At 39.8% G+C, this 127,500-nt stretch overlaps 5 protein-coding genes, 1 long non-coding RNA gene and 1 pseudogene across 10 annotated transcripts in view; 5 read left to right on the top strand and 2 right to left on the bottom strand.

The window, feature by feature from the left end:
* The window catches only part of LOC123761452 (uncharacterized), a 55,523-nt gene extending 45,489 nt beyond the window's left edge, over positions 1–10,034 (bottom strand). Inside the window, exon 1 of the mRNA XM_069313054.1 lies at positions 9,728–10,034. The gene's annotated coding sequence lies outside the window, so the exon portion shown is untranslated. The remainder of the gene's footprint in view (positions 1–9,727) is intronic.
* Positions 7,596–18,973, top strand: LOC138357718 (uncharacterized). Its single transcript, XM_069314713.1, has 3 exons — positions 7,596–7,636; positions 17,146–17,751; positions 18,490–18,973. Exons 1-3 carry the CDS (start codon positions 7,596–7,598, stop codon positions 18,971–18,973), a joined length of 1,131 nt encoding a protein of 376 aa, XP_069170814.1.
* Positions 18,974–35,538: 16,565 nt separating this feature from the next.
* On the top strand, positions 35,539–44,639 carry LOC123761296 (restin homolog). 3 transcript variants are annotated; one of them, XM_045747226.2, is made up of 7 exons: positions 35,539–35,625; positions 37,799–37,991; positions 39,759–39,922; positions 40,491–40,564; positions 41,549–41,749; positions 42,400–42,514; positions 43,422–44,639. In XM_045747226.2, exons 2-7 carry the CDS (start codon positions 37,844–37,846, stop codon positions 43,593–43,595), a joined length of 876 nt encoding a protein of 291 aa, XP_045603182.2. In that variant the 5' UTR covers positions 35,539–35,625; positions 37,799–37,843; the 3' UTR covers positions 43,596–44,639. The 3 variants fall into 3 exon arrangements, with proteins under 3 accessions (XP_045603182.2, XP_045603183.2, XP_069169142.1); XM_045747227.2 differs by having other exon boundaries at positions 35,540–35,621; XM_069313041.1 differs by lacking the exon at positions 35,539–35,625 and adding an exon at positions 35,921–35,941.
* Positions 44,640–47,327: 2,688 nt separating this feature from the next.
* nmdyn-D7 (nucleoside diphosphate kinase homolog 7) lies at positions 47,328–72,678 on the top strand. Of its 3 annotated transcripts, none has more exons than XM_045747223.2 (11): positions 47,360–47,476; positions 48,928–49,013; positions 51,646–51,750; positions 53,220–53,386; positions 55,501–55,662; positions 57,985–58,192; positions 58,361–58,475; positions 66,530–66,663; positions 67,036–67,146; positions 69,211–69,318; positions 72,285–72,678. In XM_045747223.2, exons 2-11 carry the CDS (start codon positions 48,936–48,938, stop codon positions 72,312–72,314), a joined length of 1,218 nt encoding a protein of 405 aa, XP_045603179.1. In that variant the 5' UTR covers positions 47,360–47,476; positions 48,928–48,935; the 3' UTR covers positions 72,315–72,678. The 3 variants fall into 3 exon arrangements, with proteins under 3 accessions (XP_045603181.2, XP_045603179.1, XP_069169113.1); XM_069313012.1 differs by lacking the exon at positions 47,360–47,476 and adding an exon at positions 47,552–47,574; XM_045747225.2 differs by lacking the exon at positions 48,928–49,013 and having other exon boundaries at positions 47,328–47,476.
* A 3,484-nt stretch (positions 72,679–76,162) lies between these two features.
* On the bottom strand, positions 76,163–102,572 carry LOC123761294 (structural maintenance of chromosomes protein 1A). The gene is made up of 16 exons (XM_045747222.2): positions 102,435–102,572; positions 97,789–98,009; positions 97,265–97,413; positions 96,204–96,372; positions 94,701–94,913; positions 93,374–93,596; positions 92,643–92,929; positions 91,249–91,460; positions 88,511–89,507; positions 86,237–86,436; positions 83,489–83,621; positions 81,832–81,984; positions 81,161–81,355; positions 80,530–80,708; positions 79,687–79,864; positions 76,163–77,702 (listed from the first exon to the last, which is right to left on the bottom strand). Exons 1-16 carry the CDS (start codon positions 102,544–102,546, stop codon positions 77,607–77,609), a joined length of 3,717 nt encoding a protein of 1,238 aa, XP_045603178.2. The 5' UTR covers positions 102,547–102,572; the 3' UTR covers positions 76,163–77,606.
* Positions 83,881–103,669, top strand: LOC138356739 (uncharacterized). Its single transcript, XR_011224613.1, has 2 exons — positions 83,881–84,366; positions 101,962–103,669. It is a non-coding gene; the product is annotated as an uncharacterized lncRNA (long non-coding RNA).
* Positions 103,670–107,177: 3,508 nt separating this feature from the next.
* LOC138356731 (leukocyte receptor cluster member 8 homolog) lies at positions 107,178–127,487 on the top strand (annotated as a pseudogene).
* Positions 127,488–127,500: the final 13 nt, after the last annotated feature.

The following is a 127,500-nucleotide window of genomic DNA, read 5'->3' as shown; positions in this document are numbered from 1 at the left end:
CACTGTGCGTAGCAATGCCACACGACGCCGCACTGTGCGTAGCTATGCCACACGACGCCGCACTGTGCGTAGCTATGGCACACGACGCCGCACTGTGCGTAGCTATGGCACACGACGCCACACTGTGCGTAGCTATGCCACACGACGCCAAACTGTGCGTAGCTATGACACACGACGCCACACTGTGCGTAGCTATGACACACGACGCCACACTGTGCGTAGCTATGACACACGACGCCACACTGTGCGTAGCTATGACACACGACGCCACACTGTGCGTAGCTATGACACACGACGCCACACTGTGCGTAGCTATGACACACGACGCCACACTGTGCGTAGCTATGACACACGACGCCACACTGTGCGTAGCTATGACACACGACGCCACACTGTGCGTAGCTATGCCTCACGACGCCACACTGTGCGTAGCTATACCTACGACATAGGACGCCACACCTTTCTCAGCGTTAATATCACACAATGTTCCAACAGGTAACGTGAACTGATGAAAAAATATACGAACAGAGAGACAAAATATATAAATCTCCCCCATTGGCAATTATGAAGAGAGAGCGCTACGTTAATGCGTGTGTGTGTGTGTGTGTGTGTGTGTGTGCGTGTGTGTGTGTGTGTGTGTGTGTGTGTGTGTGTGTGTGTGTTTGAAAAAAGTGACCATTAACACCATACTAGCAGTTAGTGACCATAGAACACCTCTTCCCCCTCTACCCATTACCTACAGTTTAAGATACATTTCGTTGGCCATTTAAATCATTCCAGAATAATGAACATAACTACCGCTGTTGGTTTTGTAAGGTTCAGGCAAAATACGCAGCCCACCTAAACACGTAAAACCCTTAATGATAAGTGTACCAGAACTAGGAGACAAGTGTACCAGAACTAGGAGACAAGTGTACCAGAACTAGGAGACAAGTGTACCAGAACTAGGAGACAAGTGTACCAGAACTAGGAGACAAGTGTACCAGAACTAGGAGACAAGTGTACCAGAACTAGGAGACAAGTGTACCAGAACTAGGAGACAAGTGTACCAGAACTAGGAGACAAGTGTACCAGAACTAGGAGACAAGTGTACCAGAACTAGGAGACAAGTGTACCAGAACTAGGAGACAAGTGTACCAGAACTAGGAGACAAGTGTACCAGAACGACGCGAGCCGGAAGCTGCTTCTGTGTGTGTGTGACTGCCTCCTGCTACCCACAGGGGAAATCAGGTACTTAATGGCTTCCTTACGGCAGTGAGCAGAGCTGGTCTCAGAGGGCAGCTTCAACCAGACCGTCTGTATGTGTCAGTGTGACACAACACTGCCCTGGACTGGTGATTAGTGGCACCTCACAGACGGCCCAACAAGAGCCAGGACTGTGGGCCACCAGTGGCCCCTCCCACGTCTCCACGGACGGTCCAGCAAGAGCCAGGACTGTGGGCCACCAGTGGCCCCTGACACGCGTCCACGGACGGTCCAACAAGAGCCAGGACTGTGGGCCACCAGTGGCCCCCTCACACGTCTCCACGGACGGTCCAGCAAGAACCAGGACTGTGGGCCACCAGTGCCACCTCCCTTGTCTCCACGGACGGTCCAACAAGAGCCAGGACTGTGGGCCACTAGTGGCCCCTCCCACGTCTCCACGCACGGTCCAACAAGAGCCAGGACTGTGGGCCACTAGTGGCCCCTCCCACGTCTCCACGCACGGTCCAACAAGAGCCAGGACTGTGGGCCACTAGTGGCCCCCTCACACGTCTCCACGGACGGTCTAACAAGAGCCAGGACTGTGGGCCACCAGTGGCCCCCTCACACGTCTCCACGGACGGTCCAGCAAGAACCAGGACTGTGGGCCACCAGTGGCCCCTGACACGCGTCCACGCACGGTCCAACAAGAGCCAGGACTGTGGGCCATGGGCCACCAGTGCCACCACCCACGTCTCCACGGACGGTCTCACTATACAATCCAAGATTGTTGAAGCGGTTTTCATGAGTCTCACGTTAACAAACAGTCCAATACACTGTTCACTCTCCTGGGCAGTGTGTCAGTCACTTGTGTTGAGTTAGCTTTGTTGCGGGTCTGTTGTCACGCGTGGACAGGTGTGTGTGTGTGAGAGAGAGTTGTGTCACGCGTGGACAGGTGTGTGTGTGTGTGAGAGTTGTGTCAGGCGTGGACAGGTGTGTGTGTGTGAGAGAGAGAGTTGTGTCAGGCGTGGACAGGTGTGTGTGTGTGAGAGAGAGTTGTGTCAGGCGTGGACAGGTGTGTGTGTGTGAGAGAGAGTTGTGTCAGGCGTGGACAGGTGTGTGTGTGTGAGAGAGAGTTGTGTCAGGCGTGGACAGGTATGTGTGTGTGTGAGAGAGAGTTGTGTCAGGCGTGGACAGGTGTGTGTGTGTGAGAGAGAGTTGTGTCACGCGTGGACAGGTGTGTGTGTGTGAGAGAGAGTTGTGTCAGGCGTGGACAGGTGTGTGTGTGTGAGAGAGAGTTGTGTCAGGCGTGGACAGGTGTGTGTGTGTGAGAGAGAGTTGTGTCAGGCGTGGACAGGTATGTGTGTGTGTGTGAGCTCTGTCACACGCTATCACAGCTACAAAGGGGACAGGTGTGAGAGGTGTGGGGGAGGCACTCACCTCCCTCAAACTTTAAGCACAGAGGCCATCAAGTTTTACAACCATGGTCCTCCACCCCTTTCCAGATGGTATTATTTTTTGTTTACAGAGTCCAAGTTGTAAACTTGGTTTACAACTTGGCTTTAGTTGGTGGGGAAAAGGGCGTTCAAATCTGCTCTTTTAGAAACAATATTACATCCTCTCAAGAATCTGGTTGAACATCCTACCTGTTCATATTTGTGCGACAGCAAAGTTATCTGTAGTTCATTTGTGCAAGCTCGGGTCGGACCCCAGGATTGTCTTGTGGTAACTTGATCAGACTGGCTGTTGCTTGGAGCGGCCGGCCCGCAGGCTCACACATCCACTACAACCCGGTTGATCCGGTACTTCTTGCAGGAACTTATTCAATTGTCTCTTGAAAACATCAACATCTGTTCAGTCATTGTTTATTTGTATTGCTGGTGGGAGGAGGTTGAAGATCCACGGACCCTTGATGTTCACACGGTGTTCTACCCTTGTACACTTCTACCCTTGTACACTTCTACCCTTGTACACGTCTACACTTCTGCACTTCTACCTTTCTACCCTTCTACCCTTTTACACTTCTACCTTTCTACATTTCTGCCCTTCTACCCTTCTGCCCTTCTACACTTCTACCCTTCTACACTTCTACCCTACTGCCCTTCTACACTTCTACCCTTCTACACTTCTACCCTTCTACACTTCTACCCTTCTACACATCTACCCTTCACTGGGTCTATTCTGCATTTCCTGCCGTATCTTGTGTCTCAGGAGTGTTATTTTGGTCGTGTATATTTTCTAAACCCGCCTTCTACATATAATCCCCAGAGATAAATGATAAAATGCCTTCGATCGGCATTAGAATGTCTTCGAATTGGTCAGTGAAAAATTAAATCTAATATTACTGAACAAAATGTACATAGCCTTGAGTATAGATCAACTGATTGTGTTAGAACCACTCATTCTGAGTAGCGATTATCTGTATTTAAGTCAGAATTGTTGTAATAAGACTTATGCAACAGATATTTATTTTAGTGTGTACTGTTGGTACACAGTTTAATGTTGAACTTCCGAGTGAAATATAATGGTAATGTTGGAGAGGAAAGTTGCCCGTTACCAGAAATTACGAGGAGTGAGACTGGTGTGTTGACTAATCCACACACTAGAAAATGAAGGGACGACGACGTTTCGGTCCGTCCTGGACCATTCTCAAGTCGATTGTGATTGACCATTCACAATCGACTTGAGAATGGTCCAGGACGGACCGAAACGTCGTCGTCCCTTCATTTTTTAGTGTGTGGTCTGGTCAACATACTTCAGCCACGTTACACATCACACACAGAGATCACACTAACGTGATGCATCAAATGAACAAGGCAGTGTCTGGGATGCTCCCGGACGCAGGTTCGAATCCTCGTCACGGCCCTAGTGGATTTGTTCAGCCACGTTATTGTGACTCATGGCCTGCAGTGAGAGTGGTATGTTACTTAACTGTATTGTAGAGTATTGAGAGTGACCAGTTGACTGTTCAGTGACCAGTTGACTGTTAAGTGTGACAACCGTTGCGATAAAGTTAAAAACCTTTCACCCGCTAGGCAGTGAAAATCCAGATTTTCCATAACGTAATAATAATTGGTTACAACGTAATCACAATTGGCTAGTTAAGTCGGCGCTGGTTAATAACGTTTCAGAGGACCAACGTGGGAGATAGAACGCGCATGCGCACACCCGCGGTAGGTTCGGTGTGAAATGATAAATATATTGTTGATAATGGGGGGTTGGCGCCCCCCCTTTTAACCACATTAAGGCTGGCCCCGTGTGGGCGTTCACGGGTGGTGTAGTGAGGGAGCTGGACCGTAGTTAATGTGTCGCTGTCAGGTTAAGCTTAATTGTCTTCGTTACGAGAGTGGCGGGTTCACTACTGTCTTGTTGTGGGGGAGTGTGTGTGTGTGTGTGTGTGTGTGTGTGTGTGTGTGTGTGTGTGTGTGTGTGTGTGTGTGTGTGCGTGTGCGTGTGTGTGTGTGTGAGGGCGTTTGATGCTGTGTGTAGGCTGGCTTGTTCATTTATGTGTGTGTGTGTGTGTGTGTGTGTGTGTGTGTGTGTGTGTGTGTGCGTGTGTGTGTGTGTGTGTGTGTGTGTGTGTGTGTGTGTGCGTGTGCGTGTGTGTGTGTGTGTGTGTGTGTGTGTGTGTGTGTGTGTGTGTGTGTGTGTGTGCGTGTGTGTGTGTGTGTGTGTGAGGGCGTTTGATGCTGTGTGTAGGCTGGCTTGTTCATTTATGTGTGTGTGTGTGTGTGTGTGTGTGTGAGGGCGTTTGATGCTGTGTGTAGGCTGGCTTGTTCATTTATGTGTGTGTGTGTGTGTACTCACCTAATTGTACTCACCTAATTGTGCTTGCGGGGGGTTGAGCTTTGGTTCTTTGGTCCCGCCTCTCAACCGTCAATCAACAGGTGTACAGGTTACTGAGCCTACTGGGCTCTATCATATCTACATTTGAAACTGTGTATGGAGTCAGCCTCCACCACATCACTTCCTAGTGCATTCCATTTACTAACTACTCTGACACTGAAAAAGTTCTTTCTAACGTTCCTGTGGCTCATTTGGGTACTCAGCTTCCACCTGTGTCCCCTTGTTCGTGTACCACCAGTGTTAAATAATCCATCCTTGTCTACCCTGTCAATTCCCCCTGTGAATCTTGTATGTGGTGATCATGTCTCCTCGAGCTCTCCTGTCTTCCAGCGACATGAGGTGCAGCTCCCTCAACCTTTCCTCGTAACTCATGCCTCTTAGTTCTGGAACTAGCCTTGTGGCATACCTCTGAACTGTATCCAATTTCGTCTTGTGCTTTACAAGGTACGGGCTCCATGCTGGGGCCGCATACTCTAGGATTGGTCTTACATACGTGGTATACAAGGTTCTGAAAGATTCCTTACGCAGGTTCCTGAAGGCTGTCCTGATGTTAACCAGCCTCGCATACGCCGCCGATGTTATTCTTTTGAAGTGGGCTTCAGTAGCCAATTTTGATGTGATATCAACTCCTAGATCTTTCTCTCTATCCGTTTCGTAAAGGACTTCATCTCCCATTCTGTATCCAGTGTCTGGCCTCCTATTTCCTCCCCTTAGTTTCATTACCTTACATTTACTTGAGATGAACTTTAGTAGCCATTTGTTGGACCATTCATTCAGTTTGTTTAGGTCATCTTGTAGCCTCATACTATCATCATACTATCATACTATGGGTGTGTATTACTATGGGTAATACACACCTATACGTGTTTGTGTGTGTGTGTGTGTGGGTGTGTGTGTGTGTGTGGGTGTGTGGGTGGGCGGGTGTGTGTGTGTGTGTGTGTGTGTGTGTGTGTGTGTGTGTGTGTGTGTGTGTGTGTGTGTGTGTGTGTGTGTGTGTGTGTGTGTGTGTGTGTGTGTGTGTGTGTGTGTGTGTGTGTGTGTGGGCGGGTGGGTGTATGTGTTTAATATCACACCCAATATTCGCTCATTTAATTTGTCTGTGTAAACACATTTACATGTGTTGGAGCATTTCAATATAACTCTCTCTCTCTCTCTCTCTCTCTCTCTCCTCTCTCTCTCTCTCTCTCTCTCTCTCTCTCTCTCTCTCTCTCTCTCTCTCTCTCTCTCTCTCTCTCTCTCTCTCTCTCTCTCTCTCTCCTCTCTCTCTCTCTCTCTCTCTCTCTCTCTCTCTCTCTCTCTCTCTCTCTCTCTCTCTCTCTCTCTCTCTCTCTCTCTCTCTCTCTCTCTCTCTCTCTCTCACACACACACACACACACACACACACACATGTGGCCCAGTAGGCTCAGGAATCTGTACACCAGTTGATTGACAGTTGAGAGGCGGGACCAAAGAGCCAAAGCTCAACCCCCGCAAGCACAAACAGGTGAGTACAAATAGGTGAGTACACACACCACTATCGCTCTTAGTCAACCAAAGACTAACTGTCCATTCCTGTTATCATCCCGAGATATCTATCCCATCCCCCACCCCGTATCCCTCCCACTTGCCTGGTTCAGGAGAGTAATATCTATCCCATCACCCATCCCACCCATCCAGGTCCTGTTGAATGTCAGGTCTTGTTGAATGCCAGGTTCTGTTGAATGCCAGGTCCTGTTGAATGTCAGGTCCTGTGGAATGTAAGGTCCTGTTGAATGCCAGGTCGTGTTGAATGCCAGATTATGTTGAATGCTAGGTCCTGTTGAATGCCAGGTCCTGTTGAATGCCAGGTCCTGTTGAATGCCAGATCCAGCAGTGTAGTGGCACAGTGCCACCTTCCCTCTTGTGTACCGTGCACTGTGGCCAACGTCACAGTACTGTGTCACGCTCAGCCCGTCACACATAACGTAACACAACGAGATGACAGTAACTCCATCTGTCACATGTAATGTTGCACCGAATATGGCACACGAGGCGGGACCAAAGAGCCAAAGCTCAACCCCTGCAAGCACAAATAGGTGAGTACGTGTCCTAATTATATCGTTCACATAGGCCTATTGCATACCTTGCATATGGCGTCAGTTGAATTTCTCATATATCAGACCCCGGGACATATTTGCATCCATATATATTAATAATACGTAAGCTATCAATGATATATATATGTGCACTGTTTACAAGTTATACAATTAACTGCGTTCTAAGGAACTTTTAGCTCACGGAAGTAAACAAAATAGAAATGAAAACAAAAAACATTCTCTTTGGTACAAACAATTATGCGCAAACGAAGGGGGTAAAAAAATACGAAATGTATATTTTCTGATCCACGGATTGTTGGGTCTATGACACCCCGCTCACCTCTGGGGAAATCAGGGTCACCAAGGCCATCATCCCCCATTCCCCCCTTCAGTGGGGAGTGGGCACCTGTGCCCTCTGAGGACAGGAGGTCGAGGGATAGGGATAGGCACGTCCACAAACGGTGGACGGCTCTCTGGCCCCCTCTATCTCCCTTTTCTGTCTCTTGCTGGAACATGGCTGTCCTCTATCACAGAGATACGGATCTCCAGGACAGGTAAGGGTTTCCAGGGACATGTAAGGGGTTTCTAAGGATAGGTAAGGGGTGTCCAGGACAGGTAAGGGTTTCCAGGGACATGTAAGGGGTTTCTAAGGATAGGTAAGGGGTGTCCAGGACAGGTAAGGGTTTCCAGGGACATGTAAGGGGTTTCTAGGGATAGGTAAGGGGATGTCCAGGACAGGTAAGGGTTTCCAGGGATATGTAAGGGGTTTCTAAGGATAGGTAAGGGGATGTCCAGGACAGGTAAGGGTTTCCAGGGATATGTAAGGGGTTTCTAGGGATAGGTAAGGGGTGTCCAGGACAGGTAAGGGTTTCCAGGGACATGTAAGGGGTTTCTAGGGATAGGTAAGGGGATGTCCAGGACAGGTAAGGGTTTCCAGGGACATGTAAGGGGTTTCTAGGGATAGGTAAGGGGTGTCCAGGACAGGTAAGGGTTTCCAGGGACATGCAAGGGGTTTCTAAGGATAGGTAAGGGGTGTCCAGGACAGGTAAGGGTTTCCAGGGACATGTAAGGGGTTTCTAAGGATAGGTAAGGGGTGTCCAGGACAGGTAAGGGTTTCCAGGGACATGTAAGGGGTTTCTAGGGATAGGTAAGGGGTGTCCAGGATAGGTAATGGCTTTTCCATGAAATTATAAAAAATTTTGTTTTGTTTTTTTGGCCTCTGAACCTCACACCATATATATACCAAGTTAATATGTAGGTTGTCACTGTAGTCACCATATATGTATCTCCTCACAACACCAGTGCACTGTAGGCTGGTTCCATCTTTCACTGTATCGACCATTATGTGTCCTTCACCGTGACAAGTGTCTTCCGCCATTAGCAGTGTTCTTCACCGTAGCCAGTGTCTTCCTGTGTACTTCACCGTAGCCAGTGTCTTCCTGTGTACTTCACCGTAGCCAGTGTCTTCCTGTGTCCCCTCACCGTAGCCAGTGTCTTCCTGTGTACTTCACCGTAGCCAGTGTCTTCCTGTGTACTTCACCGTAGCCAGTGTCTTCCTGTGTTCTTCACCGTAGCCAGTGTCTTACTGTGTCCCCTCACCGTAGCCAGTGTCTTCCTGTGTCCCTTGATCATACTTCCCCTCGTTCTGTATGTATACCACTCACACCCACTGATAACACCACTTACACCCACTGATACTAACACCACTCACACCCACTGATAACACCACTCACACCCACTGATAACACCACTCACACCCACTGATAACACCACTCACACCCACTGATAACACCACTCACACCCACTGATAACACCACTCACACCCACTGATAACACCACTCACACCCACTGATAACACCACTCACACCCACTGATAACACCACTCACACCCACTGATAACACTACTTACACCCACTGATACTAACACCACTCACACCCACTGATAACACCACTCACACCCACTGATAACACCACTCACACCCACTGATAACACCACTCACACCCACTGATAACACCACTCACACCCACTGATAACACCACTCACACCCACTGATAACACCACTTACACCCACTGATACTAACACCACTCACACCCACTGATAACACCACTCACACCCACTGATAACACCACTCACACCCACTGATAACACCACTCACACCCACTGATAACACCACTTACACCCACTGATAACACCACTCACACCCACTGATAACACCACTTACACCCACTGATAACACCACTTACACCCACTGATAACACCACTTATACCCTCTGATAACACTACTCACACCCACTGATAACACCACTTATACCCTCTGATAACACTTACACCCACTGATAACACTTACACCCACTGATAACACCACTCACACCCACTGATAACACCACTCACACCCACTGATAACACACCATAACACACTCATCTTTTCTAGATATAACTCTTCACAGTTCATAATCCTTCATTTAAAATAATCACATTTTTACATCAGTAAACATTAAATTAAAGAAATTGAAGGAATTAAGGTATCAGCCTCTTGACCAACATTGCCTGTAGGCCTACTCACAGTTTTGCAATGATAACTGCATGGTAATAACACTCGTTATCATGCTTGGAGCATCCCTCACACCAGCTAATTATACCAACCTTAGCAGAAGAATGATAACCTTTTTTCAAGTTAATTATTTCAATGTCACAGAGTCAACTTTCTCTCTCTTCCAGTCAAGAGAGCATCGCCTCGATTTTTTCTGCCTTCTAATCACTTATTGCTTTGTAAAAATGGTTTTAAATACATATTTACTTGTGTAATGCATACGAGATCTGGCACTTAAAGCACTCGATGACGTCCAGCACTAAAGTCTACATAGTGGTGAATATAGGATCAAAACTTGCGACTTGAGCGGAAAGTCTGGGTGGAAGAGGACGAGGGGCACGCGACCTTCCTCTACCAGGACTGAGCGACGACTGACACCCGAGTGGGCCGCTCACACCCTCCCGGCACCCAACCCACAATCCCTTTCTCTCTCTCTCTCTCTCTCTCTCTCTCTCTCTCTCTCTCTCTCTCTCTCTCTCTCTCTCTCTCTCTCTCTCTCTCTCTCTCTTATCGTGTATATGATTCTTTCCTGCGCTTGCAACACACACCTCTAGGGGGTATAGACCTGTGGTCTCAGTAATGCATTGCTGCTATTGCATCGTCTCAGGACTATGGTGCACTGGTCATACACTCACCTAACCTGTAGACTGTCTCAGCTAGACTGTCCTGACCTGTAGACTGTCCTGACCTGTAGACTGTCCTGACCTGTAGACTGTCTCAGCTAGACTGTCCTGACCTGTAGACTGTCTCAGCTAGACTGTCTAAACCTGTAGACTGTCTCAGCTAGACTGTCTAAACCTGTAGACTGTCTCAGCTAGACTGTCCAAACCATCTCAACCCCGAAAAATCCGGAGAAAAAACGACAAATTTCCTCCTGTCCAAATATAAGACAAGGATAGGCATGAGATTAAGCCTTAAACACATGTTTAGCACATGTTTAACACGGGACATAGAGACGAACACCTCCCATGCACAGGAGCGTGGAAGGCCTACGAAGAGGAGAGAGAGAGAGAGAGAGAGAGAGAGAGAGAGAGAGAGAGAGAGAGAGAGAGAAGAGAAGCGTATGAAGTAAGAGAATACATAGAGCCTAAGTTGTATACAACTGTATAAGGTCTTTGAATAATTAGTTGATATTAGTCGTTTAAATTGTATTCTCATCGTCCAGACATTCATTTGATGTCGTTTTTAAGACTTTCTCTTGGGTTAAGTTACTCACTGTAAACTTTTGTAAACTAACGCAATTATAAATGTACTAAAGATACATTTTTAAATAAAAGTTTTGTTTTTGTATTCGTATTTGTATATCAGGATGAAAATAGCAGCAATGGAAGAGTTGTTGATTATCATGACAGAAGAGACATATTCACAAAGAATGACAAGGAGGTGTGTGTAAGAAACTCGACGGCAGAATCGTCTGAATTGAGAGGATGGGTTTCGAACCAAGGGGCACTGCAGAACTTCGACGTATACGGAAAGGAATATGGAAGAATATTCAGGAAATAGACATGACACAGATTGGGGGACCAGACCAGGCCATGTCGTGGATAATACAAAAGACCGTATCATAATAAATTAAACTGCAGAAGACCTGTATGCTACGAACATACCTGTCTATACCTGTCAGGTCATGTATGTATGCATATATACATGACCTGACACTACGAGGCAGCTCGTATTTACTCCTAGTCAAAGTTACATATATACTTGTCTAACCTCTTGAAGCACTCATTGGCCTGGACCAAACACACACCCACAAGACCATACACCACCTGGACCAAACACACACCCACAAGACCATACACCACCTGGACCAAACACACACCCACAAGACCATATACCACCTGGACCAAACACACACCCACAAGACCATACACCACCTGGTCCAAACACACACCCACAAGACCATACACCACCTGGACCAAACACACACCCACAAGACCATACACCACCTGGACCAAACACACACCCACAAGACCATACACAACCTGGACCAAACACACACACCCACAAGACCATACACCACCTGGACCAAACACACACCCACAAGACCATACACCACCTGGACCAAACACACACCCACAAGACCATACACAACCTGGACCAAACACACACACCCACAAGACCATACACCACCTGGACCAAACACACACCCACAAGACCATACACCATTCCCCGGTGTTTACATATGACTGGCCATCTCACAATTGCACACGCTCGGCTCATTTGCATACTGGGATTGGCGGGCACGCTTTCCAGAGCAGGAGCATTGCCGGCCTCCGGTGATATGAGCACTGGGCTAACCTTCTCCCCCCTCCCCCTTGCCAGTGGTAGCATCCCCTTGCTAGTGGTAGCGCCCCCTTGCCAGTGGTAGCGCCCCCGTGGCCAGTGGTAGCGCCCCCGTGGCCAGTGGTAGCGCCCCCTTGCCAGTGGTAGCATCCCCTTGCCAGTGGTAGCGCCCCCGTGGCCAGTGGTAGCGCCCCCGTGGCCAGTGGTAGCGCCCCCTTGCCAGTGGTAGCATCCCCTTGCCAGTGGTATGTTGAGGTAATGACCGAATCACCTTCCTGTATTTGTTACTGGGAATTCAATTCGTTTTTATTTTATTTTTGCTAAACGGAGGTATGTTCTCGTGACGGAGGGCCTATATGGAGGGTCGTGTGTGTATGGTGAGAGTATGGCACTATACAGCACCATATATTGTATTTTTCCTGGGTGTATGGCACTATACAGCACCATATATTGTATTCTTCATTGGTGAATTGTGGAAAAATGTCACCACTCTCCTGCACCACATATATATATATATATACTCCTTAGGTGTATGGTGACATCCGTATAAGAACGTGAGGTCGTCATTCAATTACCTTTGTCTCTAGTGTATTTGGCGAGTGTACTTGAAAAATATTATGATATATATATATATATATATATATATATATATATATATATATATATATATATATATATATATATATATATATATATATATATATATATATATATATATATATTGGTGTATGCTAGCAGCAGATTTTCCTTCAGACATGGTTTCATTGAACCTGACTACATATTCCGTGTTGATTATTTTCTTGTTTGGGGCTTCTCTCCCTCTGACTAGTTCTCTTGCACAGTGGTTTAATGGGAAGAAGATTTTCCCAAATGGCATATTTGTTCAAGGTTGACTAAAAGAATAAAAATTAACTGTCGAATATATTATACGTACTATAATTTACACAACGTTTCGAACCTAAAAGGTTCGTTCTCAAGTGAGGAGGCAGGATGATTGATTGATTAATTGATGAAGGTTAAGGCGCCCAAGAGGTGACACGGGCATGAATAAGTGGTAGATTGTTGGAGGAATGTATACTGTGTGATGAGGTCGCATTTAAGTCGTTAGGCTGTTATCGCGGAGGAGGACACTGATTGACAGAGCCGGTCGGCCGAGCGGACAGCACGCTGGACTTGTGATCCTGTGGTCCTGGGTTCGATCCCAGGCACCGGCGAGAAACAATGGGCAGAGTTTCTTTCACCCTATGCCCCTGTTACCTAGCAGTAAAATAGGTACCTGGGTGTTAGTCAGCTGTCACGGACTGCTTCCTGGGGGTGGAGGCCTGGTCGAGGACCGGGCTGCGGGGACACTAAAGCCCCGAAATCATCTCAAGATAAAAGACAGTATTGATGAAGGTGTCCAGCTTTTATGAGGGAGCTGGACACCTGTTTTGACCAGAAGAGTGGCTGTGTTGATGGCTTCAGGGTGGTTACTGCAAGACTCAGGGACTCTTAAAGCTCTTCTAAGGTCGTTGGTTGCTTCACATTCCAGGAGATAGTGAAGTAGTGGCTTTTATGTGATTGCTTGGAAGAAAAAGATGAGACAGGAGGTAGGAGGTTGTTTTGATTTCGCTACTCAGAACGAAATGTCCGTGTAGCACGGGCTATGGTGAGCCCGTAGTTGAGTTCAGTTATTTGCGATAATCTTGTTACTGTGATATTTGGGTCAAAGTTTTAAATGGAGGTGGGGTTTCCTCCTTTTTTCCCCGTTTATTTTTTGCTTCTGTTTTAGCACACTGGTTTTAGTCTTGTTTTAATAACATTATCTTGGTGGCGGATATAGATGCACAGTGTTCACTAGTGTGTCCCATTCTTCAACTGTTTTTCTAATCATTGTAGTCGCTCTGGATTTTGCATCTAATGCAAAACCAACAATCGTTGGATTAATGTTGAGTTAGATGCGCAGGGCTTCAGTAGCTTCACATTCCAGTAAGTAGTGCAATAGTGGCGCCTCTGCTTCTGTTCCACAGATATGACACTCTTTAACTACTGGGTTCGTTACCTCCCAGCAGCACTTGTAACCAAGTCTGAGCCTTTGTATTCACCTAGTTGTATTCACCTAGTTGTGCTTGCGGGGGTAGAGCTCTGCTCTTTCGGCCCGCCTCTCAACTGTCAATCAACTGTTACTAACTACTAATTTTTTTCTCACACACATACAGCCAGGAAGCAGCCCGTAACAGCTGTCTAACTACCAGGTACCTATTTACTGCTAGGTAACAAGAGCATCAGGGTGAAATTAATTCTGCCCATTGTTTCTCGCCTGCGCCGGGAATCGAACCCCGGACCACAGGATTATGTGTCCAGCGTGCTGTTCACTCAGCCACCGGCCCCACCACTGTGAGTGTATGGCTACTGCAATGTCTCTGGACAGAGGAGGTTGATGTTGTTAAAGATTTAGCTACTCAGGACGAAGTGTCCATGTAGCACGGGCTATGGTGAGCCCGTGGAGGACAGAGGAGGGAACATAATCGGATTTATACCATTGGGAGGGCAGGTACATACAATTAGGTGAGGGGAAAGGCGAAAGTAAGGAATAAAGGTAAGATGCATGGGTCAGTAAACTACACATACACAAAAATACTCGAGTGATTACAACTCAGGTGATTAGAACTTAGGTGATTAGAACTCAGGTGATTAGAACTTAGGTGATTAGAACTTAGGTGATTAGAACTCAGGTGATTAGAACTCAGGTGATTAGAACTTAGGTGATTAGAACTCAGGTGATTAGAACTCAGGTGATTAGAACTTAGGTGATTAGAACTCAGGTGATTAGAACTTAGGTGATTAGAACTTAGGTGATTAGAACTCAGGTGATTAGAACTCAGGTGATTAGAACTTAGGTGATTAGAACTCAGGTGATTAGAACTCAGGTGATTAGAACTCAAGTGATTAGAACTCAGGTGATTAGAACTTAGGTGATTAGAACTCAGGTGATTAGAACTTAGGTGATTAGAACTTAGGTGATTAGAACTCAGGTGATTAGAACTTAGGTGATTAGAACTTAGGTGATTAGAACTCAGGTGATTAGAACTCAGGTGATTAGAACTCAGGTGATTAGAACTCAGGTGATTAGAACTCAGGTGATTAGAACTCAGGTGATTAGAACTTAGGTGATTAGAACTCAGGTGATTAGAACTCAGGTGATTAGAACTCAGATGATTAGAACTCAGGTGATTAGAACTCAGGTGATTAGAACTCAAGTGATTAGAACTCAGATGATTAGAACTCAGGTGATTAGAACTCAGGTGATTAGAACTCAGGTGATTAGAACTCAGGTGATTAGAACTCAGGTGATTAGAACTCAGGTGATTAGAACTCAGGTGATTGGAACTCAGGTGATTAGAACTCAAGTGATTAGAACTCAGATGATTAGAACTCAGGTGATTGGAACTCAGGTGATTAGAACTCAAGTGATTAGAACTCAGATGATTAGAACTCAGGTGATTAGAACTCAGGTGATTAGAACTCAGGTGATTAGAACTCAGGTGATTAGAACTCAGGTGATTAGAACTCAGGTGATTAGAACTCAGGTGATTAGAACTCAGGTGATTAGAACTCAGGTGATTAGAACTTAGGTGATTAGAACTCAAGTGATTAGAACTCAGGTGATTAGAACTCAGGTGATTAAAACTTAGGTGATTAGAACTCAGGTGATTAGAACTCAGGTGATTAGAACTCAGGTGACTGTAGTAGGCAAGGCATTTTTAGGCATGGCATCATCGTTGGCATTTTCGTGTTCCGGTCTTGTTCTCATTCGCATGGTTGGTAGAGTGAATAGTTCCGTTATTTGAGCATTTACGGCGGGTCATCCGACTTTTATGTGAAGGGCTTCAAGACTTTGTAATCTTTTTACATCTTGGGTTTTGTCTAGTATGCAAGTGTTCGGTTTCAGAATTTTTCTTGTTAGGGTGATGTCATGGGCTTCTCTCGTGTGATTTTTAGGGGGGCATCTGAGTGAAGATGTCAAGTCAAACGCCTCGTGAGCTTGGTCGACGTCGTATTTATGTACTTAGATTGAAGGTTACATCCTTGGTGGGGGCAGGTGTACGTGTATATAGCACGTTCAACTGCAGTAAAGGGTTTTCAGTTGGCTACCTGGCTGTTTTAGTGAAGTTAGTGGTCCTCTTTGTTTTATATTATATGAATTATATGTTTTGGTTTGAATAAAAGAAACCAAAGGGAATTTAAGAAAGAATACAGTGAATATAAAGAAAGGAAAGAATAATGGAAGATATAATCCATAAAGAAGTATAAAAAAAGCACAACAGCTGACCAAAACATAGACAATCATGCGCAGGCGATGAGTCACAATAACGTGGCTGAAGTATGTTGACCAGACCACACACTAGAAGGTGAAGGGACGACGACGTTTCAGTCGGTCCTCTTTCGTCAACATAGACAATAATGTTTGGGTTAGGAAAATCACAAGCAAATCACAGTGTGACATATCTACAGAGCGCATCTGGTGTTAACCAGGACACCGGATCGAGCCCCGTCCTGCTCCAGTTATTCCCTCCTTCTTTTGTTTATATAATATACATTCTGAATGATATGTTTATTATTTGTGTCTCTCGTCGTTGCCACTATCGCCTCGAGAAGACTAGTAATGAAATCATTTAAGTTTTCATATTTTTGGTCCCGATATTTGGCCTGCATATTCCCAGCTCGATTTTTCATGTTGATTTTGTCTCATTGTCAGAACAATCCCAGATCACTATCATCTTCCAGTTGAAACTCGTGCATTAGCTAAGTATGCCAACCCGACCCTAGATAGATGCACCCTATCCCGTACACACACACCTGTCATATCTGCAACAGAAGTTACTCCCGTTGTCAATAAAACAGTATTTGTCTTTCAACATAAATTCAGCCCACAGTTAATACTCTTTGCCAAGTATACCCATTAATTATCAAGTCCCTTTGGGTCCCTTTGGCAGAATGCCACTTATGACTGGACTTCCCCCTCTTCCCCCTCCCCATCCCTCCCTCCCCATTCCCCTTCCCCATTCCCCTTCCCCATCCCCCCTCCCCCCCCCTACCCTTGGTCCTAATTCTGTCCGGTTGCTAAACTACACTCAGTGCACTCCTGATAAGTCGATCGCCACGATTACAAATGCTTTGATATGTAACATTATTGCAAGCACAGCACTGTAACTACAGCACTACAACTACAGCACTACAACTACAGCACTGTAACTACAGCACTGCAACTACAGCACTACAACTACAGCACTACAACTACAGCACTACAACTACAGCACTACAACTACAGCACTACAACTACAGCACTGCAACTACAGCACTACAACTACAGCACTGTAACTACAGCACTGCAACTACAGCACTGTAACTACAGCACTGCAACTACAGTACTGCAACTACAGCACTGTAACTACAGCACTGTAACTACAGCACTACAACTACAGCACTACAACTACAGCACTGCAACTACAGCACTACAACTACAGCACTACAACTACAGCACTGTAACTACAGCACTACAACTACAGCACTACAACTACAGCACTACAACTACAGCACTGCAACTACAGCACTACAACTACAGCACTGTAACTACAGCACTGCAACTACAGTACTACAACTACAGCACTGTAACTACAGCACTACAACTACAGCACTGTAACTACAGCACTGCAACTACAGTACTGCAACTACAGCACTGTAACTACAGCACTGTAACTACAGCACTACAACTACAGCACTACAACTACAGCACTACAACTACAGCACTGTAACTACAGCACTACAACTACAGCACTGTAACTACAGCACTGTAACTACAGCACTACAACTACAGCACTACAACTACAGCACTGTAACTACAGCACTACAACTACAGCACTGTAACTACAGCACTGCAACTACAGCACTGTAACTACAGCACTGTAACTACAGCACTACAACTACAGCACTGTAACTACAGCACTGTAACTACAGCACTACAACTACAGCACTACAACTACAGCACTACAACTACAGCACTACAACTACAGCACTACAACTACAGCACTACAACTACAGCACTGTAACTACAGCACTACAACTACAGCACTGTAACTACAGCACTGTAACTACAGCACTGTAACTACAGCACTGTAACTACAGCACTACAACTACAGCACTACAACTACAGCACTACAACTACAGCACTGTAACTACAGCACTGCAACTACAGCACTGCAACTACAGCACTGTAACTACAGCACTACAACTACAGCACTACAACTACAGCACTGTAACTACAGCACTGCAACTACAGCACTACAACTACAGCACTGTAACTACAGCACTACAACTACAGCACTACAACTACAGCACTGTAACTACAGCACTGCAACTACAGCACTACAACTACAGCACTGTAACTACAGCACTACAACTACAGCACTACAACTACAGCACTGTAACTACAGCACTACAACTACAGCACTGTAACTACAGCACTGTAACTACAGCACTGTAACTACAGCACTACAACTACAGCACTACAACTACAGCACTACAACTACAGCACTGTATCTACAGCACTGCAACTACAGCACTACAACTACAGCACTGTAACTACAGCACTACAACTACAGCACTACAACTACAGCACTGTAACTACAGCACTGCAACTACAGCACTACAACTACAGCACTGTAACTACAGCACTACAACTACAGCACTGCAACTACAGCACTACAACTACAGCACTGCAACTACAGCACTGCAACTACAGCACTGCAACTACAGCACTACAACTACAGCACTGTAACTACAGCACTACAACTACAGCACTACAACTACAGCACTGCAACTACAGCACTGCAACTACAGCACTGCAACTACAGCACTACAACTACAGCACTGTAACTACAGCACTACAACTACAGCACTGTAACTACAGCACTACAACTACAGCACTGCAACTACAGCACTACAACTACAGCACTGTAACTACAGCACTGTAACTACAGCACTGTAACTACAGCACTACAACTACAGCACTGTAACTACAGCACTGTAACTACAGCACTACAACTACAGCACTACAACTACAGCACTACAACTACAGCACTGCAACTACAGCACTACAACTACAGCACTGTAACTACAGCACTACAACTACAGCACTGTAACTACAGCACTACAACTACAGCACTGTAACTACAGCACTGTAACTACAGCACTACAACTACAGCACTACAACTACAGCACTGTAACTACAGCACTACAACTACAGCACTACAACTACAGCACTACAACTACAGCACTGCAACTACAGCACTGCAACTACAGCACTGTAACTACAGCACTACAACTACAGCACTACAACTACAGCACTACAACTACAGCACTGCAACTACAGCACTGCAACTACAGCACTGCAACTACAGCACTACAACTACAGCACTGTAACTACAGCACTACAACTACAGCACTGCAACTACAGCACTACAACTACAGCACTGTAACTACAGCACTGTAACTACAGCACTGTAACTACAGCACTACAACTACAGCACTGTAACTACAGCACTACAACTACAGCACTGTAACTACAGCACTACAACTACAGCACTGTAACTACAGCACTGTAACTACAGCACTACAACTACAGCACTACAACTACAGCACTACAACTACAGCACTGCAACTACAGCACTACAACTACAGCACTGTAACTACAGCACTGTAACTACAGCACTGTAACTACAGCACTACAACTACAGCACTGTAACTACAGCACTGCAACTACAGCACTGCAACTACAGTACTACAACTACAGCACTGTAACTACAGCACTACAACTACAGCACTACAACTACAGTACTACAACTACAGCACTGTAACTACAGCACTGTAACTACAGCACTACAACTACAGCACTGTAACTACAGCACTACAACTACAGCACTACAACTACAGCACTACAACTACAGCACTACAACTACAGTACTACAACTACAGCACTGTAACTACAGCACTGTAACTACAGCACTACAACTACAGCACTGTAACTACAGCACTACAACTACAGCACTACAACTACAGCACTACAACTACAGCACTACAACTACAGCACTGTAACTACAGCACTGTAACTACAGCACTACAACTACAGCACTGTAACTACAGCACTACAACTACAGCACTACAACTACAGCACTGTAACTACAGCACTACAACTACAGCACTGTAACTACAGCACTACAACTACAGCACTGTAACTACAGCACTACAACTACAGCACTGCAACTACAGCACTGTAACTACAGCACTGTAACTACAGCACTACAACTACAGCACTGTAACTACAGCACTACAACTACAGCACTACAACTACAACACTACAACTACAGTACTACAACTACAGCACTGTAACTACAGCACTGTAACTACAGCACTACAACTACAGCACTACAACTACAGCACTACAACTACAGCACTACAACTACAGTACTACAACTACAGCACTGTAACTACAGCACTGTAACTACAGCACTACAACTACAGCACTGTAACTACAGCACTGTAACTACAGCACTACAACTACAGCACTACAACTACAGCACTACAACTACAGCACTACAACTACAGCACTGTAACTACAGCACTGCAACTACAGCACTACAACTACAGCACTGCAACTACAGCACTACAACTACAACACTACAACTACAGCACTGCAACTACAGCACTACAACTACAGCACTGCAACTACAGCACTGTAACTACAGTACTACAACTACAACACTACAACTACAGCACTGTAACTACAGCACTGTAACTACAGTACTACAACTACAGCACTGTAACTACAGCACTACAACTACAGCACTGCAACTACAGCACTGTAACTACAGCACTGTAACTACAGTACTACAACTACAGCACTGTAACTACAGTACTACAACTACAGCACTGTAACTACAGCACTACAACTACAGCACTACAACTACAGCACTGCAACTACAGCACTACAACTACAGTACTACAACTACAGCACTGCAACTACAGCACTGTAACTACAGCACTGCAACTACAGCACTACAACTACAGCACTGCAACTACAGCACTACAACTACAGCATTACAACTACAGCACTGCAACTACAGCACTACAACTACAGCACTGTAACTACAGCACTGTAACTACAGCACTGTAACTACAGCACTACAACTACAGCACTACAACTACAGCACTACAACTACAGCACTACAACTACAGCACTACAAAACAGCACTACAACTACAGCACTGCAACTACAGCACTACAACTACAGCACTGCAACTACAGCACTGTAACTACAGCACTACAACTACAGCACTACAACTACAGCACTACAACTACAACACTGTAACTACAGCACTACAACTACAACACTGCAACTACAGCACTACAACTACAGCACTACAACTACAGCACTGTAACTACAGTACAGCAAACAGGTCATGGCAACGTGTTTTTGCAACAAAACAAAATACTGAATAAGCTTTATTAAATTACCGTTACCCCATATTAAAAGTAACACGTGGGAGATTTAACTTAATATTGAGCAATCCAAATGTATATAAATTATGTACCCCTTTTTTTAAATAAAGCAATTTCAAGTACGCTGCTTTTTAATTGTGTTGGCCTGCATTCAAGTAGAAAAATATTGTAATGCAGATCAAACAATGAGTTTTTAACCACATTGTGACAGTGTAATTCACATGACTGAGGCTGAAACACTCATTTATGTATATATGGGTGAACAAAATTTGCAAATCCTCTAATTAAACGACTACTAATTGTGCATTTTGCCTCATGGAAAATAATGATTTTGCAACATACTTATTACACGCGGTACACTGAACTACTTTGCGATCCAGTAGTCAATAGTTTTTGAAGAACAATTCGAATATAGTCGGCTTGTTCTTATAGAAATCTAAAGAAATATGATTGGCATAAATTTAAATCATTAGATTTTTAAGGGAATTTCAACACACACATCATAAATATTTTACTGGGATCTTGCATAATTGCATCACACAAGCTTATGCTTAAATGGGATCTTAGAGTTTTGTGGGCGTCTAAAAAGTTTACTAAGCTGAAGAGCAAGACGGTATGAGGCTTCGGATGATTGTCTGCAAGGAATTCCCTGCACCCTACAATTGAGAGGCGGGACCCAGGAGTTGTGGTTCATTAGCTATATAGTCGTAATGGCTTGGCTCTTTCCCCTGATAGTTCCCTCCCTCCTCACAAATACAGTGGGTGAATACAGTAGGAAGTTGGGCTTAGGTAGAAATGTGTTGTTTTAGTTAAGCTAAGTTGGGTTAAATTTAGCTTAAGTTAGGTTAGGATGGGTTGGGTTAGGTTAGGTTAGCTGAGGTTAGATTAGGTTAAATTTAGCTAAAATTGGCCAGCAATTTGAGTTCCGTTAGGAAGGAGTAGGTTATGTAAGAATAAGTTACATTAGGATTGTTTGGGTTAAATTGGCTTGATGATGACGGATGACACAAAATTAATGAGACGATTTGTGGCAGATGAGGACTGTAAGATCCTCCAAGAGGACCTCAACAAATTGCAGATATGGTCGGAGAAATGTCTACTGGAGTTCAACAGGGGTAAGTGTAAAGTCATGGAAATGGGACTAGGTGACAGGAGACCAAAGGGACAGTACACAGTGAAAGAAAACGTTCTACCTGTGACGTTTAGTTTATTTATTATGCACCCCATACCCATCTTGTGGGCGGTAGTGGAAAGGGTTACAGAGGCACATAATGGGCTCAGGGACTGAACCCCACAATTCATTTAGCTAAGCAAGTTACAATCTTGATGAGCTAGTTACAAAATTCAGTATAAGTCGTCACATCATCAATGGGTTCGAGATTGACCACAAGTACAGTTTCTAAATTAAGCAACTGACATATGTGGAGAGCTGAAAGAGACCTGGGAGTGGACGTAACACCAAATCTAACTCCGGAGGCACATATAAATAGAATAACGACAGAAGCATAAGCTACGTTAGCAAAAGTTAGAACATCATTCAGAAACCTAAGTAAGGAGACTTTTAGGGCGCTTTACACTGCCTATGTGAGACCAGTCTTAGAGTATGCAGCGCCATCATGGAGCCCCCACCTGAAAAAAAACTCATAACAAGACTACAAAAGGTTCAGACGTTTGCGATGATGCTCGTCCCAGAAATGCGAGGGGTGAGGTATGAAGAGCGCCTGAAGGAAATAATCGTGACGACGGTAGAAGAGGAGGAAGCGGGGAGATATGATAGAGACGTATAAAATACTCAGGGGGGGGGGGGATTGACACAGTAGAAATAGACGAAATGTTCACACAGAATACCAACAGAACAAGAGGACATGGTTGGAAGCTGGAAACTCAGATGAGTTATAGAAATGTTAGAAAGTTTTCATTTGGCGTAAGAGTAGTGAGAAAATGGAATGAATTAAAGGAGCAGGTTGTGAAAGCAAATTTTATTAATCATTTTAAAAGTAGATGTGATAGGGAAATAGGACCGGAGTCATTGCTTTAAACAATCGGTGGCTACAACGGCAGGATCCAAGAGCCAGTGCTTGATCCTGAAGGTACAAATAGGTGAGTACACACACACACATAGGGTCAGGGTCCTCGAGGCAGAGCGAATAGCGTTCGGGACTCGCAGTCCAGGGACCCGGTTTCATTTTCCGGCCGAGACAGAAACAAATGGGTTAGAGTTTCTTTCACCTGATGCCTCTGCATACTGAGAATGTGTGTGTATTCACCTAGTTGTGATTGCAGAGGTTGAGCTCTGCTCTTTCGGCCCGCCTCTCAACTGTCAATCAACGACCATTTTTTTTTTCACACACACACCCCTAGGAAGCAGCTCGTAGCTGCTGGTTAACTCCCAGGTACCTATTTACTGTTAAAAGAGGCATCAGGGTGAAAGAAACTCAGCCCATTTCCTTCCGCCTCGGCCGGGATTCGAACCCCGGTCCCTAGGATTACGAGTCCTGAGTGCTGTCCATTCAACCACCAGGCGCGCGCGTGCGTGTGTGTGTGTGTGTGTGTGTGTGTGTGTGTGTGTGTGTGTGTGTGTGTGTGTGTGTGTGTGTGTGTGTGTGTGTGTGTGTAAAAGAGAAATACATATGTAGTAAATATGATAGAGGGAAAATAAGTCGAGATTCACAACATTAGACAACCAACAATTAGAAAGGGGGGGTCCAAGAGCTAGCATCTCGACCCTGCTGCAGGCACAAATAGTAAATACACACACACACTCACCCTTCCTTTTCCCTTGTTCTTTCCTCTTTCCACCTGGATTATATGATTTGCCACGACGCAGAGAGTAATTAGTACCGTTAATTAACTTAACATTAGTTTTCCTGAAATTCAAAAAGATTACAGAAATTTAGGAGCATCATACCTCAGCCAACATGTCCAATTTTTTTTCTTTTTTTTCACAAGGACTGCAGTCTATAAATATTTTTATAGAATTAGACTAAAAAAACTCAGAGAGCACTTAGTTATAAATCAACACTCTTGGCCTGAATTTAATAACAGTTTGTAGATCTGTTTCACTTTTGACTTCACATAGGTATTCTAAAACAAAATCTCTGGAATGCATATATATATATATATATATATATATATATATATATATATATATATATATATATATATATATATATATATATATATATATATATATATATATATATATGGCAAAATTTGTATTGTTATTTCATCTTATATTACTTCATTTCATTTTATATTTCTGCTGATTTATATTTTACATTGTCTACACTTGCTGTAAACATTTCTGTCCGACTTCCACCTGTTGTAAATCGCTGAGTTGTTGTTTGTGATCCGCCGCTAAATATTCCGTTTCTACAAGCTCGAGCATCTAAATCCGGATTCAAATAGCAAGGTGAATCCTTATCCGAAAGGAGAATTCCTCTGGATACCATATGCAGCTTCAGATACATAGGCGCCGAACGTCGAGTCCTTCGTCGAAAACCGGAAATCCAAAAGAGGATTGGAATGTAAATCACGGTATTAAAGCCAGTAGAGCAGGGAAGGGGAGCTGGAAGGAGGGGGATCCAACACTAAGCACAACCCGAGCCCCGCCGTCTTTACTTCCTCGTGATAATGTTTCCTGGAGCTTATACACATCCGGGATGTAGCATCCTTTTAAGTTAAAATACTCTCATATAATAAAAACAGAAATAAGCAGAGTAAATACACTTTGTATTTGTCCTATATAGGATGAATTAATATTTTAAGGACGTCTCTTTTAATTATATAAGAGTGAAAGGCTTTTATTTGTCCACTAGAAATAATAAATGTTGAAGATTTATGATTTTAGAAACTAACCAGAACAGTAAATTCGTTAATATGAAATATTACGTATAGATGTCCACATAATCTTTGAAGATATATATACCTCAGTGAGCATTAAAATAGAGGAATGACTTAGGGAATAATAATAATAATTACGTGCATTCTACTTAGTACACAAGGTCCTCCTTGTAGTTGACCAGACCACACACTAGAAGGTGAAGGGACGACGACGTTTCGGTCCGTCCTGGACCATTCTCAAGTCGATTGTGATGAGGAAGTAGATGCAGGCAATAAATAGGCTCCTCCTTGTAGTATATTCAAGAAGAATGTACTACCAACATGAGGTACTGTATGTGATAACCAGTTAGATATTACACAATAATAATAATAATAATAATAATAATAATAATAATAATAATAAATATATATATAATATAATATAAATATAATTATATATAATATATATATATTTGTTGAGCTTAATTAGATATTTATAGGTTACAAGATGTTCATTGGTTGATACAATGGGTGCTTAAATGTTATGGATCTCTTGAAGCTCCTCCGCTTCCGGACAGGAACCGAGGATGCAGCAGGCGTTTCCCCTCTGGATCGCCACACTGAGGCGCTGAAACAAGAAACTGGCAGCTCTTGGGTCTCTGGTGATGTCAATGAGCCTGGAACCCAATTCTCTGAAAATTGTATATTGTATTAATTTGAATAGAATCTAAATTTTAATTATTCAAGATTGGCTTTTGTTTGTGTGTGTGTGTGTGTGGAAACCAATCAACAGAATTCGCCAAATTTAGTATGGGAGTAGAGAGTCAGGAGGAAGAGGCTGTAGGCTACATATAGTCTCGTCCCAGGCATTAGAGAGTGTGGGAAGCCCTCGAAACTCAGACCCCGGGTTATGGAAGTTCTTTTTTGCGGGTTCGAGTCCTCCAGGGGGGCCCTCAAAACTTGGATCCCGGGCTATAGGAGGGCCCCGTAGACTGCCTTCTAAAGGGACCCTCAAAACCTGGGAATTACGGTATCTCTGAGTTTTCTGGAGAAGACTCAGGAGTATCGTGAGTATAATGAAGATCTTCATTTGGTCGTCTATAGTACTCGTATTATGGGTGAGTATTGTGAGTAGTGACGCTCACATGTGTGGAGTACAATGGGGAGCCTGACTCAGGCGCAGAGTAATGGGTGGTTAGGTATTGCAAATAAGTTGATGTCAAGCTTGTATTATATATATATTCAATTGCAGGTTTCATCATTTTCAATTATGATTTCGTTTTCGTTGAAGCCAGAGACAGTGAGTAACCTGATAGTTGAACGCACTGTACTGTTAAGCATTAATAAAATTAAGTACAAAAATAAATAAATTAATCAATAAAATTATTTTGTTTAATACATTAGGCACATCAACATTTGTGCAGCTGCCGTAGACTATGTGAAAGGGAGTACAGTGTGTGTCAAAAAAGTTAGCTACGTGATCCTAAAAAGTCCCCATCACACAGGATTGTTAGTCATACAGGGGCATGTGATCAGTAGTCTGCACTGGCAGACTCCGCGTGCATTATGAGGATATCACGAACCCAAGAGTAAATAAGGTAACAGTAATTCTATATGTCCCCATCTCGCAGGAAATAAAATGAATTCAAATAGAATCCACGCGCAAGTCTACGGGATTATCGTTCCGTGTTTCACTATCTATTGGTCAGCATGCTAGGGTCAATAATACTGAAGAGCTCGGGGCGAGTAGTTATCTAAACTCTCATAAATTGTAAAAGGTCTTAAATTGTTTTTACTAATGTATTAAATTAGTTATGATAAAATAATAATAATAATAAGCATAACATCCTAATTATTATTATTATTACAAAGGCTTGCATCCCAAATATTAAAACATCAGAATGTTCATATCTCTAAAATTGGATTACTTATGTAAACAAAGTGATCAACTCTGGCTTGGTTTAGCAGTGTGTGCAGCTACAGCCTATGACAAGTCAAGAGCCTTACAACCTTTGACAAGTCAAGAGCCTTACAACCTTTGACAAGTCAAGAGCCTTACAGCCTATGACAAATCAAGAGCCTTACAGCCTATGATAAGTCAAGAGCCTTACAGCCTATGATAAGTCAAGAGCCTTACAGCTTATGACAAGTCAAGAGCCTTACAGCCTATGACAAGTCAAGAGCCTTACAGCCAATGACAAGTCAAGAGCCTTACAGCCAATGACAAGTCAAGAGCCTTACAGCCTATGACAAGTCAAGAGCCTTACAGCCTATGACAAGTAAAGAGCCTTACAGCCAATGACAAGTCAAGAGCCTTACAGCCAATGACAAGTCAAGAGCCTTACAGCCAATGACAAGTCAAAGCCTTACAACCTATGAAGGCAAGGAGTCACAATAACGTGGCTAAAGTATGTTGACCAGACCACACACTAGAATGTGAAAGGACGACGACGTTTCGGTCCGTCCTGGACCATTCTCAAGTCGATTGTGATGAGGAAGTAGAGACAGGCAAAACTTACAACCTGTCTCTACTTACAACCTATGAAAGTCAAAAGCCATAAATCGCTATAAAGGAATACCAGCCCATCGAAACACGATCCTCTAAAATATCGAGAAAACATATAAGATAAGTTACCTCCTCTGTAGCACATAATAGACCTTCCCAGAGATGCCTTAGAACACGTCCTTCACCAAAGTGAGTCCATGTTTTACAAGCCGGCTTACAATAGCACCATAATGTGACCTCGACCAAAGAGGATTAATTTTTCGCGGCTGAGGCCCTCAAAGAGACCTTTAGAATGCCAGGCGGTTCTAATGAATTCTAAATTTGGTCATGCACACGTAATTAAATCATAATAATTTATTATTATTATAATTATTATTATTTATAAGATTTTTTAACTGGTGAAGTGGCAATATGTTTCGGGCTCCAGCCTATTGCCAAATTGCTATCAACAATTGTTGGTGATAAGAGCGCCGAAAATGGCCTCTTCGTGTAAAATAATTCTTGTAACATGACTAAAGCTGTTGCGTAGTAATGAAAATTACGCTAAATCATTGAAGTTATTAAACACGTAGGACTCGCTCTCAGTTCTGTTACTACAGGAGGGCGGAAAGTACTGGCATCTTAAATCAGCCCAACAGCAACATAATAGTTAGTCAGAATTAATAACTTGGCATCCACCTTACAACGGTTAGTTATTATTTTCAGCGCTCAAAATTATCAAAAACACTACCATAGATACAAAATTCAAACTGTTGTAGATATCCTCACACAGTAAATCATGAAATATTGTAATATAAACATAGGCTATCAAACAGAAGCCTAAAATGTGACATCAAAAGAGAATTCTCAAATGAATTTGAAGAGATTAGAAGAGTGTAAACTGGAACTACTAGGTCCAAAGAATTCGCAATGAAATGTGTCAAACAAAATCCTTGTTCAAATGACTGGGTTAGACTTGTAGATGTTATCACATCAAATACGACTAGGCTACAGGTATATCTGGCAGTTCAGCTTGTGTAGGGGAACCAGATCACGCGGAATCTAAAGAGTGTGGAAGAAGACAGAGCATCTTGGACTGTTGAAAATTTATCTATAGTATTTAGAGATAAAGCTAAACTAACGTTGCATGAAAAGGAGCATCACTTGTTAAAGATAACTTGCCTGAAATTCTTGCACTGTATCCACATTTTGCGACCAATAATTACAGCAGAAATATACAAAGAAATTATTAGCTGTATGTAGCCTAAATTCAACAGCTAACTTTTAAATTCTACAAGTAAACAGCAACACATATGTTATCTTGTCATATCCAACATTTAAAATTATGGGAAGTATTACCACAATGCCTTAACTATAATGTCTAATATTGCATTGTTAAACATAGCAGTGGCAGTGCAAGCAGTAGATCTGTTGTCAGCAATTATTAGAATTAAATATGAGGTATATATATATATATATATATATATATATATATATATATATATATATATATATATATATATATATATATATACATATATTATTAAATATGACCGAAAAAGTAAGATTAATAATTCTAACACGAATTTTCTCAATCTTTCGTACATTACGCTTCACTGTTGGAGGTAAATCAAAAATCAATTCTCCAAAATTCATTTTTATTTCTAGTCTGACGCGACACGGGCGCGTTTCGTAAAACTTATTACATTTTCAAAGACTTTAGTTCACAAATACACAACTGAATAGAACTTACGTATCTCCGATTTTATATCTACATTTGAGTGAGGTGGAAGGGGTGATGTGGCATTAACACAAGACAGAACAAAATGTGGTATTAATAGGGTATTAATTTCATCAACACAAGACAGAACAAGAGTATTAATAGGGTATTAATTTCATCAACACAAGACAGAACACGAAACAATGGATATTGAATAGAAGTGTTTGTAGAAAGCCTATTGGTCCATATTTCTTGATGCTTCTATATTGGAGCGGAGTCTTGAGGTGGGTAGAATATAGTTGTGCAATAATTGGCTTTTGATTGCTGGTGTTGACTTCTTGATGTGTAGTGCCTCGCAAACGTCAAGCCGCCTGCTATCGCTGTATCTATCGATGATTTCTGTGTTGTTTACTAGGATTTCTCTGGCGATGGTTTGGTTGTGGGAAGAGATTATATGTTCCTTAATGGAGCCCTGTTGCTTATGCATCGTTAAACGCCTAGAAAGAGATGTTGTTGTCTTGCCTATATACTGGGTTTTTTGGAGCTTACAGTCCCCAAGTGGGCATTTGAAGGCATAGACGACGTTAGTCTCTTTTAAAGCGTTCTGTTTTGTGTCTGGAGAGTTTCTCATGAGAAAACCAAACCATCGCCAGAGAAATCCTAGTAAACAACACAGAAATCATCGATAGATACAGCGATAGCAGGCGGCTTGACGTTTGCGAGGCACTACACATCAAGAAGTCAACACCAGCAATCAACAGCCAATTATTGCACAACTATATTCTACCCACCTCAAGACTCCGCTCCAATATAGAAGCATCAAGAAATATGGACCAATAGGCTTTCTACAAACACTTCTATTCAATATCCATTGTTTCGTGTTCTGTCTTGTGTTGATGAAATTAATACCCTATTAATACTCTTGTTCTGTCTTGTGTTGATGAAATTAATACCCTATTAATACCACATTTTGTTCTGTCTTGTGTTAATGCCACATCACCCCTTCCACCTCACTCAAATGTAGATATAAAATCGGAGATACGTAAGTTCTATTCAGTTGTGTATTTGTGAACTAAAGTCTTTGAAAATGTAATAAGTTTTACGAAACGCGCCCGTGTCGCGTCAGACTAGAAATAAAAATGAATTTTGGAGAATTGATTTTTGATTTACCTCCAACAGTGAAGCGTAATGTACGAAAGATTGAGAAAATTCGTGTTAGAATTATTAATCTTACTTTTTCGGTCATATTTAATAATATATGTCTACAGGAAAGACTGCTACCAAAATATACTAATATATATATATACATATATATATATATATATATATATATATATAGAGAGAGAGAGAGAGAGAGAGAGAGAGAGAGAGAGAGAGAGAGAGAGAGAGAGAGAGAGAGAGAGAGTTTTGGCCCTCGAATAATAGAAACGGCAGATAGTAAGGATTTTTTGTTCGCGATGAACTTCCATTTGACGCCGTCAGTACTAAGAGTGTGGATCATCACCTATAACCATGGTCTGTAGGTCGAAATTTTCAAAACAATTCACTAGGCCGTGAATAGTTGTAGAACACTGCAACCTAGTCGCCCGGAATGCTCTCTCTCTCTCTCTCTCTCTCTCTCTCTCTCTCTCTCTCTCTCTCTCTCTCTCTCTCTCTCTCTCTCTCTCTCTCTCTCGGGCTTTCACAAGCTTTTGTTTATACGTGCATCTGTTCCAAATAGTTTTCCCAGCTTGGTGCCTTGTTTTGGTAAATGCTTACACCATGTAGACCAGCTGCTGCGTTAGGAGGCTTTCCGTCCACTCAGTGGGATTTTATAGCATGATTTAATTGTGTTCATTTAACATTAAAGAGCGTGTGAAAAATTATCTTCTGTTTACGGCAGGGAAAATTTTACTTCACGCAGTTGGTCAGTGGAAAATCTCCTCACCCTAAGAGAAGCACTAATGCAATGTGTGGAGTAGCTGAAACTTACTATGTGTTCAGGAAAATTGAGTTCACATCTGTTGTGTAATTATCTATGGTCCGGCTCAAGGCGGAAAATAATGCAAATTTTCCAGGCAGTCGCGGACGAAAATGATGGGGAAACCTGAAGGTATAGAAGAGCCAGAGAGGGTGCATGTGGGCGGGGAACATAAGGTAGGTTTGCGCGGGAAAGAGAAGGTGTGGGCGGGGAAAAAGAAGGTGTGGGCGGGAAAAGAGAAGGTGTGGGCGGGGAAAGAGAAGGTGTCGGCGGGGAAAGAGGTGTGGGCGGGAAATGTATGATGTTGCTGAAAGAAATGCAAAGCCCAAAAAATATACAGCCGAGTGCTGTCGGGGATTGGGTCAATGGTCTGTCGACTTCCAATTCTTTTAACAGTCAGTGTGGTCTAGCGGGTTAAGTACTGAATAAACTAAGATGCATGGAACCCTGGCTGTCTGGGTTCAAATCCTTCAGGGCTGAGGAGTTTATGGTTGCTGGAATTCAATCCTAACAAATGTAACATAATGAAGATTGGAAAAGGACAGAGGAGACCAGACGGCCTCCACACCATAAAGGGAAGACATCTACAGAAATCAGAAAGTGAGAAGGCTCTCACAGTGGGTATAATTCTGACACTAACACCGAAGGAACACACAAATCGACGCTGGTAAATAATAGACTATAGTTTAGAAACTAGAATCGGGACTCCCTCAAAGCAATCTACACAATAATTGTTAGACCAATACCGGAATAGACATCACCAGCATAGAATCCGCACCTTGTAAAGCACAAAGTCAAAATTTTACAAAAGTACAAAGGTTTGCAACAATTAAGATTGGTGCCAGAGCTAATTTTGTCTATATATAAGAGTTCTTACATTCTTGTAAAGCCACCAGCACGCATAGCGTTTCGGGCAGGTCCTTAATTCTAATTTTTCCTTGGAATACGACCCGCCAAATCGTTTAACAACCAAGTACCCATTCACTGCTGGACGAACAGTGGCTACAATTAAGGATTGGCGCCTAGTCAATCCTCCCGGGGCCAGGATACGAACCCAGGCCAAATCGCTCGCGAAACACAGGGCAAGTGTTTTGCTACTGCGCCACGGGGACTGTATGGGTTAAGCTACGAAGATAGGCTAATGGAACTAAATCTCACAACCCTAGAAGACAGAAGGAACAGTGGGGATATGATCACAATATAAAAGATATTGACGGGAATAGGTAAGGTGGACAAGGATAGCCTCTTCAGACCGAGAGGAAACAAAACAAGAGCATGTAACGTATCGGAATAATAGAGAAAAAAAGAACGTTTACAATGAGAGAAAATGGGTTAGAGTAGGTAAACTAGATTAGAGGTAGATTGAAAGGGTAGAAGAATAGAAAGTAGTAGATGTGCTAGGCGGAACAGAGGGAAAAGAAGGATAGAGGAAGAAGGAAAGAGACAGAAAGTGTAGACAGTGCTGCCACCATCCATTCAGGAGTTATTTATAAGACAAGGAATGGAACTTGATTTGTTTGTACAAGTATTATTATCATATTATCTGATGTTATCAAGTAACCACTGTATGAATGTAAATCATATAGTCAAGAATCTTTAAGACATAATCTTTACCAAGTAAATTTCAGACTTCTCTCCACTCTAGCTTTCACTATATCATAAAAAATCCAAGATCTAGGGATCAGAATTAAAGACAATTAAAAAGTAAGTTAATCAATTAGATATTATTATATATTCACTCATATGAGTATCATAATTCAACCATATCACTTGATGCTCAAATGTCAATATTAATACACAATTTGAGTCACCACACAAGAAATTAAGAGCAACTACGGCTGACTGCCCCTGAAAATCACACACTACTTAAATTCGAAAACACAATATACGTCAACCTTACAAGTTCACTCACCAAAGTCTCTGAGTATAAGATGATTGAGAGGAAGGGATGGTACGGCTGACATTCCAAGTCCCCTACCGGCCTGGCACAAGCCTAGTCTAGACTGCTGGAGAACTTCTGGTGTGGCGAGGCTTTTTTTTTTTCTCTCTCTCTCTCTCTCTCTCTCTCTCTCTCTCTCTCTCTCTCTCTCTCTCTCTCTCTCTCTCTCTCTCTCTCTCTCTCTCTCTCTCTCTCTCTCTCTCTCTAAATTGTACAATTGCAAGGGAATTTAAGGGGGGAACCGGAAGCTAAACTCGCCTACCAGGAGATAGCCTCTGGCTATCTTCCTACCACACCTAGACAGTGGCTTATTTGATGGAAAGGATATAGCCACCTGTCTGCAATACTCAGCTTAGCAGAGAGTGAGGTCACCTGACACGACCAGACCTCTACAACCTGTATAATTAACACTTGAAAGGTGTGACTTTTGATATGCTAAGGACCGACATCCTGGCGTCACCAGTATCTTGTGTGACTGTATGAAATATTAAATACGACCATTTATAGCGTTATAAGGACAGAGAAGGAAATGGAAACGTTAAAGAGCCGAAGGGACTTAAGGAACTTCTCGTACCCTGCACGGTAGTTAGCAAGTGGAATGCTCCTCATAATTACCTTATCTTTGCCTCTGAAAATATAACAACAATAATCACTTGCAGTTGAACGGGTTATACAATTTTGTCTATAATTCTAATCGCTCCATTTACAGTATTTTGTAATTTACCTATCACTGCATACTCAACATTACTATATAATAATTAAACAGTACTAATAACCTTATATTCATTTAATTTATTATTATTTTAGCTAAAACAAAAACAAGAGTTTTTTATTGACAAGCATAGGTATACAGAGCAATGTTCTGATACCCTATTCGATATGAAAGATTACACAGTATAAGGCTGATCTATATTAGCCTCCACTAGCAAAACTTGGGCACAGCACAAGAATATCTTCCAGTATTCTTGAGTGTATGAAGTAATTACAGAGCTCAAAGTACCTCATACCTTTTTGATATGAAGTCACTGATAACAGGGCAATCACAGATATAGTGTTGGAGAGTATGTTCTCTCAAGTAGGACTGAAAACAGATGTTTTTTTCCACCAAGAGGGCTATAAACCCATGGAACCGCCTACCCGCTGAAGCCGTAAATGCCAAATTCCAGCTAAAAAATATCATTAAGGCAATTGACGGGCTCTTTAACAAGCCGCCGGCTTTCTGTCCTCTTCGAGGCCACTAGATAGTTAGTGGCCCTTGGGTAAATTCAGTAAATATCTACAATAATTGTCAGCGCATCTTCCGAGCAACAAGGACAGCTACACAGTATCTCTTAGAATTACGTAGGTAAACAACAAATGTAACATATTTGTTTACTACAATGTCAGTGCTGGCTGTAGAAGTTGAAAAAACATAGTTTTACTTCGAAATATACTAATTTTATAAGAAAATTCGACGTAAATAAGAGGCAGTAGAGCTCCGATAAGCCAGCGCTAAATCTTCAATATGAAGAATGTTGCTGCTCTCTGATTAGCCAAACGAAACACAGTAGTGACCTCTATCGGCACGCAGGTGAACCAACAAATATCTTCCTAAGTGGACCTACCTGAATTGCACCTAAGCATCTTCTTAGGGCATAATTAGGAACCTTCGTAGCAAACCTACTTACGAAAAAATACTTGGAGCTTCGTGAATCTAGGTCCTGGGACGGTGGGTGGGGGGGGGCGGGGTAAGGAATAGTGCCCAACCACTTTGACGGTTGGGGATTGAACGTCGATCTGCATGAAGGGAGAACGTCCCTCTACCTTGGGCTATATATTCAAATTCAAATTCAAGTTTTTATTCAGGTAAAAATACATACATAGATGATGAGTTACAAACATAAAGTTGGATTTACAGATAGAGCTAATACATACAGTGCCTAATGTATGTACATACAATACCTATATATATGCAGAAATAATATTAGTAAAACAACTAAAATCGTGTAGTGTACACTCTATATATCAAAATATACTTTGAAACCTGTATCAGTCACTAAACAAAAAATTGGGCTAATTTTATTGCAAATCCGCTACTTTTAGACCGTCAGCCCGCTACATTCAGCAATTTGGATCTGGCAACCCTGCCCCGGGCCACCACAACATCAACAATCCTCGCGCCTCCCAATTCAAAACCTTCCCAGGAACCATATCCTCGGGTTTGTGAGTTTTATTGCAGGTTCTTCATTTGTATTTGCCTCTCAAGATCTGTGGTGGAGGAGAACTAACTGCTCCGTCGCAGAATTGATTGGTAAACGTGATAAAGACGATTCCATTCGTCTTTATGGGTGGTAATGGGCGCGGGGTCCCACAGGGTACTTGAAATGAGTCAAATTGCTATGTTCCCTGCACTTAATTGGTGTAGTTTGCGTAAAGGTTCCTCTCTGGGTGACAGCATGGCTGGTGTGGCTCGTTACTGTTTTATTATATAGTCTAGACTAGTCTGCTCTTCGATTTATGCTGGCAAATGTATGGAAAGGTAGATTTCAGTCATTTCGTACCCAAGACGTTTTGTCAACTGATTTTACAATAATAATAATAATAATAATAATAATTTATTTGCAAGAAGGTACAAATAATAATTTATTTGCAAGAAGGTTTGTGAGATTACATAAGATTGGTATTTTTACATTCTTGGAAAGCCACTAACACACACACAGTGCTTCAGGCAGATCTGCCAAGACTATTTTAACCTCACAAGACTGTAAGAACTGGATGCAAATTACATCGTACACAAGATGGTTCGCTAATAGATTTCAACTCCTGCGTACCTTTGCCCAACTCATCCTATGTGATCTAACACAGCCTATCCTAAACTAATGCCTCCAAACTTAGCATGTACTCTGGTACTAGATGGTTGGTGTGGGTTGTATCCTTCCTATCCCCAGAGGATATAGTAAATTATTTACAGTTTTTGCAGTTAGAAAACAAACTTTGTTAAAATGCCTACATGCAATTTTACTGTACCATGGACAGGTTACAGTCAAACCTACAGAGATGTTTCTACAAAGCTTATTTTGTAATTGTTAAAACTGTATGTATTGTTAGGTTAGGCAAGGATAGGTTATGTTACATTGAATTGAGTTAGATTTTAAATTCCTTAGACAAACCATCTTCGATACGAAGTACAGTAACATGTATCAATATGAACTCTTTGCAGTGGTGTGTATTTTAATAATGGCATTATATTTTTCCAAATCAGAGTACTGTAATGTTAACCATCAAAATCCTAACTTATAAGGCTTTCTGTTCTACAAGGTCTTTCATGGAGATTTTGTCAAGACTTCTGAATATTGAATCATTTCTTGCTACTTGCCTTAAGTTATGCTGTTTGAGGGTCCCTTTGTAGATTCATACTTAAATATTCAGTACTACTGGCAGAGGCTGTTGTGTATCCTTGGCCACACTATGGGTTTGTGGTTTCCAGTGCCATCATATACGGCATACTATATGGCACGCATAGACGCAATAAAGCACCTAAATTATTGGGATCGTCTCAAAGCCCTCCAAATGTACTCACTAGAAAGAAGACGAGAGAGATATCAAATAATATACACCTGGAAGATACTGGAGGGCCAAGTACCAAATCTACACAGTAAAATAACAACGTACTGGAGTGAACGATATGGAAGAAAATGCAGAATAGAACCAGTGAAGAGCAGAGGTGCCATAGGCACAATCAGAGAACACTATAAACATCAGAGGTCCGCGGTTGTTCAACGTCCTCCCAGCAAGCATAAGAAATATTGTCGGAACAACCGTGGACATCTTCAAGAGGAAACTAGATTTATTCCTCCAAGGAGTGCCGGACCAACCGGGCTGTGGTGGGTATGTGGGCCTGCGGGCTGCTCCAAGCAACAGCCTAGTGGACCGAACTCTCACAAGTCAAGCCTGGCCTCGGGCCGGGCTTGGGGAGTAGAAGAACTCCCAGAACCCCATCAACCAGGTATCAACCAGGTATCATATGGTGTAAATGGACACTATATCTACAGCCACAACTGACATCCATTTGAGGATATACCCTTGGGAGTGGCAGCAAAAATGTGGCTCTGAAATCAAAGGCCTACTTTGATCTTATGGTAAAAATGCCGCCTTAACTGTAGCCTCTGTTCGTTCAGCAGTGAATGAGTACCTGGTTGTTAAACGATTTACGGGTCGTATTCCGGGGAAAATTAGGATTAAGGACTTGCCCGAAACGCTATGCGTGCTAGTGGCTGTACAAGAATGTAAGAAGTCTTGTATATAAAAATATATAAATAAATAAATAAATAAAAAGTATAATTTTTCTTTCTCTCTTGTGCTACAATATTCTAACATACAAAATATCACTTTACAGATTTTTTAATTGTTGAGTGATATCAAGCACTGATTTAGTACAATCATGAATGATGGTATGGAAATTCCAAAGGAGTTGCAGGATGCACTGCACCGTGTTGTAGCCATGGAAAAAATGGAGCTTTCTCCATTGCTAGATTACATAATGAAGCTGAAGAACCATGAAGTTGAAGTAAGAGCTGCAAAGATATATGGTGAGTAGTCTATATTATGGTTGCCTAAATTATATAGTACATTTTCAGTGTAGTTAAGTATATTGTACTGCGATTTAATTAATTTCATGCAATTTTAAACATTTCAATGCATATTATAGTATTTGCTACATTCATTTATCTTAGGTACAGATAGCTACAAATGTGATAATGAATTCATGGCTAGTTAGAGGGTGAATTGGTAATGTCTGTGCGTTAGAACAAATGGTAGTGTGATTTTTTTTAACATCGCATTTTTTATTGCAAGATTGATTTGAGTACGAAAGTATTTTACAATGCAGTATATTGTTATTCTTGAACCTGCAATTTAAGTCTAATTTAACATGATTTAATTCTAAAATCTATGCCATCGAAATGTCTTCTTGGGAGTTTCATGAAAAAAATTAATGCCTCTTTTTTTTTTTATAATGTATATGCTGTATTTTCTTTTTCATTGTATAAAAAGAAGAACCTTTGCTGAGCATAGAGCACAGAGTAATTCATTAATTTCAAGAATTATAGTTAAGTAAAATATTAAGCACAAGTCTTTGATTGATTCATCATTCTTATTGTAGATGGTTGCACTTCTATTTATCTTAATTAACTTTAGTGTTCCACAAGGTTATGTTCTCTTTCATACACGTATCATCAATGTGTAGCAATCTGCCTGCCACTATAATTAAGTGACCATGGCCAATACATGCCTCGCATCACTCTGCCCAACATGATGAGAAAATAATTACACCGAACCTGGATATCTTCACTCCATGTACTATATGGGCAGCCTTGGACTTAATATAGGTCACGATGTGTGTGTGTCTGTGTGTGGTTGATGGGTTCGATAAAGCTGGCCTTGCGGAAGTGCTGCCACCTGACCGCTACTTGACCTTAACAAGGAGCATCTCTTTAGTCTCCGCTCCTTCTTCGTCTAATTCTAATTCTCAAATGTCAGCTTCCCAGGCAGCCTCCTCTTCATACACAGCTTCGAATGTAGATATGACAGAACCCAATTGGCTCGGGAAGCTGTACATCAGTTGATGAAAGGATGAGAGGCAGTACCAGAGAGCCAAAGCTCAACTCCCCAGCTAGCACAATTAGGGACATGTTGGTATTGGGTGTGAGTCAGATGTTCTAGCCAGTTTTGCTGCTACTGCAAGAGATGATCTTTGACTGTCATCAACAGGTGGTGACACCCTGAGGATCTGGTCAAACATTATAAGATGTTCAAACTTTTTCTAGGCACCTGAACACAAGCCTTCTTTCATCATTGAATGACCAAAAACCTCTTGGCAACCACAATTACTTTTTGCAACAAAAAGTTAATGTGCACAGTATTGGTGTTTTAAATCTTCTGTGTTATCTTTGTAGAAACTAAATATGCTATATTACCACTGCATTGTTGTAGTAACTAGCCTTATGTCTACTAGAAAACTGTAGCTTAATGGCCTTAGCTGATTGTCACCTTATTCTTCCCATACAATATTTATCAATGTGTTGCTAATAAATAAATAAAAACTTTATTATTAATTTCATTAGAATCCAAATGCCATATAGTCATACTGGCTTAGTGCTTTCACATGATAATTACTTTCCCGTAATTACAATTTTGAAACCTGTATTGCTCTTTAAACTGTTGATGTGCAGCTCTACAAATATTAAATATTTAGAATTTCAGTATACTGTACCGAAACAGATTCAGAAGACAAGTAAATTTTCCAGTCTCATTAATTAATGATATTAGCAAATTTAGCACTCTGTATAATATTTCAGCAACTAAAGAAATACTTGCTGCTGAAAGCGGTCAAGACACGATGGCAGCTCCATCGATAGAAGAGAAGAATCAGCTCACTGCAGAGATTGATGATCTACACAGTGCTTTGGTAACTCACAAATTAGTCGGGGATACTTTGCAGGAAGCAGTATTTAAAATTCAGGTAATGTCGTATAAATTTATGTGAATTAACCAGCATCTTTTAGGAACGATGTAATTGTCTTCTGAGGGAGCGTGTTATGATCTTGTAGGTTAGCTATTTGTGCTAGCAAGAGGCCACATAGCTCTCTCAGTCCACTGTCGTTTAGCTTTTTACCATACAGTATCTATAATATATTTTGAGGTGTGTATTATGTCATACCATAACTACAATATCCTCAAAACAATTACACTATTTTCCATTGTTTAAATTTAATTTTTAGCTATTTTTCAATCCATTCTGAAGTATTAATAGAGAAATACAAAGTACAGTCAGGTTCATTCTTGACTCACAATTGGGAATTCCGGGTTTGAATCCCGGGCGGGACAGAAATGGTTGGGCACATTTCTTATCACCTACTCCTGTTCATTTAGCAGTACATAGGTAGCCAGGAGTTAGAGCTTCTTGTGGGGTTGCATCCTGGGAAAGGTCAGTGTGATACCATCATGAGCATGTTTTATTTCCTCCAATCTAATATTAAGATTGAGTAGATGTTACATCAAATAATAATTTAAATCACTTGATGTTTCAGATGCAGGAAGCAGTCAACAAAAGCCTAAGAACCATAGATACAGAGAATCTTTTGGATGATTTTCCAGAGAAGGGGTTAGTTTATGAGCATAGTTCCCACTTCACTGCAATATTATATGGAAAATTAGTGGCTGGAAGAGAATCTTAAGCTAAGCAGCTTTCATAAGAGCTGAGCTAATTTCAGATCAAATTGTGACACTTGCTCACTGCACATGTAAGCTGCTTAGCTTAGAGACTGTACTTGTGGTCATTCTTGTAATACATTAACCTGTGTAATTTGCTTAGATAAATGAATTTTGGAGTTCCAGAGCCCATTATGTGCATCTGTAACCTTTTCCACTACCGCCACAGGATGGGCATGGGTGCATAATAAATGAACTAAACTAAGCTGTACGAGATATGACAATAATAAAGTATAGTATAATTGGATAACAGAACACCTTTCAGTCTATGCTGAGATTGTTTTCTTTGGAAACTATTGTACTGTCCTTGGCAATGTTAAAGATTTTAATAAACATTAAACCCCACACATTATAGAGCTTGAAAAATATAACATTTTAGTCCATCCTAGTGCTTTATAAAGTCAATACTGCAAAAAAATCACTGACATAAAAGAAATCAAAAGATTGTCTCCTTTTTTTTGTGTATTTGAAAGAATTTAGAAATTACTATATAGCTCTTTGCAGTCACATAGTCTTTTTCAACTAAATAATAAATTAATTATTCCAAAGTTGTACTACACATGAAAAAATTTCGTCCCAAGTGCTTAATTAAAAGGTTTTTGATTCGTGTGTGGTGTATGAGGTCTTTTCTGAGCAAGTATGGGCTGATCTGGGTTCCTTAGCTTTGTCTGCTGCTACAGCCACAGATGCGCTTGCCTCCTCTTGCTGGCAGTGGAAGGTTTTGTGTATTTTGGCAACAGTGGACATGGATATTCTTCCTGTGACCACACAACCAACAAATTTGTATTTAATTTGAATAAAATACATATGCAAGCTCTCGGAATCCAAATTCACTAATTAGTTATTTGTCTATCTTAAGCCTGCATTTTTGTTTCAGAGTTCTGCTCTCGCACTGCAGTCAAAATCTTGACACCTGCAAAACTTTGCAAGCTGTTGTTCAGGAGAAGGAAGAGCTTGATCGAGAGATCTTGGACATTGATTTAAAGTATAAGCAACTCCTAAAAGACATCAAAAAGAAATGGAGCACGTATATAGATGGTATGGCCCCAGTAGAAACTGAGAGTGAGCAGTTAACAGAGTAAGTATCTAAAAGAACTTTCTCAGTTTCATCAGTCCATTGCTGGATAAGGGCTATTCAATGTTGGAGTGTTTTTGCAATGAGGTAATGGCCATCTAATCTCTTTAATCAAGACTAAAACAGTGTGCTGTACCACAAAGTTAAACAAATTTAAATAAAGTATTTTGCTAATCATCACAGATTAGAGCATCTCATCCATCTTCCTTAAAGTTATTGCTTCACAAGCGGTTTCCTCAAAAATCTCCTCAGTGGTCAGTTTATTAGAGCTGTCTTTCATCCCTCTAGATCTTTACTACCCTTCCTGTATCCATGGCTTTTTATCTAGTTATTACATAGAGCAGTGCTATTATCCCCCATCATCTAGTAGTGTATGACTGCATCCATATCAAGGAGTTAGTTGTGGATCTCTAATGCAGGTTAAGCATTCTAGATGCGCATTAAGTTAGTGCATTTGGACAATACAGTATGATCACAGTACACTATGCTGTGAAAGCTAATTTAAATTGAATTAGAGCTAACCTTTCTCAGTAAATATTTCTCTCATCATCTGCAATTTACACTGCTAAACAGAAATGAAAATAATTATATGTAAGGTAAAGTAAATTATCTTGTCTATAATAATTGATATATATTGTTTTGCTTTTTTTCAGGCTTCGTAGGAAAGCTCGGGAACGAGAAGCAAAATTGAGAATACTATCCACCATGCTACAGGGTTTAATCAGTACAAGTGGATTACAGTGGGGTAGTGATGACTATTTAGTAGAGGTAAAATTAAAAACTATTTTATTCTGTTAACCTTATCCAGTTGCACAGCATGGAAGCTCGAGTAAAACTTGTGTACAATAAAGCACAATCTTTACTCTTTTCTAAAATTAATATTTGACAACATTTCTCATAAATATCACAGGAAATCCATTTTGATCTTGAAGTTCATTTATCATTTGAAAACCATGAATTGAGACAAATGTTCCAATTAAATATACCTTAGTGTACTGTATTTTACAAGGCATTTTACTTTGGCAGAGAAATTATCCAAGATAGGAATTATACGGGATTAAATGAACAAATCCACGGTGGCCGTGATAAGGGTTCGAACCTATGTCCGAGAGGATCCCAGACATGCCTTAATCGACTGTACCACGACGTGGTAAAAGAATTGCAACCGGGAGTTCTACTGACCTCACATGGACCCTGTGGATATGTTTATTTAATGCATCATGCTATTGTGATTTCTGTGTGTGTATGGGGTTCTCTAATTGTCCAAGAAGCAGTAAAGCATGTCTGAAACAGAAATAACAGATGCATTTTATATGTTTATTAGAAATATTTGATGAGGTCCCTGGTCTGCACACCACAGTTAATTATTGGAGTGAGACATACAGTAGGTGTGCAAGAAAACTAGTGAAAAGTTAGTTTAATCAGGACATGAAATATGGTGTACTCATTAGGTGGAGAGTGCTTCGTAGCTTCATTTTCCATGTGGTTTACTTAAAAAAAACTTTAGTCCTGTAAATTACCAAACTTCTAAAATGTTGTCCACATTCACATGGGTTATAAATACAAAAGAGGAATATATTTGACAATGCTGTAATATGGTGAGTATTGTATATTTTAGTTTGTAACAGCACTGACTTCAATTAATATATGTTGATAATTTTCCATTGATCTGCAGGTTTTGCATCTGTGTGATATTGCAAACAAGCATTGTGATCATGCTGAGGAGACCGCTGTAATCAACTCAATTTCAGAACTTCGTGAACAGAGAGAAAGTGGAACAAGCCAGAAGGGAAAAAATATTCAGAAATACTTTACAAGTACCCCATCACAACGAAAGAAATCTGTTTGAATATGGTAATGATATATGTAAAAAGGATAATAGGAGCATAATTCTGTTCTAAACACTACATGTTACTATTTTCAGATTATCATTAGTAGCTGAAGATATGTTTTGATATTTTGTTTTCTGCACTCAGTTTTACGTGTGTCTTGACAATAAATTTTATTTTAATACAGTAGTTTATTTTAATTAATTTCTCTTATAGAGTGTGGTCTTGGCATCAAAGTTGTCATGCATCATTGGTTTTAGTCAGTAATTCCATGATTGCCGCTACTCCTGGAAGAATATAAATTTATATATTAACAATTACATGTAATGGTTTTGCACTATAAAGTGTTGTTTATTTTGTACTGGGAATTGGTCTGACAAGAATGATATACAATTATGTTCATATTGCTCTAGTTCTTAAGAGGCTCAGCTTATAACTCGTAAAATTTAGAAAGCTCTTAATTTCTAACAAAATACTGAACAGGTCATGTTAGATTTAGGCTTTGATAGCTATTATACTAATGTTGACGTTGGTCATGTTTTTCGTTTTTTTTCATTTTTTTTTTTTTTTCTTTCTTTTTGGGGGGGGGATGTTTGTATATTTTATTCAGACTTATGTTATGCCAAATTTAAACTATTGCTTAGCATTTTGGGTTTTGGCATCAAGGTTAACAGATGTTAATCAGTATTTAAAGTAAATTACTGTGTAGTGGATTTCAGGAGTGCTGTATAGTGTTTTTCATAACTTTTTAAACAGCTAACATCTTTGTATATAATATTTAACAAAAAATTCTATGGTAAATTTTAATGAGAAATACATATGTTTTGTATCTTTGTAGAGATGAACTGTGATAATTATATTTTTTTATGGAACTGTCTTAATAATAAATGGGAAATGTGTTTCATTGTTAGTAAATGCAAAGTGCATTACTGTAATACATTTTTAAACAAATGAAATGGCAAGCTGTTGAGGTACACTACAGGTGTTAGTGATTTTGCAGAATGAGAATACAGTATATTACTTCCACAACAAAATTTATGAAAAAATAAAATATTGTAAATTTATCTGAATTTACCTAAATGCCACCACTGTCCCTCTAATGGCCTCAATGGGGACAGAAATGTCCCATTCGAAGTTCCCCTCCATTTGGCAAAGATCTCCCCATTGTTCCTGAGGATTTTTTCTATCTGATTATAAACTAAAGTAATAACTTGTCATTTACAGCTTTAGTGTGTAGGTGGTTTTCATATGATTATAATCCCTATGGATGAAAAAACATTTCCTGTTTTCTTTTGCACTGTAGTTTGTTTAGCTTGAAGGTGTTGCCTTTTGCGTGTATGTTTGACCTTTCAAAGAAGTGCTGTGGGTTAATATCCTCCAACTTGTTAAGTATTTTAAAGTTTTCAACAAGCTCAGCCCTGCCATGTCTGGTTTGTAGTGTTATTAGTCCTTTGGCCTGCAAGTGTTCCTCGTATGAGTGTTGACTTAGTTCAGGGATGATTTTTGTCACTATTAAGCTTTCTGTAAAGCAGGTAAGTCATTTTGAAGGTTAGGTCTTTATGCCTGGATACAGTAATCCAGATAGGGTGCACCACAGACTTGTACAGTTGAATAACCACTTTTTTTTTTTTTCCCTGAAATCAAAGGTTCATTTGACAATTCCTAAGGTGAGAAAATCAGTAGGAGCCATGAGGAGGATTCGAACCCACTCAATTGGTACTACCAAGCTAGCGCCGTAGACCATCATGCAATGACATGGTCAAAAGCAATGCAACCTGGGTTTTCACTGAATCCTCTAGAATTTTAGAGGTTTGCAACTGAAGCCTAATCAAGGTTTTCAAGCATTGCACTCTGGCTAATAGTTCTGTAGTTCTCCAATGCTTCTTGTCAAATGCACAATGTAATGTATCTGAGAAAATATGTAGGAGCTAGGGCGCTGCTCGAGAGTACCAAGTGAGCGGGTTCAAATCATCTTCATGGCTTCTACTCATTTTCTCATTAATTCATCACATTAATGTGATTTCATTGTGTATTCTTAGGGTGTGGTTTGCTTTTTTTCTTTTCTTACTGCACACCCACTTGTAGAATTGTCAGTGTTACAAGCAGAAGGTTGGATTTCCAGATAGAGCAAGTATACACTATACCTAAAGCCACTAATACACAGCATTTTGGGGCATGAAAGAGTAATGTCTTTTAACATGACATTACTGTGTATATATTGACCATACTGTGCTTAGAGAAATGTAAGTCTAGCTTGAATTTCCAAGCATATAGTGAGAACTAAAACTATAAAAGAGTTAATTAGCCTTAGATGTAATCTGTATCTATGAAAGAGGATATCTGTTCAAAGTTGGAGGATAGATGCCTTGGGCTAACCTCAAAACTTTGAAGGGTGATTGGTGGGATCAGGGGGAGAGGGTGGGCCCCTCTCCTTTCTCAAATATGGGTATCACTTCGTAAAATTTTGTGCTCCCAACATTTAATCAGCAAAACATTTTGGGGTTGCCCACATGTTCATGTTGGTCTCCAGCCCGTCCTCATAAACAAAGGTGTAAGTCCATTCCATGTACCCGTCAAACCCCTTGTTTATGAATGAAAAATGGTTTACACACGACTCTACTGATGACGTCCGAATACTTAAGGAACAAAAGAGCTGACGACTTTTGTTCGAACAACATCGCTGTAAATGCTTCACCCACATACTACAAACAACCTAACCTTACCTAACCAATGCCTAAATATGCACAAAATTCTAATATATATAATCATATTAATTTATATTTGAGAAAATAATTATTTTGAATGAACAGCGTGTTAAAAATCCGTCTTTGGGGTCGACTGTTTGATGGAATGACCTTGGTCTGAGGACGGGTTGCAGCCTCAACACACCTGGGGTCCACGGCTCGAGCCCAGGTGAATGGAATGTTTATTTCCACGAAAGTGTGGATGACAATTTATATGAATTAACTGTTGTGGGATGCATCCTGGAGGAGGTCAGTAGTAGGCCTATCCCTACGGGTGCGGGCCTAAATAAGTCAAAGTACAGGCATCCTGTCCTCGACAACGGGAAATTTTAAAGCAAAATAGTATAGTTATGCCTCTGATCGTTATAAAAGAAAATGTGTACACTGAAGCAGTAACAGGCTATCAAGGATGAATCAATTCGTATTATATCTGTGCCCTGTTATATCTATTAATTTATTTATATACAAGAAAGTACATTGGGTTTGTGAGAATACATAGCATAGTATTTACAATCTTGTAAAGCCACTAGTACGCGCAGCGTTTCGGGCAGTTATAATTCGAAATTAATATTTCGAAGGTCATTGTCCCCGCGGCCCGGTCTCTGACCAGGCCTCGGTTACTGGTTTGGTCAACTAGGCTGTTGGACGCAGCTGCTCGCAGCCTGACGTTTGAGTCACACAGCCTGGTTGATCAGGTATCCTTAGAGAATGTCAAGTTCTCTCTCCTTTTGGACAGATGTTGATAGTTCTCCCTTAGTATGACTATTGCATCTCTGATTTTTAATGGGGCTGCTTTGCACATCCTGCCATTCCTTCTGGTCTTATGTTGCTAGGAAATACACGTTTTTTATATAATTACAGAGGAGTATAATTTACCGCACGAGCCTAATTACAAAATTCGTTTAACTAAGCAAATCATAAAATACGTTTAATTAAACAAATTATAAAATTCGTTTAACTAAGCAAATTACAGCATTGATAATATACATAAATACTGTAGTTTGATATTGTATGAAATAGTGCAAAATACTAAACATTACAGTGCACGAAATGTCCATTTTATGTGTACGAAGCATCGAAGTGGCGATGTACGAACTGACGATAAGCCGTCAAGACGCCCTGTCACCTTTACCGTCCCGGTCAAGTGTTATATCATGGTGAGCAAGTGTTTATTACTGTTTATACCGTCTACCATACCACTGGTTATGGTGGAAGTGTGTTAAAACAGCCCGTATTAGCAGCTTAATACACTCTGGTGAGGTTGACCAGTAACTGGATGGGTGAAATGATCCACAGCCTTGTGGCCTAAGTAGGGACTCGGTGAAGTGGCTTTATAAAATAATATAAATGTATATAGGCCTACATTGTCAGGGGACAGGATGACCATTAAGCTTATCGAGGGCTCCCCAAAACACTGACTTTGCCGAGATGCAACTCTTAGTAAAAGACTAATAAAAGCCTGTGGTGTCTTCAGTTATATAGTAAGATTCCGTTTTTTTGGCAAAAGCCTTTTTTTTTCTTAAATATATAAGTACTTTGGTACTTCATACAATGTAGCTTGTAATTTGTTATATTCTCTAATGTTGATCTTTAATTGTGGTCACTTAATTAGTGTATATATTTGTTCTTTGATTCTGTAGTGCCGTGGATGACTCTATTCAACTCCCGAAACACTATACGTGTTAGTGGCTTTACAAGAATGTAAAAACATCACTGCTATGTACTATCATAAATGCAATGTACCTTCTTGTATATAAATAAATAAATAAGTTGATTAAGAACCCAAAAAATGTCCGTGGTTCAATGTTCGCACAGGTCAGAGATGTTCGATCAAGTTTCGTAAGTTCCTTTACAACTTGACGCCTCGGTTCATCTAGGAGGAAATAGATACCCAGGAGTTAGGCAGCTGTCAGGGACGGCATTGTGAGGAAGGTTGTTCACAGGCTTTGGGGATAACAGTATTTTTTATTTATATACAGTACAGTATATACAAGAGTTCTTACATCCTTGTACTGTACAGCCATTAGCACATATAGCATTTCGGGCAAGTCCTTAATCCCAATTTTCACACACGCGCACACACACACCCATAGACGGGAGGGTAGATGGGACACCACGAGCGTAGCTCTCATCTTGTAACTACACTTAGGTAATTACACCCCCTAGGAAGCAGCCCGTAGCAGCTGTCTAACTCCCAGGTACCTATTTACTGCTAGGTGAAGAGGAGCATCAGGGTGAAAGAAACTCTGCCCATTTGTTTCTGCCTTCCGCCGGGAAAGGAAATAAATGATCAGTACCTCGATAAACTCAACAGGTTTCCTGACCCCATCAATGGGCACCAAAAACTAGATATGTACAGGATATATTACTGGTACTGGATGTATTTACCTGTTTTACCTGAGGGCCACACTAACCCTAGAGGCCTTGACGAGGACAGGAGGCCGGCAGCTTGTCAAAGGTCCCCCCCCCCCATTTGCCTTGATTATCTTTTCCAGGTAGATTTTAAAACTTAACACAGTTTTGGCATTTGGTGTATTTCTACTTCTTGAAGAATCTGCATCGCACCCGTACCGAGGGACTGTACTTAATTTTCTCTGTGCACTTTCAGTTACTGCAATGGGTAACAAGATATTCATCCTTGCACTAGTGGTCGCTCTAGCTGCGACCCTAATTAATATCCATCTGAAGAAGAAGGTCAGCTTTTATCTCATTAAGAGTGGAATTGGAACTTTTATTTTATATGGTTTCTTTTTTATTAATAAATTGAACTTGCATCCTGTTTAAGCCTAAGCAATTCTATATTTAAATCTCATTGGCTAAATAGTCTTCCAAGCTTGATGCCTTCTTTTCATAATTACCTACTTACTGATACTTAGGCTACTTACTGTATCATCAATACAGTAGTTGTATCTTGTATCTTAAAAGTCCTACTTAGAGAGGTGCATTTTCATATTCATTCACAGCCTTCTATCTGTTATAACCCCCATTTAACCAGCTTTAACCCTCTAGCTGCATGTAGTAAAAAAATTATTGCATTTACACAGTGGCGCCTCGATTAACGAGTTTAATCCGTTCCGGCACCGAGCTCATCATGTGGAAAACTCGTCTTGTGAAACAACAACAAAACTGTCGTCGGAAGTGTCCGAGAACCAGCGGGAACGTTCGTTAATCGAGGGAAAGCTCATCAGTCGAGACATATTTTCGGCGAGTGGCTTGCTCGTTACTCGAAATGCTCGTAACTGGAGCCGCTCGTCACTCGAGGTTCCACTGTATTTACATTTCTATCAAAAGAAAGACCTGATCTTTCCATCTACTGGATATCATTCAATATGTTAGTTTAGTTCATTTATTATGCATCCTATACCCATCTTGTGAGTGGCAGTGGAAAGGGTTACAGAGGCACATAATGGGCTCAGGGACTGAACCCCTACTTGTAATTCGAAGTTTAACAAAAGAAATGTGTTAATTTTCTAATATCATGTAAAGTATGGGGCTAGTAAGTCAATACCAAGTCTTAATTATTCTCAGTACTGTACATTGAATAGCATCATAAATAGTACCTTAATTACCATATTCCCCAAGAAACTGTATGTAAAGTATTTTGCACAATACAAAAACAAATTAGTTCTGTTTTATATTCTTTCTTTAATCTTTTGGTGTGCTCTGTTTTTCTTATACAGTATTTCTAATAGAAAAAATAATGCTATTTTCATATTTACCATTAACCATCATAGTACTGTACTCATAATTGTGAAACTCTTGAATATGAAAAATGATTAGAACAAATAAATTTGAAATAAAAAATGATTGCCAAGCTTGCAAATAATATAATATAATATAATATAATATAATATTAATATTTTATTCACATAGTAAGCATTGAACATAAAGTGGTTATATATTGTACATAGTAGGTAAATTAATTGTATATTATATAAAGCCACTAGCTAATGTTTAATTATATTCTCTACTACTGTACACGGTATAGGCATAAAATTCACACACAATGTGTCACAACGTGCAAAACAAAGTACAGTATATATATATGTGTATCAATATGTTTAATAACACAGACATCACATTAATGTGATGTATGTTGACCAGACCACACACTAGAAGGTGGAGGGACGATGACGTTTCGGTCCATCCTGGACCATTCTCAAGTCGATTGTCGAATATTTTTAATGTATATCAATGAGGTGGTCCTATACCTTAAGTCCCAACTTCAGAAACACACAGAAGTTTGTGTGTGTTTCTGCAGTTGGGACGTAAGGTTTAGGACCACTTAACCCTTCTACCCGAGTGTTTGTGGGTCATACGTAAAATGTGGACTGGCTTCAGGAGAGACCTCCAGACTTTGTGATTTCAGTAGAAATTTGGTTGTATGACTTTTACAAGTCAGCGATGGTACTAGTAAGAGTACGCAACTGGTAATGCCAGGGTCGTAGGTTCGTGCCCACCTGTAATCCTGGTGGATTTTCTCGTCAGTGTTTAATCATAGAAATAGGTGAGAGTGTGGGGTTTTGAGGAAGGCTTTCTGGGTGTTTTTTGAGCCATTGCAAATATTGAAGGCCAGATGTTTGGTCGAACATTTCAGAAGGTAAAAAGTTTTTCTTGACAACTGAACACAGGGCAATATCATACTAATTGATCAGTTCAGAAGGTAAAAAGTTTTCTTGACAACTGAACACAGGTCGATATCACACTAATTGATCAGTTGGTGATTTAATGGAGATATAGTTTGATATTTTGAATGGAAGCCAAATAATTTATCAATGACCAAACTTGTTTCTTTAGGTAATTTTTTTTTTTTATAAACTTATTTGTTTACTCCAATAAATCAACATGTAAAGAAACATGGCCAGATACTCAATCTCAGAATAATGCTTATGGGAGATCGGGTAATTAAATTCACAATACTAAAATAAAACTGGCATTACAATCTTTTTGAAAGAAATTTAATGACTTTCTCATTTCTATATGTATTTCTTTGGGTTAAGATTTGTTATTATCTTACAACTGGATTACAGTACAGTACTCTGTAATTTTTAAGAAGAATTTGCCTTGCAAAACTTGTATAAAATCAAACATTGACTATCAAGCTAAGAGTCAACTGTATAATATTTTGAAATATCATGACATTTTCTGACCTTTGAATGTGTTAAAATGTTGTTATATTCTGTATGATATTATACAATTTACTATAAACTTGAAGATTTTTTATTGATAAATATTTTATTTATGTATATGCAGTAGAGTAATATATGTATGTATAGATATTGTATATTTTGTATGTCTGTACAGTATTGTAATTTCTAATCAACAGGGGGAGGCAAGGTACATATTCCATGCTGAATGGTATGATCCAGTCTCGGCAACTGTCAAAAAGTTCCAGTTGAGTTTCTTTCCAAGAGATAAATCGGTAGAAATGGTAAGATGTTAAAAAATCTAAGATAGCTAGAGAGTCAAGAATTTTATTAAGCTTAGCAAATAATATATAATTTTTAATCCAAAACACTTCAGTAGGACATTGTTGCATAATCTTTATGAATACTGTATCTACAATATGGAATAATGTATCAAATTTAAAGGAAATTGACTCTTACTACTTTTTATCATTTACTTACTGCAGTACCTGGTATTTTGCTGTTAAATTTATAAGTCCAGATAATTTCTTGATTACACTTTTAGAGCTGACCGTACTGTTACGCTGGACACTCCTGTACCCTGTTAGTCACCTGGCTTCTTCAGTGACTTGTATAAATTATTAATATGAATTTTAAACAATGGAGGAGGTATATTACTTAATTAACAGGGGACTAGTGAATAGAATAGAATTTTATATTAGTACAGGTGTTAGTATTTTTGAGTATTAACTGCAAACCAAACCAAGGCAATCACTGGAAATTTTAAGAATTGGGAATAATTTCACATTTATTTTATAGTGGGAATCAGACATTCTAACTAATATTTCCTTAACAAGAAATTTTAGAGAAAATATTACTGAAATAAAGGGAACCTTGCCTTGCGGTTACCTTGCGATGATTTCGGAGCTCAACGTCCCCGCGACCAGGTCTCCAACCAGGAAAACATACATGCACTTTCCAGGTTTTCACTCCATCCACTTAGGTAGTCCACAAAGATCCTGTAGCACAGTAGGCTGTGTTCTCAACTCAAAATCGAGGATCCTGGGAACGCTCCCTGAGTTGTGCACATTTCCTTTCACCTGATGCCTCCATACACCTAGCAGTAAATAGGCACTTGGGAACTAGGCAACTGTTGTGGGTAGCATTCTGGGAAGGGTTAATAATTTGCCCTACAGTGGACCTTGATACAAGCATTAGTACATGCTTCCTGTATCCAACAATGGGAATTAAAATTTGTCCTTATAACTACTGTATGTCTTAATCCTACATGTCCACACTGTCGCATAGGTTTGCCCATACTCAAAACTCACATCTAGTCTCTTATCATATCTATTAAGACACAGTACATGGGTAAATGCCTCTTAATTGAATTTGTTAGGATGCCAGAGAAAGACATATTGAATTGCTTGCTGACTGATCACAACATCCTATGGTCTATTGTTCCAAGCTCTTGTTACAGGGTATCCAAAGCTAGACAAAAAAGGGACATTTGAACAGTGTTATACATAAATGTGATAGAGATACGGAAAATCTTGTTAGAGAGTAGCAAGTGAGCAGAATTCATTAGAAAAGGAAATAGTGTCAGCAAACTCCATATTCAGATTCAGATGCTAATACTTTATGACAAAACTTATGAAGTTAGAAAGGCATCACAAACAATTGAATACTTACATGTTTACCAGACATGTACTCTGCTGTATAGTAAGAAAATAATTAATCTGGAAACATGTTCACCAAGATGACCAACTTTCAGTACGATCTTCGGGCACAACGACTATTCTTAAAACGGCTCCCAGTTGAAGGTGTGGAGGAGAGAGACTTATACCTGGGCAATACTATTGTCGTTCTTTCTCGGCAATTGAAGCTCATTGATTATGCAGATGCAACCACACGTGAACAAATCGGTTCCAGAAGACAGAGGTAATATTCTCTCTTAGCACTTTCTTAACATTATTTTTTATGTTTGTGTTTATAATATATACAAGTTAATCAAAATTAAGACATTTTATTGAAAGATGGAATTATTTCATGAAAGTTTCATATACTGTATGTACACGTATGGTACAGTATATTGCAAATTTTGTTCAGTGTAAAATATAATTCTAAATAAAAGCCCTACCACTGTTAAAATTCTTAGTGGGTGGTTTGTGCTAGAAAATTAATTATAACTACAGTTTTTGTAGAAAATAATTTTATTTTGCCATTTGCATATTTCATGTTGATCAATTTTTATTACAGTATTCAGTTTAAGAATTTTTGAGAACTATTGCATTCAGTTACTCCCTGAGAAAAGAAATCTCTGCTATGCTATGACAATGAAAGGATTCATGAACAGTTAGACAGGATGACAGGCACTTGTGATGCACCTATCTTTTTTTTTTTTTTTTTTTTTTTTTTTTTTAGATATATACAAGAGTTTTTTTTTTTTTTTTTTTTTTTTTTTTTTTTTTTTTTTTTTTTTTAGATATATACAAGAGTTTTTACATTCTTGTACAGCCACTAGTACGCGAAGCGTTTCGGGCAGGTCCCTGGAATACGATCCCCGCCATGAAGAATTGTTACAACCAAGTACACATTTTACTGTTGCGTTAAACAGAGGCAGTTAAACAGTTAAGGATTTGTGCCCAGTAAATCCTCCCCGGCTAGGATACGAACCCATAACAAAGCGCTCGCGGAACACCAGGCGAGTGTCTTACCACTACACCACAGAGACTGTCTTTTCAAACATTCTGCAAAGTCTTATAAGGTGATAGGAAGGCACTGGAGAAAAAGCTCAATCCTTCCCAGATCGGCCATTCGAGGCACACTAATAAAATCTTGAAGCTCTACCGGATCTTCACTTTGCATCGCAAGTAAAATCCAAATAAGGCTTCACAATTGCCCATTTTCAAGTTTGGCCAGACTTGTTACAACCACCAGGTAGTGGCACGAATGTCTTCTTAACATTTCCAGACCCCAATCATGTCATATTTTTCATGACCTCATATTCAGTCGACCCTTATGGACCACTCTACAGTAAAATGATAAACTCTGCTATTTGAGTGATTGCCATGATGGAACCTTATTCTTGACAGGCAGCATATGATGCTGTCTAATTACAGGGATTCAATGCAGACATATCAGTAAAGTTGCTCTTAGTATAAATAAAATTGGGCTATGTTTTAGCCCAGTTTTTAGCCCATGTTTAGACTGAGCTATGATTACTCATAGCCCAGTCAATAGAGCTTCGGCCTCACATGTCCACGGTTCGAGATTCCTGCAGCCCAGATCAATGGATTGCTCTTAGTACTCGGCTATTGCTGCTGTTTAAATTAACTTTTATCTGTGAATTGAAGCTACTAGACAGAAAGAATGCTACTTAAAACTCATTGTCTGGCATTTCAGATTGGTGAGCTTTGGCTTCTATTACTTCCTCCAAGTATCTTGAGTTTCTGTTCTCTTCCATTATCTATAAAACCTAATTGACTTTTGGTCCCCTTTCAAGCTGGGGACATGTTGGCCTAGGAATGGAGGCTTTTGAGCTGTGCCTCCTTTGTCCCTTGATGATGTGAAGGAATACAGTATCCCATACCTCTGTCAGGGCACTTGGTTCCTTCTTTATATGGGTGAGAGGATTTTTTTTATTCTTCAGAGGAGTCGGTTCCATTGAGGCTATCTCCTTCTGTCTCTGGTCCGAGACTAGCTTTGACTCTGCTGCAGAGCACAGAAATAGTCCCTTCCTTCTTCCTAATTGAAGAAGAGGTGCTATCTGGAGGAATGACAAGAACTGTCTGGTTTCCATTTGATCTCTCCTGAGTTTGGAGTTTCAGATAAATTTGCTAAGACTTCCTGCTTATGGGGGTGTTTGTTGTAACCCACTTCTCAGTTCTAGATAAATAATTATGTTTAAGAAGGTGCATTTCATGTTTACTAAAAGGTGTGTTATTGTGGAGGCATAAGAAATAAAATATTTTCAAATACTGTAAATCCATTGATGCAATAATTCTAATATTAATCCTGAACAAAAAATAATCAGTAATGGCTTAAAATTTCAGAACGTTTGCAATGGTGAAACCTGATGCTGTGCATAGGCTGGGGGAAGTCGTAGATGTCATTCAAAGCCATAACTTTGAAATTAGCCAAATGAAAATGGTTCAGCTTGACAAGAGTCAGGCAGCCGCTTTCTATCGAGAACATGAAGGTCGGCCATTCTTCACGTAAGTACAGTAGCTAAAGACATAAAGAGTGTGGGGCACCTTTACATACAACCACTTTATGATTGAGATGGGTATACCTGATGTTTCTCCAGCACTCGGATGAAGATGTGTCCACCTCATCACCCACACAATTACCTGCCTTAACCTATCTGATACAGTAATGTGTACATCCTCCTCCTCCTAGGAGGAGTAGCCATGTGTTGAGTATTTTCAAGATATTTCAGATGTCATTAATGTTAATTAGATGATGTACTACTTGAATTATAATATACCAACAGATATAGTATGTCTATGGAAAAGATAAGTACTTAAACAAAAAAGCTAAAATGTAGGAAAGCTGCAGGTACTGTTGACATTTATACAGATATGATTGAATGCAGTATAAAAAATGAGATACCAGTATAATGGGAGTGGAGAATTTTCCAGGTGTGGGATAGCAGTATTGTATAGTGCCAAATGATTTAAAAAAAAGAGCTGTGATTGTATTATTGAATGCAAATTATGGTGAACATGGTTAGTATAAGAATTTAAAGGCATCGGTCTACTCTTAGTACATCGGTCTCAACTCACAGTTGTGGATCTCGGGATCAATTCCTAAGTAGGACAGAAATGGTTGGGCATGTTTCCTCTCAGCTAATGCCAGTGTTTAACTAGTATTAAACAAGTACCTGGGAGTTAGACAACTGTTGTGGGGTTGTATCCTGGGAAGGGCCAGTAAAGCACAACCTCGATTCAACGAACTATATCGGACCAACCCAAGTCATGGATGGGACCTTGATACGAACCTAATGTATATATGCACAGTCTTCCTGTCCCCAACAAAACAAATTATTATTATTATTATTATTGCACAAGGAAATCACACTAATGTGATGTATTAATGAGAAAATCGTTAGGAGCCTTGAGGAGGGTTCGAACCTAAAGAACCATAGGTTCTTTGCTTGGGAGTACCCAGAGCATAGAGTCAATCCCTCCTCACGGCTCCTGATTTATTATTATTAATTATTATTATTATTATTAATTGCTATTATTAAATGTATTATTATTATTAATAAATGTAAAGGGCAAGATGTATGGCAAAATAGTGATTGGAAGAACTCAGGAAATAACTGATAATTGGTCCGTGATGATGAGCAAGATAGGTTCCATGGTGAAAGCACTTGTGTGGCTCACATATTCTGTGCATTCTCTTTCTTTGATAAACAGTAAATTTGAAGTGGTTTTACTTAGCCAGAATGCACTTAGAAGCACTTAGACAACCCACCTAATCTATTGGGGCCAATCCTCATTAGTCCGAGGAAGTGTCAATATACCCGTGCATTTAACTTCACTAAAGCACCCTAATTTTGATGCTGCAAAGACATATTAGAATATTTGCATTATAATTGCTTGTAGAGAAGGTATGCAAGAAAGTTGTAAGTGCACAAGATCTCAATTTACCTCGAGAAAACATAAGACAAAGTTGATAGACGAAGACTTTGAATAGTAATGAGCATCTAATAAGGTGTGAATGAGGTGTATGGTTCACCTCGTGGGTTCGTATAACCAGGGACAGAAAGCTTGTTAGACTTATCAAGGTTTCCTCCCCTGGACCAACTACTGAGGACTTTTCCCAGGATGCAACCCAAAACAGTTGATACCTGGTTGATGGGGTTCTGGGAGTTCTACTCCCCAAGGCCAGGCTTGACTTGTGAGAGTTTGGTCCACCAGGCTGTTGCTTGGAGCGGCCCGCAGGCCCACATATACCTGCTTGATGGGGTTCTGGGAGTTCTTCTACTCCCCAAGCCCGGCCCGAGGCCAGGCTTGACTTGTGAGAGTTTGGTCCACTAGGCTGTTGCTTGGAGCGGCCCGCAGGGCCACATACCCACCACAGCCCGGTTGGTCCGGCACTCCTTGGAGGAATAAATCTAGTTTCCTCTTGAAGATGTCCACGGTTGTTCCGGCAATATTTCTTATTAGTTGCCTAATGCCTGGGTATCTATTTACTGTTAGATGAAAGGACGTGTGCCTAACCATCTCTGTCCCACCTGGGGGTTGAACCCGAGATCTTCAGTTGATAAAAGTAATTGCATTGAGTAAAATTTTATGTTTTCAAGTGATGCAATTTTTTCAATATAGAATAAGATTTTATGGAGATTAGTTTGAAAATTTTTTTGATATACGTTAGTAGATTGTTAAATGTGAAAGTGGAAAAAGAAGTGGTTAACCATTTTAAATGTGGTGGCTACCCATTCTTAAGGAAAGATACCATACTAGGTGTAGAGAAATATAAAGGAAGGAAAGAAGTCTAACAAATTTTCAGTTTTCTTTCTTTTTTTATAGGCCTCTTTTGGACTATATCACAAGTGGTCCAGTTGTTGCAATGGAGCTGATAACAACAGATGCTGTCAAAAGATGGCGGGAGTTGTTGGGACCCACTGATGCCGAGGCAGCAAGACAAGATGCACCAGAAACAGTTCGAGCAAGATTTGGCCAAGACAAGCAATCAAATGCGGCACATGGCTCTGATTCAGATATATCGGCAACAAGGGTTAGATATATGTTATTTTAGTAGCAACTATGACTCATATAGAGATTAAGGCCTTGAACCAGGTACTGTAACTATTCAGTGCCAACAAATGTTTAAGAAATTTGAATAGTAAGTTATTATTAATTTTGCTTCTCAGTAACTGACATGAAATATTAATTTATTTTAAAGGAAATTGAGTTCTTCTTTCCTTCAACAAGAGTGAGCGATGTGATGGTGCCTCAGACCACTGCCAGCTTTGCAAATAGCACTTGCTGCATCATTAAACCTCATGCTATTGCTAATGGTGAGTCACATCATACTGAAATTATATGTACTATATATTTCCATTAATATTGTTTTCCCTTTATTATTCTTTTTTTTTCTAAGCTATCTCATTCCGTTGTTCCCTAAGTTAAGGATCCGCCATGCCGTGAGAGCGGACCATGTAAGGTCAAGCAGGATGACATGACACAGTGTCACAAGAAACTCTTCAAGGGGCCTAGAAAAGGTCATTAAGTTATAGGGTGGAAAATTCAACCCAGCCTAAACTCGAAGCTCCTCTGAATCATCTATTAGCAGCAACACAGGTAACTGTTAGTAGGAGAGTTCTCTCACTAACTACCAGTTGCTCTACCTGACTATAACGTCCTCGCAAAGCACCTATCCTATCTGAAGGGTAGCCACCCACCTGGCTATCACCACTGATAAGCCAGGTGATAGCCACCCACCTGGCTATCACCACTATCACCAATGATATCAACAACCAAGCAAATTGTTACAAACTATGACTTAACTTAAAAGTTAACTTAAAACTACTTAATGCTGCCACCACCTTCGTCTTTGATGAAAATTAGTATTTTACGGTGACTGACGACGAAGGGTACCGGTCACGGGAGAGTTAAAGATGTTAATTACACTAGGGGGGTGGTGGGGACTGTATCCGGTCTGTTGCCTACTGTGACCTATCATATCTATACTGGCGCAGGGGGAAGGAGAACATGGAGAACCCTTTTGATAATTACGGGCGGGAGGAAGATAATTTAATATATGAACAATGGTCACCACAACTTAGGGAGATGCCCCACAGGATACTTGGACCTGGCAACTTTCTATAAATGAATAAACAGGAACGAATGGACACACCAGATGAACAGTTTAGTATTATACATTTATTTAATTAGTTCATATAAAAAATTCTAATATTTATCTATTTTCCCTATCAAGGCAATATAATTATCAACACTTGTTATGTTAGAACATAAGGGACCAGTATTCACTCAAGATACAGCAATGATGAAGCTTTCGCGTGGACACCAAATTGTCAGTTTCCCTTCCCCTGTGATGCCCAATACTAGACCCCAGACTCATGTCTCGTCTGAGACAGCACACATACTCCCTCCCTCTATTGTAACCAGCTTTTCTATCACTCATTCCCTGATTTTCCGTTGAATTAACGGACTTGAATCTGGTAACTTCTTGGAACAAGCCTGTCAGCCTTTGAAACTACCCTGAGGTGAGGTTTTGTGGCCTTACTTCACCTCGCTTTGAAAGTCTCCTAAGTCAGGTACCCCCCCACCCCCCCCTCAACCAAATTTCCAGTTAAATTTTACTTTACTTATTTTCATTTTTTAAACTTTGTTTCTGGTGTACAGTGAGTTTATATATGATTATACTGTAAATATAATGCTTTCACAGTTTTTGAATATCTCTAATACTTTCTTTGTATAGTTTGGTAAGCTCATATCACTTAATTCACAGTCCATTGTGGTTTATCCCAGGGACTTAATAGTTTGTAACTATGCACATGGTACAGTATATTCAGCTTCTCTCACTTGTGTAATTGGTATTATACATTTGTATTATGCATGTTTGAATACATGTCCTCCTCTTCAGTGTGCAGTCCAGGCTTCATCTTAGCTGGCAGAAAACCCTGTTCTCTTTGGAGGCTATGGAATGTAAGGAAGCCACCCCAGCTTTTCATGCCTTTCTTGGGGGGGGGGGGGCTCTTCCACTTGTGGCTATCAAGAGTGTTGTGTTTGTCTCTGCCCTTTCCAATGATGTGTACAGTCACCTCTTCACGAGTTGTCAGGTGGCAGACCTACTGATGTCACATTTGCATCTTTTGTCGAAGTGGCAGTATGAAATGACTTGATGGGCCTTCCACCTTTTGTTCTCCCTACCCCTTTGGCATCTGTCCTCAGTATCACTTGCCATTGTGATGTTTTTTTTTCTTTCTTAGCTCTATAGATTGCTAGTTATGCCTATTTCAGACATCTTGTATCATTCTATTTTGGTGGAGTACCTATTGTTGGTGCTTGGAATTAATTTTTCATCTTTTCCTTTTATCTGGCTGTCTTGGGCTTTTTTTGCACCCCCGGCCAGCTCACGCTGCTCCTGAACTCTCTTGATCTTTGGAATGTATTTTGGTTTTGGTCCAATAGCAACAGCCTATTGGACCAAGCTCTCACAATCCAAGCCTGACCCTGGGCTGGGTTTGGGGAGCAGAAGAACTCTCAGAGCCCCATCCAGGTACAGTTCAGGTTGGTGTTTGTCTTCTTGCATTCGAGTTTCTCTGTCATTTAAGAATTTCCTTTTCAAGGCAGCCTTTGTGTTAGCTTTGGCTTCCAGTGCTCGGGTTGTTAGCTTCACGCTCTTTGCCGGAAGCATGGTTTCTGTTATTTTGTCTTGGTCTTCATTTTCTTCACCAGCAGCCTAATTCCATGGTTTTTGGCTAAGAACAAGGAAATTATCCTTTTGTTATCAACGTTTGATTTGTCCAGTCAGGGGTGCATCGTACTTTGTCCTGTGTCCTCTGTGTACCTTAGTTGTACGCTACTTGCTCTGTTCAGATCGAGACCCGGGTTGCTAATCCTATCTCACAATGTGGTTTCAAGGCCCTGCTCTCCCAGGTCATCTGGAAGGTGGTTCAGTTCAGCCAGCCAGCTGTCTATCCTCGCTTTCATGATTTGTACGTCACGGCTAATATCTTGACTCAGGGTTTTTGGCAGTCTAACAGGATGTTGATCTCTTGCTACTTGATGGATGTTCCACAGTGTGGATGTATGGCTCACAGCTGATGCTCCTTTGCCTCAGGTCTGCACCCTTTTCATCTTTTCTATTAATATTTATTTGTTGTTTCCATTTCAGAAAAGCAATCTTCTGCCAAAGGGTTGTTGTGAATAAGCTCGGAAAGCTACTGAGGGGATGCCTCCCAAAAATCAAAATTTTAGTACTGTATAATGAAATACCCTTTTCTGATGGGCCTCTCAGTAACTTCCTATTCCCACTGTTTCCTTCTTCACTGTGGGATTTTTGAGGTTCAGTGATGGCAGCTCGTGAATGATGTGGAAGCTAGTTGGGAGTCTGTGTGACCTAGGTTACCATCTGGTGACAGTTTGGTCCCTTACGGTTATGATAGGTAGCCTACGATGATGGTCATTTACTTTGTTTATTGCGGGGTTCATATATTAATGCAAGCAGTTGCTTGTTTTGTTGAGTCTGTCCTTTCAGATGGGTTTTTATTAGTTTTGGATAAATTCTTTGATCCTTAAGCTCCCCTCACCTCAGAGAGAAAGCCAGATTCTGGTCCTGGCTTCCAGTTTGTCAGTGTGGACCTCAGAGGCCTGGTGCAACTTCATACTACTTATCGTGCACTGTGGGCTCACCATAGCCCATGCTACTTGGAACTTTTTGTTCCAGGTAGCAAATCTACAACAGCAACAACATAATACTTAGCAATGGCAGCACATAGTCTCAGGGAGCTGCTGAGAGACCCACCAGGAAAGGTGGTTTTATTACATTCTACACCTGATTTTAATACAGCACCTGGTAATGATATTCATTTATTCATCTTTGTACTAAACTTTAATAACTTTGTTACGGACTCTTTTTGTTATACTCATTCAACCCTGGCCAACTTCTTAATGCCTACAACATTCTACAGTTGGATCATTTTTGTTTTGTTTTTCCCTATAAGTGGCCTACAATGGGATGCTTTTTATTCCAAGTAAACTACTGTATTTTTAGATTTTATCACACACTTTCCAGTTCAACTTTTTTGTGTGTGTACTTTCCCATTCTCTTTCATATTTTGCCAGGACTTGCTAATATATCTTCCTTTTACTCATTCCATTCTTTTGATTGTAACCTATACCTATACTATACTTCCATGTAAGAAGATTGTTACCACATTCTTATATCCTCCTTCATCTACTTTAAATGAGAAGCCATGACCTCTTATCACAATTTCTTCATTAATTGGCTAACTCAAGCACAGTATTGCCGCTTCCATCCTTTACCTTCCTTCTCTTTGTCTTGACTGTAGAGCTGTCAGTCATGTCACAAGTAACATGTGATGTGATACATGACACGACTGCAGTGGTGCGTCCGTGAGACAGGTTCTCCTCAAAGGATGGTGCTCTTCTGAAGACGGTTCACCGGTGAAATCAACAGACAGTAAGATTTTGAACCCTGATGGCATGAGGAGTGGGGCAGCTTTGCACAAATATATGTAATCCCTACCCCAAGTGTCTGTGAATGAGATATTGCAAAAGTTTAGTAATTTTAAGTTTTGATAGGAATTTCATTAAAAATTTTGAGTTATAAATATTGATGAATGATGATAATGACAAAGTTATTGTCAAACTTAACAGCTGGCAGTGAGAAAGGCCAAGAATTTTTTTTTTTTTTTGCAGATAGTACAAAATGGTTGTGCATTAGAGAGTTTACATCTAGTAATGTAAATGAGGCCGAGTGTTTGGAGCTTGTTTGGAGTGAGTGAATAATAGACATTTTGGGCATGACAACTCTTGAGGAGCACTTTATTCGTAGTTTCTAAAGTGCTAAAATATTGATGTGAATGACTTACAGGCATGAGGTAGTAGTGATGGTGCTAGTTCTCTATGATGCTGAGGGTTGGGCAAAGCAGTGTAAGTAGGCAGGTACAATCGACTTGATAATGGTCCAGGATGGACCGAAACGTTGTCATCTCAATTTCTAGCGTGTGCTTTAGTCAACAGGCAGGTATTTCTTTGAATATTTCAAACCTTCTTTTCTGGTATTACTTCCTCCCATGCTGACAAAGACTTCTCTACCTCCCATAAAAGTGGGAAGCTGGATAATGGTGATTATAAATGATTAGTGAATAAATAACTGCAAGCCAAATGAAGTGTTGTGTTTAACTATCCAAGCTTTCCACAGTGTTCCGCTTCTACATTTTTGTAAGTATAAAGCCTCTTTCCTTATTTCATTTGAACTCGTACATTTATAATATTATATTGAAGAGGTTTTACATATAATCATGTAAACAGTGGACTAGCTACAATTGCCCCTTCATTTGGGTCTCTAAAATTAAACTGATTTTTGCATAATATGTAGAAATAATGTTTGCAATTTGTAGTTGCAAATGATGAGTAGAAATGCAACCTTATAAAATTGCAAGGATTTTCTGTATATGGTTAATTGATAAATACTGGAGGTGTTTTAAAACCAGTTTTAAGTTGTATCAGATTGCATGGAGTCTTAAATTAGGAAAAAAAATTAGATAATATAGACCCATTTTATTAATAGTTACTTGTAGCATTAAGAGCTGAAATATTTTTGCAAACCTTAATTTGATATTTTAAGTGTATATTTAAGATAATTTCATTTAAGTATTTTTAATGAATGGATGATGGTAAACTGGTGAAGGGAGAGTATTAGTGAATTTGAGAGTAGTATAAGAATACCAGCAAGAAGATGGGCAGACATTTTGAGTGTGTGAAGCAGCAGAAATTGCATGTATAATATTAAGAATATGTTATGAAACAAGCCTGGGTGAAAATGATTTGCCAAGGAGGAAGTACATGTATTTGAATCTTTATATTGCAACTCATAAAGTATACTGTATACTTAACTTCTTGATGCAGTGAGTTGCCACTGTGGATGATTGCTTGCTTTTCCTTGATATAATGAATGAATGAAAGTAATTTTTAACTATTGTATAACTAGGAGCCTCCGGGGCTCACCCAGAAACTGGCGTTTCATTACATTCAACACTTTTCTTGGGCTGATGCCTCTATATGACATGAAAGTGAGAGAGAGAGTAAGCGTGATGATTAATAGTTCTCACGTGCATTACCACCGCCCTAATTTTTCCAGTTGTATGCTTGATAAGCTTAACATTTTCTTTCCATATTTTTCTTCTCGGTTCATTAAAGTGGTGATAACTGCTTGCCCTTTGTGTGTGTCAAACCAGTGTGCCGAGTTCATAATAAGTATTCACTCTAAAGTTATTTAATACTTAATGACAATCAAAATATTTGGCTAAAATTCTTCATGAGACTACACCATTGGAAGGGCAGATCCCAGATGGAACAAATTCCATCTGGGATCTGAGAGGGATCTTGACCTGCCCGAAATGCTACGCATACTAGTGGCTGTACAAGAATGTAACAACTCTTGTATATATCTCAAAAAAAAAAAAAAAAAAGATAGTGCATGGAACTGGTTCCATCCAGTTCCTGAGTATCCATAGATATTAAAGAGAGGGATTTCATGAAGTTGCTTTCAACTCTTTAAGAGAATTGGAAATACTGCCTTCATTGCCTGCGATTGATTTAGTTATACTGTACAGTACTGTATTTGGCTACTATAAATATGAAAAGTTTGCAATTATTAACATTGTGTATTTGTTATGGCTTTTTTCATAATAATATTGACATGGTGCTTTAATAGTGACAAATTACAGGCACTCATTAGTGAATAACAACCAAGCAATAAAATTGACAATGGTAACACTTAGGAAATGTATTGAGAACAAAAAATTGTCTCAATGTACTGTAAATATAATTGCTGATATATTTGGGAGAATTTGTGAAAAGCAGAATTAGCACAGGCATGTTTTAGCTGTTGTATTCAGTTGCTCCCTAAAGTAATGTCTGTGTCCTATAGACAAGGTCAGGCAGGAGACATTCCAGGCACTGGTGCTGCTGGGAACTTTTAAGTGGTCCCTGCAGGGTTATTAAAGGTCTTACTGGGTTACTGCAGATAAGCTCACTACAGCCAAAAAATAACTAACAGAAGTGCATTCTATGAAACAGTCTAATTATAAGAGTTCTTCCTTCTAATTACACATGACCACTAAAATAGGTTACTAACTTGCATAGCAACTCCGTACCCCCAGCTACCACCAGATGGCAGCGCCTTTACAACACTATTCCCAGATGTCGTACTCTTCATATTTTTTCCTGTCTGTGCTCATGGTAAGGTTATGGGGCTGGGCCGATCAGATTCCTCTGTGTTGATGGATGTTAGCCATATTCTCTCTTCTGACTCTGGATTTATTCCTTCTCTCCGGTCAACATTCCCAGTAAGTCAAATGTGCTTGATGGTTATTTTCAAGCTTTATGGAGTTGGAAGTGGACGAGTTCTCCTCCTCCTTAATGAAAACACCTCATATTCAGTGTCCCTCAGGTGGACTTCATATCCAAGTGTGTTTTAAATTTGATTGTACCACCATCAGTATGAAGGGACAGATGGTGATCTGCCATGAATCCTTAACCACTGCACTGCACGAAGTGTCTTTAGGCGATCTGAGAGTTGTGCTATTTTTTTTTAATTATGCTATATTTTTAATGTTTTCGTTACTCTTTGTATTTTGAAATGGAAATAGTTGAGTTTGGAAACGTTTTGACATTAATTTTACCTGAACATTTATAAAAACCAAAAAAAATACGTCCTTAACAGTTGCACTAAGAAGTTTTTGCCGAAACCAGGTGCGGAGTGCAGTGGTTAAGGCCGTTATACTGCTGATATGACGTAGCTTGGCATATGTTGCGGTGATCTCTCCTGTGTTTCTACTTTCTATTCTGATTTTTCTTTATTTGTATGTGTTGCTCAACTCGAGGGGCAACAAAATGCAATACCTCAAAAATATAACTTTTGAATGGATCTTAAATGCACGTTTTTGAGCTGTTTGATTCAGTTAATCCCAGTCCATCCCCTTTCTTTTCCTCGTATTTGCATCATTATTGAGTGTCTCAGAAAAATGTGAAGAGTACAGTACTGTATGTGGTCTGGGAAGCTTGTTATAAGTGCTCTCATCTAGTGGCAGCCAAGGTAGTGGGCAGTCAGGCAGGTACTGGACTGTTTTTTACTTGTACTTTTACACAACCTATTTTTATGTAATGCACCTCTGTTGCTTATTCTCAGTTACACTGAATTTTTTCAGGTGACCCTAGATACCTTTTGCTAACCCAGAGGGGACTACAGGTACAGTACTTGTATTGTTTCCTGTGGTAGAGGCTGGACAGGAGGCAGCCACATGACTTGACTCAGGAAGGTCATTTCCATATTCCCTAAAAGCCGTATATTTCATAGGTAACATGGGAGACATCATGAAGGCAATAAAAGACGAAGGATTTGAAATATCTGCGCTCCAGATGTTCCGTATGGATAAAGTTCAAGCTGAGGAGTTTCTAGAGGTGTACAAAGGAGTTGTTCCTGAGTATCCTGTAGGTATTCATTTTGTGCTTAAATATTTGGAATTTTGAAGTACAGTAATGAAGGGCTCTTGTAATCTGCAAGCATATCTGTATTTTTGATAAGATAGTACCTGTATAGCCTTCAAACCAACTTGTTGATGGAGTTATGCAGTCACTCCCTGATTCCCATTTGTATTGTTAATTTTTAATTAGAACATAATTTTGCTAATATTATACAGCTAGCAGTAGTCTTACTGGGGTGCCAGAAAGAGTGAGATGCCACTAAAGTTAATTTCTGTTCATTCTGTCAGTGTTTTCAACAGGAAACATTATGTTTACATTCACACACACCCATCCATTCACACACACTGTATACCTATAACAAAAATTAAAATATTGCAGGGAATGATACAGCAGCTTGTATCGGGCCCATCACTGGCTATGGAAATAACAAGTATACATGGAGCTGACACTCCAACCAAGTTCAGAGAATTTGTTGGACCATCTGATCCCGTAAGTTGTAGTACATACTTTAATGTACTAATAACATGTACTAATGTATGCAAAGATAAGAATTATGGAATATATATTTTGCATTAAGGGAAATTCTACCAGTCACTGTATTTGTATTTATTTTATTTCATAATGACATGTTCCAGGTAAGAAGTACAGTAGCTTATTTGTATACTTTTGGGTGGGAGCGAGGTGTGTGTGTGAGCGAGAGAGAGAGATAAGTAGTAGACATAATAGAGGAAAAAACAAAATTGGTTAGAAAGGCAGGGTCCAAGAACTAATAGCTCGATTCTGCAGATACAAATAGTAAATACACATGCACAATTGCTCACTCACTCACAAAAAATGTGTGCTTTTGAGTTGGAAAATAGTATTTTCCACTCTATGAAAAGACAGTAGTTTCTATACCACGACTCCCCCCCCCCCCTCTCCTGCTTTCAATATTTCACTGTGAATGGATTCTGTTCTTTGGCAGGTCTCATTAGCTTGTTGACTTGCACCAGTCCACAGCATTGATTGAGGATTCAATCTGGTTTCCTTTTAACCCTTCTTAGGCAATGGTTCCAATATCAACTCTCACATCTCTCATGGTTGAGGGATTATGTATTCTCCAGCTCAGTTTGAGTATGATGTTTCCTCCTATTTTCTGGCTAGCTGGTTCAGTGTTCCCATGGTGAAGGATGATGTTTCAGTACTTAAAATATTTGTTTAGGTCCTGCCTTTCTGCTGTTCAGGTTAACTTTCCTTATGATGGACAGGGAGGATGTATTTTAACCTAACCTGGCTCTGCTCGAGGTGTGTTCTATGTCCAAATCCTTGCTGAAAAACAGTGTTCTTGTTTTCTCCTAGTTTGTGGGCAATGCCTTTTTTCTGTGGGAAAATAGCAGGGAGATCTCTCCCTATCTCCCATGTGGTCCTGGCATCAGAAGACCTAGATTTCTGAAATTGTACTCCCATTTGATCCCCATCTCCAGCACTCCATTTTCAGGTTTTCTGTTTTGTTGCAGCACTTCATTTTGGCAAATTTGCTAATTGTGCACATGCCTAATACAAATGATTTTGTTCATTGCCTGTCAGAAACTCATCTCCTGTAGGCTAATATAATTTCAGCAGGCTAAGCTGCAGGGTTTGAGTGAGTTGCTTACCTTTGTTTCCCGACCAGACTCCTGTGTTTGAGGTGGGGTGTCTTATGAGCCACAATCTTGTGTGAGTGTAGTTCCTGCTACTCTGAGCAGGCAGGATTTGCCTGTTTTGCGAAAGCTGTTTGTGGCCTTTTAACTGTCCTTTCAAGGTAAGCCACAGTAACTGTATAGAGGTAGGGGGGGTCTGCAAGCCTGCCATCAGACTTTGAGCCAGGGATTTTTAGGATTCACAAGTGATGCATCTGAGGTCTTGGCTGAATTTGGTTTCTTCATCCCCCCCAAAAAAATTTCCCTTGGCATAGGGTATCTGGCTATCAGAATCTTTGGCACCCACATTCAGAGATTATTTGCATACTTATTCTCTTCGGGTCTAGTGTCTTTTCTCTGGTTGAAAAGGATTCTTCCGAGTACGAAATGATCGTAAAATTTTCAGGGTTCAACTCGTACTTCCCTTTGTACTTCCAAACCATATCCATAGCTTGACTGCTATGGATATGGTTTGCCAGGTGGTTTCAGTGCCTTATGTCTCTGCTGTGTCTGAATGGCTGTAAAATATCTAGTAGTAAATATTCTTTACAGTTTCTCGGTGAGCAATTTCAGCAACCTTAAAAGATTTTTATCAAATATACAGTATCATCTTCCTTGCAGTTGTGAGTTATTCTAATGTGGTCTTCAAAATTAAGACCATTTGATCTGTTTACACCTTTCTTGTACATATCCATTTCACTCTTTGATTTTGATATAATTTGACTCGCTATCATAAAATGTTCTGGTATTCTTTTTGTAATTGTATGCCTTTTTGTTTTATTACAGTTGTACTGGTCATCTGAATTATTGGCAAAAACAATTTTTTATTGAGAATTAATGTTTTAATTATGACATCTAGTATCATTCAGAAGTAGCAGTATAAATCTTTGAACAGGTTGTGGCCAGAGAATTGCGACCCCATAGTTTGAGAGCGCGGTTTGGAGAGGACAAAGTAAAGAATGCAGTGCACTGTTCAGACCTACCAGAGGACGGCCCACTTGAGGTAAGAAACATGAGGACTGTTGACTCATTTTCATCATTTATTTTTTTGCTCCTGGCAAACAATAAATCCATTTGTGCAAAAATATACAGATATGTTATGCTGAACTTGTTCAGCAGATATGCACAGATATCTTTGAAAGTAATAATGCCTGTGTTTCTAGTAAGGTAATAGGTCCTTCACATTTAAAGTTTTGAATGGATTTTCGGAGGTGCTTGTTGCTAATCTCCTGCGAGACCTGGATTCTTTCTCCGTGATGGAACCGTCCTTGTTTGAGTTCGGTTCCTCTTCCTTGTATAGGTGTGTTTGGAAGTTCCAGAGTTTTCCTGGCTGGCAGACTGCTCATTCTTTTCATTGGGGGTGTGGCTTGGGTTCTGTTGGACTCCCATGCTTGAGTGGCGAGAAACTTCTACCGTTTTGCAGGTTTACCAGGGGGCGGGTTTGAGCACCTTAATGCATGCTTGTTTGCCCCTGTGCCCAACCATTTGGGGTGGAAGGTAGAGCGACGGTCTTGCTTCATGCAGGTCGGCGTTCAATTCCCGACCGTCCAAGTGGTTGGGCATCATTCCTTTCCCCTATCCCATCCCAAACCCTTATCCTGATTCCTTCCCAGTGCTATATAGTCGTAATGGCTTGCCCTGATAGTTCCCTTCCCTTGCCCCTGTGCTTCATATTGGCACGTTTCTATTCATTTGGCGTCAGGGACTGGCTAGGTTTCGGGGTGGGGCATCAGGCTTACTGCTATCATTGCCCCCGTTTTGACTTGAATCTGGCACCTCGTGTATTCACCCATCTTTCCCGGGTCATGGTGACCCATCTGCGTCTGCTAGGGATTCGAATTCTGGCCCACATCGACGTCTAGCTGGTGTGGGCTCCCAGCCGGTCTATCTGTCTGCTCGCCAGGGGTGTGGTTCTCTCCCAGCTCGCTGGGTTCGGGTTCCTGGTGAACTGGAGGAAGTCCCATCTGGTTCCATCTCAGGTTGGGACCTTGCTGGGTCTTGTTTTTGATTCTCAGACTGCTTCCGTGTGTCTTCCTCCGGAGGCGTTGCTGCGGCTGCCGTGTTACCTTCAGCTGTTTCTGTGGGATTCCCAGGTCACTCAGCTGTTTCTAGAGTGGTTGCGCAGGAGTCTGAACTTTGTCGTGTTGGTTTATCCGCTGGGTTGGGTTTGGTTTCGGCGTCTGTTCTGGTTCCTTCAGGGACGCCCCTTCCGCCTCCCTCACAATCGCTGAGTTCGGCCTCCGGGAGGCCTTGCATTGATTGCTGCGTCACCAGCTTCCTCTTCGGGTGTTTCGGGGTTCAGTACCTTGGCGCATACCCAAGCCCTAACTCGATGTGTTCATTTATGCATCGTCTATTGACTGGGGCTTTGTGACCAGTGCTCACCAGGCCGGCCTGGGGCGGTGGGATCCGTCTTTCCGTCAGGCTCACAGCACGGTGCGGGAATTTGCGGCGGTCTGGCTGACGCTTTGGAGGCTTCTGATCGCTTGGGGTTCGACCATTTGGCTCCATTCGGACTGTTTTCCGGTGGTTCATTGCCTGAACCGGGGAGGGGGATCCCATTAGTCCTTGCCTTTTCGGGGCTGGTTGCTTCGAGTGGCTCATCTGTGGAATTCTCAGGGTTTGGCTCTCCGTGTGGTTCATATCTGGGGAGTGTCCAACATCCTGGTAGACGGCTGGTCTCGGTTCATTCTCCTGCCCACGAAATGGACAGTCGACACCGATTCAACTCCATCAGTTGGATCTACCAGACATACGAGCTCCCAGAGGTGGACCTCTTCGCATCAGCTTGGTCAAGGCATCTCCTCATGTATGTGGCGCCCTTCCCTGACCGTGGAGCATTTGTTGTGGACACCTTTCGGCAGGACTAGTTGAGGTGAGGTTACCTGTACCTCTTCCCCCTCCCGGACTAGCTGTTGCTTCAAGTTCTGGCTCAATTGGAATCCTACCATGGAAGAGTAGTCCTCTTGGGCCTTTGGTTTCAGGCACTGCTTGCAGCCAGTTGTCTCGCCTTCGAGTTGAGGAGCTTATGGCGGCCACCTACCGGGTAAATCCCTCTCTTCCATATCTTTCTTTGGTTATGTAGCTCCAGAGAGCCGGGGGAGCTCCCCTCAGCAAACCAGAGTTGAATGTAATGAAACAGTATTTTCTGGGTGAGCCCCGGAGGCTCCATGGCACCCTCTCTCCCTCCCTCCGGTCAGCAGTTTTTGCATTGTTTTAATACTTAGCCTCCGAACTAGAATGACTGGGTTGCTGGCATGGGTGATCTGGATCTCCCCCTCCCCCTCCAGGGAAGGGGGCTGCATGGACGAGCAATGCGGCGGTGTAGTGTCACGTTTGCTGGTTTCCTTGGGTTTGGAGGGAATTCTGCCGCTCCATTTGATTTTTGGTTGCAATTTTCTTACCATGTGGGGTCTGTTTTGTTATGCCTACCTTTCTGGGTGCCTAACCCCTGGTCGATGGCAGGTAAGGCAACCCCCACCCACAATGGGGTTTTCCAGGGTCATTGCTCCCTGTGCCTCTCTGAAGGGGCCAGCTCATGGTCCCCAGTAGGTTGAACTCCTATGACTAATGCCCTGGTCTAAAAGAGTTGCATATTAGCCCAATAGCTCCACTGAGCCTCCGGGACTTGCCCAGAAAATGGCGTTCCATTACATTCAACACTGTTTTTTTTTTTTTTACTCTTTCAAGCTGTGTTAGCCCTTCTCCTAGACTTACTGTCATATACTGTTCCACTCTCTCCTTCCAAGACATCACGTGTCTACCAGTGTATGAAAGTTCCATAGGTACAGATAATTCCCATTGTCTTGGGAATTAGAAGACAGGAGTATAACATTTTCAAGATATGAGGGAAAACAAATAAAAAAAATGGATTTCAAACACGTTATGAGAATTCAATGAAATTTTGAATATATTTTTTTAATTCTCGTGTAAATTTGTCTCATGATCTGATTTTTGTTTATTTTTCAGGTTGAATATTTTTTCAAGATTCTTCAGTGACCGGCCTATTTTTGTGTTGTAAATTTTGTATTAAAATGATAATTTATTTATCGTTAGTTTTGGCATTTTGGTATATGAACTTCCTTAAAATTTGTCCGAGGCTGTGTTACAACATAACTGTAAGCTCTTATGTTTTTTATATTTTATTTACATATTGAAATGAGATTCTTGTCTTATAAAAGAATTTTTCTTTTCCCATCTGCCAGTATTCCTCTTTCTTGAGAAACAAGATTTGTGTGTTGTTATTGTGGAATAAATTAGCTCTTGCTTCTACATGACCAATGATTGCTTTTTAATTTTTTGCTCTAAAAGTTAACCAGTTCTTGCAGTTATGTATAAAAATTATATATAAATTATAAACACCTTAGCTCTTTATTTTCACCTTTCCTTATTTCCTTATTTTTTTGCATTTTTACTTTCCTTATTTTTTCACCTTTCCTTATTTCCTTTTACCTTTCATTAACACCTTTATTTTCTTCTCCGAGGCTATGGGTCCCTACACTTGTACCAGAGGTGGTACCCTTTCTAGGTTTTTAATTATAAATAAAAACTATGCATAAATTCCAACGCCATATTTCAGTACAGTATATAATGGTACCTCAGTTTTTGTATTTAATCCATTCCCAGAGACGGTACGAAAACCAAAAAAATATACGAAAAACAAAACAAATTTTTCCATAAGAAATAATGTAAATTGAATTAATCCGTTCCACATCCCCAAATACATTAACTAAAAGTACATTTTATACAGAATAATACTCTTAGGTACCTTACCTTTATTGAGGACTCTTGTTAGTGTATGGAAGACAGTGAGGAAGGGGGGAGGAGAGGTGTTAAGTGTTTAGAAGGGACGTCCCTTTCCATTATAACAGCAGTGATGACATTTCTAGGGTACTCTCTCTGCTACGTTTTGCAGGCATACCACTAGTACCTGGTTGTGGCTCACCGCTTGTTTGTCTTACTAAGAATCTGTCTATAGACACTTGTTTTTCCCTACATTTTAACACTTGTCTGTAGTGAGACATCACATTGTTTCACTATGAATGATCTCGTTTTCCTTTATTGTCATCCTCACAACTATTTTCTTAGGTTGAGCTTTACCACTGACTTTCTTGGAACCCATGGCGTGATATATAATAAGACTTTTTATGTTTAGAAACCAAAAAATCCCCAAAACAATTAAATTCTTCACAAAGAATTCAAACATGATCATCACTATGCAAGAGACACTGGTAAACTGAAGTACCACGTGCTCAGTGGACCCATGACGTGTACAAACAAATTCTGAAAACCAAGGCAAACAACAAGTATTGTATTGAATTTTTTTAAGAAATTGAGTACGAAGTGAAAAATACGAAAATTGAGGTTCAACTGTATGTGAAAATTCTCTAATAATAAGCCTAAAGAACATAGTTGCTCCTGCTGAAAATATTGACAACATATCCATCACTTGGGCTTAGAATGTCATCAAAATATTCATATGTATTTTTTATATAGTACAATACTGTACTGCTCAATGTAATTGCACTCCCACTTCTCATAAATTGCTTGTTCCAGTAAAATAGAGCTTTACTGTTGCAAGTCTCGCTAAACCTCGGTGGATGCCGTCAGGCCTTCGTTAACTATTACCTTCCAGATTTAAAAAATGAATAAATACTGGGGGCTAGGTATTCAATTTTAGGGTTCTTAATTATGTAACATGAAGTTGTTTGTAAACGCACGCTTCCATTATATTGTCTTCTATGATCCCTTTATATATTTCACATCCAGCAAAGAATAAAAGAAAGAATCATTGCAGAAAAAGCATTACATACATGTAATTATCCATTTTTGTTGCTGGAGCTTTCAATTACTCAGTATAAATCTTGCATCGGTTAACTTCACTCTGAAGTAGAATAGAAACTTCTACTTTCCTAGAAGCTTCATGAATATCTGCAAAGAAATTAATTATACAAATTGTAAAGAGCAAAATAAAAATATTTCCATAAAAAAGTATAAGAGAACGGGAAAACGTATTTTCTCGCCGTTAGGTTTTCATAAGTTATTATCAGTCGCCACCAACGTTGTTTTTCTTTGAGTTGCCAAATGGAGTATATTTGGTACAACTTAACACAGGTTCTCATTAAAAATTGGTACCTGCAGTATGTCGGTTTTCAGAACATAAGCAAATTTATTGCCAAATGATCGTAAATCTGATGAAAATATTGTGATTACTTGGGTCTCACCCTCTTTCTTTGAACTCATCCTGAAGACCATATTTCCTAATATGTAGTGCTTGCTATGGCAGTAGGATCAGTGAGCTTGAGTTCTGCAAGAGGGGTGGGATTTATGTGCACCATCCTAATACAGATTTCCTTGCAAAAACACTACTCCTCCACTCATATGTATGCACTCACATCTTCCCATTATACAGGTCATACTCCATAGGTAGGACAAGACAACATTGGGATCGATGTATGTTATTAATTTGATTTTGAAGGAATGAGAAATACATCTATCTTATATGAAAGGCTTGTATAGTATATCAATGTGAGATACCCAGACATATTTGGGGTATTAAATTATCTAGCAATTACAATTGAGACACCATTTATAATTTACACCATTATAATTATATAAAGTATTACAACAATGTAAAATTTCAAGCTGATAATTGATTACTTTCTTACCATTCATCACTTTCATGAACTTCAATATACCATAGAAAAAATATGAAAGTAAATGTTTTCCCAACAGTCTCACTCTATTCGAATGACATTACGACATCAATAATATTTATCCAATGTAGTAGTGTCTGCTGTTTTATTCCATATATCAGATTTAAATAAATTTGTTTTATTTTGTTCTTAAAATTAGGATTTAAAAAATGTGCTAATGTCAAACTAATTAAGATATGGTGTCTTGACGAGGAAAACCATGCACTAACCTCTTCACACTTATATATCCTGTGTACGTGATAATGATGTATTACAGAATACATCTGCAATACATCAGATGTATTGATACTTTGGTCTCAATCACAGTATCAGATCGATACTTTGTATCAGATCGATACTTTGGTCAATATGTATTGCAGAATTTACCTGAAACACTTTGCTGGACATATTAGTACCAAAGTGTTTCAGGTAGTATATTCTGCGGTACAAGACTACTGTGTACACAAAGTATAATCTGTATTATTAAGATGGCTAACTTACTAACTAAATTAAATCATTAATGTAACCACTTAACTTACTAATACTAACTTAAAACACTGAACATGTAGTTAGCAAACCAATTAGTTCAAATAATAGGCTTTTTATAAACTTAATTAAACATTAAAATCCAATTATTTTTCAGAATTATAATGCAGAAATACATTTTCAAACCATAAAGTTATTTTCTAAATCATAATATGATCAAACTAAACATTTATAATCTTAAATTGTTCCAAGAGAGTTGGGTTACAGACAACACACTGAACATTTGTGCTGCAAATAATCAGCAAATTCTGCACAATAGATCATGTTCTCTGGTGTGGAATGGGTTGATGTGTTTGGTACAAATAAACAACCAGTAGCTGTGGTAGATGTTTTGTGTAGACACATCAGTCCTCACTCCGAAGCGAAAAAAGTAACAAAAACGGATAAAACATCTACAATGTTTAACTTGTTTAGATATTTGTCAATGCCTTAATTATTCCCCTAATATCACCTCCCCCCCTTTTCTAAATTGGAGTCCCAGTGTATAAATATAATAAATAATAATATATTTCATTTTGTTAGGGATAGGCAACAGCAGCAGCATCCATACATGCATACACGCATATACATGTACATACATATATATATATACATGCATTCATGTACTTATATATATATATATACATGTACATATGCATATACATTATGTTAGGCTTACAGCTGTACTCCCATGGTGGAAATACTCACCCTCCCCATCATGCAACCCCACAACGGGTCCATAGAATTACCCAAATCTACCCAAATTTACCCAAATCCTGCTAGCATTACGTAAGTAATGGAAAAATATGGTACATTTACTCACTGTAATGTTGGTGCTGAATGCAGAACATGATCAAACTTATTTTTACTCTGAAATAATCTAATTTCATAACGAAATTAGAAGTAAATACATAGCAGGTGACGCCATAGGAAGTCGACGGTCCAAGCAACAATGTTGTGGAGCGACTTATCCAAGCTACATTGTCACCTGGAGTGTGTTTGCTGCCATATCAACCTCCTGTACACAGTGATCCAGTCGTTGCACTTCTTGGCTCAAATTGTCGCAAATTTAGGTAAGGTTAGTTTGGGTTAGATAAAGTTAGTTTGGGTTAGGTAATGTTGGAGGCAACTTTTCAAACCCATTGGCAATATATCTTGGATAAGTCGCTCCACAACATTGTCACTTGGACCCTCGACTTTCTATGGCATCACCTGCTACGTACATACTGTATTTACTTCTAATTTCATTATGAAATTAGATTATTTCAGAGTAAAAATAGGTTTGATCATGTTCTGCATTCAGCACCAACATTCTAGTGAGTAAATATACCATATTTCTTCATTACTTACATAATGCTAGCAGGATTTGGGTATCTTAAAACACTCAAGAAACTGTAAAGAAAAAATGCTCCTAGAATTTAACCCAGCTAACTGTAAAGTTCTGTAGATGGGAATATGAGTGAAGAAAAGACAAGGTGGTGTCGTGTAAGATCTCCCTGAAACATTTTATTTATCTCGAACCCCAAACTTTTCCTAAAAATATTACAAATGCAGTACTTCCCTCAAAACATTTCAGACATCTTCAACTGTTAACTAATGTGATTAAAAAGATCCCTCAATCTTAATTACAATGAGTGGAAAAAAATTTGGATTATCTCTGCGAGATATATGGTTATTACAAACAAGAAGTTGTGTACTATCAAATGTGACCTATTTCAATGGCCTTTCTCTTGCCACTGTAATTTCAAGTGGGAAAAATTTCTGGCTAAGTAACATAATGGCCAAATGCTATTAACTCATGGGCACTTATGGAACAAGATCTGCATCTTAATGTCACAATTGCATTGTCTTGGTAACAGTCACACACCTTCTCATAGAATATCCTGATTTTCATGATGATCGAAGATATTCGTAATGTTCCTTTGGGTTATTTGTCCCATAATGAAATCCTTGATTATGACTGAAATTTTTACTCTTGTTTCAGCATCTTAATTATCTAGGAATCTTTTATTGTTCAGTAACAGATGATGCTAAATAGTCCTCTAGGCCTGGAATCTGCCTTTTTTTATAATTATGTACCCAAGGGTTTGTCATGATTTTCAGTTCTCTGTGCTTGATATTTTCTCAGGTCCATTGTCAACACTCTGCTCTTCAGACACTCCCCTGGCTATGAAATAATGCTAGTTAATTTACAGTGGTACATAAAGGGAAGAATCTATATACAGTTTGTATACATCCATTAGCATTTAGTTGACATTATATTTAATACAATTTACAAAGACTATAACAAACATAATTACGGAGGAACGTACTACAATGCTATAGTGCTTGAGTGAAGGTGAAGAAAAGACCCAATACATGTGTAAGTGAATTAGAACAGAGTTTTAATACACTTATACATGTATTGGGTCCTTCCTTCACTTCCATCCATTAACACATGACCGATGGAGTCTCATACCCTTTAAAAAAGTCTGACCTACATCAATGTATATTTAATACACTATCTGTTTAACAATACTCATGTCCCTTAAATTCCGCACATTTGATGGTGCTATGTAGCCCTCCCGGCTTGGTGCCTTCTTTTGATAATTACTTAACTTCTCCCTTCTCCATTTACCATGCAATGTCAAATGCAATTTAGCACTGCAGGAAGTTGCATGTTTTGAGGTAAAACTCTTAATAAAGTAATTGTGATGGGACGAGAATGCAACATTATTATTTCACCAACCTGCTAAAACTGCTTTGCATCCCTTATCTAATCAATTAACTTGTATAAAAAAATCCAGATGGGGAAAACAAATTGCATAAGTTATTTGATACTGCACTGGTTAAATAATAAACAAGAAATGAACCTTGCCTTAATGTTGACCTGGCACATAAACAAAGGTGTAAATATAACGTTATTTTGCTGTAGCAGCTCTCTATTGATCCTAAAATGATTGTATATATTGAAGGAAGGAACTATCAGCGGAAAAGCGCCAAGCCTTTTGGTGCTTTTTTTGGAAGGAAGGGGTCAGGATAAGAATTTGGGATGGGACGGGAGGCAGGAATGGTGTCCAACCATTTGGACGGTCGGGGATTGAACGCCGACCTGCATGAAGTGAGACCGTCGCTCTACCGTCCAGCCCAAGTGGCTGGACTTGTATATATTGAGTGATAGTTCTGTAGTTACCCTGAAAGTAACTGCATGTTGTAAATTAATAATTATTGTTTTAATAATTAATGTTTTAATTTAGCATGTAAATTAAATATGTTCTCTATTAGAAATCACTTGGTCTATACAGTACTGTATATTATTACTATTGTATTGTATTTACAGAAAAAACTTAGCCTATATATAGTCAGTTTAAAAACTTTTAATGAGTTACATATTATTACTCATTAAAAGTAATAATATGGGGCCTGACAGCTGAGTGGACAGCGCTCGGCGTTCGTAGTCCCAAGGACCCGGATTCGATTCCCGGCGGAGGCAGAAACAAATGGGCAGTTTCTTTCGATTTGTCTGTTCACCTAGCAGTAAATAGGTACCTGGGAGTTAGAAAGCTGCTACAGGATGCTTCCTGGGGATGTGTGTGTGTGTGTGTGACAAAATTAGGATTAAGGACTTGCCCAAAATGCTATGCGTGCTAGTGGCAGTACAAGAATGTAAGAACTCTTGCATATATGAATAAATAAATAAATATATTATGTTTGTATAAAAGAATGAGATTTTTGTTTCGGTGATATATTTGAACTTTAATTCAGAGCCATCCATTGATGCCACGAAGAACACTTCATAGCCTAACTGTTCCATGTTGCTAGACACATCATAAAGCATAACATCACATACTCTGCAAGCCATACATTCCCTTGAAAAAATCTGCAATATCACATACTCCACAGCTTAAGGGTTAACTTTAAATGTGTTGAGCTTGCATAACTATTGCTTATGTCTTTACTATCTCAATACTTACATATGGCATTTAATTTATGTAGAGTACAGTACACTGTTTTCATTGTGTAATTGTGTATATGAAACCTACAAGCCAATATACTGCAGACTTAAACAAACTACGTATGCACAACTACACATATGTATTTAAACACAAACACCCATATACTACATTAGGCATTACTTTACACCAACTGAATTTTAATGCATGTCCACTTACATCAGGGCAAATTCCAATAATAGCATCAGATTTCTGGTAAAACTCTTCCTTTAAAGAGATGATGATGATTTGTACATTAGACTTCATCTTCGAAATATAGGATGTCACCTTTCCAATGTTGGTTTTATCCAGGGCAGCGTCAATCTCGTCCAATATTAAGAATGGAGCAGGATGATAACTGTTGATGAGATATTATTAAGTAATAATTATAATTATTATTATTTTAGGATAATACAAAAAATGAAGGAGTAGCCCATTAGGCATTACTGTATTTGATCACAGTAAACTTGTATGGTTCCTTCGTAACCATAGATCTAGCATACCAATAACTGTTGATGTGATAACAAGCATTCAAAATATTACCATTTAAAAAAAAAACTGAACATACCATTATCATGTGCATCATGTGCTGTCCTGGAAGATGGTGATGTGGTGTAGACAAAAAATAACAAAGAGTAGAGCAGTAGAAAGAGATAATCAGAGAAGCCCCAACCACACTACACAGGTACCCCAGTAGAGCAAAAGCCAGGCACCCTCCAATTCCTGACGTTTCCAGGACCCACTAATCCCTAGTCACCTCTTGTCGAAGCCAGCTGGAGACCCCAGTTAATGCCCCCAAAGCAAACCCGGAAATGACAGAGAAAAAACAAACGGTTTCCCCTATGACCTCGAGCAATTTATGTGCCGTAACAATCTGGTCTGTTGAATAAAATTGCCTGACAGCAAAATGTAACCCTATGGGTAGCAACTGAAACCCAGTTTTTCCAGCAACTCCCAGGTGGAGCAGAAGCCAGGCATCCGAACAGCATCAAGGTTAAACCGAGACTCCCAAGCCATCTTTACCTGTGGATCCCGAAGAGCAGTGACAGAGCAGCAATGGTTTTCTCTCCTCCAGATAAATTAGACATTGGCTGGAACCTCTTCCCAGGAGCTACACAGTTATAGTTGATACCACCCAGGTAAGGCTCTTCTGGATTCTCTGGCCCTAAAAATGCTTGAGCAGAGGGATTCTGGGCCAGTGCCTGTAGGGAGTAACAAAACAAGTTATACAAAAGCCCATAAGTGTGAGATCCCCATCAACAGTGCTAATTAAATGGCACTATACAGTCAAGTTGGAAAGCTATTTATGGACGAGAATTTGTGCTGAAATATAGTCTGAACTTTGTTTTTGGCAGTGAAAAAAAAGCACAATTTCACAGACTGTATACTGTATGTCATACAGACTGTATGTCCCAGTTTAGGGTAAGACTTCCTTGCTTATAACCCTTATAAATATGTATATGATTCATGTTCAGTATATTTAAATGTTGTCGATTCATTCTATAGTTACCATTAAAAAAATGAAGCAGGTATCTTTTTTTTTTATTAGCGTAACATAAAACAATCATAGTTCCCTCTAATGGTATATTTTAAAATATAATCCTTAGACTAATTTTCTGCATTAATAATCAAATAAACAAAAACCTAGAAATACCTTGTAAATGGTATCAATCTCATTTAACACATGCTCAAAGAATGTCATGAAGAGTTCGTAACGTGTCTTCTTGAGTTTTTCAAACGCCTGTTGCATTTTCTTAGCTTGTTTTCGGGCTGTGTCAAGATCATAATTTGTCTGCTGAAGTTTCTCTCTCATCACATCCAGTTGTTGTGTTGCTTTCATGTTTGGTATCTGAGGTAAGTTTATGAAAAGTAAGTAAAATATCTCGATAATCAAATTACATATCGTCTCTTAACAAAAATTAGCTGGTGATAAAACAAAACAAAATTCAATGCACAACTCCTGATGAGTTGGCCTGTTTTTATATGTTTTATTTTTTTATTTATATATACAAGAGTTCTTGCATTCTTGTAAAGCCACTAGTACGCATAGCATTTCCGGCAGGTCCTTAATCCTAATTTTTCCTAATCCTAATCATTTTCAAGATATCTAATGCTATACAAACACGAGACCATCTCTTCAAGTTTGAAAAAAAGGTATCTTGCAGAATTGACAGTGGGAAGTACTTCCCTACAGGGTAATAAAGTGTGGAACAGTTACCTGCTAAATTAGATGAAGCCATTACAGAATCTACCTAGAATTAGAAGCTAACAAACAATTTGTTAGACCAAACATAAAACACCACAGATGGGGCTTCCTATAATTACCTTAATAAGATCCAGGGTTTTCTTAAGATCATTAATGTGTCTTTGCATGTGTTCTCCAGTCTTGCGTATATCATCCAAGTCATCAAGCTCCTTGCGGTAGTTTGGCAGTGAAGAGTAGTCCATTACGATCCTTGCCTCCCTCTCGTAGATGACCTGAAATAACATTACACCACCATTCGGGCGACCTTTGACAAGCTACCAGTTTCTTGTCCTTATCAAGGCCACTAGAGAGAGAGATGGTGGCCCTCAGATAAATTTGGAAAACTCAGAAGGGAAGGGAACTATCAGGGGGAAAGCACCAAACATTATGGATTTGGGATGGGACGGGGGAAAGGAATGATACCCAACCACTTGGACGGCGGGGGATTGAACGCGGATCTGCATGAAATGAGACTGTCGCTCTACTGTCCAGCCCAAGTGACTGGGCTAGACTCTAGAGATGATAAATCTTAAAAATGTTGACCACCATAATTACCAAATAAAATATACATCTCAGTGGTTAGAGTTACGGGCTACCGTTCCGGTGGTCTGTAGTTCAAGACTCCTATGGCCCCAAGTGAATGAAATGTTATTGTCTACATTTACCCGAATTTATCCGAGGGCCACTAACAATAGTAGCGTCGACGAGGATAGGAAGTCGGCGGCTTGTCAAAGGTCCCCCCATTTACCCTGATGCAAATAACCCCTGATTTAGTGTGGTAAGCAGTTTAATTGACTAGGGCGTAGATCACCTAATACCTTCATGCTTAAGTGGCACCCCCAGGCATGCCTAAAGTCTCAATTGCATACCAGTTGCAGGTCTTTTGAGATCCTTCTTTAATGTGGGTGTTTAATGGTTAGTTAGGAGCTACTGCTCTAGTGGTCTATTGTTCGAGGCTCCTACTGCCAGAGTGAATGAAATCTCATCCTGTAACTATACTTAGGTAATTACCACTATTATCGATTGTTTGGTACTCAAACACGGCCTAGGTACCAATAAGAATATATCTGACAGCCTAGAGAACGTTCACCTCAAAGATAATTGGAATATTATTTAACACAGTGCAGAGTTACAAACCAAATAAGATTTCAAATGACATTTGACAGCCCAGAAATTGTTGTTAACACATTAGCCATAAACTTCCTAAAGCCAACATACGAGTCATAAATATACTACTCATCTACCACAACACTTAGTGAGAGAGCCAGAGGCCCATGCAGGAACTTCCCTGCAAAAATAAAGTTATGCTAGTTTCTCAACGTGAGTGACAGAGTGTGTGGCAGACATTAGAGGCAGGGTGTGAGTGGCAGACATGAAAGGCAGGGTGTGAGTGGCAGACATGAAAGGCAGGGTGTGAGTGGCAGACATGAAAGGCAGGGTGTGAGTGGTAGACATGAAAGGCAGGGTGTGAGTGGTAGACATGAAATGCAGGGTGTGAGTGGTAGACATGAAATGCAGGGTGTGAGTGGTAGACATGAAAGGCAGGGTGTGAGTGGCAGACATGAAAGGCAGGGTGCGAGTGGCAGACATGAAAGGCAGGGTGCGAGTGGCAGACATGAAAGGCAGGGTGTGAGTGGTAGACATGAAAGGCAGGGTGAGTGGCAGACATGAGAGGCAGGGTATGAGTGACAGACATGAGAGGCAGGGTGTCACTGGCAGACATGAGAGATCACTGACCTGACTGCTGATCTCGGAAGAAAACTCCAAGGTAGACTCTGACTCCCGCCCTTCTCCCTCAATATCGTCCATGTTGCCTCGTATCATAGGCAACATGATGTCATCCATCTTGCACTGTTTCAGAATCGAGTGTCTGTAAACCCAAGTGAAAAGGATATAACTATCAGAGAACATACTGGCTATACAGCTGTTATCCCTGCATTACCAGTCAGTGATTTATTGGAGTCAGTACAAACTATATAATTTGCATTGGCGCTAATACAAACTTTACAGGCTGAAACAGGTAAACTGGCGCCAAGGCTAGTTTTAACTTACTTCAGATGATTGAGTACCTGGTGCAGACCTTGTATTAGTCCATAGGAAGTGGACAAGGAACAACGTGTTAGGGAAGAAGAATAAAGAGATGAGAGATAATATCCGTGGTTTCAGAAAGCACGTTTTTTTCTGTATGGGGGAAAACGAGTGAATTGAGACGTGAGTTGCTGCGCGCGCAGCGGCTGGGGAGGTACTTAGGTTAGCCCGGCTGATCTACTGCCTCGCCCCGCCAGGTGTTCCAGACACCGTCGCCACCACCAGCCACGCCGTCAGGAGTTCAATGCCACCATACTCGTCATAAGTCTATCCAGATGAACCTCCTTGCCTCGCCTGGCCATAACTGTCGGCCTCGGAGGAGGCGCTGGGAACGACCTCGGGCTTAGCCACGCCACGTGGTCCCCCGCCGCCAGGAACTCACGGTCTTCCTTCACTCAGTAACGTTGGACCTTCCGTACCCCCTCCAATGGCACAAGTCCCAACCTGAATGCCTTCGTGGCGTCAGGTCCAGCCTCTTCAAACGGCGCCCTTGGGACATCCACGGACATCGCGACCGCCGGCTTCAGGTACAGTCTGGTTACTTTCGTTGACGCCGTCCCACTTCTACCCCCTATTTGGGTCTAATGCCAGATTCTGCCCTTCCCCGGAGGTGTGCCCAGTGCCCGGCTTGCCCCTTGTTACCCTCCTTCAGCGTCCCCGGCGCGGTCCACCCCCTTCCCCTTTCATCGCCCTTCCAGGTGATGTTAATGTTGAATAACATCTAATAGAAGAGTGAAGGCGCTAGAGACGGGTAAACTACACTCTATGGGAGTGCTTGTATGAGAATCTAGTTGAAATGAAGTGTAAACTGTGGGGACAAAGACACGGAGACACACTATATGGGATGCACAAACTACCGCTCACAGGATGAGTATGGGGTACCCAATAAACTACTAGTTACAGGATGAGGATGAAATGCACAATAAACTACTGCTCACAGGATGAGTATGAAATGAATCAAACAAAAATTTATAATATTAATTACACTGGTAACGTCTTGAGTACTAAAATTAGGTGAGTGGGTAGTTTACATTACTTATATGTAAATGTGAGTGGGTATAACATTACTTATAAAAAAGTCGCAGTAGTAAATTAAGACACTCGCCCCGCGCTTCGCAACCGATTAGGCCTGGGTTCGTATCCTGGCCGAGAAGGATCAACTTGGCGCCAACCCTTAACTGTAGCCTCTCGTTCACCCAGCAGTGAATGGGTACCCGGTTGTTAAACGATTTGGCGGATCGTATTCCGGGGAAAATTAAGATTAGGGACCTGCCCGAAACGCGATGCGTGTTAGTGGTTTTACAAGACTGTAAGAACTGCTGACTAAATAAATATATAAAAATAAGCCACGGGAATATTCATAAAGCTTAGATGAGCCTAGTGTAATGTAGAGCACTCACATTAAACCAGACCACACACTAGAAAGTGAAGGGACGACGACGTTTCGGTCCGTCCTGGACCATTCAGTCTCCGTGGTGTAGTGGTAAGACACTCGCCTGGCGTTCCGCGAGCGCTATGTCATGGGTTCGTATCCTGGCCGGGGAGGATTTACTGGGCGCAATTCCTTAACTGTAGCCTCTGTTTAACGCAACAGTAAAATGTGTACTTGGATGAAAAAACAATTCTTCGCGGCAGGGGATCGTATTCCAGGGACCTGCCCGAAACGCTACGCGTACTAGTGGCTGTACAAGAATGTAACAACTCTTGTATATATCTAAAAAAAAAAAAAAAAAAAAAAAAAAAAAAATTCTTAAGTCATTCTTAAGCACGCTGGAATACTGCTTGTGGGGGTCTGACGTCCCCCACACCCCACAATTTAAAGAACCCCGGGCGCGGAGTCCCCCTTTTTTGTTTTACTTTTGAATACAGCATAGGTTGCACATTTTTCTAATTCATTAGGGAATGATGTCCATAGACTGGGTCTTTTTACTTGCATGGAGTGTCTGCAAAGATTTAGTCTGACTATAAGGATATCAAGAGATATTTATTTCCGGTGTGATACTCATGGGTTCTATTACATTTCTCAAGGAAGAGCTTCAGAAACAGGAAACTGCTATTCTCTTTATGGGCATAATCCACTGACACAAATGGAGTTTCAGAAACAGGAAACTGCTATTCTCTTCATGGGAATAATCCACTGGCTCGCCTGGCGTTCCGCGAGCGCTTTGTCATGGGTTCGTATCCTGGCCGGGGAGGATTTACTGGGCGCAAATCCTTAACTGTAGCCTCTGTTTAACTCAACAGTAAAATGTGTACTTGGTTGTAAAACGATTCTTCGCGGCGGGGATCGCATTCCAGGGACCTGCCCGAAAAGCTACGCGTACTAGTGGCTGTACAAGAATGTAACAACTCTTGTACAAGAATGTAACAACTCTTGTATATGTAACAAATACTAACCTTTCCAGATTCTTCTTCTCTATCTTGGTCTCGGTGGAATTAATATGTTTTTGCAAACTGTGGATGCTTTTGTTGATAGCGGTTAGAGCTCGACGTAACTTGCTAATCTCCTCGTCTGTTTGATCACAGTCCGATTTCTTGGCCAATTTTTCATTTCGTAGTTTCTCCAGATTTTGCATACATTTGTCCAGTTCTGCAATCTGTTAAGTGTGAATCAAGACTTTTAGCAAGTTTTATTTAAATGAATTCAAGTGCACACGCGCGCACGCACACACACAGGGTGAACAAAGACAAACTCTTCAGCACGGGTGGAACACGAACAAGGGGACACAGGTGGAAACTTAGTACCCAATGGAGCCACAGAGACATTAGAAAGAATTTTTCAGTGTCAGAGTAGTTAGTAAATGGAATGCATTAGGAAGTGATGTGGTGGAGGCTGACTCCATACACAGTTTCAAATGTAGACATGATAGAGCCCAGTAGGCTCAGGAATCTGTACACCAGTTGATTGACGATTGAGAGGCAGGACCAAAGTGACAAAGCTCAACCCCCGCAAGCACAAATAGGTGAGTATATACACACACACACACACACACACACACACACACACACACACACACACACACACACACACTCACACACATAAGGGGGCCTCGTAGCCTGGTGGATAGCGCGCAGGACTCGTAATTCTGTGGCGCGGGTTCGATTCCCGCACGAGGCAGAAACAAATGGGCAAAGTTTCTTTCACCCTAAGTGCCCCTGTTACCTAGCAGTAAATAGGTACCTGGGAGTTAGTCAGCTGTCACGGGCTGCTTCCTGGGGTGTGTGTGTGGTGTGGGAAAAAAAAAAAAAAAAAAAAAAAGTAGTTAGTAAACAGTTGATTGACAGTTGAGAGGCGGGCCGAAAGAGCAAAGCTCAACCCCCGTAAAAACACAACTAGTAAACACAACACAACTAGTAAACACACACACACACACTAGGTGAGTACACAAATGATCGAGCTACAGAGATTTTACAGGAAAGAGGTGGTTGTGTTGACTGCATCTATATGGACCTAAAAAAGACTTTCGTCAGAGTACCACATAAGAAGAGGTTGTTCTGGAAACTGGAATACATTGGAGGGGGTGACAGGTAAGCTAACAAACATGGATGAAAAATGTTCTGACTGATTGAAAAATGAGGGCAATAATAAAAGGAAGTGTATCGTACTGGAGAAATGTCACAAGCAGAGTACCACAGGATTCAGTTCTTGCACCGGTAATGTTCACTGTCTACATAAACGATCTACCAGATGGAATACAGAATTATATGAACATGTTTGCTGATGATGCTAAGATAATAGGGAAGATAAGTAACTTAGATGATTGTCATACCCTTCAAGAAGACCTGGACAGAATAAGTACATGGAGCACTACTTGGCAAATGGAATTTAATGTAAATAAATGCCATGTTCTGGAATGTGGAATAGGAGAACATAGACCCCACACAACCTATATATTATGTGAGAAATCTTTAAAGAAGTCTGATAAAGGCAGAGATCTAGAGGTGGTTCTAGATAGAAAACTATCACCTGAGGATCACATTAAGAACATTGTGCGAGGAGCCTATGTTACACTTTCTAACTTCAAAATTGCTTTTAAATACATGGATGGCGAAATACTAAAGAAATTGTTCACGACTTTTGTTAGACCAAAGCTGGAATATGCAGCGGTTGTATGGTGCCCATATCTTAAGAAGCACATCGACAAACTGGGAAAGTGCAAAGACATGCCACTAAGTGGCTCCCAGAACTGAAGGACAAGGGCTCCCAGAACTGGAGGCCTCTAACCTCTAACCTCTACGAGGAGAGGTTAGAGGCATTAAATATGCCAAAAGTAGAAGACAGAAGAAAAAGAAGTGATATGATCACTACGTACAAAATAGTAACAGGAATTGATAAAATTGATAGGGAAGATTTCCTGAGACCTGGAACTTCAAGAACAAGAGGTCATAAATTTAAACTAACTAAACACAGATCCCGAAGAAATATAAGAAAATTCACTTTTGCAAACAGAGTGGTAGACGGTTATAACAAGTTAGGTGAGATGATGGTAGAGGCCAAGACCGTCAGTAGTTTCAAAGCGTTATATGACAAAGAGTGCTGGGTAGACGGGACACCACGAGCGTAGCTCATCCTGTAACTACACTTACGTAATATTGCGTAAAGATATTGCGAAACTTGTAACATATATGTTTACAATTATTATGAAATAATGAGCTGTACAAGTAACCTACCTGAATTATTTCTATTTGCTTGGCCTCTTCTAGAGCATCCTCATCGTGCTGCACAGAGCGTTTCCATTTGTCCACCGTAGCATTTGTGTCTCGTGTCTTTTCATATTCCAGCTGGTTTAAAATATGATTTTTCTGTTTGTCAAATTGTAAACGTCGGCTGGCATGATCAGAGTGGGCTTGCAACTCTCGCTTCTCATACTGACGAATGTTGGAGACCCCAATAGTCTTGCAAAAGTCTGCAAAGACGTCATCTTCTACAGTGTTTGTCTTCTCTTTTACCTGCCTTATGAGGACCTCCCTCTCCGACATGGCTTTCTTTATATCGTCCAGCAGTGGATGAAAAGTATTCAGTTCATCCTTCATGTTATCCAGTTCTTTCTGCAGTTGTGCAATATGCTTATCTGTGGCTTCCTTATCAGTCTTTGAGTACTTAAGTCGAGTCTCGTTGCCACGGATCTGAGATTCCAGTGTGTTAAGCTCATACTCCTTACGCAAGTTCTTCGTCACTTCTCGTAGTTCTTCTGATAACTTGACACGGGACGACTTCATTTTAGACAGATGTTTGTCATCCCATCTCCTTGCCTTTTTTTCTAGATCATAAGTGCCACCAGAGATAATGCCAGACTTGGCGAAGAATGTCCCATCCAGAGCCACGGCGTCGTACCTGTTCCTATCCTCCATCTCGAACGCTAGCTTGGTTGCATCCTCCACAGTCTCACACACGAGAACATTATTGGTCACGAACAAAACTGCCGGCTTGATCTCCGGCGGACTGTACTGCACCAGATCGAAGATTAGCTTTACATTTTTTGGGTCTGTGATGTCCCTTAGCCTTTCCTTGAGAGGCTTTACGGTGATGTAATCTAAGGGGAGGAAGGTCTCGCGCCCCACCCTCTGCTCCTTGAGGTACTGTATACACTGCTGTACTGTCTTCTCACTGTCGACCACAATGGCATCCATGTACTTGCCAAACACCCTTGTGATGGCCACTCTGTATCTGGTCCACACAAAGAAAGTATTCCGTTAACCTATCGACACCAGTGATTATTTTTCTATATAAATACATTAGAATACAAAAAAATATTTTTAGTTTATTCCACGCAAATGTGCAGAAAGGGTTGAAAATTTATTAATTCGTGGATGTGAACTCGCAGTAGGCCTACGCATCTAGTTGCAGGCTAAGTTACGACTAAATTACGATAATGAAGAAATTTAACAAATTATTATACAATGTTTAAAATGTTGTTATACAGAAAAAACAATACAATACATTCATCATAATAATTCAATTAACAAAGATAAATGTGAACAAAACTGATGATGTGTATATCATAAAACATGTTCGTAAATTCCTTCAAGGTCTGAGTAGAAGACGATAGAAGAAATGTAAATTACGAAGAACAAACAAGAGAAAGGAAAATAAAAATGCCAGTAGTACAGTCGGGTTCGTTCTCGACTCACATTCGTAGAATTCCGGGTTCGAATCCCGAGCGGAACAGATCGAACTGGGCGCATTTCCCGTCATTTAATGCGCCTGTTCACCTACCAGTAAATAGGAGTGAGTTAGTTTGTTGTGGGGGGTTGCATCCTGGGGAGGGTCAGTAATTCGACCTTGGGTGGACCTCGATATAAGACTAACATATATGTATACGATATATATATATATACATACGATATAAGACTAACATATAACAGGCAGCATATACTGCCTGTCTGTCCCCTGACACAATGAGTTGTAGAAACTATGAATTAAAATATAAATATGGAAAAGAGACTATGGTTAATATAGCAAACCATCTTGACTCTTCCGAGCTACGGTTCTTCTCAATAGAACACTTGCACAGTTTCCCTTGTTGTGTACCCAATAAAAGAATTATTTATACCATGAATATTATTATACACTAGAATGTTGTGCATAATTAAGTAGATCTAGGTTAGGTATTTTTGTTCCGTGGGCATTTATTTGTATTTTCAGTATGTGGGTGAAGCATTCACCCCACGTACGAGGTGCGATTCGAACACAGGAAGAGAGTGAATGAATGTTCGAGAAAAGTTCGAACATCATTTGTATGTCGTGTGTAAAGCGTTTTTTATTTATAAACAGGGTTTGGGACCTGGAATAACGAGCATTTGGCCTTTGTTGATGAAAATAGGCTGTTATATTTCGAGTACGTAGTTTTTAGTTCATTTATTATGCACCCTATACTCATCCTGTGGACGGTAGTGGAACGTGGGTAAAGCGTTTACAGTTCACTCTATTCGAGAAATGTTCAAAAGTGGTCAGTCTTTGAGAAAGGGGGGTGACTTCGACGAAGGTTCAGTAAAGCGAACAACCTTCTTGGTTGTATTCAAGCAGGAAATGGAACTGTCATCAGTTGTTAAAATCGAGCCGAAAACTTGCCAACATAAAATTCCGTTAATATCAGATGAAGATGCTGCAACTATCTCCTGTGTATAGATTTGATGGAAAAGCTGTACATAATATTTACAAGCTGACAAAAGTATGTTGACCAGACCACACACTAGAAGGTGAAGGGACGACGACGTTTCGATCCGTCCTGGACCATTCTCCAGTCGATTCGATTCTCAATCGACTTGAGAATGGTCCAGGACGGACCGAAACGTCGTTGTCCCTTCACCTTCTAGTGTGTGGTCTGGTCAACATACTTTAGCCACGTTATTGTGACCCATCGCCTGCAAGCTGACAAAAGACCATTAATATTCGGCAACACACAAACCTTTGATGAATGGGTTGACACATGTTAATCACGCGGTCGTACACCCCAGAGAACAACTCTTTAAGTCTCTCTACAACTTCCTGTTTTTTCTCCCTGGATGTGGCATCCTGTTGGGAAACCCGAGCCTCGTATAGTTCATTCGTTACTCTCTCCAGCTCTTGCTGAAGCTCTGTCAGCCTTTCCTTGCACTGTCTCACTTCTTCTGACAATTCCTGATGAAAAAGGCGAAAAAAGGCTAAAATGCACGTAAGTCTTTTTTGCGAAAATGTCACGAAAGATCATTATTTTACGTGTACTGTATTTTCATTAGCATAAGCATTCGTATACAATATGTGTATTTTTATTAACATAGGCATTCATATGTGTGTATTTTCATTAACATATGCATTCATATGCACAAAGAAATCCTACTAACGTGATATATACAACCCGTCCTCGACTCAAGTCCATTACATCCAGCAATCGACCCCACAGACACATTCATAAATCTTTACATGTTGTTCATTCAAAACGGGAATTTTCTCATATAAATTAATATTACAAGATATTAGCACATTGTGCATATATAGGCATAGGTTAGGTTAGGTCTTTAGGTTCTGTAGGCGATTATTTGTATTTGTAATACGTGGGTGAAGCATTTATACAACCCGTCCTCGACTCAAGTCCATTACATCCAGCGGTCGACCCCACAGATGCATTCATAAATTTTAATATGCTGTTCATTCAAAACGGGAATTTTCTAAAGTATAAATTAATATTATAATAGCATATTGTGCATATATAGGCATAGGTTAGGTTAGGTTAGGTGTTTAGGTTCTGGTGGCGATTATTTGTATTTGTAGTACGTGGGTGAAGCATTTATAGCGTTGTGATTCGAACAAAATTCGTCAGTGAAACACTTGTTCCGGATATGTTCGAACGTCAGCAGTTGTGAGTCGTGTGTAAACCGCTTTTCATTCATAAACAGGGGGTTTGGCGGGTGCATGGAATCACAAATAGTCGCCAACAGACCCTAAACACCTAACCTATGCCTATGTATGCACAAAATGCTAATATATTATAATATTATTTTATATTTGAGAAAATTCCTGTTTTGAATGAACAGCATGTGCAAATTTATCATTTTTAGCATGCTGTTCATTCAAAACGGAAATTTTCTCAAATATAAATTAATATTATAATATATTAGTATATTGTGCATATATAGGCGTAGATTAGGTTAGGTGTTTAGGTCTGATCTTTTGAATGAATGATCTTTTCTGTGTAACCTATTGCAAATTATGGAAGAGTATTTTTTTACCACAGTAACCTGCCACAGTGTGTGAGTACTTTTGCAGTGATAACTAAGATTGGCATACGCATTGGCCAGGATTTCATATCTATTCTGTACCTACCTCCCTGGTCCGGTTCTGTTCCCCCAGAGATGCCTCAGCTTGGCTTATGTACTCCACCAGCTTCTCTGACCTCATCTGGGCCATCTCTATCTCCTGTGTCTTTCGCTGCATTCTGTGCTCGATATCAGCCAAGCGTCGGTGGGCATTATCTAGGCGATCCTGGTCAGATTTCTGCTCGCGGGTAATCGAGTCCAGCTCCTGTGTGTATCTGGCCGATTTGGATATTGCTTCATTCTTAAGCCTGTGATACTCGTTGATTTGCGTATCTTCTAGCTGGATACTTAGACCTGTGAAAGACAGTAAAGACAAATATTAAGATACGTGGATTGATGAGACATGAAATTTGTACCCAAGGTTAAGCACTGAAACGAGGGAGTTGTTCAGCAATGTATAAAATTAGGAAACTGTGTCTTAAACTGCAATATATAGGTTATCTTATAAATAATAATTATTATTATTATTATGTACTCAAGGCATTAAAGTTAGCTGATATTCATATCCTGAAGAGTAACCAATGTGTATACCCTGAAATCTACCCGGTAGAATACATTTCCTAAGGGATAGCCGAATTGGCCTATACATACCCCTGAAGGCTGGTCGGATAGGCCTACACATATCCCCGTAGGCTAGACATACATACGATATAAGACTAACATATAACAGGCATGTCTGTCCCCTGACACAATGAATTATAGAAACTATGAATTAAAATATAAATATGGAATACATACCCTGACTTTCAAAATCCATCGCAACACTCTCTTCAAACTCTGCTCTTTTCTTCTCCACCTCCTCCAGCTTGGTCTCCAGTTCCTTGATGCTGTCTTGGTGTGTGTTGTTTTTGTTTACGGCTTGGGTGAGAGACTTGCGGGCCAAGTCGGCACTTTTCTGTAAGTGCGTCGTTTTCACCTTGGCCCCAATGACAGCCATTCGCTTCTTATTTACTTCAGTCTCCTGTAATATACACAAGTACATTATGCATACAGAAGTAGCCATTATCTTGAGCTCACCTTTTCACCAATCAAAAGCATTTGGACTAAACAGCAATTATCTTGAACTCGCCTTTTCACCAATCAAAAAGCATTTTAATTAAACAGCAATTATCTTGAATTCACCTTTTCACCAATCAAAAAGCATTTGGACTAAACAGCCATTATCTTGAGTTCATCGCTTAATCAATCAAAAGAATTTGTACATAAATGCTACACAAACATATTTATTAAGAAATACTGAAGCTATGAAAAAAAGAAGCTAATTCTCATTAGCTTCAATATAAAGTTTCTCGACGTTCAGGCACTGTCATTCATTCGACATTGATTTATTGATTTATTTATCTATTTATTTATTTATATACAAGAAGGTACATTGGGTTTGTAAGAATACATAGCATAGTATTTACAATCTTGTAAAGCCACTAGTTCGCTTTACAATCAACAACTGTTTAATAATTGTAAACAAAGCTGCCAAAGATTGAGAAAAGATGGACAGGTTCGTAAGTGTTTGCGTAACTGCTTCGTGAATCTCGCCGAAGGAATCTATACAGACAAAGTCACAATAACGTGGCTTAAGATGTAAAGACTAAACCACACACCAGAAGATGAGGAGACGACGTTTCGGTCTGTCCTGGACCCCTATCAAGACAATCGACTTCATAATGGTCCAGGACGGACCGAAACGTGATCGTCTGCTCATGTTCTGGTGTGCGGTTTAGTCTTCAAGCTCCGTATATGCTGTATGTGTACACAAACCAAACCTGTCAAATAATAGCTTTGGTTTTTGCAGTGTACTTATACAATGTTGCATGGGACATGCTGTTGAGTATCTGTACCAGAAAATCTGAGCTTGATTCTTGCAAGGTCGGCGTTCGATTCCCCAATTGTCCAAGTAGGTAGGTATCATTCCTTCACTCTTATCTTCATATCTCAGTTCCTTGTTCTCATATACCTTACAAATACTATCTATTCACACTAGCTTAATGCTCTCTTCTCATAGTTCCCTTTCCTTTTTGTTCTTTATTTTTAGGTGACACTAAATTCCTTTAAAACATGACACACTTACCAGTTTTCTGATGTCCTGATCAATCTTGTTCACTTCCTCAGACACTGGAGTATGCTGTTGTATCATCTCGTTTAGCAGCGCCTCTGTTTGATCTTTACTAGCTATCTTTTTCTCCAACGTTTTCTGCGTTTTACGTACTTCTTCTTTCAGATCACTAATTTCATTTTGACTGTGGTACAGTCGGAACAGCTCCAGCTCCAACTGCTTTTCTTTCTGGGGGGGGGAAGTATATTTTGTAATGGACACGTAATGCAAGTCAGATAGCGCCTATAATGTCAACAAACTACGGTTTACATATACTACGCATCATTCGCGTGTCTCACGACTTAAATTCGTGCACTGTGTATTGATAAATTTCCCCCAGAATAGGTAATAAATACAGCCCGTGCTCACGATTTGCCACTCTGCAAAAAAATAATGCAACTGTTTTGTCTAACGTGCGAACCTAAGCAACCCACCTAGCCTTTAAAGGCCTATGTATAGATTAAATATGTACGTGTATGTATATATGTATACGTATATATATATACGTACATGTATGTATGAGAATGTGTACATGTATATATAACAATAATAATTTTGTAACTAGCGTCAAAAAATTTTATTTGCTTAGCTAAACGAACTAGAGGGTTCAGTTCCTGAACCGATTATGTGCTTCTGTAATCCTTTACACCACCGCCCACCGGATGGGTATGGGGTGCATAATAAAAAAAGAATTGATATAGAAAACGATGATCCGTTACGGTGCTTTCTGTTTAAGTAATACGTCGAATTTGTAACAGATTGTTTTCGTAACAAATTTGACAAGTTGTGGGGTGAGTGTAGCAGAACGAGATCATTGTTACCTAACCTGAATTTACCTGAGGGCCACTAATACTAGTGGCCTCGATGAGGACAGGAAGCCGGCGGCTTTTCAAAGGTCTCCCCCCCCCCCCCGCCCATTTGTTAGTGCTAGTGGCTTAGCAAGAATGTACTACTCACCGGGCCAGCACTTTTACCCCTTAACAACTCATTTATTTATTTATTTATTTATTTATTTATATACAAGAAGGTACATTGGGTTAGAGAGAATACATAGCATAGTATTTACAATCTTGTAAAGCCACTAAAGCTCATTGTATCTTCATGTATATAAATAAATTAAATAAATTCATGCAGTTGAAATAAATTATGATTGCAATTAAATTAAATATGACATTCAAATGGAAAAAATGCAAATTTCATAAAAGCTTTCTTACTTGCCTAAAATAATAATAATAATAATAATTTGTAAAATATCATACAGTGGTTAACTGATTTGATCAAGCCATTAATATGCAAAGCGTGTCAAGCCAAACTCAAAATAATTCTGAAATTAAATTATTTATAGATTTGATGGGGTAAACACTAAATACCAAACGAGAAGTAACGTACTATTATACAAATTATCTGAACAATTGAAGGCGAGATACTTGAACAGATTCATTGGTGGTAAAGGAACGGAAAGATCGACGTATGACTTACCACTTCATTCTTCAGCTTCAGGTATCTTTCAGCTTCCTCCTTCTCCTGCTCGGCTTCTTTACGTTCAGCAGTCATGCCTTTCTTCTTCTTGAATGCGAACTGGGTATTCTCCTCTGCCTTCAGCATTTCAGCCTTCAACTTGTCGTACTCCTCCTTCAGTGCTCCAGACCTTGGATTGTTGTTGTTATTTTAGATTCAGCTACTCGGAACAAAATGTTCCAAGTAGCACGGGCTAGGGTGAGCCCGTAGTGGACTTACCTGGCACAGGAGCGGGGCTGAAACTGTGACCTTGGATTACAAACGACCCGATAATAAGTTCATGGGGCGTCTGGTGCATTTAAACACATCACAAGTCACAATAACGTGATGGATCCATGAGAGAATATCGAGTCCGTATAATGGTATAGAACTCACGTTCTCAGACTCCCTAGAAACACCCCTTTTAAGCCATTTAAAATGCCTAGGTCCCAATGGTTTTAGCAGTTTTTTTTAGTTTAGTTCATTTATTATGCACCCCATACCCATCTTGTGGGCGGTAGTGGAAAGGGTTACAGAGGCACATAATGGGCTCAGGGACTGAACCCCACAATTCATTTAGCTAAGCAAGTTACAATCTTGATGAGCTAGTTGATAGCATGTGGTTAACCTCTCAGAGATGGAGAGGCCTCCAGGGGGAGCAAATCGTCATGGCTATTGATGATGGATATAGATTGATGATTGACTGGTTGATTATCTGGACTGACTGACTGGCAAAAAAATAAAGCACAAGCAAGATATTGCTCTAATACATAAAAAATTTTATATTACTAGGACACCAAGTAAGTTTATATTCACATAATACACGTTTACCCACTGATCTCAAAGAACTTACCCCACTGATCTCCTCAAAGAACTTACCCACTGATCTCCTCAAAGAACTTGCCCACACTGATCTCCTCAAAGAACTTACCCCACTGATCTCCTCAATGAACTTACCCACTGATCTCCTCAATGAACAGATCTCCTCAAAGAACTTACCCACTATTCTCAAAGAACTTACCCACTGATCTCAAAGAACTTACCCACTGATCTCCTCAAAGAGCGCAGTTCTCTCCTTAGGATTCTTAATGGCAATGCACTCGACAGCTCCCTGGAAGACTAGGAAGTTCTTCGCCTTCACGTTAATTCCCAAACTCTCAAGTTCCTGCATGTATACCTTCATGCTCACAGTCTTGGAGGAAATAGAAAGCATTACATTTTTTTACGAAAGCAACTAGTGTTAATATAAGGCAAAATGTCCCCACGATGAAATCCAGCCACAGAACATGCATAAATAGGCACCATACACGTAAGCTCAATGAGGCTATCTTTTATGCCATTTTAAATTGAAGGAAATGCGGTATAGCCAAATTAATGTTACTGGTGCAGGCGATGAGTCACAATAACGTGGCTGAAGTATGTTGACCAGACCACACACTAGAAGGTGAAGGGACGACGACGTTTCGGTCCGTCCTGGACCATTCTCAAGTCATCCCTTCACCTTCCAGTGTGTGGTCTGGTCAATATAATGTTACTGATCTTTAAAAAGCCATAAAGCTTGTTTTACCTCGCCATTGATTTTGTGATCCGACGAGGAGCCATGAACCAATCTGGTGAACCGCATCTCCGTGTCGTCATCCATACTGAAGACGGCCGTCACTTGGGCCGAGCGAGAGACCGGTTGACGAACTGAAGCGCCGTGGATAAGATCACTCAGCCGGCTGACTCGTAAGCTGGAAGTCTTTTCTCCCATAACAAAGGAGATGGCGTCCATGAAATTGGACTTCCCTGGAAAAGTCATTGCTGAATTATGATCTATGATGTTTTAAAATAACCGCAATGCTCTTATTACAATTTATAACTTCGAATATCACTTAAGAAACTTTGATGATATCGATCATTATCATCAGAGGAAATGAAGAACAATGGATATTAACAAAGCTTTCAGGCATTCATGAATGAAGGAAAATATGGTACCGTTAAAAAATATAGCAGAAAACAAAATATAAAAGGAGACAATCATAAACTGAAATACAATATTGAACAATTGGATGAAATGGAGGGTGTACAGTTGGTAAACAATGGATACTTTTAGTTCAAATACACAATCGTGTAGTGATTTATCGATCATTTAATAACTGCAAGTTGTGGTTGTGGTTTTTAGATTTAGCTACTCAGAACGAAATGTCCAGGTAGCAAGGGAGCCCTTGCTACCCTTGTAATATTAAACCTTGTAATATTAAAATATTAAACCCTTGTAATAACTAAGACAAAACAATGTTTATATGTGATAACGTCTTCCTCTCTTATGAGTCACTTCACTCTATTTCCAGTTATATACAGTACCTCTGTAAATAAAATATGGAAAGTACCTCTATAATAAACTATTGTAAAAAAAAATTAAACCCTTAATACAAGATGAAGGGGGAGGGGGATTATCAAGGAAAAGCACCAAGCCATTACGACTATATAGCACTGGGAAGGGGTCAGGATAAGGATTTGGGATGGGACGGGAAAAAGGAATGGTGTCCAACCACTTGGACGGTCGGGGATTGAACGCCGACCTGCATGAAGCGAGACCGTCGCTCTACCGTCCTGCCCAAGTGGTTAGGCAATGCAAGATGAAGATGACGTGCTAGGAGAGAAGACCCCTCGCCTGCACAGCTACCTGAAAACCGAGCCTGTGTGATAAAAATTAATTACAATTCTGCCTAATCTGAGGAATTCAATTTGGTTTTATTAAAGTGAGGATAATGCTGGTATTCACTGTCACACAGGACAGAGGATCATACACAAGTCAAGAGGTCTAAACTGTAGGCTGAAGCACGTACATATATCATGGTTACAATCGACTATATTAGACAGTATACATGTTTCAATTTACGAATATGTAAATCCAACTTTCTATTGTGCATTGTATTGTGCATTGGGATGGGTTCATAAGAGATTCAGCTTAAAAATAAAATAAATAAAACCGTTCTTCATTTTTTAAAATGGACAAGCAAATTTAGGTTAAATTGTTAGGATGCCGCCCAGTAAACCAGATTCAATGAAATAGTTACACAGTTGGTGATACAATAGGCCAGGAGGTCTAAAAATCTTTTACGGTTTCACATTCAGAATTGATCATACTACAGAGTGGTAGACGGTTGGAACAAGTTAGGTGAGAAGGTGGTGGAGGCCAAAACCGTCAGTAAGTAATTATCAAAAAAGGCACCAAGCCGGGAAGGCTATGTAGCCTTCCCGGCTACATAGCCTTTCCCATTGTAGCCTTTCTAAGCCTTGAAAGGCCTTTATAGCCTTTCTAAGCCTTGAAAGGCCTTTGTAGCCTTTCAAAGCGTTATATGACAAAGAGTGCTGGGAAGACGGGACACCACGAGCGTAGCTCTCATCCTGTAAGTACACTTAGGTAATTACCTAAGGAATTACCTAAGTGTACACACACGTAGAGTGTGTGTGTGTGTGTGTGTGTGTGTGTGTGTGTGTGTGTGTGTGTGTGTGTGTGTGTGTGTGTGTGTGTGTGTGTGTGTGTGTTTAGTGGGGGATTGCCTGTCTATAGGGTTCGTGAAACTCTTGACTAAATTGAACATTAGACAAAAACGCCCTTTGCCAACTAGGCCTAGTATATATATATATATAATATATATATATATATATATATATATATATATATATATATATATATATATATATATATATATATATATATATGTCGTACCTAGTAGCCAGAACTCACTTCTCAGCCTACTATTCAAGGCCCGATTTGCCTAATAAGCCAAGTTTTCCTGAATTAATATATTTACTATAATTTTTTTCTTATGAAATGATAAAGCAGCCCTTTTCTCTATGTATGAGGTCAATTTTTTTTTATTGGAGTTAAAATTAACGTAGATATATGACCGAACCTAACCAACCCTACCTAACCTAACCTAACCTATATTTATAGGTAAGGTTAGGTTAGGTAGCCAAAAAAAGCTAGGTTAGGTTAGGTTAGGTAGGTTAGGTAGACGAAAAAACATTAATTCATGAAAACTTGGCTTATTAGGCAAATCGGGCCTTGAATAGTAGGCTGAGAAGTGCGTTCTGGCTATTAGGTACGACATATATATATATATATATATATATATATATATATATAATATATATATATGAATATATATGAATATATATATGAATATATATGAATATATATATATATGAATATATATTCAGGCTTGTTCGCATATATATATATATATATATATATATATATATATATATATATATATATATATATATATATATATATATATGTCGTACCTAGTAGCCAGAACTCACTTTTTGGCCTACTATTCAAGGCCCGATTTGCCTAATAAGCCAAGTTTTCCTGAATTAATATATTTTTTCTAATTTTTTTCTTATGAAATGATAAAGCTACCCATTTCATTATGTATGAGGTCATTTTTTTTTTATTGGAGTTAAAATTAACGTAGATATATGACCGAACCTAACCAACCCTACCTAACCTAACCTAACCTATCTTTATAGGTTAGGTTTGGTTAGGTAGCCGAAAAAGTTAGGTTAGGTTAGGTTAGGTAGGTTAGGTAGTCGAAAAACAATTAATTCATGAAAACTTGGCTTATTAGGCAAATCGGGCCTTGCATAGTAGGCTGAGAAGTGCGTTCTGGCTATTAGGTACGACATATATATATATATATATATATATATATGTATATATATATATATGTCGTACCTAGTAGCCAGAACGCACTTCTCAGCCTACTATGCAAGGCCCGATTTGCCTAATAAGCCAAGTTTTCCTGAATTAATATATTTTCTCTAATTTTTTTCTTATGAAATGATAAAGCTACCCATTTCATTATATATGAGATCAATTTTTTTTATTGGAGTTAAAATTAACGTAGATATATGACCAAACCTAACCAACCCTCCCTAACCTAACCTAATCTATCTTTATAGGTTAGGTAGCAGAAAAAGTTAGGTTAGGTTAGGTAGGTTAGGTAGTCGAAAAACAATTAATTCATGAAAACTTGGCTTATTAGGCAAATCGGGCCTTGCATTGTAGGCTGATAAGTGCGTTCTGGCTACTAGGTACGACATATATATATATATATATATATATATATATATATATATATATATATATATTATATATATATATATATATATATATATATATATATATATATATATATTATATGTCGTAGCCAGAACGCACTTCTCGGCCTACTATGCAAGGCACGATTTGCCTAATAGGCCGAGTGATTTTTTATATTTTCAATAAATTGTTTTCAATTAGTTTATTTGAATTATTATTATTATATTAAGAACATAAATTATTGACTTAGTTGTGTTAGTTTAGGTTAGGTTAAGATTGGTTAGGTTAGGTAAAGATAGGTTAGGTAGGGTTGGTTAGGTTTGGTCATATATCTACGTTAGTTTTAACTCAAATTTAAAAAAAAATTAACTCATACATAATGAAATGGATAACTATCATTTCATAAGAAAAAAAAAGTAGAATAATATATAAATTCTGGAAAATATGGCTTATTAGGCAATTCGGGCCTTGCATAGTAGGCAGAGTAATGCGTTCTGGCTACTAGGTACAACATATATATATAATATATATATTTTATTTTTTTATTGTACTGCCTAGCCTAATGTTTATAACAATCACATATCACCCGATATCTTGTCAGATATATAATATTAATCAAATATTAATTACATTTTTTTACAGTATTACACGTATGGGCAGGGTGGAAAACCTTCCATATAGACTCCCTGGACATAGGCATCAGTGGAGATTTAAGAGGCTTGGAGGTCGTCAAGAAGACACTTATGGGGTCTCCTTCATCTTCAACTTACGTAGGTGCCCTTAATTTGGCTTAGCTCAAAATCAACCAAGGAATCTTTACACTAATTGATAATTTAGGTATCAATCCACCAGACTGGAAAATTCACGCCGCAGTGAGTGTTAGTTTCTTAATGACGGCTTCTCCGGCTCCTTGCTTAATTACGCCAGCTTATTAACACTTAGCGTAACTTTCAAGCTTCAATGACATAGAGCTAATAGCATTACCTCCGGAGAACTAATTGAAACAATTAGTCTGGAGCGCTAACATTTCCCTAACGGCTCCAGTTAGAAAAGAAAAAGATTTCCGGTGGGTTGCTGCGGCTTCCTCCGGAAAATCTCAAAAGGTTCTCATTTACCTGAGCCATTGGGGCCGATGACAGCCGCGAAGGATTCCAGCGGCCCAATGCGATGGAAGCCACTGTAGGACTTGAAGTTCTCCAGCTCTACGAACCTCAGTATGGCCTTCATCGCCAGTTACTGGTCGAAAAGTCCACCCCAACACGCAGTGGTCTCACGCGCGACACGTGGCTGGCCTCCTCCTCCTCCTCCCATACTCTCGCGGATTCTCTTTTTCTCTATACAATAAATTTTTAAGATTATGTGAACGCTATGCATGGTAATATTGTAAGAGTGTTTATTGCAATTAGATATAATTCATGATTCAAAATATTTATGTGTTAACTCACAGGATGCTTTTAATGGAATAGCGAATTTCAATCTCAACAAGACGGTATTCTCAAACTTTTAAGCCGCAGTTTTGAAGTGAATAACAGATATTGATAAATTTAATACATTCATTTAACAGACATTTATAAATTTAAAAAACTTTCAATACACTTTCTGCAAAGGAACATCGTATACAAGTAATCATAGAGCTGTGTAACCTCAAATGTTGATACCTAGGCTGTTCATTAAATTTTAACACATCATTATAGTTTTTACTTAACAATTCGCTATACCATTGTAATCAAAACTATATATTTAGTAAATTAATTCGTGAGGGCAAATCAATAACAGTTAAATTAGCAAAATAACGGGATTTCTATCATTTTAATGGACAGAAGTGAGCAGTTATAATTTTAAATTTTAGTCGTAAATCCAAGAATAATGTAATAATTAGACTTGATGTTCATATAGAAGTATATAGATACCGGTGAGTTAGTTGACTGTTGTGGGTTTCATCTTGGAGAAAGTCAATTGTTGGCTATAGGAAAGGGGGAAAGAGATCTCGATTAGCCTAACAATTTACCTTTGTGTTGAGCTATTTGCATCTGGTGTATGCACAATGAAATCACAAAATACGTGTTATGCCTAGTTTACATTTGGATATAATTTAGCTCACATCCAGTGGGTGGCATTGGAAGGTTTACAATCACACCTATCCAGCGTTTGATTGGTCCCCATCACCAATCATTAGATATGAAAGAATATCCTCAAACTCTCTCATTCCTTTCTCATGTGTATTTAGTCCAATGTTATACCTTATAGATTCATTCTCTACCGTAAGATGTTACAGAAAGGAACGAAAATAAAGAGTTCTCAGAGAAGATCTTGTAGATCCTCACTGAACACTAATATTTTCCTCACTGAGCATTAATATTTTCTTCTCCTACCACCCCTATTTATTTTGTATATATACATACATATATATTTAATGTTGTTACAAAAAGGAGTTACATATAGGGTAGAAAGATGATTGTCACGAGTTGTCAAGTTCCTCCAGCTCTACAGATGGCGGGTAGGAACCCTGAATGCAGTATTTAGTTAATTTAGTTCATTTATTATGCACCACATACCTATCTTGTGGGCAGTAGTGGAAAGGGTTACAGAGGCACATAATAGGCTCAGGGACTGAACCCTACAATTCATTTAGCTAAGCAAGTTACAACCTTGTTGAGCTAGTTACAAAATTCAGTATAAGTCGTCACATCATCATTGGGTTCGAGATCGACCACATGTACAGTTTCCAAATTAAGCAACTGACATATGTGAAGAGCTGGTGTCATAATTGCTATGTTTGTCCTGCACACCGTCCCTATCCAGTGGGCAGCGGTGGATAGGTTACAATCACTCGGTTATTACCTTCAGTTAGCAAACTGTGGATATTTGGCTAAAATTGACTCCTCCTGCTTCTAATGCTGCTGGTGTCTACTCTATTTCCTGTTGAAATTGAAATTGAAATTTCCTGTTCGTCTTGTCCTCTCCAATACTTTGGCGAAACTGGCCGTACACTGAATGACAGACTTAAAGAACACAAGAGAAGTGTTAAGTCTGCAGACACTAACAATGCTCTCTTCTGCCACGTGAGGGATTCTAATCATCCCATTAATTGGTCTTCCTCCAAAATAATCTTTCCTGTCTCTACTCTACACAGACGCCGTATTGTTGAATCGGCTCTAATATACAATGTACCCAACATGAACTTGAGTCCTGGCTTTGTTGCTGTGGGCTCTTCCCTTTCACAGTATATATTCAAATGCTCTAACAAACGTGACCTAACATATGCTTACCCCTTCCATTTATCTTTCTTTCTCTTTCCTTTTCTTTCTCTCTTCTCCCTTTTTCTGTTCATTGTCTTCTCCTACGCTCCCTTGCTATCCTCTTCTTATTCCTATAGGAGCTACCTCGTATGGGCCAATAGACCCTCTGCAGTTCTTATTATTACTACTATCCCCTCTACTACACCTTACTTTGCTCCTCAGCTCTCTCTTGCCTATGTATCGCCTGTCTCTACTTCCTCATCACAATCGACTTAAGAATGGTCCAGAACGGACCGAAACGTCGTCGTCCCTTCACCGTCTAGTGTGTGGTCTGGTCATCATTACTGCAATATCACTGTCACTCAGAATGTGTCACTAACAATAGTGTTAGTGGCCCTTAGGTAAATTATTATTATTATTATTATTGTTATTGTTGTACAGTAAACGTTCAATTCAAGTTCAAGTAGGTTTATTGAGACAAGAAAGAAATACATCTCAAAGAGATAGAGTAGCTTAGGCTATTTCTACCCCCTTCTACTTCAAGTCCCTCAAGGGGGCGCACAAATCCAGTGAGTACAACTACACAAATCACAATACAAGAATCCCATTTAACATTGCAGGTTAATATAGTAAGCTTAGCATATAAGTGTTACACTCTTGGGGCAAAATTCTTGTTGCTCCTAAGTATACTGTCTATCATACCATTATCACCCATCTAAGCAATTTGATGTGGTACACTACTTATTTCCTTATATTTATCAATAAGTTGACACTCTAAGTCTAATACATAATGTTCTAAGGTGTGGGCGTGCGGCATACTACATAATTTACACCTTTTTCATTGACATCAACACCGTATTGCCAGATATATTTGTATCCTAATCTTAATCTCATGTAAATTGAATCCTTCCAAGTAGACTTTCCTCTACCATAGGTGAAGGACGAATTTGTATTTATTATTGAATAATTCTTAAGTGTGTTACTACTGTCCACCATTGCCATTCTCATTACCATTTCTTCACTCTCTTGGATCATCTTGATTCTTGTTTTTATTTGTTTCAAGGTTATCTGACATACAACATCAACAAGACACTGATTTGAAGAGTTTTTTCCCGTGGCTCTCTTCGCTATCTCATCAACTACGTCATTCAACAGTATTCCCACATGCGAAGGGATCCACATGAATCTTACTTTATACCCAGTTTTTTCTAATTTCTTAACATTCTTTCTACACTCTATCAAAATATTCTGGTATACTGGGCATACATTATATTTAAAGACTCTAACGCACCTTTACTATAAATAAAGAAGCAGGCATTTTTACCACATTTGACTGCTTCCTGTAATTCTGCTAATACACCTTGGAGTTCAGCCTGCGTTGAAGAGACATTGTCAGTTAAGCGGCGTCCAATAACAGTATCTACAGTGCCGATGTCAGTGTACTCCCTGATCAAGACTCCACATCCTGCCTTCCCATCGTTAGCTACCGACCCATCTCAATATACATGTAGAGTGTTTTCTGTAGGTTATTTTCTAATTATACAATCATATGTTGCCCTCTGCTCTCCTATTTCATACATACTTTTTTTCTTTTGCAACGGAATAATTACTACATCTACATTACAATCCTCTCCTGGTGGTGTGAATTGCCTCTTAGGCACAGCAATACACTCTGTAATAACATCATACTTTATAACATTAGAACATAAGGTACTCATATATGCTCTCTTCTTTATCATACATCGTTCATTACTTCCCACCTTTTGAACCGAGAGGATTAATTCATTAGCTCCCCACCTCTCATTAATCTAGTGGCAAAGGCTACATTTATCTCTGAAATTCTATCCCCAATACTCTTCAGATTCAACTCCATCCTCATTATCTCAATCAAAGGAAATGTAGATGTTTATCTCTCAGAATGTTTGGTAATATGTTTATTGTTTGTGATGTGTTTATATGTATGTATTAACACGATGTACTGAACGGGGTGAGAATAGCTTGAGCTACCTCATCCCTTTGTGTGTATTTTACCTCAATAAACTTATTTCAATTTCAATCTCAATCACAGCATTTCTTGGGCATCCTAAGATAATTCTCATGGCTTCAATTTTGTACCTTCTCCAACTTGTCCATCCTACCTTTACCAAAACAAGAAATGACAGGTGCAGCATAATCAATAAGAGATCTTACAGTACTCAAGTATATCATTCGTACACGTACGAATGATATACTGTACCGTTTAGTTTAGATTAGTTCTTTTATTATTCACCCCATACCCATCTTGTGGGCGGTAGTGGTCCGGTTAATGAGACTAAAAATTTATTATTGTTTGCAGTTATTGTTCTAAATAGTTGGTTTTCTGTAATTAATTTTTATAAACATAGTGCTCATACAAAGTATATACTATGATAATTACTCTAAGTTCATCATGTAAACAAATAATAATGTAAACACCTGCGGTATATTTATGTATACAAATTATGCAACTTGAAAATACTATCATACCCAAGAACCTCTTCCTTGCATTAAGTAACTTCTACTATGAACTTTCACAAAATACTTATAAATATTTATATTTTTGTGTTCAATAATTTGCAAAAAAGGCATATAACAAAGGAGTATACATTTTTATTGGTGAGTGTACACTTGGGAACTGTGAGCGCTGCCTATTCCAGCGACCGTCGGCCAGCACCGTCGCCATTTTTGTTGTTCAGACGCAGGAGAAATTTCGGGGCAATATTTTTCTCCTAACTTCAAAACCCTTTCAGGTAATATGGTCTAGCGAGGCATAATGTGCCCATACGGAATGGTGTGGTTGTGTAGCGAGTGTTATTGACCTATTCGGCCGGTGGTGAGGGGGGGAGGCTTGAGTAGTAATACTTTATATAGTCTCTAAAATTAGACGGGCTCAGATTCTCTCAAGATCTGTTTCTTCGTCCTGATATATTAGTGCCAAGTAGGGTGCTGTAGACGACACGGGAGACATCTCCCGTCACGCAGGGTGCAGTCGCACCTCCACAGATCTCCAGTATCATCTATTGATACTGGTAATGGCTCAAAAGGGCCACCACTTACGGGCTATTCATGCCCGTGCCACCTTTTGGGTGGCGTAATCTTTATCACTCTTACTGTAGACGTGATTGGTCCAGTCTAGACCCCTGGAGGATCTTAAGGGGGCAAGAGTTCACTTGTGACAGGCCAGGTAGCGCACCTTTAAGGTCAAATGTTACAAAGAATCCCGAACGTCAGAATAAATAATAACGCAACGGGTACACCAGGCCTAGTAGGCAGGGTATAAATCGCTAGACCTCGCTCTCCCATAGTCATTAATAGGTAAGTACACCTAGATTTGCCACAAGGCTACTGGGGGGGGGGGCCTTCGACAAGCCGTTGGCTTCCTGTCCTTGTCGAGGCCATTAAGGTTAGTGGCACTTGGGTAAATCAGATTGTATCTGAAGTGGGCTCTATGAGTTCCTACGTTACAAGCCCGGCCTGAGGCCAGACTTTAACTAGTGATAACTTTGTGCAACAGACTGTTGCTTGCAATGGCCCAAAGTCCATATATCCACTATAACCCTGTTGGTCCAGCACTTGCTGGAAACTGAAATGTTTTGTTGGTTTCCTTTTGTTCTGGCCTGCTTGATACCTGGTTGATGGGGTTCTAGGAGTTCTTCTACTCCCTAAACCCGGCCCGAGGCCAGGCTTGACTTGTGAGAGCTTGGTCCACCAGGCTGTTGCCTGGAGCGGCTTGCAGGGCCACATACCCACCACAGCCCGGCTGATCCGGAACTGGCGGTATTTCTTATGCTAGATGGGAGGATATTGAACAGCCTTGGACCTCTTATAATGTACAAATAGTGCTCTCCGATTGTGCTTTTGGCACCTCTACACTGGCTCTTATTTTCTCCTTTCGTACGTGAGGTCTATGTCCTTGACACAATCGAGGGGCCAGAGTTCAATCTCTAGATAAAACTTTCGCGCTTTGGGCGAGAGAGCGCCAGACCACCGCAAGGTGGGGCCGAGTATATGTATAATGTGTATACTCTTTTCACTTTGGTCACCTCAATTCTTGTCCTAGGTCTTTCATTTTGATATCAATGTGTTCGCAATAAAATTCCCTACAAGAGTATATACATATAATGTCCAAAACTGCAGCGCGCCCCACCCGCAGTCGAGCCAGAAACGGGTCAAATTTTTTAATTTTTGACGCCATACTGCGTCATTTCCACAATGACGCCATACTGCGTCATTCCCACAATGACGCCATACTGCGTCATTCCCACAATGACGCCATACTGCGTCATTCCCGTCGTCTTAATAAATTTTTTATGCCATACTGAATCATCACCGAGCGAAAGTGTTAAGACAGGAACAGTTAGGTACGTTTCCTTTTACCAGTTGCCTCTGTGCACCTAGCGGTAAACAGATACATGGGAGTCAGGCAACTGTTGTGGGTTGCAACCTGGGGAAGGTCAGTAGTTGGCTTTGGGAGACCTTGATAAGCCAAAGTACAGGCTTTATGTCCTCAACAATTAGAATTATAATTCGAGTCGTATCCCAAAATATCTCCAGGGATGTCGGGAGGGTAGAGTAGAAGGGGAAAAAGAAGCAAGCCAATGACAAATGACATCCTATATCTTGTACAGAGTTTGGGTTTCTATGGAAACGAGAAACCTGTTATGTTAAGTACAGGAAACCTGGCATGGCCCCCAAGACCAAGGAGTGCCAGACCAACCGGGCTGTGGTGGGTATGTGGGCCTGCGGGGCCACTCCAAGTAACAGCCTAGTGGACCAAACTCACAAGTCAAGCCTGGCCTCAGGCCGGGCTTGGGGAGTTGAAGAACTCCCAGAACCCCATCAATCCCCAAGGCACTCTACTTGGGGAGTAGAAGAACTCCCAGAACTCCATCAAGCAGGTAAACCAGGTATCAACCAGGGTAGCGAACATAAGACACTAGTGCCCAGGGTGGCATGCAAGTAAATTTTGCTGGTACAGTATTTGCAAAGACACAGGTGACCCTTGTTAAAATTGTGCCCAGTCCCTGTGGCGCAGTGGTAACACACTCGCCTGATTCTTCGCAAGCGCTTTGGCCTGGGTTCGTATCCTGGCCGAGGAGGATTTACTTGGCACCAATCCTGAACTGTAGCCTCTGGTCACCCAGCAGTGAATGGGTACCTGGTTGTTAAACGATTTGGCATGTCGTATTCCGGGGAAAATTAGGATTAAGGACTTGCCCAAAATGCTATGCGTGCTAGTGGCTGTATAAGAACGTAAGAACTATTGTATATATAAATAAAAAATACAAAAAATATATTCCCTAATAACAGGAAAAAAAAAAAGACTTACCATGGCTGTCTTGAAGCAAAGAAATCTCCTGATGTCATCAATTCATGCTCACTCCTGCAGCTAGTAATTAACTAAATTAATTAAATAAATAACAAATATTTATAAATATAAAAAAAATAATAAATATAATATAAAAAATTTAAATACAATAATTAATTAAGTGTAGTTACAGGACGAGAGCTACGCTCGTGGTGTCCTGTGTTCCCAGTACTCTTTGTCATAGGACGTTTTGAAACTACTGATGGTTTTGACTTTTCGCTTAAGTTGTTCAACTGTCTTCCACTCTGTTTGCAAAAGTGAACTTTCTAATGTTTTTTTGGCAGCTTTATTTCCTTAGTGTGAACCTTTTGTCCTCTTGCTTTTGAAGTTGCAATTTTCAAAAATTCTTTGTAAATTTTGTTGATGCCTGTTACTATTTTGTACATAGTGATCATATCACCTCTTTTTCTTTTATCGTCTAGATTTGGTATATTTAACAACTCTAAATCTCTCCTTGTAGGTCTTGTTTTTCAGTTCCTGGAGCCATTTGGTTGCATGTCTTTGCACTTTTTCCAGTTTGTTGATGAGCTTCTTGAGATATGGGCACCCATGCTACAGCTGCATATTCTAACTTTGGTCTTACAAAGGTCAAGAATAATGCCTTTAGTATTTTCTCATCCATGTGCAAATGGATATTTTCTCATCCATCCATGTAGTTGGATTGCATGAGGATCATTATTCAGAATGTCTACGTTGGTACCAGAATATAATGCCATGTCAGTGACCATCCTGTTTCACAGTCAGAGAGTATGAAGAATATAAGTCCAAAACTGTGGCATTTAGAGGGGGGGACACTGCTTGAAGGCAAGATGTCTTTTGAAAAGCACAAGTGATTTGTCAGTCACCAGCTTCTGACCTGACGTATGTGTAGAAATCTTTGAACTTCCCAATCAGTTCACTGAGGCATTGCCTCACCTTCCACAGTCTATCATCTGTATTCTGGTTTTTGCTATTCTCAGAACAGGTGATTGGGCAACAGTCTTTGTTCCAATAGTCCTGGATGACATGATTCACTGAATGCAGACAATGTCACAAGACATTGGGGAGGGGGGGGGGTTGCGCTTATTATGAGATGGCTTGGAACAAATCCACAGGGGCCATGACGAGGATTCGAACCTGCGTCCGGGAGCATCCCAGACACTGCCTGAATCGACCGAGCTACGACAGGGTTAAAAGGGTTGAAACCGAAGTTCTACTGAACTTAATGGATCCCGTAGCCTCTCCGAGGCACAAACCAGGATTTTACACCCACCCCCCCCCTCCCCTTCACCCAAGCTATGTCAATAGGCCATTCTCCCTCTTCGGCCTTACATCATTACACATCAATATTCATTTGATGCATCACGTTAGTGTGAGATGGTTAGGATTTTCTATTTTTAAGATTTATATTGTTTGTATTTGAGTGAAATTGAGCGTGAACAGTACACAGAATATGGTATGGGGGACAAGTTAGGTGAAAGCAGTAAACATAATTGTGTGTACTGTACAGATAATTTATAAGAAGCACTGTATACCAGGACTTGCCAGTACGTAGCGGTGAGGTATTCCAATGGGTAACTGCTGAAGTGTGGTGGTGGTAATTGTTGTAAATGCAGTACCAGTAATGGTGAATTATATTTTTGTGAAAGTTTTAACCTCCTTCCACAGGGTAATAGAAATATTAGAAATATAGAGTAAGTATGGGATATAATATGTTTATATTGTGAGGGATGCCTGGATAAGAGGCTGGGGGATTACCACCTTCCGTTGGATGAAAATAAGAAAATATGTAGTTCATTTATTTTTAACAGTGTGCACAAGATTGGCTTCAATATGAACAACAGTCCACATGGGATGGCCCCATGGCATGGAGGCAGTGGACATGCACAAGGGGGAGGGTGGTATGCTGGTCCACCTGGACACTATGGAGGTTACGGAGGCTCGTATAATGGTCCACCAGGACCCCCTCCACCTGGCTGGAATGGTTACGGACCTGGTGGAGGTGGCAATGGTGGCGGCAATTATGGAGGATATGGTGCATATGTAAGTACTGTACTTTCCTGTAGTTGTATTTGGCATATTTTGTATAAATTGTAATTGTCCTGTTCAGTAGTTGTGCTGTAATGTCCCTGTTCAATAGTAGTTCTGTACAATATTTTCAAGTGTTAGAATTAGATAAATATAGAAGCTATGATTTTTGTTTGATCTGTAGTTGTCTTATAATTTATATGAATTTTTAATTAATTATTTTATTGACCAGAGAAATGGATTAGCAGTGAAATGCAGTACAGTATTTATTCACTTGTAGAGTGGGACATACTATATATTCTAATATTTGAGAATATATATATCGATTGATAATATGCATTAAATTCTGTGCAATAATGAGAGTACAGTACTGTAAATAGTTTCACGTCATACGTATACTGTACAGTAAATGTACTCCAGGGGCCAGATTCACAAAACAGTTATGCAAGTAATTGCAAAAGTATGTACGTACTTACGAACGTGTACGTACATCTCTCCTCAATCTTTGACGGCTTTGGTTACATTTATTAAACAGTTTACAAGCATGAAAACTTCACAATCAACTGTTATTGTCATAAACAGCCTCCTGGTGCTTCGGAGGTCATTAACTGTTTAATAATTGTAAACTAGGCTGCCAAAGATTGAGAAAAGGTGTACAGGTTCGTAAGTGCTTGCATAACTGCTTCATGACTCTGGCCCCAGGACACAATGGCAAACTCATCATCTGAGCATAATTTTTGCATGTGCCAGATGAGCATTATACTGTACTGTAGTCAGGAGAATCCCTTTAAATTTGTTTCCTATATTTTTCATATAATTTTCTATCACAAAATAAAAACAAAAAAGTTTTTGCACATGGGTTAGCTGCTGAAAAAAATATTTGCTTATAGTACTGTAGGGAGAATTTTGGATCTTATTATATTAACAGGATGTAACTCATTGCTAGAAGCTACAGTTTTGCTAGATTAGTATAATTTTGTGCTAATGTACAATGTTTAGAAAAAATTTCCATTTAATACATTTAAGATATCTTATAATATGCACGAGGCCTGTGAGTATCTTGACTCATACTTATAATTTTAGCAAATTCATTGTGTGGAAATTTTTGCAGGAAAATCTTATAAGATTGCTCAACTAATAGTTAAAGGTAAAACCTTTACCCTCCATTGTGCCTCTGATTATAAAGGAAAACTAGGAATATAGAAGCTAAGACTGGAGGATGGGTACGGTTATGTGCACATGATGTTATTTTGTATGTATAGTTGAACCTAATAATTTTTTCCCCAACAGCAAGCCTCTTGGGGATATGGTGTACCACCTGGACTATCTGGCCCACCTCCACAACAACCACAATCTGACAATGGTAACAATAATAAGAACAACAATAGTTCTGGAAATAGCAATAACCCTCCTCTTCCACCTGGTCCTCCACCAGCTGGCCAGAATCCAGAAAGTGATGGACAGGATAAGATGAATAATTTAAACACAACCAGCAACAATTCTCCAGGAAAACATCAAGATAGCAGTAATCAACAAAATGCTAATGTTCCACCACCCCAACATTATGCTAGTCAGGAATACAGTCAGGGTTATAATCACAACTATAACCAGCCGTATTGTCCAAGTTACGATAATTATAGCGGCTACACTGGTGGATGGTATGGCCCCTCTGGGCCTCCAAGAGGGCCGCCATCAAACTACAATCAGCCACCTGTGGGTCGAGCAAACTCGCCAGTTGCCTCTGGTGGTCCTGTAAAATTTAATCTTCCAAGTAAAAAAGGCCTTGGGTATAATGTCTTGCAGCAACAACAACAGGCACAGCAAACACAACAGCAAGCACAGCAGGCACAACAACAAGTACAGCAGCAGCAGCAGATACAACAACAGCAGCAGCAGCAACAACAAATACAACAACAACAGCAGCAGCAGCAGCAGCAGCAGCAGCAACAACAACAACAACAGCAGCAGCAGCAGCAGCAACAACATCATGAACATCAGCAACAGCAGCATTATCAGCAACATAATACTAGTCATAAGAGTAAGAAGAATAAAAAGAATAAAAACTAATATAGTCATGTCCAACAACCCATGGAACAAGATGCAGTTTATGAATAACCAGCAACAGCAGCAGCAGCAGCAACAGCAACATCCTTCCATTAGTTCATTAACTGGAAAAGAAAATGCAGATGGGCAGCCTCCATCCAATAACGCCTCAGTTAATGAAAGCCAAAATGCAATAAACAATACACAAGAAACAAAAGCAGTCAAAGATATAAAAGGAATGACTGGATTAGTTGCAAGTGGGGATTGGCCTGAAAGTCTGAAGTAAGTGAATTTTAGTATAGTCATTAGATAATATTTATCGTTTAGTCATATACTATTTTCACCTGCTTTGTGTCCAATATTTTACATCCTAAATCATTGGTCATTAAGTAAAAATAAACAAAGATTTTTTTGAAGTTATGATCATTACTGTATAGATAACATGCTACCTTCACAGGGCTTACGTTGGGCGGTGTTTTGCTCGCTGTGTCACAGAATTGGACAAAGACCAAGTTGAAATATGTCTTAAGGGGAAGCTTACACAAGCAGCAAATAATGGAACACTGTGGACTAAAGTAAGTTTTCATTGATCATTGTTTTAAAAACTATTTATACACAATTTAAATTTGTTTTGTTTTGGTAATTGGCTATTCTTATTCTCATATTAGGTAGAGTATTTACCTTGAAAGGACTCCATTTCAGTTTGTTTACCGTAGACCTATAGTTGTGACACGGTGTTACCTGTGACTGTCTATTGCATCCATCATTAACCACTTAGGATATAAATTAAAAAGGCTTGTCTTCTGCACTACTGAAGAATTAAATGTGTTTAAATTAATATAATTGTAGAAAAGCAACTTTTATATTGGGAAAATATACTTGAAAGAAAAATTTAATTTTGCCTAAAAATGTTTATATAAGCAGGGGTTTCCCATCTGTTCAATGGGAAGTGTCTGAAAATGCAAAAACATGATGCAATAGCTATACTGAATTTATATGAAATATACTTCAAGTTTAAGCTTTACTACTCGCATATTAAAACAATTTTATGATTATCATAAGAATACTATTACTGTAATTACTTTCAACACTCAAAATCTGAATGGCTTCCATTCAGTACTTTTTATGTATAGCGATCTTGCGCCACTGTTCACTCCTCAACGTCTGTGTGGACACTGCTGGGGTAGAAATAATTTTGCTGACTGGCCTGTAATGATGCCATATATTCAATGATTTTATAGGGGGGAATTCACCCGTGTCCTACTTCAAATGGCGCTCGGAAAATCACAGAAGTATTTCAACCCCAACTCCCGGTTGTGCAGGTACGTTGCTCAACCTTTGAGAGATAATAAATTTAGTTTTTGGTAGGTAAATTTTGAACGGGTTGATAAATTTAGATTTTGGTAGGTAAATATTGAATGGGGGTTGATAAATTTATTTTTGGTAGGTAAATATTGAATGGGGGTTGATAAATTTATTTTTGGTAGGTAAATATTGAATGGGTTGATACTTTATCTTAGCATTTTATACGAGTGTGTCATGTCTACTCATAGGTAGTGTCAACACTGGGCTACATGGAAAATACATGTGACACTCGGACAGTCACGTAATAAGCCTATGGATGGGATCAAGTGTCCCATTCAGACCATAAAGTATGCCATGACTTGAAAGATTGAGAAACATGCTCATGATAGTACAGTATAATGGATGGTTGGATAATGATGAGAGTGGTAAGGAAGTAGGGTTTAATGAATTTCCGGGTTGCAGGAAAGGAGGAAAGCTGAGAAATATGCTCAAAGTTATTTATTTTTGTATGTGAACAACATACACAAAGTAGAATGAACAGGTTTGGGTGGATATAGTTAGGAGAGAATAGAGGATTTACATTTTACTTTTAATATGTATTTACATATTGGGTATTCCTGATAGGAGTATAATCTAGGCTTGTTTATTTAGTACTCCTATAGGTTTCCATTGAAATACAAGTACTCAAATTTGAGCAAAAAACAGATATTGATAATATTGAAACTGATCATTGTAACTGGAGAGCAATTTAGTAGATGTAGAGCTGTGTGTCCATGTGTTAGATAGGAATAGAGTGGCTGTACAGTATTATGAGAAATTATTTCAACCCTCGGTGTTCACAGACCTTTTGTGGTGTGGGTGGGTGTGTGTTACCTGCTGCTGTGTCATCCCATCAGTACCCTATGCCTTCAGTTTTCCTCAAACAGCATAGTAGTAGTAGGCATCCATTAGTCTCGGGAGACTATGGAGTGGCGCTCTGGTTGTTGGTCTGGAGTGGCATCTCCAGGGCGCAAAGTCAGGGTAGGTTGGTACGGGGAAGGAAGCTGTCACCTGTGCAGCAGGTCCCTCCTCTCCACGACGCCGAAAGTCTCCAATGGAAAGGCAAATGCCAATACGATTCGTTCCAGTGCCATCACAGGAACTGTCAGAATGAGGTTGAAGGCAACAACGAAATGCCCTAGGGGCTCCAGCTCCGGAGTTTACCTCAAAATTGGTAAAAGAAGGCACAGGGGCTCCAAACCTGGAGACTGCCGTGGTCGTGGCCGGAGAAGAACCACCACAGCAAGGGCAAGAATGACCCCAGCCTCCTGAAGCAGGGCTTGGGCTGCACGAGACCCAGGCGGTGGACATCCGAGCCCCGCATCTACACGGTTCCAAACAGAGATCATCACAGCCCCCCCTTTCATCCGAGGCCGGCTTCCTTCATGACACTGGGCAAGAAGAGCCAGAACCAAGGCTAACCGGCTATCGTGGAGCCAGAAGGATCACTCTTCCTGAGGACAACTCCAGACTGGACTGGACTAGACCCAGAGCAACAACAGAAGAGGAAAAATGGTAAATGCACTACCACCTTGACCAGTCTAGTTACAAGGCATCCACCGTGAGTGCCTTGTGATCAGTGAATGGAGCCACATAAGAAGGAAGTTGCCAGTTCCATGCCAACATGAGGTCCACTGCAGGTCGACGAAACATCTCGTAGAACCAGCAGAATGTTGCATCGTTGATGCTCCATTCTTCTTGAAACACTCCAGCAATCACAAGTCTATTGTATTTCTATTCAGACCAATATATGTCATTGTAATTTCTGTCACTGAACTTATCAGTTTGTATCCATTATTTCAGTCCACGTGAACCACTCATAGAACTAAACCCCGAGAATCCAGAAGACAAGCTACATAAAGAGTCCAGCTCCAAAAGATAAGATCGAAGTGGCATCTCTTTTCCCTGAAGTACAAAGTAAGAACCACTGGGGAGCAGTTGGAATGGAGATGCAGAACAGTGCCCAAAGAAAGCCAAATCCTTCGCAGAGCTTGCCACACAGCCCAAAATCATGCACCATACTGTGTACCTGACAGAATGGTCCTGATCACCGACCTTGGAAGGCCTGGTGTGCACTGGTCATAAAGCCCCAATCAGAGCTTGAGGCATCCATGAACACACCAGATGATGGGAGGATGTTACCATGGAACTGAACCCTGAAGAACCAAAAGAGGAAGATGACAAAGAAAGAGCTACCAAAAGGGCAGGCAGGGCCCTGGAAGTAGTAAAATGTGCAGCACAGGAGGATGGACCCAATGACCAAGGATGAACCACAAGTCTGCCAAATCCTACTTGGAAACTGGAAACACCCAGGAGACCCTCCAAAGTGAACACATCGAGTGACAAGGAAGAATGGTGCCACAGAACTGAACCCTGAAAAAAAACCAAAAAGGAACTAGGTGAAGAACTAGATGCCAAAAGGGTGGCAATGCCTGGTAGTAGCAAAACTGGTAGAAGGAACTAGAGGATGGGGCCCAAAGACCGAGGAAGGACTGAAAGTCTGTCACCTCTCGGGAACCGGAAACACCAGAGACAAAACTGGAAACAAACATGTACAGGGCAACTACATACCAAGGACCATGCACATGAACACGACCTGACAGTCCCAAATGCAGAAGGAAAAGGAAGACCATCCTCACTGCAAATCGAGGGGGGGGGGGACTTGAAAGCCATACAAAATGTGGGATCAGGAGTAAAATTGACCAAAAGCCAATCCCCTGCCTCCCCCTTAGCACCGACCAAAAAGGGGAACCTGGAAAAAAACGGCCAGTGTAAAGAATCACAAGGGACTGAAAATCTGACTTTGTTGAAGGCCTCCAACAGGAAGAGAGGCCCTAACCCTACTGGACTGTCTCTTGAGAAAAATGTGGACAGAACCCTGATAGAAGAAATGGAACAAATAGAGCGACATCTACTGCTAAGGGGACCTAAGCACAGTGCCCATGGGACAGAGGAATGGCAAAAAAAAAAAGCACAAAAGGGATTATGGACTAGGCCGAAACTATGTTAAATTTTGTATGCTCTTCGTTAGCTGCTGCTTTCATGTCAATATTCCTGTGTCATTGTGGTTGATTCTGTGTTCTCATGGCTCTGGAGTCATTTAATCCTGTGGTGATCAAAAGTATTGTCTATTTCATATCTCTAGCAAATATTAGACATTCAAATTTGCTGGGTTCCCAGCCATTTTGGAGTTACCTTGAATGAACTTTGGGACACTGCCATTAAGGTTATCCATACTTGCAATATTTCCTGGAAGAGCATGTCTTGTTCAGATTTCTACCCAGTCATTCATTCTGCAGTCTGCGACCTTTTGGTCCGCAGACTGCAGAATTGGGTCATTGGGCTTGCATTACAGGTTATATACTACATGCTCTTTAAAGTGACCTTTTCCCTTCGCCTTCCTTCAACCACCGTAATAAATGGTGGGAAACAGCTTTGGCTAGGTTGCGTATTGGTCACACCCAAGTGTGACCAATTTATGTTATGAGTTAAGTGTTAACTCATAACACTTAGTGGAACAACATCCTGCTTCTTTTTGTCCAAACCGCATTGTCCCACTTGCAGTCATGCACCTCCTTGTGGAATGTTTCGATGAAAAGGAAGATCATTCGTTTTGCTTTCCTAGTATTCCTCAGTAAAATCCCTGGTAAATCTGATATCTTTGATGTTGCTTTGTATATATTCTGGCAACCAGTGATATTTAGCATGTTTTGCATATCGTGTGACACAGTGAATGATATATACTGTAGTCTCTGCAGCTTAATGCGTTCTTTGGATAATTATTTTTGTCTGGGCCTATTACTAGAGGGGTAAATCCCCCCTTCCTCAGTTTACCACATAAAACTACAGTATAGCATCTAGAAGTGTTTGCTTAATTGTCCCAAACTTCCCATCATTGTATAACTTATTAGAACAAATTATTCTCTGAATTTTGTCAGCAATGCAGTTCTGAAAGATCGCCAAAATAATACAGATGCTAACTAACTCTCCTGGAAAATTATTTAAGCTAGGAAAATTTGTATACATATCAGTAGCTAAAGTAAATGCACTGTATATTATTATTTTATTTTTTTTTTTTTCAGAATTGGGACGAAGAATCTCTTCCCAGCATACACAGTGCATCCGCAGTTAACTTGGTGTCACACGTGAAGACCTGGAGTGCTACCAGTGATGCGGGATCAGACACAAGTTCCACTAGTCCTATGAAACAGCAAAACAAGAAGTCACCTTTCAAGAAGCAAATGGTGTCTCCTGGGTACTCTGCCCGAGGATTGAGGTACTGTACTTTGAAATATCTATTTATCAGTAGATGATGATTTGTGAAGTTATCTGAAATAAGATGTTTTATAGTTAGCTGGCATACAGTTATCCAGCACAGTGTTATACTTATAATCTTTTAAAATAGATAGTGTATTTTTGGATTAACACTTGCTTACCATCATAAGACAGTAACATCTTGATGCATAAATATACAAGTTTGATATGCTAGGTTTATACAAGGCAAAGCTGAAAGGAAGCAAAAATAAATATTTAAATGGGATAATGATTATAAAGTCGGAATGTATAGGTGGTTTTTCTGAATGTATTCAGATTGTTTTTAATGAAATAAGTGTGATAAGTGGGAAATAAGTGTCATGATTTAGTTCGTGGATGTGCATGAATTTCAAATTTGAAGGTGTGCCTAGGTAGCTATTTTTTTGGGTTGGGAGTGAAATTTGTATTTTTTTCCAAGAATCTGAAGAGTGATTGTGATGGGTGATTTCAGTAATAAAGTACAAATAAGCCTTGAATATAATATATATATACATGGCATTCCTGAAGTAAATGGTAGCAACTTGGCTGAAAGACTCGTGTGGCAAAAGGTTATGTATTACTAATACTGATATGCTCTGTCTTTAGTGACTTCATGAAAAATATTAATATTTTGTACGTAAAAAAATTTTCCTCGGGCCCCTTGTAATATTTTTTATTCGTAAAATAATATTATATAATTACAGGATATATGATATTGGATGAATGATGAAAATTTTACAAAAATGCTGATTTGACTACATTTATTGAAAGAAAAGGTCAAAAATGTGTATTATCTTTTGACATAAATATGTCAATATATCATAAAACATTTCATGTCTATGATATTTTGACATATATGTCAATATATGATAATTATATGAAGAATTAAATGGTGTGGGGTTGATGAATGACAAGGGAACGAAGGAGAGAAGTATTTGTATTAATACTTTAGTAATGTCGCTTTTATCGTATTACACTCTAGCATAGGAGACAAATGATTGTTTATTGAGCCTCATGTGATCAGATCATTTCTACTTTTTTTTTAAACAGAACACATCGATCAAAGTCTCATTCAAGATCTCACTCCCGATCGAAATCTCGTTCCCGATCAAAATCCTATTCACGGTCAAGATCACGATCCCCTATGTACAGAAAAGGAAAACGTGATGGTAAACGCCGCCACACCTCCTCAGATTCTGAAGATGAAAACAAGACTTTTATACGGCTGAATTCAAAGAAAGGACGAAGCCCAGTGAGTAGTCGAGGAGGAAAAGGCAAGAAGATTAAGGCAAAGAACAAGTGAGTAATGTACATTTATAAGTCACTTAATTATGGAAGTGTATTATTATAAAGTTGTGCGAGATGTTAACTGGTAATGGTACAAGTGAAAGGTGAATTTTCAGGTTTATATGAATTACAGAGGCTGAGTACTATTAATACTAATGAGGTGTAATGTGGATACAAAAATTTTTGTTGGGAAGGATTGGATCTTTAGAGAAGTTTAATGTTTATTGTGTTTCATAGTGCAACTGGTCAACAACACAAACGTCCCACATAATAAAAGTATTTGAGAGCGATCAGGAGTCGGCACTAGTTTCGTGGAAACCAGTGACTTCCACATCCCAGGCCAACATGGATTTAGAGCGGAGAGATCAGGTTTCTCGCAGCTACTTGACCACTTTTAACAAAATCAATGAGGTATTAGAAGAAAAAAAAATGCAGATGTGGTATACATGGACTTCACAAGGGCGTTTGATAAATGTGACCATGTATTGGTAGCACACAAAATGAAGTAAATGGGAATACAGTAACACAACCCATTCTCCTGTTTAGAACAGTAGTTTTTGTAACTATGTACACCATAGTACAAAGATTGCCATTCTAAGCAATTAGATAGTCGAATTTTGTACTATTCACTTTACAGTCGGAAAACATTGAGCTAAAATAACTTTCTGAACCAAACCTCGTTCCTAGTTACCTATGAGAGTACGATTGCTGAACCAAACCTCATTCTTAGTTACCCATGAGAGTACTATTGCTGACTGAACCAAACCTCATTCTTAGTTATCCATGAGAGTACTATTACTAAAGATAACCTTATTCTTAGTTATGCAGGAAAGTACTATGTCTGAACCAAGCCACATTCTTAGTTGCTTAGTGCTGGGGACACTTTCTTAGAAACAAAGAGTGGTAGCTTAATTAGTATTTTCAGGGTCATTATGGTACAGTGTTGTCCATTTGGTTAGGGTTTCAACATAAATAATTTACCCGAGTGTGTTTGTGCTTGTTCCTTTTTTTCTTTGGTATGCTTCGTAGTGAAAATGGTATATTTAATGAATGAGTGCATTGTATCTAATATCTGTGCATTTCTTTCCCACTTCGGCTCCCCTTGTTACTTAAGGCTGATGCGTCCCCATTCCGTAAAAGTATAAAAGGGGGGGGGGTAATGACAATGATGGTATTGAAATGTGAAACTCATTAATTAAACAATTAAATACTATCTCAAATTTCTTAGCAACAATTGAAACAATGAAGGTGAAGGAAAGACCCAATACATTAGTATGTGTATTAAACACCAAATTTTTGGATGTAACTTACAATGTTCTGAACATTGTATACAGTACCTTGAGAAAGGATGTAGGTTACATGTGAAAATTTGGATTTTAATACACTTACACATTTATTGGGTCTTCATCTTCATTCAAGCACTACAGTATTGTAGTAAGTTTCTCCAATTGAAGCCATACTAATAAAAGTTCAAATATAATTAGTTGAAATCTTTGTCTTTGCGTCATGTAATCACTGTTCTTTTAACAGGTTAGCGGATTCCCATTTCTACTCAAGACATGGTCGTATGAGTCTTGATCCCGAGTTCAGTACCTCTGAGAGGCTGCAGAAGAGAGCTGCTCGTTTTAATGCTAATGAAGTTGGAAGTCCAAACATAGGGGGTCCAAGAGTAGGGGGTCCAAGAATAGGTGGTCCAAGAGCAGGTGGTCCAAGAGCAGGTGGTCTGGGCCTAGGGGCTCCAAATCCAGGATCTCAACGGAAAAAGAAGCAAATCAATATTACTAAAACTATTAGTAACACCTTTACAGTGGATGGAGATGATATTGACTGGACATCAATGCACATTGTAGGAACCTCAACTGCTCTTGAAAAGCCTTACCTTCGATTAACAACAGTAAGTAAATTTGTTTGGACAGCTCCTTGACGAGCTAATTTTTAACTTGATATGATGTTATAATTTGTGAGTGACTTAAATTATGTAGCAATTTTTTAAATGAAGCATTGTGATTTTTTACATTTACATTTAATTTTTTAGGCACCTGATCCTTCTACAGTCAGAACAGTGGATACCCTGAAGCGCTCTTTGGAGCACATCAAACGTCAGTGGGTGCGCAACCAAGATTACAGATATGCCTGTGACCAGCTCAAATCGTTACGACAAGACTTGACCATCCAAGGTGTCAGAGATGACTTTACAGTTCAGGTGAATATTAATATAGAAACTAGTTGAAACCTCTTGGAGCTTTCCAAGAATTTTTTTTATTTGATGTGAAAGTATTTACTAACATGTGGTGGAATAAGTCCAAACCATTAAGGGGCCGGGAGTTAAACAAATACTGTATTCAAATTTAATGAAAATTACTTGAAAATGTTATGCAAAACTCCAATTTTTTGGCAACAGCGTCGTGAAAATTTCATCCCAATATGTTAAGAAATGGATTTGATATGAATGAAAAAAAGAAAGTGTTGATAAGAACAGCTCCTATTAATTGGAACTGAGGGATAATGCAGTGATAAAGAAATGCAAGCACCTGTCCAATGCACAAAGAAGAAGAAAGCAGTAAGGAGGGTTCACAAAGTGGATGCAGCTGGTGCCTTTCTAACATTACTGAGTAATACATAATAACACAAATAATAATGAATAAGTGTTATTATGCTGTATTTTGTTATATATCATATAAATACATTGCCCAATGCCAATGTCTTTGTGCATTGGGCAATGTCATTGTCCAATGACATTGTTCCAGCAATGTCCAAAAATATATATTTTTTTTTATGGGGGGGGGGGCCAAATTGTAGTTTTTGTTTTTGGCTTCTACATCTTGGAGAATGCATATCCGTCACTAAGGATGTGAAGTTGAAACGAAATTGGTCAACGTGTAAATCGGCCACAGGTGGTAGAACTTGCGACTTAATTTGTTTTGGCCAATTTTTTCACAGATTTCAAACACTATTTTCTAAGTGTGTTTGTGATTTTTTTTGTGACTTTTACAAAAGGGCTGCAGGCGCAGTCTTTCTATGAAGTCCTGAGAGTGACGAAGGTGGGCAGGGGAAAAGTGCCAAGGTAAGGTGTCAGGGTTTTAGCGAGCCAGGAGGCAAAAGGATAGCTGACAGAGCCCCGTTTTTTGTGACATTTTTGTCTACCTTTGGTTGAAAACCATTTCAATCCTGATTGTTGTTGATATATGTACTGTAGTAGTTACTTGACCACAATTTATGCTAACAGTGCAATAGAGTAGGAGTTTAAATTTTGAATGATTACCATAGATTGTTTATAACTGATAGCTTTTTATTACTGTGGAACTATATATTTTTCATACCGTTCACTACCACTGAATAAACTACTATAATTAGAATTTAATTTACTGCTTAGATTCTTTACCCATTTCTGAAGGAATCTTCCCTCATTATTGCAGGTATATGAAACACATTCTCGAATTGCCTTGGAAAAAGGAGATCACGAAGAGTTCAATCAGTGCCAGAGTCAGCTAAAGCAGCTGTATGGTGAAGTGGGCGGAGAAAACACACTTGAATTTATAGCTTACAGACTCCTTTACTACATCTTCACCAAGAACACCCTAGGTAAGTTGACTACTCTGACAGCAGTCTTGAAGATACAGATAAGCCATACACACACATATCACAATAACGTGATACTATACAGTACAGTATATCAAATGAACTAATCCATAAGGACTGCATTACCACCCTTGTGGGTTTGTTCAGATAAGCCATGTCATGGCTTTGTATGACGTGGCTTAAAAACCTTCATAATTTGAGCGTAACCCTTCCTTCTCTCTTCTTTAATCTTGTGGTTTTTACAAACTGTCTATTCTTTAGTGAGTACATTTCATTTTAAAATTATATTTTTATTTTATGTATCTCCTTTTCAGACATAACATCTCTAATGGCTGGTCTTACAGTGGAGCAGAAGCAGGATGAGTGCATTGGTTTTTCCCTTAAGTTACGTGCAGCATGGTCACTGGGAAACTATCATCGTTTCTTTCAGCTTTACCGAAATGCTCCAAAGATGGCCGGATATCTTGTCGACTGGTTTGCGGAGAGGGAGAGAAAGCAGGCATTAAGGGCGATGCTTAAAGGGTTTGTATATGTTTGTATATTAAAATAATATTAAGATTCTTTTTATTAACATAGTTCAATATGGCTTTATTAACAAGCACACAATTTCTCTTTTTCTCTTGTTGAAAGATATGAGGTAATGCTAATGATTTTCTTTTGTATGGTATGCTAAGTAATTGTACCAATAAGTATACGTTTTTGGTCGAGAGAATCGTAGAGCAAAATAAGCTTTTAGCATTAGTTTATTATTAGCAGAACAGTGAAAGATTAGATTATGATCTATCTACTCTCTCTCTCTTTTTTATGGCTCTCTTGTTATATTCTTTCAGCAGTTGTCCTTTTCTTATCCTACTTTTCAATTTCCTCCTTCATATTCTAGCTAAAGCAACTTTTGTGTCCTCGTGTCCAAAATAAGTAGCAACTGGCAGGCTTATATGGTAGACAGAATAGTATCATGGAGTCCTTTTGTAAATGTTTCGCTTGATGCTGTTGGATCTTCATCACGTGTGAAGCTTGCTGCTCATGGGAATATTTGTGAAGGGTTCTGCATGCTCTACCCTGCTTGAAATGCAGGAAATAGTAATATGACAGAATTGCTTAGAAAATTGGTATATTGTGATAGCATTTTTATTATTTTAAATCTTGTCCAGTGTACCAGTCATCCCTTTTCTTTATACTTATGTATTATTATTTAATTTCAAAACCAAGAAATTAGGTGTTATAGTTGACTACCTAATACTGTTTATAGATCACTAAAGCACCATATTAAATTTATTTATTGAATACAGTACTTTAAAGGATGTTCAATGTTGATACATATATATTTTTATACCTTAATACATAAATTTTAAAAACTAATTTGTCACCAATTGAATAGGTAGGTGTGAATATATGCAAATATATTCTGGGATTACTAAAGTTTGTATTTTCAGAACACTTTACCATTAATTTTGGTTATCGTGAGTATTTTAACAGTTATCATTTCAGAAACTTGAGTGAAGAATTCAAATTCCTCTGCTAAATGTCTGCATAAACTACAAGAGAATGATGATGCAGCTTCTTAATCCCCTCCTCTTGTTTCCTTGTAGCTATCGGCCGGGTAGTCTAGATGTCAGTTTTATTAAGTCGGAGTTGGCTCTCGGAACTCAAGAGGAATGGCAGAAATTTGAAAGCAGCATAAGTTTAGTGTATACCGATGTGTCAAAATCGAAAATAGACTGCAAACAATCTACCGCTGATGTTATTGCAACATAGCACGTTATGCTTGAAAGAGGACAATGGCAATGATATATTTCATTGGAAACCTAGTGGAAGTGCTTAAAGACTGGTGTCAAACTGAAGATTTGTCTTTAAAAAGTTGAGCATTGAGGGGTAGGTGGCTGGTGTGTGTATGTGATGGCTGTTTATTGTATTTTAATGACAAGATGGAGTTCTAGACTTGCTCATAAATATTTGTAAGTATTTCCATGAACCTAAATTGGAGTGCATGCGTACACAGTGGATGCAGTTTTTATGCATCAAACTCACTTCTCTTATGAAAAAGGAGAGATGAATGTGGATTTCTCGCTACTAAACATTCCCTGGTGTATGGAAAACTGAAAAGTACAAAGTAGAATTGAACTAAATTGAAGAACAGTGACCTAATGTTGTAGGGAATGCACAAACTTTAATAAAGGGACAGAAAAACTTGGAGACAGACAAAAAACTAATGGAGGTGAAACTCCTTAGAAGAAGACGAAATTGAATTATCCTGTTGCTTGGACTGTATTGGAGAACACCCCATGCATTCTGTTAACAGAACTTTGTCTTCACTTTTGATATAACCTTTTTCCCCATTAGCCCCAGGCATTCTTCCTTCCCATATCAACATGAAATTACAGTTTTATTTTGTTTTATCCTTTTCTATAACATTTAGTTTATGTATGAGTGAAGATTGTCATGCAGTCCTTGACATTCATTGTACATAAACAGGCATGTCATCCTTATCATCATCATCATCATCATCATTATCATCGATTTGAAGTCTGCAACAATAACACACAGGAAAACCTACGATCTGAATGATTATTGGGGAAGCTCAGTCATCGGAGCCTTCACCTAGTGTCAGGCATGTAAGCTGTGATACATAACCACAGGACCGTAGGGAGAGTGCAGGGCATTAGACGGTGCAGGATCTTCACGACTACTCAGGATCTTCAGGATAATAACGGATCTTCACGACTACTCAGGATCGTCATGGCACCGAGGAATGTTTAAAGGGCTAATCATACAGTTCTCTTGAAATGTACCTTATCCTATACCATTTTCAGGTACGTAAAGAATGAAGCATGGAGAGGGGATATTGCAGTTTAAGAACAAGATAATATGCATTTATATTGTCATACACTGTAAGAAGAATTCATTTACTCCAGCATAATATGAGTGAAAGTTTGCTTTTCTAAATTGGCAAATGTTCCTCGTCAAATCACCTTTTCACATTTGCAGTTTTACATATGTGGTGGA

This window comes from Procambarus clarkii, chromosome 7 (genome assembly GCF_040958095.1).
Source record: "Procambarus clarkii isolate CNS0578487 chromosome 7, FALCON_Pclarkii_2.0, whole genome shotgun sequence".
Lineage (NCBI taxonomy): Eukaryota > Metazoa > Arthropoda > Malacostraca > Decapoda > Cambaridae > Procambarus > Procambarus clarkii.
This window is presented reverse-complemented; position numbering and strand designations above follow the sequence as displayed.

What these genes read in the sequence shown, in the direction of transcription:
- LOC123761294 (XM_045747222.2), bottom strand. Translation starts at nt 102,546, where the DNA reads ATGAAGGCCATACTGAGGTTCGTAGAGCTGGAGAACTTCAAGTCCTAC. An exon ending in CATCGGCCCCAATGGCTCAG is followed by an intron (nt 98,010 to 102,434) that starts GTAAATGAGAAC and finishes TGACTTTTCCAG; the next exon opens with GGAAGTCCAATTTCATGGAC. An exon ending in ATCACAAAATCAATGGCGAG is followed by an intron (nt 97,414 to 97,788) that starts GTAAAACAAGCT and finishes ATTTCCTCCAAG; the next exon opens with ACTGTGAGCATGAAGGTATA.
- LOC138357718 (XM_069314713.1), top strand. Translation starts at nt 7,596, where the DNA reads ATGGCTGTCCTCTATCACAGAGATACGGATCTCCAGGACAG. An exon ending in GATACGGATCTCCAGGACAG is followed by an intron (nt 7,637 to 17,145) that starts GTAAGGGTTTCC and finishes TTGCAAGCACAG; the next exon opens with CACTGTAACTACAGCACTAC. An exon ending in AGCACTACAACTACAGCACT is followed by an intron (nt 17,752 to 18,489) that starts GTAACTACAGCA and finishes CTGTAACTACAG; the next exon opens with CACTACAACTACAGCACTAC.
- LOC123761296 (XM_045747226.2), top strand. Translation starts at nt 37,844, where the DNA reads ATGAATGATGGTATGGAAATTCCAAAGGAGTTGCAGGATGCACTGCAC. An exon ending in AAGCAGTATTTAAAATTCAG is followed by an intron (nt 39,923 to 40,490) that starts GTAATGTCGTAT and finishes TTGATGTTTCAG; the next exon opens with ATGCAGGAAGCAGTCAACAA. An exon ending in GTGATGACTATTTAGTAGAG is followed by an intron (nt 42,515 to 43,421) that starts GTAAAATTAAAA and finishes ATTGATCTGCAG; the next exon opens with GTTTTGCATCTGTGTGATAT.
- nmdyn-D7 (XM_045747225.2), top strand. Translation starts at nt 47,381, where the DNA reads ATGTGTACGAAGCATCGAAGTGGCGATGTACGAACTGACGATAAGCCG. An exon ending in GAGTTGTTCCTGAGTATCCT is followed by an intron (nt 66,664 to 67,035) that starts GTAGGTATTCAT and finishes AAAATATTGCAG; the next exon opens with GGAATGATACAGCAGCTTGT. An exon ending in CAGAGGACGGCCCACTTGAG is followed by an intron (nt 69,319 to 72,284) that starts GTAAGAAACATG and finishes TTTATTTTTCAG; the next exon opens with GTTGAATATTTTTTCAAGAT.